This window comes from Aquarana catesbeiana, linkage group LG02, assembly GCF_042186555.1.
Source record: "Aquarana catesbeiana isolate 2022-GZ linkage group LG02, ASM4218655v1, whole genome shotgun sequence".
Taxonomy (NCBI): domain Eukaryota; kingdom Metazoa; phylum Chordata; class Amphibia; order Anura; family Ranidae; genus Aquarana; species Aquarana catesbeiana.
Window position 1 is genome coordinate 55,518,703 of NC_133325.1, and position 105,663 is coordinate 55,624,365.

Consider the following 105,663-nt stretch of genomic DNA (forward strand, 5'->3'; position numbering starts at 1 on the left):
GCTGATGGCTATGCAGCCTGTTCTCACACTCAAAAAATTTATATATTGAGAACTCTGGGAACTTAGAAAATAGGGCAGACAGAAACATAATGAGTACAATTTGGGGCCACTTAGCAGGTAAGGTACTTCTTCTAAGTGAGTTCAAAGAGAAACGGTTCCAACTGGGTCATTGCAACATATCAAATATCCAATCTTGAATTATAGTTGTGCAGGTTTACTTCTCTTCCAGAGATCTGAGATCTCCTGCCCTTTCAACGGCCGGACCCCATGCTACTAGCACATATTGTCTCCTAGCTCCTGAATGTGCACAATAGTATCAGATACCCAATTTTTAAAGGTAATGAAGACACATATTATTGTTCTCCAAAGCTGTTCTAGAAGCCAATGAAACATTAAGATACCTGAATTTCCGAGGACAGCCGAACGCTCCCACAAAGTTCTCATGAGAAAAACAGTAGCGGCGGCAGTAGCCCTGGTGATTGCCACACATCCAGAGAGACATCTCAGTGTCCTTGCTGCTGCCCGCTGTGGGATAAAAGATAAAGAGTTCCCAGGTCAGAACCAAGTAAAATAACATGATATCAAATAGATCAATTACCTCACAGTCAGCTGATCCAGCCAATTTCAGCAGGTTCAAGTGACAATCTCATATCTATGTCTGTACCAGGTGCCCATCAACCAACTACCAAGAGCATGGAACCTGTGCCAAGTGCCCCATGTAGTCACTCTTGACTACAAGTCTTTTCAGCAGATAATTAACTTTTCAAGATGAGTTGAGTGCTGCCACCAATGCTCCTACTGGAAGAGCCACCTATGCTGGATTGGTCCTCAGGAATAGTTGTGACTGGTGTTTTGGGCCTGGTGCTCTGCAGTTGCTCCAAATGAATTGCAGCTTTGACAATGGTGTGTGCACTCTAATCTCCAGAGCCTTATTGAAAAAGCCCAGTGGTCAGATTAGTAGTCATCTTGGGCCATTGACTCGGCCACGCTGTCCCTCTGCTATATGTGTCCCAACTGCTTTGCATACAAATACCCCACTCATTACATAAACAATACAAGATGCTGTACTCACATATAACTGCAATATCCCTAATATACCCCAATGTGTCAGTACTATATTAAAGCGGAACTTCAGTCATTTTTTTCATCTTTCGCGCTATTAAATCCTTTGGCCATGTTGTTTTAACTTTGGATAGTAAAACATTTTTTTCTGCCAGTAAATACCTTATACAGCCCACTTCCTGTTTCCTGTATGGTAAAAAGGCTTATGACACCATGCACAGCTCTCTCTCTCTCTCACTCTTGTGAGAGTTTGCAGGAAGGGAGGGGGGATGAGTCATAAGAGGGCCAATCAGAGCTGCAGAGCTGGGGGTGTGTCTGTGTAAATTCAGGAAGTGAACAGGCAGCAGCTTCAGCTGCCCACAGTTAAAATGGATGCAGCCAGACTCAGTGGAGGGAGATTTCTGCAGCATATTTGGCAAGTACAGAATCACAGTATATATAAAATAATATGCAACGTAGTTGGAGGGAAGCTTCAGAATGGCAAAGATGTTTTTATTACAAATTATGTGAGCAGACTGCAGTTCCTCTTTAACTTATATGCATGTGAATTCCCAGTGCCGCTATACATTGAAGTAGATGTAAACTCTAACCGAATGGCATTTAGTTTGCAGAAGCACCTTGTAATATAAACAGTTGGCAAGACAATTTTTTTCTATACAATCTTTGCCACTTTATCTTAATCGTTCAGTGCTGCTGATCTTCTGCAGTCTCTTTGCAGTCACCTACCATCTACATGCACTCCAATGATGTCAGGGAGAGGGTTTTCTGACGGTGACTACAATGGACCACATCTGCATAAAGTGTGCTGAAATAGCCACTTTTAGTCTCCATTGGATGACTGTGTGATAGTATGACAAAGTAGGAACACCAATAGCCAGAAAGTGAGTGTCACCACCCTAATACAGGAGGTCCTTAAACAAGGACCTTCATGACAGAAACACCAGGTATTATTTTAATGAAAGAGTTAAATAGATTGGAAGTGATACTACTATACAGTCCTAGATGAATATATTTTACCACCACATCCCAAAAATTATATAGGGACAAATAAAAAAAATAGGGACTTTAAAGGTGCAAATAAAAAAAGAATTAAAAAAACATTATTTATTTTAAATCATTAAAATTAATGTAAAACTTTTTTTTTCCAGATACATATATCTCATTGAATAAAAGTGATGCTTCCACTTGACATGTTTCGCTGATTTAAACAGCTTCTTCAGGAGTACATGCATCAATCTAGATTAAATAAAAATAAATAATAAAAGAAAATGTATATAATAACCATAAACAACTTTTTCAAGGAAACATTTTTCCTTGTCAAAAGAAGTTTATTGAGTATACAATGTTATAAAGATACATAAAGTAAGTTTACAAGGATCTATAAAGTAAGCTCATTGTTTTACAGTAGGGTTTATATAGGTAAATATCATGAAATTTCAAATATTAAACATTGGGTTCACGTAAACCTAAATTAAAGATATATATAATTTCCTTAGTTACTTTTGTAGGTATTTAAATGATTTATACCTACTATACATATTGTTTACAAGTAGAGTGTATATAGGTCAAATAAATTCTGATAATGAGCTTTAATCGTAAGGTGGAGAAAAGGAAAGAGAAAGAAGAAAAAAGGTTGAAAGGTAGAGGTATGGTCCACAAGGTTGTCCCGCTCGTCAGTTTATTATTCTTTTTAGTTCTCTTTGAAGCCTTAGAATGGGTGTCTCTGTAAGTCATTTAATCTGTTACCATGGCAACAGGACGGAGTCATTGAAGTTTGACAGGAACTGTTGTTTTATCCAAGGATGCCAAAGTTTTTCAAATTTTGGAATTTGATTTTGATCGATGGCTACCATCTTAGCATGGGACATTGTATTATTCATTCTGTGAATTGTTTCTGCTAGTACCAATGTAGGAGATTTCCATGCCTTGGCCACTGTTTGTTTTGCAGCCGTTATTAGTTGGATCATAAGTTTGAACTGAGAGAGTGTTTTAGATTAAGTAAAGTTAAATATGGATCTGGTTGTATTATTTTTTTAAATATTTTAGATGCAATCACGAAGACTTCCTTCCAGAAGGTTTGGATTACTGGGCACGTCCACCATATGTGTAAATGTGTGCCTATTTCTGGGAATCCTCGAAAACAAAGAGCTGAGGTATTAGGTGAATATTTTGCCACTCTAGCGGGTACATCAAGGAAACATTTTAATCATAACATAATAATTCAAATAATAACAAAAATAATGCATGATGGTGTACATATTAAGGTATTTACTTCTGCTGTGCTTTTAGTAATACTTCGGCAATGACAGTACTGCAATCATTTTTTAGAAACTTTGATACATACCTGTAGATTGTATCAGGTATCATTTAATAGGTCTCAATATTATTGACTCATCACAGCAAATAAGGCAGCCATAGACAAAGTACAAGGTCCAAGTTATATAAAGGATATATTATCAATTACAGTCCACCACAAATGTTTATACTTATACTACATTGTTAATAAAACAATTACATAAGTATATTGACTTACAAGGAAGCTGCCTTATTTGCTGTCCGAATTGTCTCTATGTGGTGTGTAGTCATTGCCCCGACCCCTAGAGGCCTAATGATGACCTCCAGAGTCAGGGAGAACTGACATCCATCTTCTCAGTGTGGGTTACTAGGCATAGTGGGTGTGGTGTAGATAGAGTAAGACACTTTGAGAATGCAAAAAGAGATTTATTGTCTCTTAACAGAACTGGGGAGAGAGGGTTAGGGCCTGAACACCCTTAGGCTGATGCAAAATACTTGCAGACTCCGAGACAAAAATAGGAATAGAAGAACAGCTATACAGCTCAAGGGCCTTTAAGCTGAATTGCAGCAAACTGTATCTGTAGACGGCTGTCTCCTATAGCAACTGATCTGATAACTTCTACTTCAATACAGATCACAACTTACAGTATCCCATTGTAGATTCTCTCACTAAGCTCCCAGTCTCTCACTCTTCAGATCTCAGCCGCCACTGGATCCTTTGAGCTCCTTCACAACTATCCCGCTGTGACTTCCAAGTGTCACCCACACTGTCCCGCTGGGTTCCTGATCTGGCTCTTCAGCTAACCTGCTGAATCCTCTGCAAGCGTCACCCACACTGTTCCGCCGGGTCCCTAGCTTGACTCTGCTGAAGCTTTCCCCACTTCTTCACCATCCCCAGCTAGTGAAAAGGGCTGCTCTGGTACTTCTTCAGTCTCCACAGAACCTGGCCTCTGATAACAGGAGAGATTGTCCCTTGCTGGTGACTGTGTCCCCTTTACCTCTCACTCTGGTTCCCGCTTGCCTCTGGTGACAGAAGTGGTTGTCTCTCACGGCAACTGCTTTCCTTCACCTATGGCAACTACTTGGTTCTCCAGCCGGCAGAACCCCTTGCAACTTGGTTGGACTCCAGGCCTGAAGCCCCAACCCTGTGCTGTTTGCTTCCAACCTGGATAGGCCTCAGATTAGCAGCCAGGTACTCCCGGATAGGCCCCAGGCTCCTGGCCTAGCGGCTGGGAGCTTTTCAACACACGTCCACCCAGACAGCCGTCCAGGTGGCACCGAACCCCGATCACGTGACCCCTCTCGAATAAATAGTCTCTCCCAGCAAGCCAAGGGCAAAGAAACCCCCGCCAGTTGGCTGAGACAACCCATCCACTCCTAGTCCGGATTTACTAAGCCCTTGCCAATCTAATGCCACAGGTAACAATGCCACCTATTGACAGAAAAGAGAGGTGCATCAAACCCAGATTTAGGAAAAGGTCAGTGGATCTCCCTAACAATCAGCCAGGCTGGTTACCACCGAGCCAACTAAATTTGTTAGTAACCCTGCCCAACACCAGGGTGCTACAGGTGTGTCAACTAATATTAAAGAGGAGGTCCGCCGACAATACAAATTTTTTTTTTTAAACAATTTAGACCTTTACATATGGTCAATGTTACACTCACATGTTTGGTAACAGATATCCCCCAATGTCCGGTTTGGTAGCAAAAACATACTTTTAAAATCTGTTGCTGGCAGGTTTCATCTTGCTTGTGGGCATGTGAAGCCCACAAGCATAAACTTCCTGGATGCAGTGAATGCTGGAGCTACCATCATTCACTGCTCGTTCCCGCGCATGCTCAGTTTGTACGGCACGGAGCGCCGTAAACTTCCACGTTTCCATCACAACGGGCGTTGTCGTCGGAAGTTCCCGCCCCGTTGTGATGGCAATGAAGATAACAATGAACACATACAATTTGCGACGGGCATCCGCACTGATTCCTGGGACTAATGACACAGAGCTCCCAGGAGACAGTGCGGCGCCGGATACTACGACCATACCCGCCCATACCCGCGGGGGTCATAGACAGGAAACGAACAAGAAAGCACAGATACACAGGTACACCTTTTAAAAAAAAAAAATTCTTCCATTTAACAATGTAAAGCTAAACTTAGAAATTTGTGTGGACCTCTGCTTTAAGACCTATTAAATAATACCTGATACAATCTACAGGTATGTATCAAAGTTTTGAAAAAATGATTGCAGTACTGTCATCGCCTGTGTATTACTAAAAGCACAGCAGAAGTAAATAATTTAATATGTACACTATCATGCATTATTTTTGTTATTATTTGAATTATCATGTTATTATTATATTTTTTTCCTTGAAAAAGTAGTTTATAGTTATTATATACATTTTCTTTTATGAATTATTTTGTTTTTCTAGATTGATGCATGTACTCCTGAAGAAGCTGTGTAAATAATCAGCGAAACATGTCGAGTGGAAGCATCACTTTTATTCACTCAGATATATGTATCTGGAGAAAATTTTTTTTTTTAAATTAATTTTAATGATTTATAAAAAATAATGATTTTTTAATTATGTGTTTATTTGTACCTTTAAAGTCCCTATTTTTTCGATTTGTTCATATATTGGAAGTGACTTTTGGAATTATGTTAACATGCTAAACTTATATGAGACTTAACTGATTGGGTTTACTTCCACTATAACTGCTTCCCGCCAGCAGTATTGTAAAATGACAGTCGGGGGGGACCACTCTTGTTCGAGGAGGGCCTCATATTTGTGCCACGGGGGCGTGCAGTGCAGTGATCGTTAGCACGCTGTGTCCCTCGGACACGTCGCATCGCTGATCGTGGTAAAGAGCCGATGACGTAGGCTCTTTACCAAGTGATCAGCTGTGTCCAATCACAGTTGATCATATGTAAACAAATGCAGATTATTGGCATTTCCTTTCCTCAGCGCTGTCAGTGTCTGAGGAAAGGAAAGCCGATAACCAGCTTTCCAGTTACAGGGGACATTTACACTTATAATCAGGGCACTTGTTCATTCCCCGACTTAGCTGGGGTAGGCGGAACACTTTGGTGGGGGTAGGTCAGCCACGCCTCTTGACCATTGAGAACTACAAGCAGACAGCCACAAAGACCTTGTCGTTTTCTATTCACAGAATTCTGTGAACGAGTGACACGGGCAGAGCCCCACACGGCCACGTTCTTTGCAAAGTATGACAGAGAGCGGGAATAATGATCCCCCGCCACCTGTCAGGGGAAGGGGCGGGAGCCGGTGGATTTGTAACATGTTACACCCTGAAAATGGGTGTAACATGTTAGTAAAGGTGAACTTATCCTTTAAGACCTCAACTACACCCTACCCTAGTGGGTGTCCCTATGCCAACTGTGAATCTAAACTAAGTCCGGGAACCCAGCGTTCCAAAACCTCACCATACATCAATGCCAAGGACTGTCTATGGAAAGCCCAGACATTTGGCAATTTTAATTCCTGAGTCATACCCAACCACTTTCCAGCTGGGAGTCTCCACTTTTGGTCAATTTGTAATTTGGATGGCTCCACTTTTATGCTTGGCTTGTAATTAGGATGAACCAAAGAAAAAGTTTTCAGTACCCTAAAAATTTTGAAAATATGGATATTTTGTAATTTCACTTTTTTCCTTGGAAATGCATTAAATCAATGGGGAGGGCAAATCTAAGGTGGTTTGTGGTGGTGTTTAGGGTCCTTTTAGATGGGTGTCACCTGTCACTGTCAACAGATTCCCTACTAAACTGGAACAGGATGGAATGGATGTCACTTTTGTGGCATCTGTGTGATTGCAGGTTTTTCCTCCAGCCTGAAACCTGAGCTTAATGGACCGATGTTAGGTCTATGGGCAGGTAGACGGACATGTATCTATCTAGATCAGTGGTTATCAACCTGAGGGTTGATTAATGATTTGCCAGGGGCCACCAAATCCTGGGCTGTTCCTGAAGCCTGCACCGCTTTCCCAGCCCTTTTTGCGGCCGCCCAGCAGGGCTGTCCCTGGAGCCCACGGCTGCCCACTCAGCCTCTTCACCGCCCCCTATTCAATACACGGCATGGCTGGGGGGGGGGGGGGGGGATAGAGACTAGAAGTCAGCTGACTGGTGAGGAATGTGTAGTAAGAGGGGCTGGGGAGACCCTAGCTCCTGATTTCGGAATAGGTGTCACTGCTACGAGACACCACAAAGTCGGAGAAACAGTGAAACCGGAGACACCGTGAGTAACACTACCTGTGATTATAGTTGCCATTAAAAGACCCCACTACAGTTCTCAGCAGATGACCTCGATCAAGAGCACCTAAGTTGGCTGATCAGAACTCCCACAGCATTGCCACTCATCCCAACTCCCCGCCAGCACTGCCACTCATCCCATTCCCCCCACCAAGGAGTAAGGGCTCTTTCACATGGACGTGTCTGTGTACGGAGCCCACCCTGCTCACACTGTACAGCGACGGACCTGTCAGAGCGCCGCTCTCCCCTATGGGGGATCGGATGAAGACGGACCGTAGAGTCCGTTGTCACCCAATCCCATCCGATGATGGATGGAAAAGTAGGTTTTTCCTCCGTTACACTTTTTCGGATCCCGGCAGGTCGGATGTCAGCGGACATGTCACCGCTGACATCCGATGCTCCATAGAGGTCTATGGATCGTCCGTTTAGGTCCACCTAAAAAATTGACAGGCGGACCTGAACGGATCGTTCGTGTAAAAGAGGCCTAATGCCGCGTACACACGGTCGGACTTTTCAGCTACAAAAGTCCGACAGCCTGTCCGACAGACTTTCGACGGACTTGCGGCGGACTTGCGGCGGACTTTCTAACGAACAGACTTGCCTACACACGATCACACAAAAGTCCGTCAAATTCTTACGTGATGACGTACACCGGACTAAAATAAGGAAGTTGATAGCCAGTAGCCAATAGCTGCCCTAGCGTGGGTTTTTGTCCGTCAGACTAGCATACAGACGAGCGGATTTTTCGACCGGACTCGAGTCCGTCGGAAAGATTTGAAGCATGTTTCAAATCTAAAGTCCGTCGGATTTGAGGCTGAAAAAGTCCGTTGAAAGTCCGGAGAAGCCCACACACGATCGGATTACCAGCCAGCTTTAGTCCGTCAGCGTCCGTTGGACTTTTGTAGACGAAAAGTCCGACCGTGTGTACGCGGCATAAGAGAAGGAACAAAAATAGAGAATACATGGAAGGGAGAGAAAAAAAGGGGGAGGAACAAAGAAAAAGGGAGAGAAAGAATAAGAGAAAGAACAAGAAAAACAGCTACAGAGAGGGTATACATGCTAAAATGTACCATAAGGGGTTTTAATACTGTACGAGTGGAAGAGACTCAGGGAGCGCTAAATGTCCGTAGGTTAGGGGTGCAAGTTACTTGTCTTGCCTTAGGTGCTGACAACCCACGCTACGAAAATATTTTTACTATTAGGGGTCCCCACAACTTGGGAAATGTTATCAAGGGGTCATGGCACTAGAGAGGTTGAGAACCACTGATCTAGATGGATTTAGAAGTAATCACATGTAAACAGACATGTCAGTTTACATTCGCCTGCCTATAGACTTACATTGAGCAGCACTGGGATCATCAATTCGAATCCCAACCATTGCACTACCTGCCTGGAGTTTGCATGTTCTCCCTGTGCCTGCGTTGGTTTCCCCTGGGTACTCCGGTTTCCTTCCACACTCCAAAGACATGCTGGTAGGTAAATTAACTCCTGTCTAAATTGTCCCTAGTATGTGTATGTTTGAATGTGAGTTAGCCCTCTTAGATTGTAAGCTAGGGCCCTCGAGGGCAGGGACAGATGTGAATGTATAATATATATGTAAAGCGCTGCATAAATTGTCAGCACTATAGAAGTGTACCTGTAATAAATAATAAACAAAAAAAATTCAAATGCACCTGAAAACTGGATGAACAGCTGTGTAAAAGGGGTTTTAGGTCTCGTTTACATTTGCGTCAAAACATGGCGTTTGACATGCTTTTTTTGAAGCCCTCTGAATGCCCATCAAAGTACCTGTCACTAAATAAAATGGTTCACTTAGGCTCTATTCACATCTGGGCATTCTGAATCACGTCCGGAATTGCCGCCATTCTGCCTGCCATTCAGAATCACGGCAAAACACGCGATGCATTTGCAATGCCATTATTTCTCAAACAAACTTCTTTTGGCGACACGCATCCCGCGATTTTGTTTGCATTGTCGTGCAACAATCTCGGTAAAACTGCACCGTGTTTGGGGTGCCATTGAGAAATAATGGAAAATAATGGCATCGCAAACGTGTCGTGGGTATTGCTGCGATTCAGCCCGCGATTCAGAACGCCCAGGTGTGAATGAAGTCCTGTTTACGCCGATGCATTTGCTTTGCTGTGCTTCAAAAATGATACCCTCTGTCACTTTGATTTTGCCTCCGCTCTTCTCCATAGCCCCCATACAAGTCTATCAGAGCGCTCCGTAACCACACCTGCAGGAGTACAAGAGCTTTAATTCAGCGTTAGCTTTGCTGCGCTTTTAAATGATCACTTCTCCTTTTGATAAAAATACAAAGCCAACACACACACACAGGGCATTTGCCAACCTTCATTAACCACTTGCCCACCGTTGCACGCCGATATACGTCCGCACAATGGCAGCGGTGGGCAAATGGGTATACCTGTACGTCCCCTTTAAGAGGCGCGCATGCCCGCAGGACCGATGGACTCAATGTCCGCCGGTCTCCCGGCGATCGTGTCACAGAGCCGCAGAACGGGGAAGTGCCTATGTAAACAAGGCATTTCCCTGTTCTGCCTAGTGTCATGACAGAGATCACTACTCCCTGTCATCGGGAGCAGTGATCGCTGTCCTGTGTGTTGAAGCCCATCCCCTCCACAGTTAGAATCACTCCCTAGGACACACTTAACCCCTTCATCGCCCCTTAGTGGTTAACCCCTTCCCTGCCAGTGTCATTTACACAGTAATCAGTGCATTTTTATAGCACTGATCGCTGTATAAATGACAATGGTCCCAAAATAGTGTCAAAATGTCCAATCTGTCCGCCATAATGTCGCAGTCCTGAAAAAAAATCACAGATCACCGCCATTACTACAAAAAAAAAAATAATAAAAATGCCATAAAACTATCCCCTATTTTGTAGACGCTATAACTTTTGCGCGAGCCAATCAATATACGCTTATTGCGATTTTTTTTACCAAAAATATGTAGAAGAATACGTATCGGCCTAAACTGATGAAAAAAATTGTTTTTTCATTTATTTTTGGGGGATATTTGTTATAGCAAAAAGTAAAAAAATATTGCTTATTTTTCAAAATTGTCGCTCTTTTTTTGTTTATAGCGCAAAAAATAAAAACCGCAGAGGTGATCAAATACCACCAAAAGAAAGCTCTATTTGTGGGAAAAAAAGGACGCCAATTTTGTTTTGGTGTAACGTCGCATGGCCGCGCAATTGTCAGTTAAAGCGACGCAGTGCCGAATCGCAAAAAGTGCTCTGGTCAGGAAGAGGGAAAAATCTTCCGGGGCTGAAGCGGTTAAAGCTCTAAAAAATCATGTTGAAGCGGTAGGTGCTTTAATGTGTGTTAACACCAAAGCACGGGTACACAAACCCTTAGGGTGCAATGTGCCTTAGATGGCTCTGGAGGGTCTGAAGCTCCGTTCCACTATGTTGGACTTGTTCTTGTGCCAAAAAAAAAAAAAATCATTCCTCATAAGCATCATTATTTTAAGTATTTTTCACAGAAAGAAAAAAAAAAACTGATAAAAGACAGAAAAAAAAAACAGCACAAAAAATGTTCAAATACACAAAAACAAAACCCAAGGATAAAAAACACTTTCATGAGTTAAAGTTACTAAACAGCCCCTAAAAATATACACCCTCTAGATAAAGAAAAAATAGGGTACTGTAGATCTTTACTGTTCCTACAAATTTCAGCTAAATTGAAACTGAGTTCCCACTTTGATGAAAATTTAAATGCATAATTTTGTTCAAAAATCTATTTTTCTAAATTAATATGAAGCACTTTTTGTGCTTTTTTTGTACATTGCTTTTCTTCTTGCTGTTAATATGCTGTTGTCACAAGTTCTTTTGTTATACTAAAAACAATAAAAGAAAAAATAGTTTTGCCGGTTTTATGCCACCTTTTCTTTGCTCCTAAATTGAATTGTTTTTATGCATTCATGTGACCTTGTTATTAGCAGTATCCATGTATTACTTTTCTCTACTATAGATTCTTTAACTTTTGTATATATTATATATTTTGCATGATACAAAGATATTTGCATAAAAAGTAGATTGTGCTACAGACTTTATTTTGGGATAGATAAAAATTGATCATTTGGCATGAGATTTTTGATTGCAGTTCAGTTCTATTCAATGTACAGTAAATAGCATTACACAGAGTTGTAAATATAAGTGATGGAATGTTCTACATACCAAGCACCAGAGTGACGGCCAGCAGCAGCAGCAGCAGCATCAGGACCAGCATGCGGAGGGGGGGCATGTCGGAGGGATGTTGTTGGGCTCACTGATGTCGCTCTGTTTATCAGCGAACACTTTACAATAAAAGGGTGTGGCTGAGTGCCAGGGGGAGGGGCTACTCTGTGTACAAATTTGATGCCAGTCTGCAGTCTAGACAGTGTGTAAGCTTAATTCCAAAAGTGACTCAGTGATGCGAGTGATCGGAGAGATTGCTGCCAATGTTACACAACCTGCAGTCAGATACCCCAGACTAACATTACGAGGAAGGCTGAGAAATTTCCCCTTTTATCTTTTCTCATTCTATTACTTGGCACACAAGGTTTTCACATGTCTCATTCTATCTCAAATCCCAAAAATAAGAGGATTAGGACACTCAGGAGAGTGGTCAGCCATGAAAAGCATTTATTTACACCCCAATAGTTAACTGCACATCCAAAATGGTTGCTTTATATAACAGACATAGATAGCCTTGTATTATAGAGCCATTTATTCCAAACTGCATACAGCTGTTTCTATACACTGCAATGATGGTGACCGACAAGTCTGAAACAGATGCATGCGCAGTGGCGGCACGTCCATATGGGGTGCACCGGCGCCGCCCCCCCCCCCCCCAAAGCTAGTGACAAAAAAATAAAAAATAAAGGCCCTTTAAAATATTTTAAAAAATAAAAAAAGGTCCTTTACGTGCACCGTGTTCGGGCACCGGACACAGCGCACTATGAGAAGCATGACATCAATTCAATCATGTGATTGCAGACGAGACGATTCATTTGCGGGGTTTTGTGCTGCATTGTGGCGCAGTGCTATGCGCTGCAACACTCCCATTCGTTCACCCCCATCTCATTCTTCACTGTCTATGTTTTGATTGGCACCGCCGTAGGACATGGGCAGTGCTTTCCCATGTAATCACTTCCGGTTGCTCTGTGCCAGTGAGAAGTCAGAAGTGACGTCGCCGCTTAGTGGATGGATCGCACGGCCCGAGCGGGGCCTATTTACAGAAGAATATTCCATTGTGATAGTAAGCCACAGGACCTCCTGTCAGCCACGAGTCACGCCGGGGGGGTGGAGGGGTGGAAGGTTTGCTGTGAGTGTGCCGCATTACAGATCATCACCACAGATGACCTCCTGTCAGCTGGCAGCCGCGAGCCACCCACCCGGGGGAGGTGGAGGGTTTGCTGTGAGTGGAGTGTGCCGCGAGCCGGGGGGGGTGCTGGCAGCCAGGGGGGGTGATATATACTATCTTTGGTGCTCATCTACATAATCTATCTGTGGTGCTGATCTATATACCCTATCTGTGATTCCTATCTAAATACCGTATCTGTGATGCTGAGCTATATAATCTGTTCTGTGATGCTGAGCTATATACTCTGTTCTGTGATGCTGAGCTATATGCTCTGTTCTGTGATGCTGAGCTGTATACGAGTCCTGACACTATGGGTGGAAGCATGTGGAATACAGGGGACAGATTCTATAAGGGGTGGGGCTTATGAGAAGCAGGAGGGGTCAAAATGGAAGGGCGGGGCCTGGCACCCCCCATCCTAAAACTTCACCAGCCACTACTGTGTATGTGGTTTGGAAAAAGCTGGTTCTATAACCACTTGCCCACTGGACACTTTTACCCCCTTCCTGCCCAGGTCAATTTTCATCTGTCAGCGCCGTCGCACTTTGAATGACAATTGCGGGGTCATGCAACGCTGTACCCATATGAAATTTTTATACTTTTTTTCACAGAAATAGAAATTTCTTTTAGTGGTGTTTAACCACTTGCCGACCAGCCACCGTCGTTGTTTTACAGCGGCAGGTCGGCTCTCCTGCGCAAATCGCCGTAGCTGTATGGCGGCTCAGGTGCCGGCGACCCGCGATCACCTAGTACAGAGGCAGAATGGGCATCTGCCTTTGTAAGCAAGACGGATCGCCATTCTGACAGATGACATGACAGAGCCCTACTGTTCCCAGTCATCTGGAACAGCAATCTCTGTCATGTCCCTGCCAGCCCAATTCCCCTAACAGTTAGAACACGCTGTGGGAACACACTTAACCCCTTCCCTGCCAGTGTCATTTTTACATTGATCAGTGCATTTTTATAGCACTGATCAATGTAATAATGTCACTGGTCCCCAAAAAGTGTAATTTGGGGTCAGATTTATCCGCAGCAATGTTGCAGTCCCGCTAAAAATCACAGATCGCCACCAATCCTAGCAAAAACAGTAAAAATAAATAAAAGTCCCTAAATCTATCCTATAGTTTGTAGAAGCGATAACTTTTGAGCAATCCAAACAATATACACCTATTGTGATTTTTCTTTTACCAGAAATATGTAGAATACTGTATTTATTGGCATATAACACACACAGGCGTATAACACGCCTTCATTTTAGGAGGGTAGTTTCAGGAAAAAAAACATAAATTTTAAATAAACTTTGAAGAAAAATAGGGGTCAGTGCCCATCAATGCAGCCTCAGCGTTGCCCATCTGCAGCCTGCTCAATGCCATCTGCAGCCTCACAATTGCCTATCAATGCAGCTTGATCAATGCCCATCTGCAGCCTCACAATTGCCCGTCAATGCAGCTTGATCAATGCTCATATGCAGTGTCACCATTGCCATGAATGCAGCCTGATCAGTACCCATCTGCAGCCTCACCTTAGATTACTGTTGCCTCGGAGGGGACAGGGAGGGGGACGGGACAAGCGCCGTCAGATTACATACAGCGAGAATCTCCTGTTTATTCAGCGGCCTCTTTAATATAATGTTCTATGATAGACAGAACACTGGTCCAATGCCGGCCCAGGAGGCAGGACTTCCTATTACAGAGGCCGCTGAGTAAACAGGAGATTCTCGCTGCATGTAATCTGACAGCTCTCGTCCCGCCCCCTCCCTCCCCGTTCTCCCCTAGGCAGCCCAAATTGCAGTATCGGCATATAATACGCACAGACTATTTAACCCGCACATTTTCAGGGTGAAAAAGTGCGTGTAATACGCCAATAAATACAGTATATAGCGGCCTAAACTGAAGAATAATTTTTTTTGGGGGGGGGGGGGTATTTGTATTATAGCAAAAAAAAAATTTCTTCAAAATTGTCTTTTTTATAGCGCAAAAAATAAAAACCACAGATGCCACTAAAAGAAAACTATTTGTGGGAAAAAAAGGACGCCAATTTTGTTTGGGTACAGCGTTGCATGACCATGCAACTGTCAGTTAAAGTGACGCAGTGCCGTAGCACAATAAATGGCCTGGTCATTAAGGGGGCAAATCCTTCCGGGGCTGAAGTGTTTAATCATTGTCTTTTTTTTTATTTTTTGCTAAACAAATAGATACTAAAAATTTTAAGTAAAATATTGTTTATATAATTTTACAAACCGGTAATGTTTCTCCTTCACTGATAGGTGACATTGATGAGGATACACCGATGGGCAATGATTGGCAGCAGTGGTGAATGCACTGACAACGTGAGGAGGAGCGGTAAAGAGAGCCGGTAACCGGCCTTGGTTGACATTATTATCAGCTGTGATTGGACACAGCTGATCACGTGGTAAAGAGTAGGGATGAGCTGAACACCCCCCAGTTCGGTTCGCATCAGAACATTCGAACGGACCTAAAGTTCGCGCAAACTTTCGAACTCCATTAAAGTCTATGGGACTCGAACGAGAGAAATCAAAAGTGCGAATTTTAAGGGCTAATATGCAAGTTATTGTCCTTAATAGGGTTTGGGGACCCGGGTCCTGCCCCAGGGGACATGTATCAATGCAAAAAAAAGTTTTAAAAATGGCCGTTTTTTCGGGAGCAGTGATTTTAATGATGCTTAAAGTGAAAAAATAAAAGTGAAATATTCCTTTAAATATCGTGCCTGGGGGGGTGTCTATAGTATGCCTGTAAATTGGCACGTGTTTCCCGTGTTTAGAACAGTCCCTGCTCAAAATGACATTTCTAAAGGAAAAAAAGTCACTTAAAACTGCTTGCGGCTTTAATGTCATGTTTAGTCCCGACAATATGGATGAAAATCATTGAGAACCCCCCCTCCCCCAGCCCATTAACAGCCCCTTGTGTGGATATTAGGAGGAACCCCGCACTTAAATAAAAAAAAAGGAAAGGCGTATACAGGTGGTGCAAACAAGACAGGGACTGTAGGTTTGTTCTTAAGTAGAATCTGTTTGTAATTTTGAACTGGTACATTTTTTACGTGTAGCTCCAGCCAAAAAATCTATTTTTAAGCTTTTTGGAAAACATAGGGAAGGATTATCACCCCTGTAACATTTGTTTTGCTGTCTGTGAACCTGTTCAGAAGATTTCACCTCAGTTTCTGTCCCAATGACAATTGGACTTTGAAAATTTGGGGTTTTTAGTGAAACAAGGAACTCTTACAGGAGAGAATTTCCCTTCCTAGGGGTAGATGTCCTTTCACTTCCTGTTGTCTCCTTCTGTTTGCAAGTAAGAGTCGTTTGTAAGTTGGATGTTTGAAAGTAGGGGTCTGCCCTATATACTCTGCAGAAATTTGGGCCTTATGCCCTGTACACATGAGCGGACTTTTCGACCCGACTGGTCTGACGGACCGAATCCGTCGGACAATCTGACTGTGTGTGGGCTTCGTCGGACTTCCGACGGACCTTTTCGGTTGAAAATCCGACAGACTTTAGATTTAAAACATGTTTCAAATCTTTCTGCCAGAACTCCGCCGGACCAAATACGACGCAAGGGCAGCTACAGCACCTGCCCCCGAGAATGTTTCCAGCGCAATCCTATCGCGTTGGTTCTCGGTGACAGGGTACTATACATCTCGCGCTCGCTTCGATAGGAAAAACACATTTTCCTATTGCAGCGAGCTCGAGAAAGAGGCAACAATGTCCCTTAGGTCTGGTATGGATTTTAAGGGGAACCCCCTACGCCAAAAAAACAGCGTGGGGGTCCCCTCAAAATCCATACCAGACCCTTATCCGAGCACGCAGCCCGGCCGGTAAGGAAAAGGGGTGGGGACGAGCGAGCGCCCCCACCCCTCCTGAACCGTACCAGGCCGCATGCCGCATGCCCTCAACATGGGGGGGTGGGTGCTTTGGGGAAGGGGGGCGCCCTGCGGCCCCCCACCCCAAAGCACCTTGTCCCCATGTTGATGGGGACAAGGGCCTCTTCCCAACAACCCTGGCCATTGGTTGTCGGGGTCTGCGGGGGGGGTATATCGGAATCCAGGAGCCCACTTTAATAAGGGGCCCCCAGATCCCGGCCCCCCACCCTATGTGAATGAGTATGGGGTACATCGTACCCCTACCCATTCACCTGGGGGAAAAAGTGTCAATAAAAAAACACATTAGACAAGTTTTTAAAGTAATTTATTAGGCAGCTCCGGGGGTCTTCTTCCGACTTCGGGGGTCTCTTCCGACTTCTCCGTTCTCTCCGGCCTCTTCTCCCAGTGTCCGGTTCTTCTCCTGCTCTCCGGCCTCTTCTCTGCTCACCGGTTCTTCTCCCGCTCTCCGGTTGTTCTGTCGGGCTCCTCCGCTATCTTCTGCTCTTTTGCCGCTCTCTTGCTAGCGGTGGCCCGTTCTTCATCTTCTTCCCTCTTCTCTTTTTCCGATGTTGACACAACGCTCTCTCCCGCTGTAATGCTGTGTTCACGGTGCGCAACGACTTATATAGGCACGAGATTATCAAAGGTAATAACCACACTGGTAGACATAGACCAAACTGGGTTCATACCCAAGAAGTCCACTGATACGAATCTCCGCAGGCTGTTTGCGCACCTACAGATTGATCATACTAACCCTGGAGCCAGGGTGATTGTGTCCTTGGACATGACTAAAGCCTTCGATTCAGTGGACTGGCATTACATGTCCACTGTATTACGGCATATGGGGTTTGGAGAGGTGTTCCTTACTTGGATATCGCTCCTATACAGCTCACCCAAGGCAACAATAAAGATAGGCACTTAAGTTTCAGCACAGTTTTCGGTGGGGAGGGGAACGCGGCAAGGCTGCCCACTTTCTCCGGCTCTATTTGCTCTGGCCATAGAGCCGCTAGCTATTGCTCTAAAAGCATCCACAGAAGTTAAAGCCCCCCAGGTCGGCAGCATTAGAGAATGCACAGCCCTATATGCAGTTGATATGCTTTTAGAGGACCCAGGACTATCCTTGGAGGCAGTATTTGAGATCCTAAACATATTTGCAAATTTTTCAGGTCTACGGGTGAATTGGGAGAAGTCCAGTATCATGGCTATTGATGATGGAGCACAGACGCAAGCATCAACTTTGGTGCCTATCGCCTGGGTCCATGAAATAAAATATTTGGGTGTGCGTGTCTCCTAAAGTTACAGACTACTTGACACTTAACTTAATGCCACTGCTTACGAAGACTAAAATACAACTAGAGGCCTGGAAACACCTACCACTCTCCCTAATTGGTAGGGTGAACCTGCTTAAAATGAAGATACTACCATTGTTCCTCTATTTTTTGCGTAATACCCCCATTTGGGTCCCCTGCTCTTTCTTTCGGCGTGTAAACAGCCTGTTTATTCTGGCAGTGTCCATAAGGTATTTTGGACGGGGGTTACGGGGGTCATTCAAGGGCTGGTCTCGCTGCCTGCCCCCATAACAATATCGGTGTGTATGCTGGGCCTGGTGGAGGAGGTAGCACCACTTAGGGCACAAAGAACTATGATCTCCCTCGTCTTGTTTTATGCACGCAAAGCTATCCTTTTATGCTGGAAAAAACCTGAGGCCCCATCCTTAGCCTTCTGGAAAGGCATAGTAAATAAAGCTTTACCCCTATATAAAGCCACTACGTAAGTAGAGGGTGCCCAAAAAAATTTGAGAAGGTATGGCAGAGCTGGCTTTCTTCTGATGATACTGTATGAGTTACTGGGTAACTGATGGGCTAAATGTTATATGAAAGGGAACATGCACTAATGGAAAAGATGAGAAAGGCTTTATAGATACCAGATGATTGCAGTCATTGTCTTAGAATTCACTTAAGCATGTATGGTTATGCCGCGTACACACGGTCGGACTTTACGGCGGACTTTGCCCGGCGGATTTTTCGACGTACTTTCCGACGGACTTTGTGAATGAATGGACTTGCCTACACACAATCCACCAAAGTCCGTCGAATTCGTACGTGATGACGTACGACCGGACTAAAACAAGGAAGTTCATAGCCAGTAGCCAATAGCTGCCCTAGCGTGCCTTTTTGTCCGTCGAACTAGCATACAGACGAGCGGACTTTTCGACCGGACTCGATTTCAACGGATAAATTTTAAACAAGTTTAAAATCTAAGTCCGTCCAACTTTTGAGAAAACAAAGTCCGCTGGAGCCCACACACATCGAATTGTCCGACGAAATCCAGTCCGCCGGGCAAAGTCCGCCGTAAAGTCCGCTCGTGTGTACGCGGCATAATGCCGCGTACACACGGTCGGACTTTACGGCGGACTTTGCCCGGCGGATTTTTCGACGTACTTTCCGACGGACTTTGTGAATGAACGGACTTGCCTACACACAATCCACCAAAGTCCGTCGAATTCGTACGTGATGACGTACGACCGGACTAAAACAAGGAAGTTCATAGCCAGTAGCCAATAGCTGCCCTAGCGTGCCTTTTTGTCCGTCGAACTAGCATACAGACGAGCGGACTTTTCGACCGGACTCGATTTCAACGGATAAATTTTAAACAAGTTTAAAATCTAAGTCCGTCCAACTTTTGAGAAAACAAAGTCCGCTGGAGCCCACACACATCGAATTGTCCGACGAAATCCAGTCCGCCGGGCAAAGTCCGCCGTAAAGTCCGCTCGTGTGTACGCGGCATTAGAATGACTTGAGTAGGCCGGAAAAGCATGTGATTACGTTTTAATGCCTGTTATGCTTGAACATTGCACAATAGGAAGGAGGGAGGGGAGGGGGGTATTTTTTTGTGGGTGTATGTTATCGTTGTTCTTGTATTGAAAACTGTGAATAAAGAGAATTTTCCCAAAAAAAAAAAAAAGAGAGAAAAAAAAAATGAACTTAAATGATTTTAGCAAATGGCTGCAGTATAACAAAGAGTGAAAAATTTAAGGGGGTCTGAATACTTTCCGTCCCCACTGTACTACCAGAAGGAACGCATCCACTGCTTGAGCAATAGTCCAGCCCTGTCGCTGCTATTAATGCTCAGCCTGATGCAATAGTTAATGTGTCAAAAGGAATGCCTGTGTCACCAAACCTCTTTCATGCCCCTCTTGCTCTTGTGTCCCTCCGCAGCTTGCAGCAGTATCAATGGTGCTTTTAACCACTTCAGCCCCGGAAGGATTTACCCCCTTCCTGACCAGAGCACTTTTTACAATTTGGCACTGCGTCGCTTTAACTGCTAATTGCGCGGTCATGCAATGCTGTACCCAAACGAAATTTGCGTCCTTTTCTTCCCACAAATAGAGCTTTATTTTGATGGTATTTGATCACCTCTGCCGCTTTTATTTTTTGCGCTATAAACGGAAAAAGACCGAAAATTTTGAAAAAAAATGATATTTTCTACTTTTTGTTATAAAAAAAATCCATTAAAATCAATTTTAGTCATACATTTAGGCCAAAATGTATTCGGCCACATGTCTTTGGTAAAAAAAATGTCAATAAGCGTATATTTATTGGTTTGCGCAAAAGTTATAGCGCCTACAAACTAGGGTACATTTTCTGGAATTTACACAGCTTTTAGTTTATGACTGTCTATGTCATTTCATGAGGTGCTAAAATGGCAGGGCAGTACAAAACCCCCCCAAATGACCCCATTTTGGAAAGTAGACACCCCAAGGAAATTGCTGAGAGGCATGTTGAACCCATTGAATATTTTTTTTTTTTGTCCCAAGTGATTGAATAATGACAAAAAAAAAAAAAAAAAATTACAAAAAGTTGTCACTAAATGATATATTGCTCACACAGGCCATGGGCATATGTGGAATTGCACCCCAAAATACATTCAGCTGCTTCTCCTGAGTACGGGGATACCAAATGTGTGGGACTTTTTGGGAGCCCAGCCGCGTACGGGGCCCCGAAAACCAAGCACCGCCTTCAGGATTTCAAAGGGCATACATTTTTGATTTTACTCCTCACTACCTATCACAGTTTTGAAGGCCATAAAATGCCAGGATGGCACAAACCCCCCCCAAATGACCCCATTTTGGAAAGTAGACACCCCAAGCTATTTGCTGAGAGGCATGTTAAGTCCATGGAATATTTTATATTTGGACACAAGTTGCGGGAAAGTGACAATTTTTTTTTTTTTTTCACAAAGTTGTCACTAAATGATATATTGCTCAAACATGCCATGGGCATATGTGGAATTACACCCCAAAATACATTCTGCTGCTTCTCCTGAGTACGGGGATATCACATGTGTGGGACTTTTTGGGAGCCTAGCCGCGTACGGGGCCCCGAAAACCAAGCACCGCCTTCAGGATTTCAAAGGGCATACATTTTTGATTTTACTCCCCACTACCTATCACAGTTTTGAAGGCCATAAAATGCCAAGATGGCACAAACCCCCCCCAAATGACCCCATTTTGGAAAGTAGACACCCCAAGCTATTTGCTGAGAGGCATGTTGAGTCCATGGAATATTTTATATTTGGACACAAGTTGCAGGAAAGTGACAATTTTTTTTTTTTTTTTTTCTTTTTTTGCACAAAGTTGTCACTAAATGATATACTGCTCAAACATGCCATGGGCATATGTGGAATTACACCCCAAAATACATTCTGCTGCTTCTCCTGAGTACGGGGATACCACATGTGTGGGACTTTTTGGGAGCCTAGCCGCGTACGGGGCCCCAAAAACCAAGCACCGCCTTCAGGATTTCTAAGGGCATAAATTTTTGATTTTACTCCTCACTACCTATCACAGTTTTGAAGGCCATAAAATGCCAAGATGGCACAAACCCCCCCCAAATGACCCCATTTTGGAAAGTAGACACCCCAAGCTATTTGCTGAGAGGCATGTTGAGTCCATGGAATATTTAATTTTTGACACAAGTTGCGGAAAAGTGACAATTTTTTTTTTTTTTTGCACAAAGTTGTCACTAAATGATATATTGCTCACACAGGCTATGGGCTTATGTGGAATTGCACCCCAAAATACATTCTGCTGATTCTCCTGAGTATGGGGATACCACATGTGTGGGACTTTTTGGGAGCCTAGCCGCGTACGGGGCCCCGAAAACCCAGCACCGCCTTCAGGATTTCTAAGGGCGTAAAGTTGTGATTTCACTCCTCACTACCTATCACATTTTTGAAGGCCATAAAATGCCCAGATGGCACAAAACCCCCCCAAATGACCCCATTTTGGAAAGAAGACACCCCAAGCTATTTGCTGAGAGGCATGATGAGTACATGGAATATTTTATATTTTGACACAAGTTGCGGGAAAGTGACAATTTTTTTTTTTTTTTTTTTTTTTTTTGCACAAAGTTGTCACTAAATGATATATTGCTCAAACATGCCATGGGCATATGTGGAATTACACCCCAAAATACATTCTGCTGCTTCTCCTGAGTACGGGGATACCACATGAGTGGCACTTTTTGGGAGCCTAGCTTCATACGGGGCCCCGAAATCCAATCACCGCCTTCAGGATTTCTAAGAGCGTTAATTTTTGATTTCACTCCTTACTACCCATCACAGTTTTGAAGGCCATAAAATGCCAAGATAGCACAAAACCGCCCCAAAATGACCCCATTTTGGAAAGTAGACACCCCAAGCTATTTGCTGAGAGGCATGGTGAGTATTTTGCAGCTCTCATTTGTTTTTGAAAATGAAGAAAGACAAGAAAAACGTATTTTTTTTTTTCTTTTTTCAATTTTCAAAAGTTTGTGACAAAAAGTGAGGTCTGCAAAATACTCACTATACCTCTCAGCAAATAGCTTTGGGTGTCTATTTTCCAAAATGGGGTCATTTGGGGGGGGTTTGTGCCATCTGGGCATTACATGGCCTCCGAAACTGTGATAGGCAGTGAAGAGTGAAATCAAAAATTTACGCCCTTAGAAAGCCTGAAGGCGGTGCTTGGTTTTCGGGGTCCCCTATGCGGATAGGCTCCCAAAAAGTCTCACACATGTGGTATCCCCGTACTCAGGAGAGGCAACAGAATGTATTTTGGGGTGTAATTTCACATATTCCCATGGCATGTTTGAGCAATATATCATTTAGTGACAACTTTGTGCAAAAAAAAAAAAAAAAAAATAATAATTTGTCTTTTTCCCGCAACTTGTGTCACAATATAAAATATTCCATGGACTCGACATGCCTCTCAGCAAATAGCTTGGGGTGTCTACTTTCCAAAATGGGGTCATTTGGGGGGGTTTTGAACTGTCCTGGCATTTTATGCAGAACATTTAGAAGCTTATGTCACACATCACCCACTCTTCTAACCACTGGAAGACAAAGCCCTTTCTGACACTTTTTGTTTACATGAAAAAATTATTTTTTTTTGCAAGAAAATTACTTTGAACCCCCAAACATTATATATTTTTTTAAAGCAAATGCCCTACAGATTAAAATGGTGGGTGTTTCATTTTTTTTTTTCACACAATATTTCCGCAGCGATTTTTCAAACGCATTTTTTGGGGAAAAAACACACTTTTTTAAATTTTAATGCACTAAAACACACTATATTGCCCAAATGTTTGATGAAATAAAAAAGATGATCTTAGGCCGAGTACATGGATACCAAACATGACATGTTTTAAAATTGCGCACAAACGTGCAGTGGCGACAAACTAAATACATTTTTAAAAGCCTTTAAAAGCCTTTACAGGTTACCACTTTAGATTTACAGAGGAGGTCTACTGCTAAAATTACTGCCCTCGATCTGACCTTCGCGGTGATACCTCACATGCATGGTGCAATTGCTGTTTACATTTGACGCCAGACCAACGCTTGCGTTCGCCTTTGCGCGAGAGCAGGGGGGGACAGGGGTGCTTTTTTTTTTTTTTTTTTTTTTTTTAATTAATTTTTTGATTTTTTATCTTATTTTTAAACTGTTCCTTTCATTTTTATTTTTTTTAAATCATTTTTATTGTTATCTCAGGGAATGTAAATATCCCCTATGATAGCAATAGGTAGTGACAGGTACTCTTTTTTGAAAAAATTGGGGTCTATTAGACCCTAGATCTCTCCTCTGCCCTCAAAGCATCTGACCACACCAAGATCGGTGTGATAAAATGCTTTCCCAATTTCCCAATGGCGCTGTTTACATCTGGCGAAATCTAAGTCATGAAATGCTCGTAGCTTCCGGATTCTTAGGCCATAGAGATGTTTGGAGCCATTCTGGTCTCTGATCAGCTCTATGGTCAGCTGGCCGAATCACTGGCTGCATTCTCAGGTTCCCTGTTGGGACAGGAGAGCCAGAGAAAAACATGGAAGACGGTGGGGGGGGGGGGGCATTTCCTCCCACTGCTTGTAAAAGCAGTCTAGAGGCTAATTAGCCGCTAGGATTGCTTTTACATGAAAGCCGACCACTGGCTGAAAAGAATGATACCAAGATGATACCTAAACCTGCAGGCATCATTCTGGTATAACCACTCAAAGTCCAGCAACATACCAGTACGTTGCTGGTCCTTGTTGGGCATATATTGTAAACTTTTTTTTCATGCAGCCTGTGGGCTGAACGAAAAAAAGATATTGATCGGTGGGTATGCCCACCATTAGAATACCTCCCTTCATCCACCCACTTCTAATGATGGGCATACATGCACCATTTATATATGCCGAAGCATGAGGGCATCCTCCCGCAAAAGGCAGGAGCAAATTGCTCCTCCACCCACTGCCCCCACGCTTCGGCATATATGCTGAAGTATGTAACTGTGGTGGTGAAATCACCTCCGACAGCGCTGGAGTCACGGCTTTATGTATCGTGGGAGCAAACGCTGTTGCTGTCAAGATAAATAAATCCGCGCTGCAACTGAATGGCGTACCTGCTAAGCAAATGATGGTTAACAAAAAACAAAGTAACATTACAGTATAACAGTAATACTTACCATACCTGCAAAGCAAATACAAAAAAAAAACCATAGTAAAAAATAAAACATTTAACGCAACCTGTGCCTACCTAAAATATATATATGCCGAAGCATGGGGGCATCCTCCCGCAAAAGGCAGGAGCAAATCGCTCCTCCACCCACTTCTGCCCCCACGCTTCGGCATATATGCTGAAGTATGTAACTGTGGTGGTGAAATCACCTCCGACAGCGCTGGAGTCACGGCTTTATGTATCGTGGGAGCAAACGCTGTTGCTGTCAAGATAAATAAATCCGCGCTGCAACTGAATGGCGTACCTGCTAAGCAAATGATGGTTAACAAAAAACAAAGTAACATTAGAGTATAACAGTAATACTTACCATACCTGCAAAGCAAATACAAAAAAAAACCATAGTAAAAAATAAAACATTTAACGCAACCTGTGCCTACCTAAAATATATATATGCCGAAGCATGGGGGCATCCTCCCGCAAAAGGCAGGAGCAAATCGCTCCTCCACCCACTTCTGCCCCCACGCTTCGGCATATATGCTGAAGTATGTAACTGTGGTGGTGAAATCACCTCCGACAGCGCTGGAGTCACGGCTTTATGTATCGTGGGAGCAAACGCTGTTGCTGTCAAGATAAATAAATCCGCGCTGCAGCTGAATGGCGTACCTGAAAACACAAAGGTGGTTAACAATAAAAAAAACAAAGTATAAAAAAATTACATACCTGAAAAGCAAACATGATAAAACATAACAATAAAACAATGCAGAATAGAATACAGTAAAAAAGAGCAGAACAATAGAGAGAAAATAGAGAGAGAGAGAACAATAAAACGACAACTATTTTTGGTTTTTTTATTTTATATTTTTTTTGTGTATTTTTTTTTTTTTTACTTTTTTTTTTTTTATAACTGTAACTTTTAAAACTGTAACGGTTCCAGGTTTGGGTCTCTCAAAATGCGATGGCATCTTGGGAGACCCTGTGGAAGTGTGTCCTAGTCTGTGCAGTGCTGTACCCTACGCTAATACTCAACTAGTGTATGGTAGCGTTCAAAACATTCACCAATGCAAAGACCAGGATTGCCAGGACAGGAGGGACAATAATACCGGGTGTCACGCCTAAATCCGCGCTTTCTGCAGACACGACATTTTCTTTGGGGGGCTCGTTGGGTAGGGGTACTCTCGAGGACATAAGGAAAATGCCTCTCATGCAGCCGGCCTACTGCATTTGGATTGGGAAGGTGAGGTGGAGCACCGTCTGGAAACAGAAGGGCTCTGACGATCTCTTCCTGGAATTTAAGGAAGGATCCAGTCTGTCCTGAAGCTCTGTATAGCACATGAGCGTTCAGCAAAGCCAATTGAAATAAATAAACAGACACTTTTTTGTACCAGCGTCTGGCCTTACGGGCAATTAGGTACGGCGCCAACAACTGGTCGTTGAGGTCCACCCCTCCCATATTAAGGTTGTATTCGTGGACACAGAGGGGTTTCTCCACAACACCAGTCGCCGTAGTAATTTGGGTCGTCGTGTCTGCATGAAGGGAGGTGAGAACGAAAACATTCTTCTTATCCCTCCACTTCATAGCGAGCAAATTATTATACTTCAAGCAGGCTCTCTCCCCCAGCCTAAGACGGGACTCTACAAGCCGCTGGGGAAAGCCCCGGCGATTAGGTCGCACGGTGCCACATGCTCCAATCTGCTGATCAAACAAGTGACTAAAAAGTGGCACGCTCGTATAATAATTGTCCACGTACAAGTGGTACCCCTTTCCGAATAAGGGTGACACCAAGTCCCACACTATCTTGCCAGCGCTTCCTATGTAGTCAGGGCAGTTGATCGGCTCTACGTGACTATCTTTGCCCTCGTAAACCATAAATCTACATGTATAGCCTGTGGCCCTGTCACAGAGCTTATACATCTTGACCCCGTATCTGGCACGCTTGCTGGGAAGGTACTGTTTGAAGGACAAGCGGCCAGAAAACTTAATCAGGGACTCATCAACGCAGACAACTTGATGGGGGGTAAACAAGTCTGCAAAACGTTGGTTGAAGTGGTTTACGAGGGGCCGAATTTTGTAGAGCCGATCGTATGCAGGGTCTCCACGAGGACGACAGAGTTCATTGTCGTTGAAGTGCATGAACCGCAAAATCTGCTCGTATCGTGCCCTGGTCATGGAGGCAGAGAACACGGGCATATGGTGAATTGGGTCAGTGGACCAATATGACCGCAACTCACTCTTTTTGGTTATGCCCATGTTGAGGGAAAGGCCCAGAAAGATCTTAAATTCGGAGACCGTAATTGGTCTCCAATCTCTGGCAAGGGAGGACTGGGGATTAGCGGCGATGTGTTGACCAGCGTACAAATTGCTTTGGTCCACAATAGATCTATAGAGATCTTCGGTGAAAAACAGTGAATAAAAATCCAGTGGCATAAAGTCAACTGTTTCCACCTGAATTCCGGGTTGGCCAGTGAAAGGGGGAAGTACGGGTGCTGCAGAAGTGGTGGGTACCCAATTCGGATTGGCGAATGCAGCAGGAAGGGCACTATGGGCACGACGGGCCTGTCTTTGTCTTATTGGTGGCAGCGGGACACTAGTTGTGCTTGCCACCTCGCCAGCTTGAACTGCACTTATGGGACTCGCCACGTCACCACGTGATACTGCAGTGCTGGATGTACGACCAGGGTGTACTAGGCCGCTGGTGCTTGCCAGTTCACCAGAAGGAGTAGCGGCACTAGTACCTCTCTGCTCCCTACGAGAGCCCTGCGGTTCTTGCACTTCAAGGACAGAAGAAGAAGATCGGGGTCTGGTACGCCTGACCCTAGCAGGGACCACAACTCCGTCGTCAGAGCTATCTGTCATGGAGCCGCTGTCCTCTACAGGTTCGTATTCTGAGCCTGAACTTGACAGATGAGTGACTTCCTCTTCACTATCTGTCATACTCAGAAACGTGTAGGCCTCTTCACTAGTGTACCTTCGATTTGCCATTTTGGCCTCTAAATTTAGGGGTACACTAGTGAGACTCACAGGCAAAAAAGCTCCTGACTGTCAGCGACTGATTCAAACCGCTACCAAAAAACTGTTAGCGATCGCAGGGATCAGGCCTGACTCTGCGAACGCTACAGTTATGTGTGCTTAGTGTTTTGTGACAGTTATCGATCGATACTGCACTTGGGTGGGCTGGGCTGGGCTGGGCCGAGGAGCAAAACGCAGGTGCTAGCAGGTATCTGGGCTGATCCCGCTAACACTGCGTTTTTTTGGGGGACCCTAAACTGCTGGGGAGTATAGATCTGATCGGATCAGATATCGATCCGTTCAGATACTATAGCACTAAGGGAGGTGTATGCTGCGTGCGTGGGTTTTAGCGGTACTGGCGCTAACCTGACGCTGCCTGGGGCGACGCAGACCTTATCTGACCCTAAAAACTTAACTTCTATCACCGCCGGGCAATTAGGGGGTTAAACCTTTATAGGGTAATAAACGGCGGGTGCCCTAAAACTATAATAAACTATAATAAACTACAAAAAACAAACCAACTAACCAGCGTCACCTGTAACAATTATATGGTGATCGCTGGTGAAAGGGTTAACTAGGGGGCAATCAAGGGGTTAAAACCTTTAGAAGGTAGTATATGGGGGTCCCTGTCGCTATAAAACACTGACAGCGAACCTATATACTTACCTCCCTAACTAGCGTCACCTGTGTCACTAATACAGCGATCAGAAAAACGATCGCTTAGTGACACTGGCGACGGGGGGTGATCACGGGGTTAAAACTTTATTAGGGGGGTTAGGGGGGTACCCTGGACCTAAAGGGGGGTACCCTAGACCTAAAGGGGGCTAACCTAACTGCCCTAACACTTGTAACTGACACAAACTGACACCAATGCAATAAATCAGAAAAAAAAAAAACCTGCTATTGGTGTCAGAGTGACAGGGGGTACAGGGGGGTGATCAGGGGGTGATCGGGGGGTGACAGGGGGGTGACAAGTGTGCCTGCGTGTTCTACTGTATGTGTAGTGTTGGTGCACTTACTTGGATGTCTTCTCTCCTCGGCGCCGGACGAAAAGACCGACTCGAGGAGAGATTACATCACTTCCTCTGCTTCTGTTTACATTCACAGAAGCCGAGGAAGCTTGTCATTGGCCAGGAGCGATCGCGAGGGGGGGGCCACGAATGAGTGGCCTCCCCCTCACCTTTGATCGACCCTGACCTCGATCCGACCGCCGCTGGCACCGGGGGGGGGTCCGATCGGACCCCCCACCCGCGGGCAGGCAAGGACGTACCTGTACGTCCTTTTGCCTGCCCGTGCCGCTCTGTCGACGTATATAGTCGTGCGGCGGTCGGCAACTGGTTAAAAGACACACTTTCCCGCGCTGGACATTGGAGGATGCCAACGCCGCGCTAAGCCCGCCCCCCTTCTTCGCCTACGGCCCCCTCCTCTCTTTTTAAAAAAGAGCTTTCCCGTGCGGGTGCGGGCCTCTGATCCCATGGGATTGCTTTTGTGAGGGGGAAAATGGCGAGGAGGGAGGCTGGAAAACCCCCCCAGATTTACCGGATGTCTGCTGCTGGCTGGAGGAAAGGAAGCTGCTGTTCCGGACAACAACGTGAGCTCTCTGAGGAAGCGTGAGAAGGTATGTGCTCAATACAGCCCCCAGTGGTGACACATAGGCATGACAACATTCACTAATTAAAGAAGACTTTTTTTTAAGAAAATTCAAAAATTTCTTAGAAAAACTCCATTTACCTTTCCCGCCGCAGGGTTTTCTGTGGTAAAACCAACAGACCCAATCTTCACCCTTCACGGTGGGTTCAGTTAACAAACCTTCAGGAGCTGGGGACCCTCGGGGAAACCCACAATCCTGGACCTGTAAATGCACCACCGCCAGTAAAACTTTATGGCCTTAATACCAAAAGTACTGGATCCCAGGGTCCAGTTCTAAAAAGAGAAGCGTTTACAAGCAAAACCTCGTTTCTTCAGATACGAGGCCCGGGTACCATTTAATTCAGCCAAAAAGACACTTTGAATGGATCCGGCTGCATGGCTAGCCCCAGCAAGGATTGCTCCAGAGGAGCTCAGCACAGCACATCTTTAATCGTGACCAACACCTTAGACACTGGCGAAAAAACTGAGGTACTCCCAGTAGTGAAATATGTTTTATGGCTCTGGCTCTTCTTTGGGGCCTTTCAACTTTATTTTACAAGCAGTGTAGAGGTCAAAGTATTTTTTTATTTTTTTTTATTTAAATACTTTTTTTATTGTTTCTCAAACAGCAAAAAGAAGTTACAGCATTGTAATACATTATGTGACATTTTGCATTACTTAAAACATTTATTACTTTATCACCCCATCCCCTCCCTCCCGACCCATCCCTACCTTCCCGACCCATCCCTACCTTCCCTTCCCTACACCACACAATCATTAAATATATATATATATATATATATATATATATATATATATACATACATATATATATATTTATATTTACTTCTATTAGAAAGCCTCAGAGGTGAGAAGAAAAAAGAGCTCCCCTAGGGGTGAAGGGTCGTGTCAAAAAAAAAAAAAAAAAAAGAACGACCTAGGTCCTATGCAAAAGAGGAGTATGAGCAGGGGAATGGCAGGGAGCGAAGGAGAGACTTCCATCTGCTCCCCATCACCCCGTCATAGTGGACACCCCATCTCATCCAACCAAGGTTTCCACATCCTCACAAACTTCCCGTAATTACCATGCCTGACAAATGTCACTTTCTCACTCCAAACTATTGAGTTGATGGTCTCAACCCAGTTTCAGATTGTCGGGGGGGTCTGTGCCTGCCACTTCTGTGCGATTAATTTCCTCACCTGGAATAGGCACCTCAATACCACTTCAGTGGTGCCGGCTGGGACTTTACATTCCTCCATACTCCCTAGCAGGCATGTCTTGGTCACCGGTTCTAATGTGGTTCTAAAGATTTTTTTTACCCTATCTATTATCTCTACCCAGTATCTAAATAGCTTTGGGCAATTCCATACCATGTGAATAAAGTCACCTGTCGCCTTGCACCTAGGACACTTACCATCCTGTCTCCACCCAAGTTTGAACATTTTTTTAGGGGTATAGTAGACTCTATATATTAGATACAGATGGGATACTTTCTGTGAAGGGGAAATTTAAAACCAATGCCCCTCGTTCTAAAATCTTGTCCCACTCTTCCGTGGTCATTGCCCCCACATCTCTCTCCCATCTCATTTTACTCCTAGAGGGTCCTGTTCCACTTAATATTCTAGCTCCCAATCTGGTACATAACTCAGAAATGAGTGCTTTAGCTGTATCTGACTTGATTATTTTTAGGAGGGTGGGGTTTGGGTCCATTCGATTCTTTGCGACCTAAACTGTGCTTGAATAGCGTGCCTTATCTGGAGATATTTATAGAAGGAGTAATTTGATATATTAAATCTGAAAATGTTTTCATTATATTGCCCTCGTATAGTTGAATTAGCCGATTAATACCCTGCCTCTCCCACTCCCTAGGCCTCTCTATGTCCCTTAGTTCCGCCAGATTTTTATTATTCCATAGGGGAGTATATTCTGTCACCCCATTATACCCCATTAATGCCTTTATTACCTGCCATACTTTGATAACTAGTTTTATGGTCGGGGATCTATAGATGAATGAGTCTGCCTCCAATGCCTCCACTAGTATGTTATGTGGGGCCCCCATTAGCATCATTCTGCCACTAGAGTTTCCACCTCCTACGTCTCCACAGCCCGCTAGATGTTGCAGCTGGGATGCTAAGAAATATGATCTTGGGTGCGATACTGCCATACCCCCTTCTTTAATCGGTAATTGCATAGTTTGCAGATTAATCCTAGACTGGCCCTTCTTCCAAATGAATTCCCTAAAAAGAGATTCTATTCTTTTAAACCACTTTTGGCTTATCCAAACCGGGGAGTTGTGAAACAGGTATACTATCTGCGGTAACCATATCATCTTTATTAAGTTGCAGCGCCCTGCTGCAGATAGCGGGAGACGACTCCAGATATCTCCCTTTTGCTTTAATTTAAGTAATAATGGGATTAGATTGTTATTAACATACTGGTTTGTGTCACTCGTGATCCAAACACCCAGCTATTTCAGCTTTGCCACTACTTTTAGGTGGGAAGCTCCAGACGATATCTGGCTGCCAAGTGGGTCAGCCGGCAGCAGGGCCGACTTCTCCCAATTGATAACCAAGCCAGAAAATTGCCCAAACTCCCCAACCATTTGTATCACTGTGTTTAAGGAAGTTTCAACGTCTCCAAGAAAAAATAGGACATCGTTCGCGTACAGTGCTATCCTGTCCTCCCCTGCATACCTGACATTGATCTAGTCATGATTGCAAGTGGTTCCATCGTGAGGGCAAACAGCAAGGGGGACAAAGGACAGCCCTGTCTCGTCCCTCTTTGCAACTGAAACAGCTCTGAATGTTCATCATTGAATTTTTTTTTCGCTCTTGGTTCGGTATGTAATATTTTCACCCATTCAATAAAGGAGGGGCCAAACCCAAATCTCTCTAGTACTCTCCATAGGTAGTCCCATTCCATCAAAAGCCTTAGCAACATCCAAGGCCAATACTGCCCTAGAGCCTTCATTATCTGTTGGGATGTTTAGAAAGACTCTTCTGATGTTAATACTAGTTGACCTATTGAGAATAAAGCCCGACTGGTCAGGATGTATAAGGTTTTGAATACATCTATTCAGTCGGGTTGCTAACACTTTGGCCAGAATTTTTACGTCAGTACATAACAGTGATGTTGGGCGGTAAGAGGATACATCCAATTGATCCTTCCCCTCCTTATATATCACTGTAATGGTAGCTTCCGTCATCGAGGTGGGAAGTCTCCTATTAATTAATGCCCACTTCAGTGTCTTCAACAAATCTGGGAGCAATATCTCCCCATAACGTTTATATATTTCTATTGGGAGCCCATCCGGGCCCGGTGACTTTTGATTGGACATCCCAGCTACCGCTCGCTGCAGTTCATCCAAAGTCACCGGTGCCTCTATGTCCATTCTGTCCTTCTCTTTCAAGGTCAGAATTGTTATTCCCCGCAGAAAATCATCCATCCTTTCACACCCAGCCCCTCTGTTGGATTTATACAAGGACTTATAATATTCACTAAATGTGTACATTATTTCTGCCGCATCTGTAGAGATCTCTCCACTCGATGTCCTGACTGCCGAGACAGTGGAGGGGGGTGTTAGATTTAAGATCAAGAGGGACAGCATACAACCCACTCTCTCCCCTTCTCCAAAGTGACACTGACTCTGGAATATTCGCTTGTTTTCTATACCCCTTGTAACGGCCATTTTATAAGCTTGCTGTTTATCTAGCCATTCCCTTTGCCTATCTAGGGTTGGATCTTGAACATATCGCCTCTCTACCTGCAACATCTTGTTCCTAATGTGCCTTTCCCATTTCCTAGATTTCCCCTTGATTCTTGCAACTTGTTGGATCAGAAGGCCTCTAAGATAGGCCTTCAAAGAGACCCAAACCACTCCAGCTGACGCCATGCCCACATTAATTTGGATAAATTCATTTAATCCGATCCTCACTTCTCCTACCGGTGGATCCCCCAACTCATCTTAATACAGTGTTAAAGATGTTGGCCCAGTCCTCCTTTCCTTAGGACTTTGTTTTATGGCTCTGACTCTTCTTTGGGGCCTTTCAACTTTATCTTACAAGCAGTGTAAAGGTCAAAGTATTCTAGTAAAATATATATAAGGCCAGCCCTCAAAATTTCCACTCGTCTGCTCACATTAGGCGAGTGGAAATAAGCTGAGAGCGAGAATGAAGCCACACCGGCGGGTGGGGGGGCAGGAGCGTTGAACGGAAGCAGATTCTCCTCTCAGCCTCAACCCCTGTCATCCTCTTAGAAGGGCCTGGCATACAGCAGGAGTCGGCAAGGAACTAGATGAGGTCGGCAGCTCCTGCTCCCCTGTCCAGTGCTGTGCTCCACTGTAAGTCCCTCTGCATCCTAAATAAGTGAAAGTGTCATTCATTGGTTTTAATTTTTTTAATGCTATATTTATATATTTTTGAAAAAAAAATAGCGATAAGCGTAAATTGTAGACGCTGTAGCTTTTGCGCAAACCAAATAGGGGAAAGATTTAGGGACTTTATTTTTTATTGTTTTTACCAATAATGGCGGAGATCTGCGATTTTTAGCAGGACTGCGACATTGTGGTGGACAAATCTGACCCAGAGTGACACTTTTTGGTGACCAGTGACACCAATATAGTGATCAGTGCTATAAAAATGCACTGATCACTGTATAAATGGCAATGGCAGGGAAGGGGTTAACACTAGTGGTGATCAAACGGTTAAGTGTTCCCTAGGGAGGTTTTCTATAAGGGGGATGGGCTCACTGGGAGTAGAGAGATCGCTGTTCCTGATCACTAAGAACAGCTGATCTCTCCACCCCCCCCCCCCGTCAGACCGGGGATGTGCCTTCTATCTAATGCACGGACCGACGTACTACAGGTACGCCCTGCCTCAGTATATGTGTGGTGGGTGGTCCGGAAGTGGTTAATATAGCATTCAAATATTTGCTTAACAAGGCAGTAGCCAATAATATATTATCCTTATTCTATTTCTCTTAGTCAGATCAATGAAATATGCTTTATGTTAATATTGTTAAAGTTGTTAATATTTATTTTCTTAACTTAAACTAATTGTAAAGGTTCATTTAAAAAAAATAATAATCATGTTACACTTATCTGCTCTGTGCAAGGGTTTTGCACAGAGCAGCTCCAATACTCCTTTTCTGGGGTATCACGTCGGCGCTCCCGGCTCCTCCTCTTCATCGGGTGCCTCCACAGAGAGCCACATTCCCTGGGGGCACCCGTGTGGGTGCGCTCATGAGTCCCGCTGCTGCATCCATTGAAACAGACAGCGGGACTCGGCCCTGCTCCCATCTCACTGGATTTGATTGGCAGCAGCGGGAGCCAATCTATCCAATGAGGACCCGAGACAACGACTGGAGCAGCTGGGCTCCTGCCCGGCGCTGGAACGATCGGGCTCAGGTAAGAAAAAGGGGGGCTCGGGGGGCAGCTGCAGCACAGAAAGTTTTTCACCTTAATGCATAGAATGAAAGCAAAAGAGAATTTAATAAGACACGCGGCCATTCTCTTAAATTAGAAGAAAAGCCGTTTAACCTTAAACTGCATAGAGGGCTCTTTACTGTAAGAGCGGTAAGGATGTGGAATTCTCTTCCACAGGCGGTGGTTTTGGCGGGGAGCATCGGGAATTTAAAAAAACTAATTAGATAAGCCCCTGAACGACCACAACATACAGGGATATACAATGTGGGGCTGACATGGAGTCACGCACATAAGCTGGACTTGTGATCAAGAGCCAGAGGCTCCAATAGGCTTCAAAAAAGGGTGGGCTCTGGGCGCAGAGCACTGCGCTCCGATCCCACCCAAGTGTGTGACAATAGCTAATGAATATTCCCTATCTCCACACTGATCCTCCTCCCGGCCAATCAGGAAGTGGGTCTTGAGACCCGCCACACAATCAGCTGAAAGGACAAGCAATCTTATTGGATGCCTTGGAGGAGGAGGGAGGAGCCACACAGCAGAAGCCACCATGATGCATGGAGGACAAGGAACCCGCTGCCCGCAGTCCATAGAAGCTGGCAACCCGCCCGCTACCTGTAGGAGCCCACAACCCGGCCTCTGCTAGGCAGGAACACCAATCTCTCTTTCCCCAGTCAAACCACCACCCCCCATCCCACAGTTAGGAAGCACCCCCCTAAGCACACATTTAATCATTTGATCGCCCCTGATGTTAACCCTTTTCCTGGCAGTGTCATTTATACAGTGACAGTGAATTTTATGTGTAGCACTGATCACTGTATTGGTGTCACTGGTCCTCAAAAAGTGTCACTTAGTGTCAGGTTTGTCCACCACAATGTCACAGTGCCGCTAAAAATCGCTGATTGTCGCCATTACTAGTAAAAAAAATATTAAAAAAAAAAAAGAAGTCCATAAATTGATCCCATAGTCTGTAGATGCGATAACTTTTGGGCAAACCAATCAATATACACTTATTGGGATTTCGTTTTACCAAAAATACAAAACTTTTCTTCAAAATTCTCTGTCGTTTTGTTTATAGCAGAAAAAACAAACAAAAACAAAACAAAAAAAACGCAGAGGTGATCAAATACCACCAAAAGAAATTATTTGTGGGGAAAAAGGGCATTTTATTTGGGTACAGTGTCACATGGCCGCGCAATTGTCAGCAACGCAGTGCTGTATCGCAAAAAATGGCCTGGTCAGGAAGGGGGTGAAACCTTCTGGGGCTGAAGAGGCTAAGGATGGTTTTTCCAGTTTGATACAAAACGACCACTTTTGAACTAGTTATTCTCTGTCCAAAATGTGCACCTCCCCATTCCTGAATTACAGGAATTCAGGAATGTGGTTGAAAAGACATGACATAAATAGTCACCATGGGTAGAGAGATGACCAGGTACTGCAGACTAGCTTCCTCCATTTTTGGAAATCTTATGAGAAAATGTCAGAATTTCCTTCAGTGTGATCAATTATATATTAAAAATATAAAGAGAATCGGTTGCTTTTAAAATATACCAAAGTATAAATCTAATTGGTGTATAAATTCAATCATTTTATTGAGATAATTACATATATAAATCTTTATTTTTAAAAGTCATTTCTTCTTCAGTATTGGCATTTTATTTTTTGTACAAAACCAATAGGTACATATACATAGCCCAAAACATTGAAAGAACAGAAACAAAAACACATGAATATTCGATAATATAGGAAACGCGCTCCTTACCAATTAACCCACATATAAAAACAAAAATCCTGTTGTCAATAGAAATTAAATATATTTATAGAGATCTATATTTACCATATTTTAAACCTTTAGCCACATTTTCTGTAAGAAAAAAAAACCCTAAAAAGAGCAAGACCGTTTCCATGTTGTGTGGTTCCCCCAAGACAGAAGGGTTGTCAATTAAATTGGCCTCCACAAAAGAAAACAAAAGCATACCAAGACATTTTCTATAGGTAGCAGTATATGTATCGCGGGTACAATGTACATTTTTAACTGCTTACAGACAGATATTCATAGAGGAAAGTTTAGGATCTCTGTAGAGAAAGTCCTGGGGCCTTGTACCAAGAGCAGTAGACCTTGTAACCAGAACACAGTGAAGTTCCACAGTCTTTGGAACATCTACAGATCTTAACTGTAACTTGAAACAATTTGTGGCTTAGGATACAACGTGTGCCGACGTTCACAAGAATCCGGGTGAGGTTTCCAGGTAAGAAAGTGTTTGCAGTGCTAGAAAGTTATGGATGAGTATATGGCATTAAAGGATTTATTTTGCAGGCGTGGCCACCTTGAACATTCGCAGTGGCAGTATGCCCTCGACCCAGGTATTGGGTGAGGCTATCATCTTCTCCCACATTGTCGCTTCTTCATGGGTGGAGTCCATCCAGTCTACAGCTGTCCCGTAACTTTTTCCTAAAAGAATAAAAAGCCCAATGTAATGGGTAAATTCAGTTTTAACACCAACTTACAGTGGGGACGGAAAGTATTCAGACCCCCTTAAATGATTCACTCTTTGTTATATTGCAGCCATTTGCTAAAATCATTTAAGTTCATTTTTTTCCTCATTAATGTACACACAGCACCCCATATTGACAGAAAAATACAGAATTGTTGACATTTTTGCAGATTTATTAAAAAAGAAAAACTGAAATATCACATGGTCCTAAGTATTCAGACCCTTTGCTCAGTATTTAGTAGAAGCACCCTTTTGATCTAATACAGCCATGAGTCTTTTTGGGAAAGATGCAACAAGTTTTTCACACCTGGATTTGGGGATCCTCTGCCATTCCTCCTTGCAGATCCTCTCCAGTTCTGTCAAGTTGGATGATAAACGTTGTTGGACAGCCATCTTTTTTTTTTTTTAAATCTTCATTATTTATTAAAGCTTTCACACATTACAGCTGATCAACAAGACAAATTGCATTATCTGCAGATTATACACATTACTACTTTACAATACCTCTCTCTAATTTCAGATAATCTCCAGGATACCAATGTAACATTCCTAACAAAACAAACAACAGACAACACACAAAAAGGGAAACAAATAAATAAATAAATAAATAAATAAATAAATAAAAGGGAACCCACCACTCACTCCCCTCTCCTCCACCCCTCCCCACCATCATTATCGGTCCTTCCTTAAACTATACAGCATCCTGTCCATCCCGTTTCTGCCCACGAATTATAACTTAGATCATTACTATGATATTCTAGGGGGGCCAAAGAGAAAAAGGCCAATCCTGGAGCTGTTACCCAGGGTCCCCATAACTTGGCTAGTATATCTATTCTACCCCTGTTCTTATACACTTGTTGTTCCATTAATATTGTTGCATTTACCTCAGAACGCCATTCCTCGAATACTGGTCTATTAGAAGACATCCATTTTCTAGCAATTATCTTACGAGCTATGAATAGTCATCTGCCAATTGATATTAACTTGTCCCATGGATATAGCTCTTCATTAACATAGCCCAGTAGACAAGTCTTTGGTTCCATTTCTATATTGGTATTATAATCCTCATTAATTGTTGACACCACCTCTCGCCAATATCTAACCAGCTTGGGGAAGTTCCATAACATATGGATCAGATCAGCCAGGGCCTGCTTACACCTCGGGCAATATGGGGTTTCCCTTCTCCTCCACTTATATAGTTTTTCCAGCGTCCTATGTGTCCTATATATAATAAACAATTGAGATGGGGCCCTCTTCAAAATATTTTGACATTCATCCTCTGTTATACCCCCCCGGTCTGTCTCCCACCCCTTTCTACCTGGAGTATTCTTCAAATCTTGATATTTCATCATAAGTTGGTTATAAGCTAATGTAATTAGACCTTTCTTTTTCTCCTTAGCCCCTGCCAATAAAGACATCAATGGCATAGATCTTGTATTCATCCCGCCACCCTTAAACTGCGAGTTAGCTGCATGACGCAGTTGTAAATATTTATAGAAGTTACTATGATGTAGTTGGTACGACTCCTGTAGCTCCTGAAATGAGCGCATAACATTTTGAACATAAAGCTGCGAGATAAATTGTATTCCTTTAGAACGCCAGTGCTAAAACCCTTACAGTTTACATAACTCTTTATAATGCCTGTTCCCCCAAATTGTTGAAAATTCTGACACCCCTACATATTCCATCATACGTCTCATTTCTTGCCATATTTTATTCATAAGGACCAATGTTGGTCTAGATTGAATACTCGCAAATGATCCCGATCTTAATGCCCCGTACACACGGTCGGACATTGATTGGACATTCTGACAACAAAATCCATGGATTTTTTCCGACGGATGTTGGCTCAAACTTGTTTTGCATACGCAGGGTCGCACAAAGTTGTCGGAATTTCCGAACGCCAAGAAGGCGGTGACGTACACCATCTACGATGAGACTATAAAAGGGCAGTTCAGTATCAAGCGCGGCACCCTTTTGGCTCCTTTTGCTAATCTCGTGTTAGTAAAAGTTTGGTGAGAGACGATTCGTGCTTTTTCAGACTCGTGGTTTTCAGTTAGTTTTTCTGGTGTTCAGTTTGTGCTTGTGGGTTTGTATCTGTTCTTCAGTGCGTGCAGCGAGTTACCATTGACTTTGTCATTGTCATTGTGTTCTTTGTCATTGTGTTACTGATTTTCAGGTCGCTCTTCACAGGCCTTGCTATTCATTAGTGCGTTCTGTTACTTCGTTCTGACCAGCCGACCGCTTTCTAGCCATGTTGCGTACTCATCGTAGAGTTCGTGCTGTGCGGGGGCTTGGTGTTGGGGTCCTTAGTTTGACACAAGCCCAGTCCATGAACAGGGCGAGGAGGAGTTCATGAACCAAGAATTGGTTGCTCCAGCGTGACCAGTTCTGTCACATGCCTTTGCTCCGTGAGATCCATGAGAATAATCCTGACGATTTCAGGAACTTTCTCCGGATGACGGACCCCGTATTTCACCGTTTGTTGGCTTTGCTGACCTCTTATATTAGCAGGCAGGATACCTGCATGAGGCAAGCCATCACTGCAGGACAGAGGCTAGTCGCCACCCTGCGGTACTTGGCGACGGGGAGAAGCCTGCAGGACCTCAAGTTCTCGACAGGCATCTCCCCCCAGGCTCTGGGGATCATTATCCCAGAGACCTGTTCTGCCATCATTCAGGTCCTGCAGAAGGAGTATATTAAGATAAGATTTTTATCCTTTAACATCACATTTTATTGTATAGAATGTTTGCTAATGTATTGTATTATTTTCCTCATTCCCTAATTACCATGATTGCAATATGCTGTGAATGTCCCCTTTGTCCTCATGCATGCTGGATTTTTATGTTATTTTTTTTTGTCCTTCATACATATTTGCCTTCACTTACCTCCCCAGCATACTCTCCTGGGCCTATATTCACCTTGTGTAGTCACTTAACAATGTATTTTGTCAGCTCCATAGTAGTGCTTTACCATAAACACCTCCTAAAATGTGTAATATTGTTATTTGTGCTTTAAATTCAGGCAGGGTGCCAGAGGCTTTTTTTTTGTTCCCCCCACTGCTAACTCAGCTGATACCAATCCTCTATCTATCCTCAATCCTCCATCTGCTGACTTTGCCAAACCCATACATACTATACCCACCTCTTTTGTGGTCATATTTATGGATGAATTCCCCAAAGCATGTAGTGCAAGGGCCTGCCTGAATACTTTCAAATGGTAATGTTAAAAGTTTTTGTATCCTATTATTATCTTGATAGGTAATAGCTAAAATGTGTACAGTCTGTATTTATATCTTTGTATTATGACACTTCTTACCTGTCCAGTGGGCTGCCAATAGTGTAAGTAAGAAGGGGATGGCCAAAGTAATACACATTATTTAGGCATTCGCCTCTCAATGGAGTGGAGAGGGTTACCTGTCCAAAACATCTCCCCCCCATAAAATTTATAAAATGGCCCATGAGATTGGGGGGGAGGAATCTGATAGGTGGACCTTATGCCTTTGTCTTTAAATACTCCCTAAAATAAATGTTATACTGATGTTGGCCAAGAATGTTTGTGTCTTATCTGCTTTACATGTTTAATTGCAACATGATAATTTTTTTTTTTCTTGTTTGACTCCAAAGTTTCCTTCCAACCCACAGGAATGGCAGACTGTGGCCTCCCACTTTGCCCAGCGGTGGGACTTTCCTAACTGCGGTGGGACAATTGATGGGAAACACGTCCACATCGTGCCACCACCCAACTCGGGGTCATACTATTACAACTACAAGGGGTTCAATAGTATTGTGATGTTGGCGGTGGTGTCTGCTACTTACGAGTTCCCGTATGTGGACATGGGGAAGAATGGCCCGATGTCAGATGGTGGAGTCATCACCCACACGAAGTTCTACAGGCGTCTCCAAAATGGCAGCTTGGACTTGCCGCCTCCAGAAGACATGCGGAAGGACTCCCATTTGTCTTTGTTGTGGATGAAGCGTTTGCGCTGGGGGACCATCTTATGCGGCCATTCCCTATGAGGACCCTCACCCCGGATCAGAGGGTTTTTAATTAACGGCCGGCCAGAGCCAGAAGAGTGGTGGATAACACGTTTGGAATAATGGCCAGCCGGTTCCGCCTATTTCTTACACCGATACACATGGCGGAATATAAATTCAATCACATCATCCTGGCTTGCTGTGTTCTCCAAAACTTTTTAAGGAGAAATTCTGTGAACTATGCTGGCTCAGTTGGGCCTGAAGCCGGAATTAATCTAAATGAACCAACCCTGACGGCGCTTGAAGCTGGCCGTCCTGGCATGCCCCCCCAGAGTGCTCGCGAGGTCCGTCTAAGATACATGAAATACTTTGCGGGTAGGGGGGCCATCAATATGCCAGACAATGTCTGAGACATTTTTTAAATAAAAAAATTTGTTAAACTGAACAAATATTTGCTTACATTTACTGCTTGTCTTTCTTTTAGCTGACCCTGACTGAAATTTGGGGAGTCCTGAAAATGGCGTGATTGTGTAAAATTAAAAAGCACTGTTGGGTGTTATTTACTAAAGGCAAAGACACTTTGCACTACAAGTGCACTTGAGACTGCACAGAAACTGCACTTGTAGTGCAAAGTGGATTTGCCTTTAGTAAATAACCCCCATTGTTACTGAAAACACCAACTTTACAACCCAAAAACGCTTTTGAGCATTGAAAGAAGAAGCCACACATTGTTGAATCTCAATCTTTTTAATTAAAGCACAATCACATGTGCATTTATAAAAGGTTTTTAAAACAAACCAACATGTTTGTTGTATAACAATTTTTTAGGTGACATTAAAAGTAAAAATGTCCTTTTAAGGTAAAACAGGCATGTTTAAAACCAACAAGAAAGTTCAACTTTTGTAAAAATTGAAGGCAATATCAGACATGAGTATTTATAAACTGTGTTTGATATTGCGTTCAGATGGGGTGAAGTCACCCCTGGAAAAGTCACATTTTGAAGATGCACACAAATTGCCAAATGTCAACATGTGCTAGCTGCCATCATGGGGGATCAATGGACGTGTTTTGTGGGTGCAACCCCTACCTCTCAGCTACTTTATTATTGAGGAAGGGGTTGCACCCCCAAAACGCGTACATTGATCTCCCGTGATGGCAGAGAGCACATGTTGACAAACTGTGTGCATCTTCAAAATTTGGCTTTTCTAGAATATGTCAAAAAATGTGCAAACAATTTTCAGAAAAATAAAGCAGAAAGAAGTAAGGGATTTCGAGGGGTTAAGGGTTTGTTCATAGACAAGTACAGGGAGCTGCCCTGTCTATGGCAGGTCAAACACCCGCATTATAATCATAAACAAAAGAGGCAGGCAGCGCTGGAGAAACTGCTGGAGTTGGTGAAGCCGGTGGTCCCCACAGCAACCATCCCCTATTTAAAAGCCAAAATTGGTGGTCTGAGGAGCACTTATCTTAGGGAGCGCAAGAAGGTCCAGGATTCCCAGAGATCCGGAGCTGCAGCAGATGATGTTTATGTCCCCAGGCTGTGGTACTATGAGAGACTGCGATTTCTGTCAGACCAGACTGAAGTCAGGGAATCCCTCTCAACTCTTCTTTCCACTCTTCCTTCCACCCTATTTTCCACTCCAGCTGAGGCTTCCGATGTCCAACCTGGGACTTCCAGCCAGGAAGAAGTGGAGGAGCCCAACTTGAGCCAGGTATAGCATTGTTCTACAGATTTCTGGTCAATAAATAAATGATGTTTACTAGATGTTATTATTGATCACTAATTGCTGATTAAATAAAGTGTTTTACATATCAAGTATATAGTACATATCAGTAGTGGGCAAAAAGAATTGGGACAAGAATGAAAAATGTTCAGAATGATAATCTGTTATATTTGTTAACATTCAATTTGCAACAGTCATGAGATGAAAATTGTGTGTGATTGATGAAGAAAAAACTATGTCCCTTTTTCTTACACAGGAAGACCTCAGCCAGGAGGAGGCTGTGGAATGTGGTACACAGGAGGAGGATGTGGAATGTGACAGCCAGGAGGAGGCGGGGGTTAGTGGCAGCCAGGAGGAGGCGGGGGTAAGTGGCAGCCAGGAGGTGGCAGGGCCCAGTAGGAGCCTCACAGAATTGCAGGTTCCTCCCCTCCCTTTCAAACAAAAGACCCAGGAAGGGGAGTAATTCAGCGCTCAGGCTGATTCAGGAGGCTTCTGCGTCCCTCAGAACCACCCCCACTCGTGAAGAGGCCTTTGCCTCCATGGCTGACACAAAACTGCAGGACATGCAGGAGAGCCAACGCCTCGTGTGAGGAAATCATTTATAAAACATTAAATAAGGGGTTGAGGGGCGAAATCACACCCAATACCCACCTGAGTGAGTTGGACCATCCTCCTCCTGCCACAACTCCACCACCACAGACACAGCGTGGAAGGAAGCGTGGAAGGAAGACAAGAGAGTGAAAGCCCTGGGTTCAGTCTGGTCTGACAAAAGATGCAGGCTCTTGTATGACCACAGCCTGGGGACATACATGTCATCTGCTGCTGTTCATGATCTCTTGGACTTCTGGACCAGATTGTACTCCCTTATATATGGACTCCTCAGGCCACCAATTTTGCAGTAAAATAGTTGATGTGTGCCCTAGGGGCCAAAGGCTTCGCCAATTTCTGCTGTTTCTCCAGCGTTGCCTCCCTCTTTCTTTGGTTATGACCCCTTAATAAACTTTTGGTTAGATTTATTATACTCGCCTATGTGTGTTTTCCTTCAAAAAGGACAGTTTGTTTGTGAGGAGGCAGGTACATTTCAAAAATACAATGTGAAATTAACAAGGGACACCAACACCAAGCAACCTCCTTGAGATTAAGTAATACAAGATAATAATCGTGTTGTGGTAACTTGACACACAAAACCCACCAAAACTATTCTGGAGTAAAAAAAAAAAAAAAAGAAAAAGAAAACACAAGATCAGGCTTTAAAAAAAAAAAAAAAAAAAATTTAATATAAAAACATCCAAAAAATAATATTTTTTCGGTAGATGCGACAAATAAAAATATTATATTGATGAAATCACGATAAATAATAAAGAAAGAAGTTTGTGAGAAGTCTGTGTGAATATGAGCAGCATGACGAAAGTGCTATATCCATTCCAAATGCTAATTTTACCAGACCGAGCAGTTCCGTCTCGGAATTTATTCTGAGCATGCGTGGCACTTTGTGCGTCGGAATTGTCCACACACGGTCGGAATTGACGCAATCGGATTTTGTTGTCGAAAAATTTTATAGAATGCTCTCAAACTTTGTGTGTCGGAAAATCCGATGGAAAAAGTCCGATGGAGCCCCCGCACACGGTCGGAATTTCCGATAACAAGCTCCGATCGCACATTTTCCGTCAGAAAATCCGACCGTGTGTACAGGGCATAACTGAGCTGTATTATTATAATACAAGCAGTGACTCAGAAGCACAGCTTGTATGGGGTCTCTCCAATCTATCGTCCCCCATCCAGCAAAGTGCTGCAATTGATAGGCGATAAAATACAATCTTTGCTGTGGTATCGCTAGACCCCCCCTTCCTTAGTACGCTGAAGGATAGACAGTTTAATCCTAGGGCTTTTTCCTTTCCACAATAACTTTCGGAACCAGAAGTCTATTTTCTTAAACCATTTTAAAGGAATCCATATGGGTGAGTTGTGTAACACATACAACAGTTGGGGAGCCCAAATCATCTTTATAAGGTTTGCTCGACCCACCACTGATAAAGGCAATGTGTTCAAAATAGGGTTCAAATTATATTGTAGGTAGTCCTTCGGAAGGCCATTTTTAGGTCTCTCCAGAGATGCTCAATTGGGTTTAAGTCAGGGCTCTGGCTGGGCCATTCAAGAACAGTCACGAACAGTCGAGTCTTTGTGAAGCCACTACTTCGTTATTTTAGCTGTTTGCTTAGAGTCATTGTCTTGTTGGAAGGTAAACCTTCAGCCCAGTCTGAGGTCCTGAGCACTCTGGAGAAGGTTTTCATCCAGGATATCTCTGTACTTGGCCGCATTCATCTTTCCCTCGATTGCAACCAGTCGTCCTGTCCCTGCAGCTGAAATACACCCCCATAGCATGATGCTGCCACCACCATGCTTCACTGTTGGGACTGTATTGGACAGGTAATGAGCAGTGCCTGGTTTTCTCCACACATACCGCTTAGAATTAAGGCCAAAAAGTTCTATCTTGGTCTCAGCAGACCAGAGAATCTTATTTCTCACCATCTTGGAGTCCTTCAGGTGTTTTTTTTAGCAAACTCCATGCGGGCTTTCATGTGTCCTGCACTGAGGAGAGGCTTCTGTCGGGCCACTCTGCCATAAAGCCCCGACTGGTTGAGGGCTGCAGTGATGGTTGATTTTCTACAACTTTCTCCCATCTCCCGACTTCATCTCTGGAGCTCAGCTACAGTGATCTTTGGGTTCTTCTTTATCTCTCTCACAAAGGCTCTTCTCCCCCGATAGCTCAGTTTGGCAGGACGGCCAGCTCTAGGAAGGGTTCTGGTCGTCCCAAATGTCTTCCATTTAAGAATCATAGAGGCCACTGTGCTCTTAGGAACCTTAAGTGCAGCAGAAATTTTGGCCAGATCTGTGCCTTGCCACAATTCTCTCTCTGAGCTCTTCAGGCAGTTCCTTTGACCTCATGATTCTCATTTGCTCTGACATGCACTGTGAGCTGTAAGGTCTTATATAGACAGGTGTGTGGCTTTCCTAATCAAGTCCAATCAGTATAATCAAACACAGCTAGACTCAAATGAAGGTGTAGAATCATCTCAAGGATGATTAGAAGAAATGGACAGTCACCTGAGTTAAATATATGAGTGTCACAGCAAAAGGTCTGAATACTTAGGACCATGTGATATTTCAGTTTTTCTTTTTTAATAAATCTGCAAAAATGTCAACAATTCTGTGTTTTTCTGTCGGGGTGCTGTGTGTGCATTAATGAGGAAAAGAAATGAACTTAAATGATTTTAGCAAATGGCTGCAATATAAAGAGTGAAAATCTTAGGGGGGTTTGAATACTTTCCATCCCCACTGTATACTAAGATTTAAAAAAGGTTTAGCTTCACTGCCTTGGAAGTCACAGATTAGCAGCTATCATCTGCTACTTCTCACATAGCCATCTGATAATGATTCCCATTCATAAAAAAGGTGGCTGAGAGGTAAGCACACTTGCCAGTCACCAGCAACATGGACAGCTTAGTGTTTTCTCTGTATTTGTTGGGGTCCCCCCCCAAAATTCAAGAATATAGCAGTAAATGGGAAATGTTTATTATTTACCACTAGCCCTGAATAGCAGACAACCCCCCAAACCCCATTCCCCAGCAAAGATGGACACATTCTAATCAGTCCCCACAGACAGCTAACAAGGATGAAGGAATGAAGAGCTCACAACCCAGAAATGCAGATTACCACACTAGATGGCACAAATTATGTAGATGCCTATTGGGCACCGCCCCTCTAATCTACATGCAGGGCGCTGGACACATGGATTTCACATGGGTTTTTTTTGTTTTTTTTTAAGCACATGATTAGAGCCTGAGGCTCTAATTGGCTTCAAAAAAGGGTGGGCTCGGGGCGCAGAGCACTGCACCCTGAGCCCACCCAGGTGAGACAACAGCGAATTATTATTTGTCTTCTGTTGTCTTCCCAATTTCTCCTCCCTGCCAATCAGGAAGCGGAGTCCCAAGACACGATTGGCCAGGGAGTCTTAGGACTCCCGGCCAATCGTGTCTCAGGACCCACTTTCTGTTCGACAGGGAGGAGAAACAACGACCCTGGCTCTTCCCTCGGCAAGCTGGAGCGAGGAGCAGCAGCCCTACCCCAGATCCTCGTCGCCGCTTTCCCATTTGTCCCCCTTGGGGGGGGGGGTAGGATTGGATTTGTGGCCCCTTTCTGAGCTTCGGTTCATGGGGCGATCTTGTACTTTCAGACACCTGGAGCGCTGGGATCTGAGCAGCAGGGACAGAGCCTAATCAGCAGTACTCCTCTCCTCTCCATCTTTTACCATGTTATACAGTATTAGTATCCCCTTTATACCGGAAATACAAATATTTGCCATCGACAGCTCACTGTAAAATCTTTCATTTGCGGCAACTTTTCTTTCATTAAACCTTACAGTGCAGACAGTTTGGAGTTCAGCGAGCCCCCCCCACATATTGAGCACCAGCTGCCACTGCCAGTGGGCGATTACAGTGACGAGGGTACTATTAATGCTACGGTATACAGTATGCATTCCCAACCTTGTAGGCCCTTTTCTGTTCTGGCAGAACTCTGCCCTTTTAGTGAGATAAGGTACCAATCTCTTTTTCGAGCTTGCTTTGTATAAAGGCTCTTTTGACTGAACGGGCAAAAGTTCCTACAGAAACACTCCAAAATCTTGTGGAAAACTCCCAGAAGAGGGGGGGGGGGCACTTAAAAATGCAAAGGGAGGGGGTCATATTTATACCAATGCCCATTGGCTTAGTTTGGGAGAGCCAAAAAGTTTATACAGGTGTGATGGTCAGGTGTCCCAAACATTTTGCCATATACATTTGTGTGGGTTCCTTTACCTGTTCCCAGGCCAATTCTTAGTCCTCCCAAAAAGTGATTTGATAGCCTGTTATGGTCCCACACTGTGAGCTCCACACAAGCCTCCCTCAGGTCTTCTTCCTTGAAGCCATCATAAACCATTGTGTGATTGAAATATGGATTAGGTGTTTTATCTACTGTGCGCGTTCTCTGCCAACTTTTCCTGCTTGTGTCAGGAAGTACCCTACTGGAAAAGAAAAAAAATAAAAATAAATAAATAAAAAACACACACTAATCAATGTAATCCCTTATATGCACCACAGCTTGATTTACAACCTTTAGACTGCATTCACAAGTGTAGCGTCTGCATTTTTATACATGACTTGGATGTTTTTATGCTTTGCTGTTTTTTATTAGCCAATAAAAACTATATAACTATTCTGCTGCATTATGTGTTGCTAGGTATTTAAACTTTTATTTATTTTTTTATTATTATTTATTATTCTTTTTCGTTAGGGTAAGGGGTTATGCCTCGTACACACGATCGGATTGTTGGCCAACAAAACCGTGGAATTTTGTCCGAAGGGCGTTGGGTCAAACTTGTCTTGCATACACATGGTCACACAAATGTTGGCCAACAATCACTAACGTAGTGACGTACTACGTGGTTTTTCAGCTCTTTAGTGCCACCCTTTGGGTTCCTTCTGCTAATTTCGAGTTAGTAGAAGTTTGGTGAGTGTTGATTGGCGCTTTTCAGTTCGCGCTTTTCAGTTGGCGCTTTTCTGAACGGCCGTTCGTCAGCCAAACATGTTGCGGAATCGGAGGAGATAACGTGTTATTTATTATTGGCCTTGGAGTTATTGCTTTGACATTTTTTTGGTTGAATAATGATTTGATTTGGTATTTTTTCTATATTTTTGGATGCATAGAATGCACTTTTTGGTTAAGTTCTATTGGCAGATAGCATGTCTAATTTTTTTTTTTTTAAATGCACAATAAAAAAATTGTGTAGAATAATACTTGTCTATGTGTTTTACTTCAAATTACAGTTTGGGAGTAGGCAGTTACATTTTAAAAAATATAATGTAAAACTGACAAGGGACACTTGATCTTATAAACTACGAGATAATGGTGTTGTGGTAACTTGCACAAATAAAAAAAAAAAAAAAACATAATAATATTATTCTTGATATCACTAGGAAAAAAAAAGCCTTTGAAAATTAATTTGAAATAACTCCATCAGTATCACCAGCAAAGCAGCTTCATTATTATCTCATTAAAGAAGAAGAGAATTGTGCGCTGCATTTGGAGATTTCATAATTTGCCACGTCACGAATGTTAATTCTCAATTACGAACGTTAGTTTACAAGACCAACCGCTTCTGCTTCCGAGCATGCGTGTTTGTGCTTTGGACTTTTGTCCGACGGACTTGTGTACACACGATTGGAAAATCCTTCAACACACATTTGTTGGCGGAAAATTTGAAAACATGCTATCCAACATTTGTCCGCGGAAAGTCCGACAACAATTTTCTGGATTTTCCGCCAACAGCCTGCCTCACACAATTCCGTTGGAAAGTCAGATTGCGTGTAAGCGGCTTTAAAGTTAAGGTTATTTTTTATAATTTTTTTGTTAGGGTACTACCTGGCACAGTATTTTCTTGGCACACTTTGGGCCCCTTAGTACCAACTGAGCATCATTTAAACGCCACGGCCTACCTGAGTATTGTTGCTGACCATGTCATCCCTTTATGACTACAGTGTACCCATCTTCTGATGGCTCCATCCAGCAGGATAATGCACCATGTCATAAAGCTCCAATCATCTCACCACTGGTTTCTTGAACATGACAATGAAGTCACTGTACTCCAATGGCCTCCAGAGTCACCAGATCTCAATCCAATAGAGCACCTTTGGGGTGTAGTGGAATGGGAGATTCGCATCATGGATGTACAGCCGACAAATCTGCAGCAACTGTGTGATGTTATGTCAATATGGACCAAAATCTTTGAGGAATGTTTTCAACACCTTCTTGAATCTATGCCATGAAGAAGGCAGTTCTGAAGGCAGTTCTGATGGCAAAAGGGGGTCCAACCCGGGACTAGCAAGGGGTACCTAATAAAGTGGTCGGTGAGTGTACGTTGCAGTATTACGGCAGCACCAACAAAGCTGTAGATACATTCCTTCCTATCTTTTAGAATAGGTTCTTAGATGGAAATGTAGATCATTACATCAGCTCTAGGACTTGTATCTCTCTTATAGGGCAAAGCAATTTTTAGAATTCTGCTACAGGTTTGGCGATAACCATCATTACTTACATAGTTACAGTTAGCAGGTGAGGTTGAAAAAAGACACAAGTCCATCAAGTCCAACCTATGTGTGTGATTATGTGTCAGTATTACATTGTATATCCCTGTATGTTGCGGTCATTCAGGTGATTATCTAATAGTTTCTTGAAGCTATCAATGCTCCCCGCTGAGACCACCGCCTGTGGAAGGGAATTCCACATCCTTGCCGCTCTCACAGTAAAGAACCCTCTACGTAGTTTAAGGTTAAACCTCTTTTCTTCTAATTGTAATGAGTGGCCACGAGTCCTATTAAACTCTCTTCTGCGAAAAAGTTTTATCCCTATTGTGGGGTCACCAGTATAGTATTTGTAAATTGAAATCATATCCCCTCTCAAGCGTCTCTTCTCCAGAGAGAATAAGTTCAGTGCTCGCAACCTTTCCTCATAACTAAGATCCTCCAGACCCTTTATTAGCTTTGTTGCCCTTATTTGTACTCGCTCCATTTCAAGTACATCCTTCCTGAGGACTGGTGCCCAGAACTGGACAGCATACTCCAGGTGCGGCCGGACCAGAGCCTTGTAGAGTGGGAGAATTATCGTTTTATCTCTGGCGTTGATCCCCCTTTTAATGCATGCCAATATTCTGTTTGCTTTGTTAGCAGCAGCTTGGCATTGCATGCCATTGCTGAGCCTATCATCTACTAGGACCCCCAGGTCCTTTTCCATCCTATATTCTCCCAGAGGTTCTCCCCCCAGTGTATAGATTGCATTCATATTTTTGCCACCCAAATGCATTATTTTACATTTTTCTACATTGAACCTCATTTGCCATGTAGTCACCCACCCCATTCATTTGTTCAGGTCTTTTTGCAAGGTTTCCACATCCTGCAGAGAAGTTATTGCCCTGCTTAGCTTAGTATCGTCTGCAAATACAGAGATTGAACTGTTTATCCCATCCTTCAGGTCGTTTATGAACAAATTAAATAGGATTGGTCCCAGCACAGAATCCTGGGGAACCCCACTACCCACCCCTGACCATTCTGAGTACTCCCCATTTATCACCACCCTCTGAACTCGCCCTTGTAGCCAGTTTTCAATCCATGTACTCACCCTATGGTTCATGCCAACGGACCTTATTTTGTACAGTAAACGTTTATGGGGAACTGTGTCAAATGCTTTTGCAAAATCCAGATACACCACATCTACGGGCCTTCCTTTATCTAGATGGCAACTCACCTCCTCATAAAAGGTTAATAGATTGGTTTGGCAAGAACGATTCTTCATGAATCCATGCTGATTACTGCTAATGATACTGTTTTTATTACTAAAATCTTGTATATATAGTCCCTTATCATCCCCTCCAAGAGTTTGCATACTATTGATGTTAGGCTAACTGGTCTGTAATTCCCAGGGATGTATTTTGGGCCCCATTTTAAATATTGGTGCTACATTGGCTTTTCTCCAATCAGCTGGTACCATTCCAGTCAGTAGACTATCTGTAAAAATTAGGAACAACGGTCTGGCAATCACTTGACTGAGTTCCCTAAGTACCCTTGGATGCAAGCCATCTGGTCCCGGTGATTTATTAATGTTAAGTTTCTCAAGTCTAATTTTAAATCTGTCCTCTGTTAACCATGGAAGTGCTTCCTGTGTTGTGTCATGAGGATAAACACTGCAGTTTTGGTTACTGAAGCCCCCAGATTCACTCGTGAAGACTGAGGAGAAGAATAAATTCAATACCTTCGCCATCTCCCCATCCTTTGTAACCAGATGTCCTTCTTGGATTTCTTGGGATTTTTTTTGCTCTCCTCCGCTATGTGTCTTTCATGTTCTATCTTAGCCGTCCTAATTGCACCCTTACATTTCTTGTTGCATTCTTTATAAAGTCTGAATGCTGAGGATGATCCCTCAACCTTGTATTTTTTAAAGGCCTTCTCCTTTGCTTTTATATGCATTTTTACATTGAAGTTAAGCCATGCAGGATTTTTGTTCGCTCTTTTAAATTTATTACCCACAGGGATACATTGGCTAATGCCCTTATTTTTTTTTTTTTTTTTCCACTTCAGAAACCAATAAATAGAGGGCTGAATCAGCTCGATGTTCATTAACTGTCGCCTTCTCAGGTTCACATAATAGTGGATCATGCATTACCTCAATTCCTTTTATGTCATCACTATGAATACTTTAATGCATAACTTTGGCATCAAATCCCCCCTTACTCCAAACATCTAGGCTCAAACTATAGCTATGCTAAAGCCCAATATCAAGTGGGACTTTGTCTTTTTCTGAGCCAGTTTGGAGGAAAAAGGAACAAATAAAAGGAAGTAGATATACAGGAAAGATAAAAAAAAAACAAGAGAAGGATATATAATAGGAAACTTATGGGCTCCCCATGCCCGTCGTCTGCTGAGCTACCCGGTGTTGCACGGAAAATTTACCTGTTCCCAAGTCCACCCCCCCCCCTCCCTCGATGTTTAACCTGCATCCATCTAGATTATTTATTTAAATAAAAAATATGCATATCAAGATCAAGATCTCTTCACTCCAGCACTCATTGTCCTCAAGGGTTCCAGTTACCCATATATCTATGTTAAGCCCCTCTCTTGGTCTAATCCTACGCCTTGCCCACTAGGGGCGCCCTGCTTTCTCTAACCATGGCTTCCATATGCTTTCAAATTCCTGAAGGTTACCTCTCTTTATGTACTCCACTCTTTCCCTACTCAGGGTTTCGTTAATAGTAGAGATCCAGTCTTTCACCGAGGGGGGGTCTTTTGATTGCCATCTTAGTGTTATCATCTTCCTGGCCTGAAACAAGGCCCGCGTAATGGCCAGCGTGGTGCACAGTCTCTCTCCCAGCACTCTTCTATACCCCAGAATACAGGCTATGGCCTCCTTTACCACTGTAGTACCAAAGATACTTCCCAGGTTCCCGGTTACCTCCTCCCAGTATCTAAATAACTTGGGACACCTCCACAGCATATGGATGAGGTCTCCCGACCTCTGACATCTGGGACAGTTGTCATTAGGCCTTCTCCCAAATTTAAAAAGTCTTTTAGGTGTATAGTAGGCTCTATTTAGCAACAACAGGTGAGAAAGCCGCTGTGAAGGGGACACGGAGACCTGAACACCCAACTCCAAGGTTTTCACCCATTGTTCCTGGGTCATTCCCCCTATATCCTCTTCCCATTTAGCCTTTAGCCCGTGGAGTATCCCCCCGCTGTTGTCTGATTTCCTTAATTAATCATAAATTCTTGATATTAACCCTCTGGTAGGGTTTACCAGCATTATGCTCTGAAATAGAGGCATTTCTTCCCAACTCAGAATCTGAGCTTTAAATTGTGCTTTAAGGGCATGTTCTAGCTGGAGATATAAGAAGAGAGAACTCCGCGGTAGCTTGAATTCCCCGACTAGTTCAGGGAATTTCTTTAACTTGGTGCCGTTATAGAGCTCACTTAGCCTTCTGATGCCAAGATTCTCCCACTCCCTGAATGTGCCTATTTTAAGGACTTCCTGTAAGTTGCGATTGTTCCAGATAGGAGAGTAGACTGTTGGATCTTCATATCTCATCATTTTCTTGACTGTTTTCCAGAGTTTAGTTAGCAGTTTAATAGTTGGAAAGTCGTCATGGAACATATCCGCCTCTAGAGTTTCAATTATTGTATTATGTGGAGTACTTAGCAATAGTAATTTGCCATTGGGGGTGCCTCCTTTCGGTATCCCACAACCCAGCAACTGCTGTAGTTGAGTTGCCAAGAAATAGCGCTCGGGGTGTGGGAGGGCAAAGCCCCCCTCCCGAGTGGGAAGCTGGAGCACTCAAAGACGAATCCTGGCTTGCTTCCCCTTCCATATCAATTCCCTAAAGAGGCTATCAATTCTTTTAAACCACTTCTTACCAATCCAGACTGGAGAGTTGTGCAGGACATATAGCAATTGTGGCATCCATACCATTTTTATTAAGCTACATCTTCCTGCAGCTGACAGAGGCAAACGCCTCCAAATTCCTATTTTTTGTTTCAATTTTGTTAAAAGAGGGACGAGGTTTTTGCTGATATATAAGGTGGGGTCCTTCGTCAGAACTATTCCCAGGTATTTCAGGGCATCCACCGTTACCATCTGGGGTATATCGCATGCTATTAACTCGCTAATGGGATCTATCGGCAAGAACTCGGACTTCTCCCAGTTTATCTCTAAACCAGAGAAACTGCCGAAGTCCTTCACTATCCTCATCGCACCCAGTAGTGAATTTCTCGAATCCCCCAGGAATAACAAAATGTCATCCGCATAAAGCGCGATTTTTTATTCGCCCGATTTTCTCCGGAAGCCAGTTATCGCACTGCTTTCCCTTATGGAGATGGCCAGGGGTTCCATCGCCAATGCAAACAGCAGAGGAGAGAGTGGACACCCCTGCCTAGTCCCCCTTTCCAACTCAAACCAGTCTGAGAATTCGTTATTAATTTTTAGTCTTGCCTTAGGACGGGTATATAGCATTCTGATCCACCCTATAAAGGATGGGCCAAATCCAAATTTCTCCAGCACTCGCCATATGTAGCCCCACTCCACGCTATCAAAAGCTTTAGATACATCAAGGGTCATTAACGCTCTCGAGCCCACATTCTCCGTTGGAGACTGTAAATTCAAAAACGCTCTTCTAATGTTCAAACTCGTAGATCTGTTGGCTATAAAGCCCGCCTGGTCCTCGTGGATCAATTTATGAATAACTCCGTTCAATCTTGCTGCCAGTACCTTGGCCAGAATTTTTACATCAGTACAAAGTAGAAAAATTGGTCTATAGGCGGCCACATCCAATGGGTCTTTCCCTTCCTTCTGTAACACAATGATTGTTGCTTCTAGCATTGAAGCAGGCAACTGACCTCCCTCAAGCGACCCCTCCAAAGCTTTTAGTAGTTCAGGGATCAACACTGCACCATACTGTTTATATGTCTCGCTTGGAAGGCCATCGGGCCCAGGAGACTTAAGGCTTGCCATGCCCGCTACTGCTTGATGTAATTCTGCTACCGTTATTGGAGAGTCTAATATGGCCCTTTCTTCCTGTGATATAGTAGGAATCGGCAGCCCCTCCAAGAAGTCCTCCATCTTAGCCTCCTTACCCTTTTTCTGCGAAGAGTAGAGTTTTTTATAATAAACCCTGAAGGCTTGTACTATTTCTGGAGTGCTTGATACTATATCTCCACTCTGCGATCTAATAGCGAGGACCGTGGATGGAGCTGCATTTGATTTTACTAGCATAGCCAATGTCCTTCCCACTCTTTCGCCCTCCACCATAAATTCCTGTCTCTGAAGAAGGCGCCTAGTCTCTGCTTTCTGCATGGCCACTAATTTATACTTTTGTTGTTTCTCTTGCCAAGTGCTTTCCGACTCCGGGGTTGGATTTCTAATAAAATTATTTTCGGCCTCGAGAGCATCCCTCAGAGTGCTCTCTTCCTCACTCCCAGCCTCTTTATTGAATTTAGCCATCTGCTGTATTAGAACCCCTCTAAGAAACGCCTTGAGGGTGTCCCATAGCACAGGGGGAGACACCGATCCCTGATTGAACTCAACAAACTCCCTTAAGATGGGGAGAATCCCGTCCGATTTTTTAATCACTTCGAACCAGTGCGGGCTCATACTCCAACTCTTCCTGGGCCTAGACTCTCCTACATTTAATGTAGCCACCATAGGGGAATGATCTGAAATGCCTCTTGGCCAATATGTTATTTTTTCTAGCATCTGGAGTGCCCTGCCATTTCCCAGGACTAGATCTATCCTTGAGAGCGTGGAGTATGACGCGGAGCAGCAGGTATATTGCAGCACGCCTGGGTTCCGCACCCTCCATAAATCTACTAGCCCCACTTCCTCCAGGAATAGACTTAACCGGCTCCTCCCTGATTCCTCTGAGGGTTGTCGTATCGGGAATCTGTCCAGCTTTCTGTCTAGGACCTCATTAAAGTCCCCTACGACTACAATCGGGCACTCTTATTTATCTAACAGAAATTTGTACAATTTGAGCAGTATATCCAGATTAAATGGCGGAGGGATGTATATATTTGCCACCATATACATGGCACCATCAATGGAGCAGAATAGAAAAATATATCTACCCAGCTCGTCTATACTGACCTGTCTACAGGAAAATTTTATCCCGGCTTTCACCAAGATGCTCACCCCCCTGCTAAAAGAGGAGTGAAATGCATGGAATTGGTATTGGAATTTTTTCATCTGTAACTGCTGACTGGTATCCTTGGTTAGGTGGGTTTCCTGCAGACAGATCAGATCTACCCTACATCTCTCCAACATAGAAAACACTGCCAGCCTTTTAAGAGGAGATCCCAGGCCCCTGACGTTCCAGGATCCTATTTTCAAGGACTTAACTAACATCTGGGTTCTGAAGAGCCTATCTTGTCCCAGCAAGTGCTACCGTATATATCAAGTTACTTTTATAAAGTGAAATTTATGCACCTCTTTACTCAAAATTACATTTTTTTTCCCCTCCTAGTATATGTTGTATTAATTCTAAATGCGTGCGTAATGTGGGTTCTAAAATACATGCTTAACTTAGCCACGTCTACCCTGCTTTATTAAAGTTTGCTACAAAAAGTGCCTGTATGTGCAAGTAATAAAAACAAAAAAAGATCTGTAAGTGAAGGTCTGGATACCTCCAGAGTAATTTCTAGTGGTGTAAGTGTTCATGAATAATGATTTACCCACCCTATTTCCCCCCCCTCCCTTCTTCCCACCCCTTCCCTTCCCTCCCCACCCACCCACCCCTACCCTCCCGCCCCGTCCCCCTCCCCCCCCCCACCCGTACCCACCTATCTAGGTATACCCCCTGGGGATTTACCATGACCGTTACCTCTTACACTAACACCACCCTTTTACACCCAATCTTCCACTCACAACGCCACACCGCCCCACATGCAGACAGCTATGTGCACCCATCCCCTCCCGTCCCCTAATAACAGAGACCATTAACAAATGGCAGGAAGGGGTAGAAACTTAAGGAACACCCCCCACAAGGACAAAACAAAAAAAAAGAAAAAGAAGCAAAAAGAAGAAAGAAAAACAAAAATACAGCCCCTATACCTCCCAATGCCCTGTCGTGTCATCCTATTGATACACCGGCCTATTATATCCTCCCCAACTCTCTACGTGAGATTCGTAATTTTTTCCCTATTATCTTCAAGCCACTTCTCAACTTCAGCAGGGGAGTTGAAAAACAGAGTCTCCCCCAGGGCCGCAACCCGCAACCTTGCCGGATATAAAAGAGCATATGGCAGCTTAAATTTTTGTAGATTGCGTTTTGCCTGGGTAAACTCTGCTCTTCGCCCCTGCAGATCCGGAGAGAAGTCGGAATAAAACGATATTTTTGCACCTTTTAAAAAAACCTCCCCTGCTTCCCTGATCTTCTGTAACAAAGTCACTTTATCCTGGTAGTTAAGAAATCTCAGGAGAAGAGGTCTCGGGTGGCCCCCCTCCGGCGGTGCCCTGAAAGGGATCCTGTGAGCTCTTATGATGGAGAACGAAGCCGAGAATGATTCTTTCCCGAATAGCTCCCCCAACCATTTTTCTAGGAATGCAATTGGATTGGCGCCCTCACTCCTTTCAGGTAGACCTATCAGTCTCACATTATCTCTTCTACTCCTGTTCTCCATCTCATCCATTTTAGAGGCTTGTTTAGATAACTGTTCCTTCAGCCATTTTATTTCTTTGATTATAGGGGACACATTATCTTCTAGCCCACTGACTCTTTCTTCCAGGGTCGTTGTTCTTTCTGCCGTTTTCTGTAGATCTTGCCTGACCAGTAACAGATCTGCTTTAACACCTTTCATCTGTTCACAGAGATCTTTAAGCGAGCCGTTACACACCCCTACGGCCATAAATACATCCGTTAAGGTTGGTTCTCTATTCAAGGGTAAATTCGGGTCGCTTACTAGCTCCAAATTCACGTTTGTGTTTTGATCACTTAGCCCCGGTCCTTTATTGCATAATGATTTGGAAGGCTGGGTAGCCAATGCAACCCCTGAGGGCTGTGAATGAGGCTGGCCCTGGCTTTTCCTATCCGATGCCCCCCCCCTGTTGACCCTTCAGCTGCGTCCCCTTTTTTGGAGGGGTCAGAGCAGAGGCATGAGCATATTGCTCCAGTTTTGCTGCTGCCGATGCTGCTGCAGCATGCTGCGAGTTTTTCTCTTTAGAAGAGCATAGATTCTGCATCATTTACTCTTATAGGTATACGTATACTCTAACAACAACAAATTAGTTACCGACAGTTACTGACGGTTTCTGCAAGTCCAAGAGGATCTAAGGGGAAGGAAGAGGAAAGGGAGACCTCTGCACCTGTCTGCACTTATCTACCCGTTGTACAGAGCATATACCACAATGTTTTAAAAAGTAAAGTGTTTGAAGCGGGGTAGGTCTCTCCACTCTTATACACCCCGGTAAGGAAAAAGAGAGCTCAAACAGAGGGAAACCACAGTACCTTAGGTGGCCGGCGTGGGGCAGCTCCCTACACCCATAATCTCCTCAGCTACGACAGTAATTAGTGCAGCCCCCCCCTACACCGTGGTTTGCACAGTTTGGTTAAATGCCGCTAAGGCAGTCGCCAGCAGTATACGGTTAGTAGGGTATATCCGCCGAGTATCCCGACCCACACCTAAACCTCTCCCTTTGCAGCTGCTGAGGATCCCAGGGCTTTGGCTAGTTTATAATGGCCCCGCCTGAAGATGGGGGGATTAGTGTGTTTTAATGGCCCCCCAGGAATCCCCCACTGCCCCTGTTCCCACACCCGTCTCAGCAACACAAAGCAAAGAAAAGAGAAAAAAAAAAAAAAAAAAGAAAGAAAATGTACTTTGCTTCCTGTATTAGCTTACTCTGCTCCCAGACTTAATATTACCCATGCAGCAAGCAAAGCAAAACACTGACACACATAAGTACACACATAAGTAGCTATGTTACTGCACAGATGCCCCATTACCAGGAGTTGCTCTAATCCAAGGGTTGTCTAACGTTTTTAAAACAGCATCTGGTTGCCATATTAGTGACTCCATACTGTACCAGCTCTAGCCGTCTTCTGTTCCATGACTAGCATGGAGATGGGGAAGTAAAAGCTGCTTGTCTCGCAGCAGCGTGCAGGGGATGACGTCTCTCCCGGAGAATTCCTCAGTGTTCACCGCCCATTTAGAGATTGAAGGACCTTTAGCAGAGAAACAGGAGAGGCGGTGAGACACCTAGCCCGCGGGTACGGGCAGCGCCTAGGGAGCCAGAACCATCCGGTATGCCGTTCGTATGGGCGGGGGAGAGAGAGATGAGAACGGAGATGGGACGGAGCACACAGCGTCCTTGCTCACACTCACTCCATACCGCCGCTCACCACGCACCCGCCCATCCGGTCACGCCCCGTGCGAAACAGCTTTCTGCTAATGCCCTTATTTAATATGCTCTTAAAGCAAACCCATCTCTCCTCCGTATTCTTTGTTCCTAATATTTTATCCCAATTTATGTCTTTTAGCAAGGTTTGTAGTTTAGGGGAGTTGGCTCTTTTGAAATTCAGTGTCTTTGTATTCCCTTTATGTTTCCTATTTGTGTGATTTATACTGAAACTAATTGACCTGTGATCGCTGTTACCTAAATTGCCCCGTATTTCCACATCTGTGATCAGGTCTGTATTGTTGGTAATCAGTAGATCCAGTAATGTTTTATTTCTAGTTGGTGCGTCTACCATCTGACCCATAAAATTGTCCTGCAAGACATTAAGGAACTGGCGAGCCTTAAATGAATGCGCGGTTCCCTCCGCCCAGTCTATGTCTGGATAATTAAAATCCCCCATTACTTAAAGTAGAGCTTTAGATTTAGTTGAAATGGTTTGTTTGAAAAAACTATTTACGTCATTAACAGATGCAGCGGCTGTGTGCACAGTGTAAACTGATCGTAGCCTCATCTACATACAGTATACAGTACTGTGTTCCGGAAGTGGGACAATATCTTCCCGTCTTGGGTCTGCATCCAAAGGCTGCGAGTACACAGCTAGGGGATGGATACAGATGGCAAAAGTAAAGGCCTCCTGCATCATGCAGTACAGGAGCCAGCGCTCGTCTAAAGAACGCCGCAACAAAAATTGGATAAAAAGAATATATATATATATATATATATATATATATATAAATAAAAAAACACACACATTTATTGGTTTTAATACTGGACACCTAGCTGCAATAATTACTCTTGATGTCTACCCAAAGTTCAGCCTAAAATAGAGCATGAAAATCAGAGGAATATATGGCTTACCATTTAACAAAGGAGTTAATTTTGTTACCCCGCAGCATAGGCAGCTGCAGACAATCTTTCATCGAGATGTAGACCTCCCCAGTTAGGTTTGGCTTTGTCCCTGGTCCTGGATACAGGAGAGAAAAAAAATATTAATGAGGTGTGCCAGATTATGCCATGTCATTTTCAAATGATACAAAAATAGTAAGGCTACCAGTCTGTAAGGTATGAAGCAGCTAGGCAATAATACAAATCTGAGACCTGTTTATGGTTACCTGCAGCCTTCAGTCCTTCTACTAAGGTACAAACCTTTCTAAAGATATAGAGATGTTGTAAACCCTTACATATACCCAGTGAAGTGACTGGCCTCAGGTGATACACAGATGGAACAAATTCTCCTACAAAAGTTGTACCTGTGTAGCTGCGGTCCTATCTTCTTTGCATCTGTTCAAAGTGCTGAATTTTAAAGGGGTTGTAAAGGTAAAAGTTTTTTCACCTTAATGCATTCTATGCATTAAGGTGAAAAAACATCCGACAATACCGGCCCCCCCAACCCCCCCCGTTTTACTTACCTGACCCCTCGAAAGTCCCGCGCTCGCCCCTGACATCCTCTTCGCCGCTCAGCCTGGCCGTCGATTGGTTACAGTGGATGGATTGAAAGCAGTGCAGCCATTGGCTCGCGCTGCTGTCAATCACATCCAATGATGCGGCACGGCGGGGGGCGGGGCCGAGTGATACAGTGAGTGGCTATGGCTGTATCACGGGAGCACGCCCACAAGCACTCAACACCATGCGAGGGAGCTTGCATGAAGGTGTTGAGTCCTTGCGGGGGGGAGCCAAGACAGCCACCGAGGGACCCCAGAAGACCAGGTTCGGGGCCACTCTGTGCAAAACGAGCTGCACAGTGGAGGTAAGTATAACATGTTAGTTATTTTTTTTTTTTTTAAATTATCTTTAGCGATCCTTTAAAGCTTGTTCGAAAGTCCAGAAAAAGGGGGGCGGAGGGCAGAAATTACACTCTGCAAGAGCTCAGTGTGGAGAGTTCAGCGATCATGAAGAAAAGAAAGGCGCCTCCAAGTCCAATATTAACAGATTTATTATTGAACAAAAGGGGATTAAAAACATTAATGCCCCGTACACACGGTCGGATTTTGTGACGGAAAATGTGTGATAGGACCTTGTTGTCGGAAATTCCGACCGTGTGTGGGCTCCATCACACATTTTCCATCAGATTTTCCGACACACAAAGTTTGAGAGCAGGATATAAAATTTTGCGACAACAAAATCCGTTGTCGGAAATTCCGATCGTGTGTACACAAATCCGACGGACAAACTGTCACGCATGCTCAGAATAAATAAAGAGATGAAAGCTATTGGCTACTGCCCCGTTTATAGTCCCGACGTACGTGTTTTACGTCACCGCGTTCAGAACGATCGGATTTTCCGACAACTTTGTGTGACCGTGTGTATGCAAGACAAGTTTGAACCAACATCCGTCGGAAAAAATCCTAGGATTTTGTTGTCGGAATGTCCAAACAAAGTCCGACCGTGTGTACGGGGCATTACAAGTAGGGTTGCACCAATACTGGTATCGGTGCCGACACTAAGCGTTTGAGTATCGGTACTCGTGCAAATGCGCCGATACCTGTAACGGATACATTCAGGTTCGGCTCTTTCCCCCCTGCTGACAGATGAAATGTATACAAAAGAATGCAGGCAATCAGAGGTTGTTAATAAAGGAGCGGAGCCGCCGCACCCTTGACAACCGATGACGTTTTAGCCATTAATGGGATTTCCCTTCCTCGCAGTGGACTCACCCCCTCCGTCTCTGTTTTTTGTGTCCTCTGGGCGATGTGCTTCTCCTCCTCAGGCTCCTCTGCAGGCGGCTTCCGGGTGACAGATCTGCCTGGTGAGTAGTATGTCCTGCACTTTGCTTCCCCCCACCTCTGATGACTTTCCCTTAGTGTCTCAGCTGCTGCAGAACTTTTAGGAGGGGGAGGGCAAGTCTGCAGGGTGTTGTAGTGCAGTGATTGGCAATGTGTGGGTTCCCAAATACCCCTCTTCCCCTCCCTTCATATACAAACAATAACCCCTTTCCCACCCTAAATAATAACACTCCTTCCCACCCTAAACAATAACCCCCCCCACCAAAAAAAAGTAAAAGTTATAAAAAAAAAAGAAAAATGGGTATCTGTAATTGGCATTGGCGAGTACTTGAGGAAAAAGGATCGATACTCGTACTCGGTCTTAAAAAAAAACTGGTATCAGTGCAACCCTACTTACAAAATTGTAATGGGAATCAGGCATACAGTGAGGGGGAAAAAAAAAAGTATTTGATCCCCTGCTGATTTTGCACGTTTGCAATTTAATGGTAGGTTTATTTTAACAGTGGGGCAGAATAACAAAAATATACATTTCAAAAAAGTTAAATTGATTTGCATTTTAATGAGTGAAATAAGTATTTGATCCCCTATCAATCAGCAAAATTTCTGGCTTCCAGGTGTCTTCTATACAGGTAATGAGCTGAGATTAGGAGCACTCTTAAAAGGGAGTGCTCGCAATTGCAGCTTGTTACCTGTATAAAAAGACATCTGTCCGCAGAAGCAATCAATCAGATTCCAATCTCTCCACCATGGCCAAGACCAAAGAGCTGTCTAAGGATGTCAGGGACAAGATTGTAGACCTACACAAGGCTGGACTGGGCTACAAGACCATCGCCAAGCAGCTTGGTGAGAGGGTGACAACAGTAGGTGCAATTATTCGCAAATGGAAAAAATAAATAAAAACACAAAATAGAAAATAAAAACGGTCAGTCTCCCTCGGTCTGGGGCTCCATGCAAGATCTCACCTCGTGGAGTTTCAATGATCATAAGAATGGTGCGGAATCAGCCCAGAACTACACGGGGGAATCTTGTCAATGATCTCAAGGAAGCTGGGACCATAGTCACCGAGAAAACAATTGGTAAAACACTACACCGTGAAGGACCCCAATCCTGCAGCACCCACAAGGTCCCACTGCTCAAGAAAGCACATGTACAGGCACGTCTGAAGTTTGCCAATAAACATCTGAATGATTCAGAGGTGAACTGGATGAAAGTGTTGTGGTCAGAGGAGACCAAAATCAAGCTCTTTGGCATCAACTCAACTCACCATGTTTGGAGGAGGAGGAATGCTGCCCATGACCCCCTAGAACACCATCCCTACCATCAAACATGGAGGTGGAAACATTATGCTTTGGGGTGTTTTTCTGCTAAGGGGACAGGACAACTTCACTGCATCAAAGCGATGGTGGACGGGGCCACATACTGTCAAATCTTGGGTGAGAACCTCCTTCCCTCAGCCAGGGCATTGAAAATGGGTGGTGGATGGGTATTCTAGCATGACAATGACCCAAAACACACGGCCAAGGCAACAAAGGAGTGGCTCAAGAAGAAGCACATTAAGGACCTGGAGTGGCCTAGCCAGTCTCCAGACCTTAATCCCATAGAAAATTTGTGCAGGGAGCTTAAGGTTCGAGTTACCAAACATCAGCCTCAAAACCCTAATGACTTGGAGAGGATCTGCAAAGAGAAGTGGGACAAAATCCTTCCTGAGATTTGTGCAAACCTGATGGACAACTACAAGAAACATCTGACGTCCGTTATTGCCAACAAGGGTTTCTTCACAAAGTACTAAGTCATGTTTTGCAAAGGGGTCAAATACTTATTTCACTTATTAAAATGCAAATCAATTTAACTTTTTAAATGTGTTTTTCTGGATATTTTTGTTGTTATTCTGTCTCTCACTGATAAAATAAACCTACCATTAAAATTATAGACTGATCAATTCTTTGTCAGTGAACAAATGTACAAAATCAGCAGAAAGTCAAATACTTTTTTCTCTTACTGTATAACAGAGTCCTAATGCAAGTCGCTTATCCTTCATGTCTTCATCCAGCAGCTGTCAGAATCCCAGATGATGCGCAGGAGCGAAGAGATGGTGAGGCAGCCCAGGGTCTGGATCCACACTGGAAAGCACGAGGCCGATGTGGCGTCAGGGGAGGGTGGTAACGTGTTTCGGAGCATGCGGGCTCCTTCATCAGACCTACGCCCATATTTGCCTGGTGGGCTTATAAGAGGTGAGGGGGAGGAGAAGGGAAAGGATAAAAGGGGAGGAGTATGGACCCAGTAATTGGATGACTGGAGTCGGGATTGTGTTGCCGGAGACACACTAGGAGTGCAGCCTATCGCGGCCATACACACGTGGATCGTGTCGTTATGGCAAATTATAGCAATGATGCTGATCTGGGTGCCTTGAAGATGATACTTAGAGGCATTTAAAAAAAATAAAAGTAAATTTAAAAATAAAAAGATTAAAATGAATGTACCAATAAAGAGCATACACAATACAATGATCCGAGATGCAAAATAAGGGAATTGTATATTGACAGACATATTTCAGACAGCATAAATTTCTTAAAGGGCCAGGTCAAGAGCGGTGAGTCAGAGCCAGTTATGGCAGAGGATGGTATGTACTTAACTTTTCTTTGGGGGTCCATATGGACATCATAGGGAAAAAGAAGTTCATTAAATAGGATATGTAGGAGACGATAATGAACCTAGCCATGGCATTTACTGAAAGCAGATTTTATGCTCCATTAGGTAATGGATAGTAGTCCAAAATTGGGGATGTTAATAATGTTGGTAAAGAAAAGACTTATTCTATTAGGACCAATTTGGAACATTATGGGAGTTCGATTGTGTATAGCGGTAGAAATGGTCAGGTGCATGCAATGCCACTAGCAACTATGTGAATTATACCTTGTCTGTGTTGTGGGTCAAGTATCTGGTTGTGAATGACAAATGAAGAAATGTCTCCTGTGGGAGGCAGCGGTCAAGAAAATGTTAGTATAAAGTTCAGTTTATGCATGATGTCATAGTATGGTGTACCAGTTCTATAGTGCAGTGTTTATTTCTAATTCTTCATTAATACCCCCTGGGGAGAGCACGTCTATATATCCAATCCAATGAGGGCATGCGGCATGGTACAGTTCAGGAGGGAGTGGGGGGCGCTCGCTCATCCCCACCCCCATTCCTGACCGGCCGGGCTGCGTGCTTGGATAAGGGTCTGGTATGGATTTGGGGGGACCCCCACGCAGTTTTTCGGCGTAGGGGGTTCCCCTTAAGGTCCATACCAGACCCAAGGGCCTGGTATTCTCCTGGAGGGGGAACCCATGCCGTTTTTTTATTTAAAATTTGGCACAGAGTTCCCCCTTAAGATTCATACCAAACACAGTGCCGGGTATTGACGGGGATCCAAGTCGGATCCCCATTCATTGAAAGTCGGACGCATGCCGGCTTCATGTCGCAGGGCAAAGTCGGATCCAAAGTAGGACGGCTGTCGTGACGCACCAGTGTGAACCCAGCCAAAAGCACAGGGCTGCAGGTGGAAACAATCAAAAAAATCATCTTCATCTCCCTTCCACAGCCCTGTCCACCAGTGAAGCTGCCCTATCTGCCCTGTATGCTGTATGGCCACAAATGAGCACATATACAGAGATGCGTCTTGAATCCATATAAAACCTATTTCAAAACAAATGTTACATAAAGAAAAAGACCTCCAAACACCCATCTGTATATATCACAAAGAACAACCCCCTATATACAGTATCTCACAAAAGTGAGTACACCCCTATTAACACATTAATAGAAAGTTATGTGGAAGGGTAAAGTGTGTAAGAAAAAGGTGCACAAGCAACAGGGATGACAGCCTGGAGAGGATTGTCAGGAAAAGGCCATATAAAAGTGTTGGGGACTTTCACAAGAAGTGGACTGAGGCTGGAGTCAGTGCATCAAGAGCCACCACACACAGACGGACCCTGGACATGGGTTTCAAATGTCATATTCCTCTTGTCAAGCCACTCCTGAACAACAAACAATGTCAGAAGCGTCTTACCCGTCTTAAGCTTCCACAGTTTGTGTTGATTTGAGGAGCCATGTCATCTGCTGGTGTTGGTCCACTGTGCTTTATTAAGTCCAGGGTCAACGCAGCCATCTACCAGGAGATTTTGGAGCACTTCATGCTTTCTTCTGCAGACGAGCTCTATGGGGATGCTGACTTCATTTTCCAGCAGGACTTGACACCTGCCCACACTGCCAAAAGCACCAAAACCTGCTTCAATCGCCGTGTGATTACTGTGCTTGATTGGCCAGCAAACTCGCCTGACCTGAACCCTATAGACACTCTATGGGGCATTGCCAAGAGAAAGATGAGAGACATGAGACCGAACAATGCAGAAGAGCTGAAGGCTGCTATTGAAGCATCCTGGTCTTCCATAACACCTCAGCAGTGCCATGCTGCATTGAGGCAGTAATTGCTGCAAAGGGGGCCCAAACCAAGTACTGAGTACATATGCATGCCTATACTTTTCAGAGGTCCGATATTGTTTTATGTACAATCCTTGTTTTATTGATTGGATGTAATATTCTAATTTTCTGAGATTGTGGATTTGGGGTTTTCATGAGCTGTAAGCCATAATCATTACAATTATGAAAAATCACGGCTTGAACTATTGCTGCAATAAAAAATATGTGAACCCTTTTGGAATGATATGAATTTCTGCACAAATTGGTCATAAAATGTGATCTGATCTTCATCTAAGTCACAATAATAGACAATCACAGTCTGCTTAAACTAATAACACACAAAGAATTAAATGTTACCATATTTTTATTGAACACACCATGTAAACATTCACAGTGCAGGTGGAAAAAGTATGTGAACCCCTAGACTATGAGATCTCCAAGAGCTAATTGGAGTGAGGTATCTGCCAACTGAAGTCCAATCAATTAGATGAGATTGGAGGTGTTGGTTACAGCTGCCCTGCCCTATAAAAAACACACACCAGTTCTGGGTTTGCTTTTCACAAGAAGCATTGCCTGATGTGAATGATGCCTCGCACAAAAGAGCTCTCAGAATACCTACGATTAAGAATTGTTGACTTGCATAAAGCTGGAAAGGGTTATAAAAGTATCTCCAAAAGCCTTGCTGTTCATCAGTCCACGGTAAGGCAAATTGTCTATACATGGAGAAAGTTCAGCACTGCTGCTACTCTTCCTAGGAGTGGGCGTCCTGTAAAGATGACTGCAAGAGCACAGCGCAGACTGCTCAGTGAGGTGAAGAAGAATCCTAGAGTGTCAGCTAAAGACTTACAAAAGTCTCTGGCATATGCTAACATCCCTGTTAGCAGGGATGTTAGCAAACAAGAATGGATTTCATGGGAGGATACCAGAGAGGAAGCCACTGCTGTCCAAAAAAAACATTGCTGCACGTTTACCGTTTGCACAAGAGCACCTGGATATTCCACAGCAGTACTGGCAAAATATTCTGTGGACAGATGAAACCAAAGTTGAGTTCTTTGGAAGAAACACACAACACAAGTGGCTGAAGAGCTGGTGTAGTAAGGAGGGGTTTGGGTTCCTGGAGGACTGGGCCGACTTCTCAGTCGGTAACCGGTACTATAGAAGGGACGGACTGCACCTAAATGAGGAGGGTGCAGATCTGCTGGGAATGAAGATGGCCAAAAAGTTAGAGGGGTTTTTAAACTAGGCGATGGGGGGGGAGGGTCCAGAGACAGTGATAGCCAGCGCGGAAGATATTCCAGAGGGTAGTATTGGGGGCATTAGTGGTAGGTTAACCAAAGCACAAAAACACAAGGTGAGTATAGTAGCAAGTCCAAGTTGCAATCTTGAAACACCCAATACGAGGACAATATGCGACCGGTCTAAACTATGTGGCATGTTCACCAATGCCAGGAGCCTGGCGGACAAGATGGGTGAACTAGAGATACTGTTGTACAAGGAGGATTTGGATTTTGTGGGAATTTCAGAGACCTGGTTCAACAGCTCTCATGATTGGCTGGCAAACATTCAAGGGTATACCCTATACCGCAAGGATAGAGAGGGTAAAAAAGGGGGAGGGGTATGCCTATATATCAAGAATAATGTACAAGTGAATGTGAGAGATGACATCACTGAGGGGGCTAGGGAGGAGGTGGAATCTTTATGGGTAGAGCTCCAAAGGGATGAAGCTAAGGGGAAAATAATACTGGGAGTATGCTATAGGCCCCCTAACCTGAGGGAGGAAGTGGAGACGGATCTCCTATCACAAATTGGATTAGCAGCAAGGATGGGAAGTGTTATCATAATGGGGGATTTTAATTATCCAGACATAGACTGGGCGGAGGGAACCGCGCATTCATTTAAGGCTCGCCAGTTCCTTAATGTCTTGCAGGACAATTTTATGGGTCAGATGGTAGACGCACCAACTAGAAATAAAACATTACTAGATCTACTGATTACCAACAATACAGACCTGATAACAGATGTGGAAATACGGGGCAATTTAGGTAACAGCGATCACAGGTCAATTAGTTTCAGTATAAATCACACAAATAGGAGACATGAAGGGAACACAAAGACACTGAATTTCAAAAGAGCCAACTTCCCTAAACTACAAACCTTGCTAAAAGGCATAAATTGGGATAAAATATTAGGAACAAAGAATACAGAGGAGAGATGGGTTTGCTTTAAGAGCATATTAAATAAGGGCATTAGCCAATGTATCCCATTGGGTAATAAATTTAAAAGAGCGAACAAACATCCTGGATGGCTTAACTCCAATGTAAAAATGCATATAAAAGCAAAGGAGAAGGCCTTCAAAAAATACAAGGTTGAGGGATCATCCACAGCATTCAGAATTTATAAAGAATGCAATAAGAAATGTAAGGGTGCAATTAGGATGGCTAAGATAGAACATGAAAGACACATAGCGGAGGAGAGCAAAAAAAATCCCAAGAAATTCTTTAAGTATGTAAACAGTAAAAAAGGGAGGACAGACCATATTGGCCCCATAAAGAATGAGGAAGGACATCTGGTTACAAAGGATGGGGAGATGGCAGAGGTATTGAATTTATTCTTCTCCTCAGTATTCACGAGTGAATCGGGGGGCTTCAGTAACCAAAACTGCAGTGTTTATCCTCATGACACAACACAGGAAGCACCTACATGGTTAACAGAGGACGGAATTAAAATTAGACTTGAGAAACTTAACATTAATAAATCACCGGGACCAGATGGCTTGCATCCGAGGGTACTTAGGGAACTCAGTCAGGTGATTGCCAGACCGTTGTTCCTAATTTTTACAGACAGTCTATTGACTGGAATGGTGCCAGCTGATTGGAGAAAAGCCAATGTAGCACCAATATTTAAAAAGGGCCCAAAAAACATCCCTGGGAATTACAGACCAGTTAGCCTAACATCAATAGTATGTAAACTCTTGGAGGGGATGATAAGGGACTATATACAAGATTTTAGTAATAAGAATGATATCATTAGCAGTAATCAGCATGGATTCATGAAGAATCGTTCTTGCCAAACCAATCTATTAACCTTCTATGAGGAGGTGAGTTGCCATCTAGATAAAGGAAGGCCCGTAGACGTGGTGTATCTGGATTTTGCAAAAGCATTTGACACAGTTCCCCATAAACGTTTACTGTACAAAATAAGGTGCGTTGGCATGGACCATAGGGTGAGTACATGGATTGAAAACTGGCTACAAGGGCGTGTTCAGAGGGTGGTGATAAATGGGGAGTACTCAGAATGGTCAGGGGTGGGTAGTGGGGTCCCCCAGGGTTCTGTGCTGGGACCAATCCTATTTAATTTGTTCATAAATGACCTGGAGGATGGGATAAACAGTTCCATCTCTGTATTTGCAGACGATACTAAGCTAAGCAGGGCAATAACTTCTCCGCAGGATGTGGAAATCTTGCAAAAAGACCTGAACAAATTAATGGGGTGGGCGACTACATGGCAAATGAGGTTCAATGTAGAAAAATGTAAAATAATGCATTTGGGTGTCAAAAATATGAATGCAATCTATACACTGGGGGGAGAACCTCTGGGGGAATCTAGGATGGAAAAGGACTTGGGGGTCCTAGTGGATGATAGGCTCAGCAACGGCATGCAATGCCAAGCTGCTGCTAATAAAGCAAACAGAATATTGGCATGCATTAAAAGGGGGATCAACTGCAGAGATAAAACGATAATTCTCCCGCTCTACAAGACTCTGGTCCGCCCGCACCTGGAGTATGCTGTCCAGTTCTGGGCACCAGTCCTCAGGAGGGACGTACTGGAAATGGAGCGAGTACAAAGAAGGGCAACAAAGCTAATAAAGGGTCTGGAGGATCTTAGTTATGAGGAAAGGTTGCGAGCACTGAACTTATTCTCTCTGGAGAAGAGACGCTTGAGAGGGGATATGATTTCAATTTACAAATACTGTACTGGTGACCCCACAATAGGGATAAAACTTTTTTGCAGAAGAGAGTTTAATAAGACTCGTGGCCACTCATTGCAATTAGAGGAAAAGAGGTTTAACCTTAAACTACGTAGAGGGTTCTTTACTGTAAGAGCGGCAAGGATGTGGAATTCCCTTCCACAGGCGGTGGTCTCAGCGGGGAGCATTGATAGCTTCAAGAAACTATTAGATAATCACCTGAATGACCGCAATATACAGGGATATGTAATGTAATACTGACACATAATCACACACATAGGTTGGACTTGATGGACTTGTGTCTTTTTTCAACCTCACCTACTATGTAACACTATGTGTGGAGGAAAAGAGGCACAGCACACCAACTTCAAAACCTCATCCCAACTGTGAAGTATGGTGGTGTGGGGCATCATGGTTTGGGGCTGCTTTGCTGCGTCAGGGCCTGGATGGATTGCTATCATCAAAGGAAAAATTAATTCCCAAGTTTATCAAGACATTTTGCAGGAGAACTTAAGGCCATCTGTCCACCAGCTGAAGCTCAACAGAAGATGGGTGTTGCAACAGGACAACGACCCAAAGCATAGAAGTAAATCAACAACAGAATGGCTTAAACAGAAGAAAATACGCCTTCAGGAGTGGCCCAGAGTGCTGATCTCAACCCAATTGAGATGCTGTGGCATGACCTCAAGAAAGCGATTCACACCAGACATCCCAAGAATATTGCTAAACTGAAACAGTTCTGTAAAAAGTAATGGTCAAGAATTACTCCTGACCTTTGTGCACGTCTGATCTGCAACTACAGGAAACGTTTGGTTGAAGTTATTGCTGCCAAAGGAGGTTCAACCAGTTTACATACTTTTTCCACCTGCACTGTGAATATTTACATGGTGTGTTCAATAAAAACATGGTAACATTTATTTCTTTGTGTGTTATTAGTTTAAGCAGACTGTGATTGTCTATTGTTGTGACTTAGATGAAGATCAGATCACATTTTTTGACCAATTTGTGCAGAAATCCATATCATTCCAAAAGGGTTCACATACTTTTAATTGCAACTGTATCTTGCGTTGCATGTAATGAGTCTATGTCATATATTAGTTTCACCTTTTACCTTCCAAATTGAGACCAAAGTGTCAATATTTTGTGTGGCCACCATTATTTTCCAGCACTGCCTTAACCCTCTTGGGCATGGAGTTCACCAGAGCTTCACAAGTTGCCACTGGAGTCCTCTTCCACTCCTCCATGACGACATCACGGAGCTGGTGGATGTTAGAGACCTTGCGCTCCTCCACCTTCCGTTTGAGGATGCCCCACAGATGCTCAATAGTTTTTAGGCCTGGAGTCATGCTTGGACAGTCCATCACCTTTACCCTCAGCTTCTTTAGCAAGGCAGTGGTCATCTTGGAGGTGTATTTGGGGTCATTATGTTGGAATACTGAACTATAAGCGTTTTGCATGAGGACTCTCCCATTATATGCCCAATGTCTGCTACAAACTTGTAAGCGTTTAATCCCCTTGTGTTCAACAATAAATCTTTTAATATTGCACGCTCTTCATGATCAAAGTTGCTTCTCCTCATATAAGTGCTGCCCGAAGTACCATCTCTTCACTGCTGTTTAGGATCAAGCCATCTATCCCACACAAGAGCACCCTTATCTCTCTCTCTTTCTGAATAGTTCTGAGAGCTGATTGAAGGGAAGAGATACCCCCATCGCACAACTCACAAGAACAGAGCTGAGGATGTCAATCTGCTGGAGGTCCCTCCCCTGTCACCATTTTTATTTTGGTGTCAGGAAAACTTGTCAGAAGTGACTCATGCTGATAGCAGAGGAACGAAGAAGCAGATAAATGACACTTTGTGCTTTTGATTGAGACAAGTACACTCTGTAGAAGGATATGCTTTGTTTATACTTCATGTTTGGAGGTTTACAACCACTTTAAAGGTCACTTAAGACTCAGAAATATAGACCTTTCACAAACAATATGGCCAAAATGATCCCTTCAGGCGTTTCCACTGAAGGGTACAGTTAAAGCGGAGCTCCACCAAAAAGGGGAAGGAGGGGGGAGCGGGATTTTGACAGGTACCCACTCCTACTTCCGTTACTGTCTCATTAGGCGATTGTAAGCAGAAGTTCTCCCTCCCAAAGTCTTCTGGAACACACGACAAGTCCAAGAAGACTTTGAAGCCGCAAGCTGTCACAGCCGGGTGCCCACAGTAAAGACGTCGGAGCCACCAAGGGAGGACGCAGGGAGAACACAGCGCGGGTGAGTGCACTGCTGGATCGTGGGGCAGGTGAGTGACTGTTTATTAAAAGTCAGCAGCTACCGTTTTTGATATATAATATACAAAAAAATGGCTGTAACTCTGCTTTAATGCCACAGCATACAAAGACATTTTAGACAAGTGTGTGCTTTCAAAATTACAGTAACAGTTTGGTGAAAGTTTACTTTTCTGCTCCAGCATGACTGAACAAAGCCAGCTTCATAAGGACATGGTTTGAAGAGTTGTACTGAGTCTTAACCTCAACTCCACTGAACACCTTTTGGATGAATTGGAACGTTGATTGTGAGCCTGGTCTTCTCATCCAACATCAGTACCTGATCTCAATAATGTTCTTTTGGCTGAATGGGCACAAATCCCCACAAACACACTCCAAAGTCTTGTGGAAAGTCTTCCCAGAAGAGTGGAGGCTGTTGTAGCTAACAAAAGGCGCCAGCTACAAATGAATGACCATGGTTTCGGATGGCATGTCCAACAAGCTCCTATAATTATTCCAACTCTTGGTCATATTATATTGTGTGTATACATGTGGCAAAGAAACACATGAACAGTTTCTTTGGCTTGATAGCGGTATAACACCGACAAAATCGTGCTTTGCCTAACCTGTCCCAGCTACATGTGACCTATAAGCACAGAAGGGGCTCAGATAAAAGTATATATAGCCAAAACCTTTTCCTTTTAGTTTTGGATAAAGTAGGGAGGAAATCTTTACTATAGTATATTTCCATTTTGACTCTCACGTCGGTTGACGATCTTCTCCCCAGCTATATTGGAACCTGGGATGCGTCTTCCTTCAGAGGCGTAACTAGAACCTTCAGGGCCCCGGTGCAAGAAACCATGATGGGCCCCCCTTCCATCCGAGCCCCGGGCTTCCAATTTTGGGAGAGTATCCATGGACATCCTCCCAAAACCGTGCTTCCTGCATGACCCCTGGGACGTGCATCCAGCGCAATCACATCGGCCCTTTACCATGTGATCAGCTGATCACATGTAAACAGACTTGCTGGTTATCCACAGCCCTTTCCTCACATGCTGTGTCTGTGTGAGGAAAGGACTGCCGTTAACTGTCAAGAATGTCAGTAAATTGTTTACACTGATAATCAGTGCCCCAATCATCAGGGCCATCTATCAGTGCCCATCAGTGCTGCCTATCAGTGCCCATCAGTGCCTTCTATCAGTGCTCATCAGTGCCTTCTATCAGTGCTCATCAGTGTCTTCTATCAGTGCTCATCAGTGCCCATCAGTGCCTTCTATCAGTGCTCATCAGTGCCTTCTATCAGTGCTCATCAGTGCCCATTAGTGCCTTCTATCAGTGACCATCAGTGCTTTCTATCAGTGCCCATCAGTGCCTTCTATCAGTGCTCATCAGTGCCCATCAGTGCCTTCTATCAGTGCTCATCAGTGCCGTCTATCAGTGCTCATCAGTGCCTTCTATCAGTGCCCATCAGTGCCTTCTATCAGTGCCCATCAGTGCCTTCTATCAGTGCTCATCAGTGCCGTCTATCAGTGCTCATCAGTGCCTTCTATCAGTGCTCATCAGTGCCCATCAGTGCCTTCTATCAGTGCTCATCAGTGCCTTCTATCAGTGCCCATCAGTGCCTTCTATCAGTGCTCATCAGTGCCCATCAGTGCCTTCTATCAGTGCTCATCAGTGCCGTCTATCAGTGCTCATCAGTGCCTTCTATCAGTGCTCTTCAGTTTGTGCTTGTGGGTTTGTATCTGGTTTTCAGTGCTTGCCCCCCCAAAGCGCACGCAAGGTCCGTATAAAATATATGGAGTACTTTGCGGGTAGAGGGGCCATTGATATGCCAGAAAATGTTTAATAAACATTTTAAAAATATTTTTTTGGTTTAAACTGAAATAATATTTCCTTTGATTTACTTCTTGTGTTTCTTTTAGCTGTCTCCTAGGTTCTCCAATGGGCTTTTTTTTTTTTTTACATTTTCTTCAATAGTGCAAATGTAATTACATGAGGTGACAATATCTTCTTCAGCGAACTATTATTATGTTGTGGGTCTGCTACACACACACCTTGTTTTTGTTGTTAATGTATGTAATGTATTACTGTTAAAAATATACATCATTTTCAGCACCATGAATTAATTTTGCAGAGTCACGGAAATGGCATGATTGTGGCAAATTATAAAGCACTGTGGGAGTTATTTACTAAAGGAAAATCCACTTTGCACTACAAGTGCACTGCAAAGTGCCCTTGAAACTGCACTGAAAGTGCACATGTAGTGCAAAGTGGATTTGCCTTTAGTAAATAATCCCCATTTCAGTGTAAACACCAACTTAGTCCAAAAAATGATGTTGAGCATTGAAAGAAGAAGCCACACATTGTTGAGTAGAAAACTTTTTACTCTGTGCACATTCACATGTGTGTTAGAAAATGGCTTTTGAACAAACCAACATATTTTAGTAATAACATTTTTGTTTTTGACAGTACAAATAGCCTTTTTGTGTTAAAACGGGCATGTTTAAAACCATAAAACAATACACAACTCTGGAACATACAAAGTTTAACTTTGACAAAGTGAAGGCAATATCAGACATTAGTATGTCCAAACTGTGTTGATCTTGCCTTCATCAGATGGAGTGATGTCACCCCTGTGAAAGCCAAATTTTGAAGATGCACACAAATTGAGAGTTAAAATGGTGATTTCCCTCTTGATACCATGCCTAATGTCAACATGTGCTAGCTCCCATCATGGGGGATCAATGGACGTGTTTCGGGGGTGCAACCCCTTCCTGTCATCTACTTTATTTGCGAGGAAGGGGTTGCACCCCCAAAGCACGTACCTTGATATCCCGTAATGGCAAATAGCACATGTTGACACACTGTGTGCATCTTCAAAATTTGGCGTTCTAAAAAATATTTAAAATGTGTGAAAATACTAAAAATAAACTAGAAGAATTTTGTGTTTTTTTTTAGATTCTGCCTAAAGCATCAATGATGTTTTTGAGTCTTTTTTCCACATCATTGATGTCTTCCTTGATCTTTTGTAAATCACGATTGACACCATGATCTCCCCGATGAGGACGTGCGCACTTGCACTTGTGAAATGCGAATCTTCTTCCACAACATCCACATCACCTAAAATTAAAAAACATACCATGTATTATAAATATGCAGGCATACATCTATTACCTGAAGCTGTGGTCTCAGACACTCACCTGTTGTGGTCACTATTTCGCACACTTCATAAACCTCTCCTTCCTCCACATCTTCTGGTTGTGTTGTGGGGATTTGCTTTTCTTTCGGAGGTGGGGGGTCCCTGGTGTCCTCAGATGTCCCGAGTCTTTTCTCCCCTATGTGAATAAAAAAAGGTGTACTTAGCACACAGATATTTGAGACCAGAAATAGTAATATGAAACATTACTTGGAAGTGTCGTACAATTGTCTTTTTTGGCAGTGTTCCAAGTTGAAGACATTATTTTTTTCCCTTTCTAAAGCTGGAATACTTACCTTTTTTGTACAATTTTCACACATGGAGACACCCCTAGTATCCACTGGAGCACCTGTGTGGGACACCCTAACAAGTTTGTTCTGGTGTCCTACACTAGTGCTCCTGCGTCCAGATGTGTAAACAGCTGCTGAGTGTCCTCCCCTTACACTGAATCAAGTTTGCATTTCATTCTAGTACAAACCCATCCTGACAACAATGTCATAAACTTCTTTTAATAAAAATAGGCCTGAACAAATGTAGTTAACCTGGATCTGCCAAAAACATCGTATTAGTGGGCAAACGAACGATGTTTACTACGAACAATTACTGTGCCCACGAACCTGAAAGTTGCCATTTTAAACTGTACAGTAAAGAAAAGCACATGGAGCAGCAAGTAATAATAATAATAGGAACACACGACAACTACTTACTTTTTTGAAGAACTCTCTTGATCTTTCTGTACTGATCCTGCTCCATCAATTTTAAGTCTGATCAGCGTTTCCTCAATTGATCCTTGGATCGTCGTACCCCAAAATTCCGGCGCAGACTCTTCACAACTTTAGCCATGATCTTGGCCTTTCTGACATTTCGGTTTGGGTAAGGTCCATGCTTCCCATCATAGTCGGCCCTCTTCAAGATGTCCACCATCTCCACCATCCCTATAAAGGACATATTTGAGGCCTTAAATCTCCTCTGGGATTGGGACGTTCCTGGCTCCGGGCTTTCGTCATTGCTGCTCTCCTCTGCATGCACTTGCTCTTTCTCCGCCATGTGCTCTCCCACTGCGCTGAAAGACAAGGGACGGGGAATAGACTAGAAAGAATGTCAGGGGCGGGCGGAGTTTCACACATGCACAGTGTATATAAAGCGTAACACGTGTGTGTCGTATGTACGATCTGTGAGAGGAGGAAGGAGTATCGGAAGCGCCGATCGTTAGAACGAAGGTACAATTTTAACTTAGTGCATCAGTGGCCTATACTGCTTATAGATTGAGGCCTAGATTGGGACAAGATTAGGGGAGTTTAGCCTGACATTAGGGTTTGTTTTGTGTTGTGTCTTGCAGAGAAAATGGATCTATTCAATGATGAGGACTTTATCCCCATATTGATTGATATGTACAGGTAGGGATGAGCCGAACACCCCCCTGTTCGGTTCGCACCAGAACATGCGAACAGGAAAAAAGTTCGTTCGAACATGCGAACACCGTTAAAGTCTATGGGACACGAACATGAATAATCAAAAGTGCTAATTTTAAAGGCTTATATGCAAGTTATTGTCATAAAAAGTGTTTGGGGACCTGGGTCCTGCCCCAGGGGACATGGATCAATGCAAAAAAAAGTTTTAAAAATGGCCGTTTTTTCAGGAGCAGTGATTTTAATAATGCTTAAAGTCAAACAATAAAAGTGTAATATCCCTTTAAATTTCGTACCTGGGGGGTGTCTATAGTATGCCTGTAAAGGGGCGCATGTTTCCTGTGTTTAGAACAGTCTGACAGCAAAATGACATTTTGAAGGAAAAAACTCATTTAAAACTACCCGCGGCTATTGCATTGCCGACAATACACATAGGAGTTCATTGATAAAAACGGCATGGGAATTCCCCGAAGGGGAACCCCGAACAAAAATTAAAAAAAAAAAATGACGTGGGAGTCCTCCTAAATTCCATACCAGGCCCTTCAGGTCTGGTATGGATATTAAGGGGAACCCCGGCCAAAATTTAAAAAAAAAAATGACGTGGGGTTCCCCCTAAATTCCATACCAGACCCTTCAGGTCTGGTATGGATTTTAAGGGGAACCCCGCGCCAAAAAAAAAAATAAAAACGGCGTGGGGTCCCCCCAAAAATCCATACCAGACCCTTATCCGAGCACGCAACCTGGCAGGCCACAGGAAAAGAGGGGGGGACGAGAGTGCGGCCCCCCCTCCCTCCTGAACCGTACCAGGCCACATGCCCTCAACATTGGGAGGGTGCTTTGGGGTAGCCCCCCAAAACACCTTGTCCCCATGTTGATGAGGACAAGGGCCTCATCCCCACAACCCTGGCCGGTGGTTGTGGGGGTCTGCGGGCGGGGGGCTTATCGGAATCTGGAAGCCCCCTTTAACAAGGTGACCCCCAGATCCCGGCCCCCCCCCTGTGTGAAATGGTAAGGGGGTACCCCTACCATTTCACGAAAAAAGTGTCAAAAATGTTAAAAATGACAAGAGACAGTTTTTGACAATTCCTTTATTTAAATGCTTCTTCTTTCTTCTATCTTCCTTCATCTTCTGGTTCTTCTGGCTCTTCTGGTTCTTCTGGTTCTTCCTCCGGCGTTCTCGTCCAGCATCTCCTCCGCGACGTCTTCTGTCTTCTTCTCCTCGGGCCGCTCCGCACCCATGGCATGGGGGGGAGGCTCCCGCTCTTCTCTTCTTCTCTTCTTCTTTTCTTCTTTTCTTCTCTTCTTCTCTTCTTCTCTTCTTCATTTTCTTCTCCGGGCCGCTCCGCAATCCATGCTGGCATGGAGGGAGGCTCCCGCTGTGTGACGGCGCTCCTCGTCTGACAGTTCTTAAATAACGGGGGGGCGGGGCCACCCGGTGACCCCGCCCCCCTCTGACGCACGGTGACTTGACGGGACTTCCCTGTGGCATTCCCTGTGACATCACAGGGAAGTCCCGTCAAGTCACCGTGCGTCAGAGGGGGGCGGGGTCACCGGGTGGCCCCGCCCCCCCCGTTATTTAAGAACTGTCAGACGAGGAGCGCCGTCACACAGCGGGAGCCTCCCTCCATGCCAGCATGGATTGCGGAGCGGCCCGGAGAAGAAAATGAAGAAGAGAAGAAGAGAAGAAAAGAAGAAGAGAAGAGCGGGAGCCTCCCCCCCATGCCATGGGTGCGGAGCGGCCCGAGGAGAAGAAGATAGAAGATGCCACGGAGGAGATGCTGGACGAGAACGCCGGAGGAAGAACCAGAAGAGCCAGAAGAGCCAGAAGAACCAGAAGATGAAGGAAGATAGAAGAAGCATTTAAATAAAGGAATTGTCAAAAACTGTCTCTCGTCATTTTTAACATTTTTGACACTTTTTTCGTGAAATGGTAGGGGTACTTATGTACCCCCTTACCATTTCACACAGGGGGGGGCCGGGATCTGGGGGTCACCTTGTTAAAGGGGGCTTCCAGATTCCGATAAGCCCCCCGCCCGCAGACCCCCACAACCACTGGCCAGGGTTGTGGGGATGAGGCCCTTGTCCTCATCAACATGGGGACAAGGTGTTTTGGGGGGCTACCCCAAAGCACCCTCCCAATGTTGAGGGCATGTGGCCTGGTACGGTTCAGGAGGGAGGGGGGCCGCACTCTCGTCCCCCCCTCTTTTCCTGCGGCCTGCCAGGTTGCGTGCTCGGATAAGGGTCTGGTATGGATTTTTGGGGGGACCCCACGCCGTTTTTATTTTTTTTTTTGGCGCGGGGTTCCCCTTAAAATCCATACCAGACCTGAAGGGTCTGGTATGGAATTTAGGGGGAACCCCACGTCATTTTTTTTTTTTAATTTTGGCCGGGGTTCCCCTTAATATCCATACCAGACCTGAAGGGCCTGGTATGGAATTTAGGGGGACCCCCACGTCATTTTTTTTTTTTAATTTTGGTTCGGGGTTCCCCTTTGGGGAATTCCCATGCCGTTTTTATCAATGAACTTCTATGTGTATTGTCGGCAATGCAATAGCCGCGGGTAGTTTTAAATGAGTTTTTTCCTTCGAAATGTCATTTTGCTGTCAGACTGTTCTAAACACAGGAAACATGCGCCCCTTTACAGGCACACTATAGACACCCCCCAGGTACGAAATTTAAAGGGATATTACACTTTTATTGATTGACTTTAAGCATTATTAAAATCACTGCTCCTGAAAAAACGGCCGTTTTTAAAACTTTTTTTTGCATTGATCCATGTCCCCTGGGGCAGGACCCAGGTCCCCAAACACTTTTTATGACAATAACTTGCATATTAGCCTTTAAAATTAGCACTTTTGATTTCTCCCATAGACTTTTAAAGGGTGTTCCGCAGCATTCGAATTTGCCGCGAACACCCCAAATTGTTTGCTGTTCGGTGAACTTGCGAACAGCCAATGTTCGAGTCGAACATGAGTTCGACTCGAACTCGAAGCTCATCCCTATGTACAGGGAGCTGCCTTGTTTGTGGCAGGTAAACCACCCCTTTTATAACAATAAAACAAAGAGGAAGGCAGTGCTGGATCAGTTGCTGGAATTTGTGAAGCCGGTGATCTCCACGGCAGATATCCCCTATTTGAAGGCCCTAATTGGTGGCATGAGGAGCTTTTATAATAGGGAGCGCAAGAAGGTCCAGGATTCCCAGAGATCAGGAGCTGCAGCAGATGACATTTATGTACCCAGGCTGTGGTGCTATGACAGACTGCATTTTTTGATACATGCCTTTAAATCATTTTTCTAAATAAATGACATTTTATCATATATGATTTTCTTCCTGTTCGCCCTTAAAGTCCCATTGTACCGGGGGGGTACTTGTGTCCCTTTTCAAGGGTCCCCATACAAACAAATTATAAAGGGATGTTGGCAACACTTTACTAGGGAATTACTATTTCTCTTTGTGGTTCACCATTTATATTAGACTGCATTTTCTGGCAGGCCAGACTGAACCCAAGCCAGCACTCTCCAGTCTTCCTTCAAGGCTTCCTTCCACCTCAGCTGAGGCTTCCGATGTCCAACCTGGGCCTTCCAGCAAGGAAGAAGTGGAGGAGCCCAGCTTGAGCCAGGTATAGCATTGTTCAACATATTTCTAGTCAAATAATTAATGATGTTAACTAGATGTTATTATTGATCAGTAATTTTCTGATTTTACAAAGTGTTTTACATATCAATAGACAGTAGTGGCCACCAATGATTGGGACAAAAATGAAAAATGCTGGGGTCAGAATGATAGTCTTTTCTATTTTTTAACATTCAATTTGCAACAGTCATGAGCTGAAAATTGTGTGTGATTGATGAACCAAAAACTAAAACTATGTCCCTTTTTCATACACAGGAAAGTCTCAGCCAGGAGGAGGCTGTGGAAAGTGGCAGCCAGGAGGTGGCGGGGGTAAGTGGCAGCCAGGAGGTGGCCGGCCCAGTAGCCTGCCCGAATCCCAGGTCCCTCCCCTCTGCCTTCCAAAAAAAAGTCCCAGGAAGAGAAGTAACCTTGAGGAGGCAGCACTTGGCCTATTTCGGAAGGCTACTGCGGCCCTCAGAACCCCCCCCTAATATTCAAGAGGACTATGTCTACATGGCAGCCTGCAAAATGCAGGAAATGGAGGAGGGCCAACGCCTCTTGTGTGAGGAAGTTATGTTACAAGTCCTAAATAAATGGTTGAGAATAGGGATGAGCTTCGAGTTCGAGTCGAACTCATGTTCGACTCGAACATCGGCTGTTCGCCAGTTCGCTGAACAGCGAACAATTTGGGGTGTTCGCGGCAAATTTGAAAGCCGTGGAACACCCTTTAGAAGTCTACGGGAGAAATTAAAGTGCTAATTTGCAAGTTATTGTCATAAAAAGTGTTTGGGGACCCGGGTCCTGCCCCAGGGGGCATGGATCAATGCAAAAAAAAGTTTTAAAAACGGCCGTTTTTTCAGGAGCAGTGATTTTAATAATGCTTAAAGGGAAACAATAAAAGTGTAATATTCCTTTAAATTTCGTACCTGGGGGTGTGTATAGTATGCCTGTAAAGGGGCGCATGTTTCCTGTGTTTAGAACAGTCTGACAGCAAAATGACATTTCAAAGGAAAAAAAGTAATTTAAAACTACTCGCGGCTATTAATGAATTGCCAGTCCGACAATACACATAAAAGTTCATTGATTAAAAACGGCATGGGAATTCCCCACAGGGGAACCCCGAACCAAGAAAAAAAAAATGACGTGGGGGGGTCCCCCTAAATTCCATACCAGGCCCTTCAGGTCTAGTATGGATATTAAGGGGAACACCGGCCAAAATTTAAAAAAAAAATGGCGTGGGGTCCCCCTCAAAATCTATACCACCCCCTTCAGGTCTGGTATGGATTTTAAGAGGAACCCCGCGCCAAAATGTAAAAAAAAAATGGCGTGGGGTCTCCCCAAAAATCCATACCAGACCCTTATCCGAGCACGCAACCTGGCAGGCCGCAGGAAAAGAGGGAGGGACGAACCCCCCCTCCTGAACCGTACCAGGCTACATGCCCTCAACATTGGGAGGGTGCTTTGGGGTAGCCCCCAAAACACCTTGTCCCCATGTTGATGGGGACAAGGGCCTCATCCCACAACCCTTGCCCGGTGGTTGTGGGGGTCTGCGGGCGGGGGGCTTATCGGAATCTGGAAGCCCCCTTTAACAAGGGGACCCCCAGATCCCGGCCCTCCCCCTGTGTAAAATGGTAAGGGGGTACAAAAGTACCCCTACCATTTCACAAAAAAAGTGTCAAAAATGTTAAAAATGACAAGAGACAGTTTTTGACAATTCCTTTATTTAAATGCTACTTCTTTCTTCTATCTTCTATCTTCTTTCTTCTATCTTCTATCTTCCTTCGGTTTCTTCCTCCATCTTCTTCTTCTTCTGGTTCTTCTGGTTCTGCCTCCGGTGTTCTCGTCCGGCATCTTCCTCCGCGGCGCCTGCGTCTTCTTCCCTTCGTCTTCTCGGGCTGCTCCGCATCCACCATGATGGGAGGCTCCCGCTGTGTGACGCTTCTCCTCTTCTGACGGTTCTTAAATAACGGAGGGTGGGGCCACCCGGTGACCCCGCCCCCCTCTGACGTACGGGGACTTGACAGGGACTTGCCTGGCATTCCCCGTGACGTCAGAGGGGGGCGGACAGCGAAGTCACCGTGCGTCAGAGGGGGGCGGGGCATGGAATTTAGGGGGACCACCCACGTCTTTTTTTTTTAATTTTGGTTCGGGGTTTACCTGTGGGGAAATCCCATGCTGTTTTTATCAATGAACTTTTATGTGTATTGTCAGACCGGCAATTCGTTAACAGCCGCGAGTAGTTTTAAATGACTTTTTTTTCTTTGAAATGTCATTTTGCTGTCAGACTGTTCTAAACACGGGAAACATGCGCCCCTTTAAGGCATACTATAGGCACCCCCCAGGTACGAAATTTAAAGAAATATTACACTTTTATTGTTTCACTTTAAGCATTATTAAAATCACTGCTCCCGAAAAAACGGCCGTTTTTAAAACTTTTTTTTGCATTGATCCATGTCCCCTGGGGCAGGACCCAGGTCCCCAAACACTTTTTATGACAATAACTTGCATATAAGCCTTTAAAATTAGCACTTTTGATTATACATGTTCGTGTCCCATAGACTTTAATGGTGTTCGAACAAATTTTTTGCCTGTTCGCATGTTCTGGTGTGAATTGAACAGGGGGGTGTTCGGCTCATCCCTAGTTGAGAAGCGAACACACAAGCCACAGCCACGTTTGTGAGTTCAACCATGGTCCTCCTCCTCCACCTCCTGCCACAACTACAACACCATAGCCACAGCCTGGAAGCAAGTGTGGAAGAAAGCGTGGAAGGAAGACAAGAAAGTGATGGCCTGGGTTAAGTCTGGTCTGACAAAAGACGCAGGCTGTGGTAAGACCACAGCCTGGGGACAGATATGTCATCTGCTGCTGTTCCTTATCTCTTGTAGTCCTGGACCGGATTGTGCTCACTATTATAAGGACTCCTCAGGCCACCAATTTTGACTGTAAAATAATTGATGTCTGCCCTGGGGTACAAAGACTTTGCAAATTTCACCAGTTTCTCCAGCGTTGCCTTCCTCTTTATTTTGTTATGACCCATAATAAATGGCTATTTATTTTTCACAAATACTTGCCTATGTGTTTTACTTCAAAAAGGACAGTTTGTTTGTGAGTAGGCAGGTACATTTCAAAAATACAATGTCAAATTACCAAGGGACACCAACACCAAACTCCTTGAGGTTAAAAAATACAAGATAATAAAGATGTTGTGGTAGTTTGACACAAAACGAAAGAAAAAATTATGGAGATCACTATAAAAAAAAAAAAAAAATAGGAGATCTGGATAAGAAAAAAAAAAATATATATATATATAAACAAAAATTCTAAACATTATTATGGAGATCACTATAAAAAAAATAGGAGATCTGGATATAGCGATTCTGTCTCGTACTTGATTCTGAGCGTGAGTGGTACTTGTGCGTCGGAATTTTCTACACACGATCGGAATTTACGAGAACGGATTTTGTTGTCGGAAAATTTGAGATCCAGATCTCAAATTTTGTGTGACGGAAATTCCAAAGGAAAATGTCCGATGGAGCCTACACACGGTCGGAGCTTCCGACAACAAGCTCTCATCGAACATTTCCGTCGGAAAATCCGACTGTGTGTACGGGGCATTAGCGTTATCATGCACTGTCTGCATACATACCAACACACAATAGTGTGCATCTATTGCATTATGAAAGCAGATTTTTTTCCCTCTTTCAGCTTATTGCAACCTTTCAAAAAAGCACCAGGAAAACATGTATTAAAATGCATACATGGAAGAATATGCAGGACATTTCTGCAACACGTGCATATTTGCCTATATTTTAGTTTTTAGAAAATGCTAAAAATACCTTGTGATCCTGACAAAAAGACAGTGGGCTCCTAACTTCCCATAGTGAGCTGACAACACAGTGCTCCCAATGCACAGAAAACCCAAGCAGTGTTGTCAGCCCTGCTTGAGTTCTCCCCTGCTGGGCTACAGAACTCCACTTAGCAACCCCTCTCTTTCCAATGCATACATTTATCCCAGGGAAGTCGTTTTTGGGATGTGCCTACATGAGTCAGAACTGACACCTGGTACCCTGCTGATTCCTCCACAGCTGCTGCCTCTGGAAATTTTTTTACAAATCTGGTGATTTTGCAGTGAGTAATGTTTCCCGCTATACAAACAAGGCAAAAGAAAAAATAAAAATAACACTGGGACATTGTCTAGATGGGGAGAGGGAGGGTTGGGGAGAATTCTGGTTAACTATACAGTTGAACCACTTTCTGGCCACGCTATAGCCGATAGCCTCCCGTGATCGCATTGCTCACACACCCCCTGTGGCATGCGGGTGGCGCGCTCTGTGATTGACGAGCCCTTCGGATTTGGCTGAACCCAGAACCGGGTAAAGGGCCAATTGCTGCGGCCCTTTACCACGACAATGGCAGCTGATTACAGAAGTAAACAGAAGCCGGTTATCAAAGAAAAAAGCTGGAAAATGGCTTCTGTTACAGGGAGATCGGTCCCGACATTTACCGCCAATCAGTGCCCATCAGTTAAGGAAAAAAACTACCTGTTTGCAAAAGTTTATAACAAGCAATGAAAAATGTTTTGTTTTTTTTTTCTAAATTTTTGGTCTTTTTTGTTTCTTTAGCAAAAAATAAAACCCAGTGGTGATTAAATACCACCAAAAGAAAGCTCTATTTGAGTGAAAAAAATGCTAAAAATTTTAATTTGGGTAGAGTGTTGCATGCCCGCGCAATCGTCATTCAAATTGCGACAGCATTGAAAGCTGAAAATTGGCCTGGGCAGGAAGGGGGTGAAAGCGCATGGTATGCAAGTGGTTAAGTCAGGCTAGGTCATGTGAAAATGCAAGCAGCAAAATCTTTTAAAGCATTACTGCATGTGCATAGACTGAACAATACAGCATTTGCAAGGCCAGGCACCATTATCTTTACTGTACTTACCGGTGGATGACATGGGAACATATTTCAAAGCGAGCTTCATCTCTCCTCTGTTCTTCAACCCAATACCAGCAGCCGGGGTCTGAAAGATAAAGCCATGTGCTCCGATTACATGACTGTAGGATAACAGATGTAATTAACATGCCCTTCTGCCACCACTAAAAACCCTTACCCCAATAATTCAGACCACACCGATATTGGAGTATAAAAGGCCGTAGCAGCCTATTTTATTTAAACAAATATACCTTAGAATATCAACACTATGGATATAAAACATATCCAACATAAAACAGCAAAACAACAACATCTGTTAAACAACCTGTCTAATTTCTCAAGCGTTGGTCTGAGCAATATCTTCATAATCATCAGTGTCCAATAACAAAAACTTACCCTGCGGTCCCATCAAATTTGTCACATAGGCCTCAAGCCGACAAGCTGGCTCAGAGACTACCAATGACCGCAGAGCCCCTTTATCACTTCCCGGTTAACCTCCATTAACCGGGAACCACCATCATGAGCCATATCAACGCTGGCTCCCAAAAAAACTCTTACTTTTTGCCATCTTTTTTCTCTTGCCCAGACCAACGCCCGCCCCTGCCACGACGTATCTGCGACCATCACCTGTAGAAGAAACAATACAATACCCTACATCCTAACAATACTTTACCAATATAAGGGAGGGTGGGCGGGAACTTTCTTCAGGAAAACTGTTACTCCCCCCAGGGCGGGATGAACTTATAAAGACCCTCCTAGTGCCTCCCCCTCGGTTAACTAATATACACTCCCCCTCTGTGTTAACTCCACTGCTGCCACAGTCATGTACTCCCTCCACCTATGCATTACATGCTGTGTTCCGGTCCTTTCTTGACTGTAGGATAACAGATGTAATTAACATGCCCTTCTGCCACCACTAAAAACCCTTACCCCAATAATTCAGACCACACCGATATTGGAGTATAAAAGGCCGTAGCAGCCTATTTTATTTAAACAAATATACCTTAGAATATCAACACTATGGATATAAAACATATCCAACATAAAACAGCAAAACAACAACATCTGTTAAACAACCTGTCTAATTTCTCAAGCGTTGGTCTGAGCAATATCTTCATAATCATCAGTGTCCAATAACAAAAACTTACCCTGCGGTCCCATCAAATTTGTCACATAGGCCTCAAGCCGACAAGCTGGCTCAGAGACTACCAATGACCGCAGAGCCCCTTTATCACTTCCCGGTTAACCTCCATTAACCGGGAACCACCATCATGAGCCATATCAACGCTGGCTCCCAAAAAAACTCTTACTTTTTGCCATCTTTTTTCTCTTGCCCAGACCAACGCCCGCCACAGCACACGAGAATAAAACCTTATTCTTGTGTGCCCCTCCACACCCGAAGTGCTCGCTGTATGCCATCTTGTAAACCTAAGGCCCACAAGTCTATACCCACTTCGTTCAAGTGAACCCCATCAGACCTTAAATACCTCCAGGTTTCAAACTCAAGTTCAAGGTGTCTCACCGTTAAACCACCATTATTAATCACAAACTTGCTCACTTCTCTGTTTATTTTTCTCCGTGCCCTGTTCACACCTTCTACCGACCTAGCCATCCTCCATGATGTCTGCGCCACCATGTCGGACCAGACAATCACCATCTGAGGAAAAGCTTCCTTCAACTGCCAAACGTCCTACTTTATGTCCCGTTTAATGTCTACCATGGCCCTAACGCACAAGTCATTGCCGCCTAAATGAATAACTAATACGTCCGGCGGCCTATCTCGTTGTGCATACCGATGAACCTCAGCAACCAACCTTCCCCACAACATGCCGGGGAACCCCAACCACTTGATACATGCCTCCCGTTTGCTGAAACCCAATTGCCTACCCTCAAAAACGTGCATCACCTCTCCGTGCCCCCCAGGACACGTAAGAATGGCCCATGATCCAGACCATCCTCAGCAACGAATCTGAAACAGAAGAAAAGAAAAACAACCGAACAATAAAAAACTCCTATATTCCACCTTCTTTACCACATCCCCATAACAGTGATCCCATAACCGAGATCCCATAACAGAGATCCCATAACAGAGATCCCATAACAGAGATCCCATAACAGAGATCCCATAACAACAGAGATCCCAAAACAGTGATCCCATAACAGAGATCCCAGAACAGTGATCCCATAACAGAGATCCCAAAACAGTGATCCCATAACAGAGATCCCAAAACAGTGATCCCATAACAGAGATCCCAAAACAGTGATCCCATAACAGAGATCCCAAAACAGTGATCCCATAACAGAGATCCCAGAACAGTGATCCCATAACAGAGATACAATAACAGAGATACCATAACAGTGATCCCATAACAGAGATCCCATAACAGTGCATGCATACCGTTTCTGACTGCTTCCGTAGCTGCTCCTATCCTGAACGAATAGGACGAGAAATCATTCTCATCCAGGCCCAAACCCCGTATGCATTTTGTAAAGACTGCCGCAAATTGAAATCTAGATAAAAATTCACCACTTAAATGTACCAAAAAAGGGGCCCGGTCGTTCTGAACGAACTTTTAAAAAATTCCCGAACTGCTTCTACCGGGCATAATTGTGATCCCTTCACTGGGTAAACTTGCACCAGTCTTTAGAGTACGCTGCCCATGTAGACCCACTCACCGACTTCCTTATCCATCCCGCGATGAGGCCAATGTTATCCCCCACAGCCATTCGGAACAAGGTACTCCTTGCTGCTCCGCCTCCGGCGCCAACTCCCGAAACCTGTCCCACTGAAAGTGATACAACGCATCAGCTATCACATTTTCCACCCCTGGTAAGTGTACCGCATGAATGAAAACATTCAACTGCAGACAGCGCAATACTAAGTGTTGCAATAACCTGATCACTGGCATGGATGATGCCGTAATCCCATTGATAACTTGCACCACCCCCAAATTGTCCCCATGGAATCGCACCTTCAGATCCCTGAATGATGTTCCCCACAGCTCCACTGCCAGCACTACCGGAAACAACTCCAGCAGCACCAGATTCTTCGTGAATCCTGCCTCCACCCATGCTTGGAGCCATGGTCCTGCACTCCATTGTCCCTGAAAAAAATGCCCCAAAACCTGTGGAACCTGCGGCATCCGTGAATAGTTCCAGGTCAAAGTTGCTGACTGGACCAGATATCCACAGTGCCCTACCGTTAAAAGCTTCCAAAACATATACCACACTCTCAAATCTGCCCTGTGCGTTTCTCTTAATCGCAGGAAATGTCACGGTGATTCTATTCCACTCGTGCTAGACGCAAGCCTGCGACTAAACACCCTCCCCATCGGTAATATGCGGCGTGCAAAATTCAGCTTGCCCAATACTGACTGTAGTGTCCTTAACTGCACTTTCTTTAAACCCAAAAGCCCTGCAATTTCTCTCTTCAGATCTTCCCGCTTATCATCCGGCAGCCTCCATTCCATTGCGTCCGAATCTATGACAATGCCCAAAAAACTGGATGACCGTTCACGGTCCCTCCGTCTTATCAGCAGCCAATGGAATGCCAAATCTATCTGCGATGTGCTCCAGCGTGGCTAACAGCACCACACAAATCCTGGAGGCCGCCGGACCTATACAAAGAAAAATCGTCTGGGTGTTGAATAACAGAATTCACCCCCGACACATCCCGCACAACCCATTCCACGAAGGAGCTAAAGTGTTCAAATATTGCGCACGATATTGAGCAGCCCATGGGTAAGCAATTGTCCACGTAGAATTCATTGTTCCAATGACAACCTAGTAGCCTAAAACTATCCTGGTGCACCGGCAGTAGTCTGAAAGCAGATTCCACATCCGCTTTCGCCATCAGGGCCCCCTAACCGTAACGACGGACCCATCCCACTGCCGCGTCGAATGAAGTATAGGTCACGGAGCACGCCCCCTGATCTATAGCATCGTTCACTGACCCCCCTTTTTGGGAAAGATAGGTGATGAATTAGCCTAAATTTACCTGGTTCCTTTTTTTTTTTTTTTGGTACCACTCCCAGCGGCGAGACCACCAGATCGTCAAACGGCGCCGCTGGAAATGGGCCACCCATCCGCCCCAATGCAACTTCCTTCCTTAGCTTCTCCAAAACACATCCGGATGTTGCATTGCTGACCGCAAATTGCGTGGAACCGGTGGAATTACCGTCAACTCGCATGGGATCTTAAAGCCAACCGAAAAAACCTACCTCCAACAATTGAGCTGCTGCCCTGTCCGGATACCTACCTAGAAACGGTCGCATCCTTTCCACCTTCACTGGGGTCCTCCCTTTTGTTTGCAGTCTCTCCTGTACGTGCATTTTCCCTGCTTGGAACCTCTGGACCCGGGGTGAGATCCCCCCGCCCTGAACACTCGTGTTTATCCTTACATGCGACTCCAACCTGCATGTCCCGGTGTTGTATAGCCAACAAACCCCTTTTCTATTTCCGACCGAATGTCCCTGGGACGAAGGTCCACCGCCCCCCCCCTGAAAAAACTGATTGGGGGCCCTCACCGTCGTCATCAATTTCATCCAGAGGCTGATGTCCTTGTGATCCCAACGCAGAGCCGGCCTGACCACCCTCCGTTGTCAGAATTGTTCGTCATACCTCAACCATGCTGTTCCCCCATAAACTCTGTACGCCTCACCAAATAGCATCTTGATAACAAAACAGTGCCGAACAATGCTCGGGTTGTTTTTCCCCTATCACACTTGCCATAATCGCAAACGCTTGCAACCAGTTAGCAAACGTTCTAGGGATCAAACGATATCTCCTCTTCTCCTCATCCTCCTTCTTAGAGCCATGCGGCTTAACTCTATCAAGATTAAATTTTTTCAATGGTAGCAGTGAAAAAATTTCCACATACTCACCTTTCCACAGTTTTTCACGCACTACTTGTTTTAAGTGCGACCCTAACGGTCCCTCATAGCAAACATAGACCTCGCCTTTTGCCGCGTCAGCCAACCTTGTTATGTCCTGCCTGCCAGCTGCCTCCGCTGATTTTTCCGTCCCTTCCGCGGCCCCCACTCCCTGTCACCGCTGGGCTGGGCAATGCGACTGCGGCCTGCACCACCGGCCCTCCACTTTTTTCTGCTCCACCTGCAACCCCCGTCGGAACCCATGCCGCCGCCGGGCCCGTGCGACCCTTTTCTGCCGCTTCAAAACGCTGTAAGAGCTCATTTATGCCTGCCAAGAAAACCCCCTAAGCCAGAGGCCCCCCGTTTGTGTCATTCACTCTGCCAGCTTCACTCACACCTGCAACCCCCAGCCCCCCACTACTCGGCAGACCTGCAACAGAAATCATGACATTAGACTCACCAGGCTGCACAGGCGTAGCCTCATCAGCCGGACTTCTGTTCTCCACCGCTGTTGTCCTCCTGGAGGGGGGGGGGGGGCCGCCTCTTCCTCTGACCCGGACCGCTCATCCTCCCCAATGCACTCTCCTTCTTCCTCCTCAGCCGATGAATGCCCACCCGGCCTGGACACCAAGGTTGCTGTGGAAACCGCGGCCGTACACCCCCGCCTCCCCGTATCCCATCTGCCTGTCGTTTTTTGCTGTACCTTGCCCGGACCGGTGTTGGGAACCACAGTCCTGCCGTCAGGTACTATCGCTGCTCTACCCGGCCGTCCTCTCTCGCTTCTACTGCGACCCCCTGCCGTGGAACCAGAAGGCCCAGGGATCTCTCCTCGTGCACCGCTGCGCACATCCGACTCCCTGACTCTGGGGGCGGGGCTAACGCTTCTCTCCACTCTGGCTGTGCTAGGCCGCTGCGCCGCTCCCGCTACATCCCGCTGACCGCCATTCGGTCCACCTTCGGTTCTCCCCCGTCCCTACCGTTCGCTTGCCACTCTATTTGGCGGCGGGCCCGCTGAGGGACCGGAGTGAGTCCCAGGCTGCCGCTGTTCAGGGGAAAAAACTCCTCTGGGGGCCGCGACCGCCGAGTCCTAGTGTCGCTCGTTACCCCCCTGCTAGATGCAGGCTCTGTTCCCCTCACTGCTTCCTCTAAGGTGTCCTGGAGCCAGGCTGCCCCTCTCACCATTGCTTCTACTCTCATCTGCTCCATCAGGCGCTCCAGGTCAGCCATGCTGCTCTTCAGGGAACTTTCTTCAGGAAAACCGTTACTCCCCCCAGGGCGGGATGAACTTATAAAGACCCTCCTAGTGCCTCCCCCTCGGTTAACTAATATACACTCCCCCTCTGTGTTAACTCCACTGCTGCCACAGTCATGTACTCCCTCCACCTATGCATTACATGCTGTGTTCCGGTCCTTTCTTTGTTTGGGAAAAAAAAAACAAAAAAAAGAAACCCCCAAACAAAACAAAAAGAGCTCCCTTAATGGAGACACAGCACTGTGGGGAGTCTGTCTATCCTCCTTTTCTCCCTCCAAATACATTGAAGGCATAGGTGTGCGCAGCCTATTGCATTAGGGTGTGCACCCCAAAGCTCAAACATATATGTGTGTGCGAATGTGTATATATACGAAAGGTGTCAGTAGAGCAGTGAATGGTGTCATAAGGGCAGATACTGGTGGTGTCAGTAGGGCAGTTACAATATTATTTTAATAATTTTTTACGTTTTTTAGGAGAAAAAAATAGATTTTTTTTTATTTGATGAAATATCAGTGGACTAAACATTGGAAATATGCACCACACAGGGTGATTAGGGTGTGCCCAGGCATACCTGGCACACCCTGTGCGCACGCCTATGATTGAAGGGTTAAAAAGGATCTGTGACAAGAAGGATAAAAATCCCATCTGCCATTGGGACACCAAAGCTTGTTTAAACTTTTGGTTGGGAAATTGGTAATAATCCACAGCTGAGCCTCGTTTTTTACTCCACACCAAAACTGCAAAGGCAGTGGAGGAGGGTGCACACATGCTGCGGCTGTGATGCTTTGCTTCACACCATCAGCAAAAATTACCACCCCTACCCCCCACCCCCACTCCACTCCCGCTGCATTCGTTGGGCGGCACTGCAGCCAAGGCCACGATGCAACCACCATATGGACCTGGAGGAATATTCTGCAGAAGCCAATGATTAACTGATTGTTGTTGCAATACTTTCCAATGCAAACAAATGATTATTGTACATTTCTACTTTTTGTAATATGGGTGCATTCATCATTTTCATTCTCAAAAGTTGGGTTTGATTCACAGGTCATCGTTCAATAAGTAACCATATGATACAACTAGTGGCAATGCAGGTTATGTAATATAGCGACCAAAACTTTGGTTAGCAGGATCTGACTCTATATTAGCATTCTGTGACTTAAAAGTGCCAGAAGAGTGGACAGCCATCAAAGCCAATGCAGACTCCATTACGTTGCATCATGAGGTCAAGCTTACAGGAGCGAAGAGCATAGGAAAGTCCATAACGTTGTCCTACTTTTTTATTGCCCAATCACAGGCTGGGGGTGGAGAAATGGCAGAGGAAGCCAAACTTCAGAAGCCACTTTCCCCAGAATACCCATAGAATGGAGGAGTATGCTTTTGGGGAGGATGAACCTCTAGGAATACACATGCAGGCTTCAGATTTTTGTCCAGAGTATTACATTAAATTGTTGTAAAATATGGGTATATATGAATATGGAAAATAAGTGAAGCCAGTAACATGACCGTTAAGCAGCAGCCAGTAAAGTTGCATTTAACTATTTGGTGATGTCAGCCCACGCTAGAGGCACGTTATGTTTTAGAATATTTTGTGAATCACTCCAAGCAGCGTGGCTGTTGCTGCTCCTGTACACATCAGAGAAGCATTGTGCGGTAGTGGCTCCCCAACTTACTCGTGGTTCCAGCTGATACCATTTCCTCAGTTTGTTATTCCAGTCCCACGTCCCTAAATTCACGTTAAATTCACCCAAAAAGCTGTTCCGACCCAGTGCATCATGATGCCACACCGACAGGTTCAGAGTTTGTGCCAGAAGAGACTGCTTGGGAATCTTATACTGAAGTGGGAAAAAATAAAAACATTTAAAAAAAAAACAGTCATTTATGTACACAAAACACTAAATCATGCAAACAATTCGGAGATGTACAGATTTCTCAATAGGGACAAAAACCACTAATAAGTCTAAAGTAAAATATTTTTTTGCAGTGGGCTTTATGGCCTCGTTTACATGGGGAATAAAAAAAGAAAAAAAAAAAAGTGCCACATTTTACTGTCCCTGACCGCCAAGCCACAAGCTAACATGGCCATCCTAGTACACAATGCCACGATTGTGGCGCAACAAAATTTATACAATAGCTTGCATTTTTGAGGTTGGTAGAGAGTGCTTGTGTAGATGAGCCCTTAAAGTGAATGTCTGAGCAAAATAAAATAAAATAAAAATCTCTCTGCAATACATACACAGTTACCCATGCTTTATCAATATGTTGCAAGTACAGGAGATCAACAATCCCAACTCCTAATTTCCTGTAGACCACTTTTAACGCTTCATTGAAATCCCAAGCAGCATTGTCATCCCTTCCCGAGTTCTTTTCTCTGTAGACTACAAAACACGCCTCTTCCCTATGTTATGATGATGAGGAGAGGGGCGGGTGTTTTGTAATAACACGGTGAAGCGATTGGCTGTCCAGCGCTCTGCAAAACATTTTGGGTCTGCCTCCAGAAGACGCATTTATCTCCTGGGAGTGCTCCTCCGCTCTCCCAGAAAATGTATAGCCACCAGTTTCATTCAACTTACTCCTCCCATGCCAGGGGGGTCAGTGTGTTGATTCACCATGGTGTTCAATTTACATGTATACAACAAATTATAGATACTAAGGGTAGATACGTATTCCTACGCTGTATTTTGGAAGGTCAACAATGTTTTGATGAGCCTATATATCCCTCCGCCCTTCTCCGCAGATGTCTAAAAAGTTAGTGGCCTCATTTTTAGTTCATCACCCTAACATCCCCACCCTTGTGGTGTTTTTTTTTTATATTTTAAATGTCGCTTTGGATAAACTTTCTTTCACTTTCATGTCAAGACCTATGCCCAGAGGTCCTTCAGCATTTTCTAGGCTTATAGCAGAGATGGACTTGAGGAATGTCTGGAGAATGCTGCACCCTAAGGTTAAACAATACTCTTGTTATTCTGCAACCCATGGTGGTTTTTCTATGATCAATTTTTGCCTAGCAAATGAGATGATCCCATTGGTTTCCTCAGCCAATTATGAACCTCGCACTGTATCTGATCACTCCCCGTTCTGGGTTACATTGTCTAAGGGGGGACCCCCAAAACGAATTCTGTAGTAACAACACATTTCCTTCCTAGAGTAACGACAATGCCGTCCACAGATACATTACAGTAAGTGAGCGTTGTCACCCAAGACAGGAAAGTGTACTTCAAGGGAAATCTACCCTTCATTTTTATTAATATGTTCTGTAGCGCTCTGACCCATCTTCCTATGTGCTGTCTAAGGATTGCTGTGAGATCAGACCGGACAATGCTCCTCCCTCCACAACCTGTCTGACAACGCAGGTAGCAAGGAGACAGACACTTGTCTCCAAGCCCTTGCCTGGAACATTTTAGCAGATAAGCCCCACCCTCCTGCATCCCTTGTGAGACATAGGGGGTTATTTACCAAAGGCAAATCCACTGTGCACTTGCAAGTGCAGTCGCTGTAGATCTAAGGCGGGGCATGCAAGGAAAATAAAAAATAGCATTTTTGCTTGCACATGATTGGATGATAAAATCAGCAGAGCTTCCCCTCACTTCAGATCTATCCCTCAGATTTACAGGCACTGCATTTCCAAGTGCACCCTTTAGTGCACAGTGGATTTGCCTTTAGTACAGCAATCCCATAGTTACATAGTGAGTCTGGTTGAAAAAAAAAAAAAAAAAGACACAAGTCCATCTAGTTCAACCAATAAAAAGTGGAAAAAATTAAATTATAAAATCCCATGTCTCGATCAAGTACTGTCCTTTGTCCCCTGGGGAACAGAACACATTAAAGAAGAATCACGCTTACAATTAAGGAAAAATTCCAGCCAGCACATCTATAGCCTGGTAAGTTGAAATATATTTTTTATACAATTTAAGTTGAACTGAACCCTACAAGATATTTGTTTTAGGCCATTTGTACATTTACACGATTCCCCCATCATTTTGACAGAGACATTGTATTCTCCAGGCGGGGGAAGCCACCCCCGCCGGTTGAAGACAATGATTATTGCTAGCGGCTATAGCAGCCACTACCGATAATTGCACATAAAATCCAACAGGCTGGTTGTACCCACGTTGATCGGTCATTCAACTTGGTACATTCAGCCTTGCCCATACATTGTTCTAAAGTCGGCCGGTTCAGCAGGAGACCTAAACAGTCTGATTGAATCTGACACAGATTAGCTCGGCTACAACAAAAATTGTCGTATTCTAGGTTGTGTAACAGATGTATATGATTGAAGCATCATCTAGTGGGAAAAATAAGGTATTTGTTCTTGAGCACCTCAATCTAAGAAAACAATATTTGTTTTACCCACTAGATATTTTGATAATACGAGATAGTCATATAACATAGAATACAGCAAGTTTCGTTGTAGCTGAGCCAATGTGCGTCACAACACCATTTCCAAGACTTTCTCTAATGCCGCGTACACACGAGCAGAATTTCTGTCGGAAAAATCTTGGATGGTTTTTCTGACGGAATTCCGCTCAAGTTTGCCTTGCATACACATGGTCACACAAAAGTTCCGTGAACTTTCGACCGTCAAGAACGCTGTGACGTACAACACTACAATGAGCCGAGAAAATGAAGTTCAATTCTTCTGAGCATGCGTCGAATTGTTTCCGAGCATGCGTAGGAATTTTGCACGTCGGAATTGGTACAGACGATCGGAATTTCAGATCGGAACTTTTTCCGACCGAAAAATTGAGAACATGCTCTCAATCTTTTGCTGACTGGAATTCCACCAGCAAAAGTCAGATGGAGTATACACACGGTCGCATTTTTGGACCAAAAGCTCTCATCGGACTTTTGCTGGCGGAATTTCCGCTCGTGTGTACGGGGCATTACAGTTCCCCCCATTTCTTGTATGATTATGGCAGAGATAGAAGTGATGGAAAATCTCTCCAGTGGGGTTACAGACTGGAGGAAAAGCCTGGCAAAACTTGACCCTTTAACTAAAGACTAATGAAAGATATTTGACTGGAGTTTGGGTTTAATCTCCTATAAGCCTCCAACATTTGGTAACCTATAAATACTTGCCCTCAGTATTTCATTGTAAACCGGGTTTAGCGTCTTCTTCTTCACAGCGGTTTTTCTTTTACCCATCTTCGCCTTTTCTGGGAGAAAATAGGCCTTCACATATCTATAGGAAAAGATAAATGTACATGCTGGAATAAGTACTTTGGAAGTGGAAAGTTAAAGGTTACAGAACAAGGCCAGGAATATTATTCCTTTGAAACCCAACATTCATTTTTACTAATAAAATGTGAATGTACCGTCACATATCAAAAGGCATATCAATACATGTAACTTATACACTGGCTAAAAATGTGCCTGATCTTTTTAATATATAAATTTGTCCTGGGTACTTAAAGTGGAGCTTCACCCAAAAGAGGACGTTCTGCTTTAAGCACTACTCCCCCCCTCCCTGGCCACTTTTGGCTTGTCATTTTTTTTTTGGGGGGGGGGGGCAGGTACCTAGTATTGACAGGTACCCACTTCTACTAAAACCGGACCGCCGCCTGAAGAGATGGATACCTCTCTTATGGCAGCAGCTGCTGCCATAATCGAGATATCCCTCTTCAAAGAGAGGACGTATATAGTCGTGCGGCGGTCCGGAAGTGGTTAAGGTACAAGTTCACCAATTCTGAAAAAAATGATAAGGTGAATATTGTACCCCACCGGCCCTCACTGTACTTGCCCCCCCGTCGGGAGATGAGCTGCAATAGTCCTGGGATTAGAAATCTCTTCTCTTCTCCCTCTTTTGTGCAGCACTTTTGGGATAGATCAGAATGATTCTGACTGGTCAGCACAGGGCATATTACTCTGCTCTATCCTGAGGCAAAGCAGAAAGAAAAAAAAAGGGGGGGGGGGGGAGAACAGCGATTTCAAATCCCAGACTACTACATCGGCTGTGTGGGCACCAACAGCTTATCGCCCACGGAGGTCAGCACAGCAGGGTTTGGGAAGGGTGTACGCTATACACTTTATTTTTTTACAGTGAAGACTCTTTTTTGGCGGGGGGGGGGGGTTGGGGTGATATATAAATAATGATATAAGTATATATAATGAAAGCATACCTAAACCCCAGACCCAAGACTAACCCTAAGCTAATCCTTGCATGTGGTGGCTAAATTAATTTTCTTTTTTACGACTAGTACTCCCTCAGTTCCCTTACATTAAGCAGTTACAGAAAGTTTTGCATTCTTTTTTGGATTAAAAAATAAGCTGAACATTGTAAGCACTTTTGTCTGTGTTAAATGGTTTGTCTCAATCCTGTAACTGCCACTATGGCTGGTCCAATAAAAGTATTTGACTACTGGCAGAAACAAAAGTTTTAGTTACTTATTGTTCCAATTTAAGGTACAAAGTTTTATTAACTTTACTGTCCAATCACAGGTTGGAGAGCAAGAAGGTGACTAATGCATACTCCTAAATGACAGCAGAGAAAATGTGGTCCCCAACTTGGCTCTGTTGCCTGATGGGGTCTGCTGTGTAGATCTCAGGACTGGATGGACAGAGATACAAATCCTTTCAGATATGTAATCATTTATTCTAGGTCCTATATTGTTTTTTTTTTTTTTACAAAGTTCCATCAAGCTCTGTAAAGTTTTCAGTCTCCACCTGAATTCAGATGTTTCTGCAAGGCTAATGGTGCCCCAGATGACATCACTATATGACGAAACGCATATGGAGGAGCGATATGCTGGCGTCATTGCGGTCCTCGTAAGCTGCTGCTCTTTTGCCGGCGCTATTGTTTTTAAAGGCAAGGATTTACTTTCCTTGATGTAAGTGCAATAATTTGAGCATTTGTAATAAAGTTTTAAAGATTTTATGCTATGGTGGGCCCTTTATATTTTGGGGATGACACTTGACAATTCCTCCTGGATGATTGGATTGCATGTCGTAAGAGGATCCTCGGATGGTGCTTAAAGGCCCTGGCTGGGTACATAGCCGCAAGTGTCACTGACCTTCCATAATAGGAGGCCTGTGTGAGCTGATGAGCGAGCACTTTGTTTATGGTGGTGGCGGTATTTCAAGGATCACACACTTCAAGTTGGTGGATGGTGTTGACATTGACAAGAACATTTATTATTTCAGCACCTTCGGACTTTTCTTAAAACACCTTTTGTTTGGTATATTGAGCGGAATCATAGTATTAGCGTAACTCTGCATAGGATTATATTGTATGGGACTGTGTTTATATCTCACAAGAGAGTTGCTGCTTAAACAGGTTTAGGATTTAGCTTATTAGCGCAGTTTCTATTCCTCTCGTAATGGTAAAGATCAGATATCAGTCTTACGGGTCAGATCGCTGTTTCTTCACTTCGGCTACCGCCAGTTCCCTGCACTGGTAAATGTAAATCAGGAACTCCTTCAGTTTCTCCACATAATCGATTGAAAACTCAATGCCACCTTTAATGTCAACGTTGCCAAAATCCCCGCTGTAGATGCTCATGACACTTCCACTTACCTGCAAGAATAAACCAATTAATAATATTGTTCTAGCGATTAAAAAAAGTCACAAATTATCACAGAAGGGAATGCATAGAAGAAGCAGATAGTAAAACCATTTCCCTTAATTCCTGTTGAAACCAGTACATTTCCGTACCAACTGGCATTTCACTGTCTGAAAAGACTGCCTCAGTGGTCAGTAAGGGCGCTCTCATTGGACGGGGAAGGCATTTGGTGTAACTTGGCCCTCAGGTCCTCATGACAACAAAACTAAATTAGGAGGGCAACAAAGAAGTTTCTCTGGCCATTAATAATAACAGCAGACCTCCTGTGGTGACCGCTCTTACTCCAGGCTTTGAAGTTTTAAAGCATCAACATGGAAAAGAGATTTTACAAGGGATAAACATCTTATATGATAGCATGTGCAGTGGTAGATACTCTTTAGTGGGAGATCTGGGGTGTACTAGACTTCAGATCTCTCCTTTCACCTCAAAAGCATCTGATCAAACAGAGATCTGTTTGATCAGATGCTCGTGAGGCCGGTAACAGCTTGTAAACAAACCGAAACTGAAAGTAATGAAATCCTCGTTGCTTCCGGCTTCATTAATTACAATGGAGGGGGAAGAAACGGATGCACCTTGCCCTTTCCTCAGCCGGTGTTCCGTCAGATTCGGCGACCTGCCAGACGTTTCATCGCTGCCATCTTTCTACAACCTGCATGACCCCACAGTAAGGATACACTGAGAAGTGGGCAAGCAGACATCTTGTTACACCCACCGTTTTGCATTTTACCCTTATTTTTAACAGTAAACCGAGTTTATATAGTGAAATACAGTACTTTGAACTCTGTCTGACTGTTTATATGTTGAATTTTTCAAAGCAACGGCAAGCCTGCTGATTTCATAGGTTTGCTAATTGGACAGAAGTTCACTGCTTTTAAAATTCAACATCTAAACAGTCAGACGGAGTTCTAAGTACTGTATTTCACTATATAAACTCAGTTTACTGTTAAAAATAAGTGTAAAATGCAAAACTCGGGTGGGTGTAACAAGATGTCCGCTTGCCCCCTTCTCAGTGTATCCTTACTGTGGAGGAGTGCGGGGTGTAGTAAGATGGCGGCGATGAAACGTCACTTCCGTTAAACATTCTGACGGGTTGCCTAATCTGAGGGAACACAGGCCACACAGGATGCAGCAGTCCCAGGGTCCCTGGTCACACCAGAGAGCCTGGGAACAGCAGTGGGCCTTTCCACACCCTGTAAAAGTGATCAGGTGGCTCTAGAGCCACTCTGATCACTTTTACAGGAAAGCCCATCACCAGCTGCAAATTTTAATACCAGAATCATGCCAGGTGCAGCCTTGATCCTGGTATAACTACTTCCACTGGATGACGTACAGGTACGTCTTAAGGGCTGGAAGTGGTTCAAGTGTAGGTACAAAGTGGGGAAGGATTAGAACCCAAGCTAGGTTTTCACAGCCATCTCGTGTCCCTTTAGGGAGATGTACCTCACTCCCTGCCCTTCTGATAAATGTTTTACCAGACAGAAGTGAGGGGAATTCAACAGCAACACTGACCGGAAGAACTTTTTAAAAAAAATTTTTTAGTAGAGTTGGGGGAAGACTAGAACCCCTGTCCATTTTTTTTTCTGACTGGGTCAGTTTCAGATTTTCCTGTCTGGTGAAACGTTTGTCAGTAGGATAGGAAGTGAGGGTAAATGTCCCCAACAGACCCCGTGAAAACCATCGAAACCTGATGGGATTGTAATCCTGCCCAAAGTTACACAAAACTAGAAGGTTTTTGGCATGACAGTGATTTGCACCAACCGATCAGTAGACATCACTATAGAAATGGTGATTAAAGTAGAAGTAAACCCCCCTATCGTTTTCAGCCAAGGAAGCTGCCATCTTGGCCTCTGTTTAATCTTCACCTGCCCTGATGCTGCACATGTGATCAGTTATGACACCAGCCATTGGATGGTTTGACAGTTTGGTTGAGAGCACGTCCAATGTGACAGTTGCATTCCCGGCATTTGTGTCAGAAATGTAAGTTTTATGAAACTGTTAAGTCTGGGTTTACTTCCGCTTTAACAGTTCAACAATACTATCAAGAATTTTTTTTTTTATATTCGTTACAGGAAACACTGTTACGATAAAAAAAAAAAAAAAAAATTTATACATTACCTTAATCATGTATTAAACTATGGAAGTCATAAAATCAAGGACAGTACAACTTATTACATTTGTAGTTGAACATGAACGTTGTAATCAATATGCCACCCCATATTATCATGTCCCTTAAATTGGTTGTAAACCCGGACATATAACCAGTGAAGTGACTGGCCTCAGGTGATTCACAGAGGTGAAACATCCTCCTACATAATTTGTACCCGTTTATCTGCAGTCTTCTCTTCCCTACAGCCAAAGTGCTAAATTATAAAGCTTGTCTGAGATGTCAGAAATAAAAGGGGACACAGAGCTAAAATTAAAAACTTTAGAGCTTAGTGAGGAGAGCTCGGAGCCGATTAGAGGGAAGAGAGGGAAGACACACCACATCTACACAGCTCACAGAAACAGAACTGAGGCTGTAAATCTGGTGGATTTAGCTGGAGATTATCCCATGTCACTTTTTTTCGCTTGGTGTCAGGAAAACTTGTCAGAAGTGATTCATGCTGATAGAGGAACAAAGCAGCAGACAGAAATTACACTTTGTGCTCTTAACTGAGACAAGTACACACTATAGAGGGATATAGTCACATTGCATGTCTGAGGTTTACAACCACTTTAATTTTTTTTTTTTTATTATTAGAGGAAAAATAGGTCATTAGTAAATCACAGACAAAACAAATTGGGTTATTCATGCCCACAAGAAACAGGTTACTGTGGCCTAGTAGATAGGCTACAAAATCACAATGACTTCTTTTGACAAGACTTGGCTCCTCCTCCTTACTGTATAAAAGCCAAAATGGTAGGAGTAAATGTACATTTCCCGCAAATGAGTTTTTTTGTTTTTACAGTATTCAGATCCTGCTGGGCAGAAGTATATGTAGTACTTTGTCCCGTTTTCATAGGTGCCTTGTAATGCTAGTTTCGATGTCAGACAGGAAGTCCTCCCTTGGTGCAAGGCCACCTGACACTGCAAATAGCAAGACAACAGGTGCTTTGCACAGTGGTGTCACTAAGGTTGGCATAACCTGGTGCGGTAAAAACATGGTGTCAACCCCCCCTTTTAATAATTAAACCCCTCCCGCAGCCTGTCACAGTGCTCTGACCTGCTGCTGCGGAGTAACAGCAGGACAGAGCAGTAGACACTGGGCAGGTTAGCGCATCGGGCTCTCTCCAGGCTAGCCTGCCACAGTGCCCTAGTTTTGGGCAGACAGCGCATGGACAAGGTGTGCACCCCAATTCCACGTGCTGTCACAGATGGGGGTGACACCATCCTGGTTGGATATCAGGGGAGTTGACGATTCCTGTCTCAAGGGAGGATGGGGTGGGGTATGGGATGTGTATGGGGGAGATGGGGTTGCCTCACTCACTGTGGTGCAGGGTTATGTTGATGTAGTGCTGGTACTAGATTCCGGCCAACATGGTCTAGCTGTGCTCACTGTGGCTGGCTGCCCTCCAAGCACTTATCCATGATCGCTTCAGCTACACCAACGATCAGCATGGGAGGCCGCATCTCAACTCCATGGGCTCTCTGAGGGAGATTTCTGCATGAAGGGGTGGGGGGACTGGGAGACTGTGGTGCCCTCTGGGAAGCCTGCTCATAGGGCTGCAAAAGTGTGCTAGAAGTTTATTTGTCCGGCACTGGAGGGCTCTGTGCACTGAGGGAATGGAGGACTCGGGGGGGTTGGTCCCAGAACTCTGGCTGTGGAGAACACTGGACTGATCGGCATTCTATGGGGCAGGAGAGAGTGGCTGGCTGAGGATGCCGATGAGAAATTCGACACTGAACAGCGGCTGCTGCCAAAAGCTGGCACATGCCCTGAGTGGTACCAGTCAGTACACTCTGCTTGTTAGGACATGCAGGCCTGTTGTCACCCGGGTATGTGCCGCACCCCTATAACGACACCACTGGCTTTGTGAGCACCTGTCCCTGGCTCCCAGCACTTAGGCAAGCACAGACACATGGAATACAGTAAGGACCTTCAGCCTCATCTCCCTCTGCATTCCTTGTGCCGTTGCGTGCCTTGGCCTGCCACATCCTGGGTAGAGAATCCTGTCCCCTTACAGCATACTGCAGAGAGGGACCTTTGCTCTATGAGGAAATTGTGGTCTCTCTGCAGAGGTTTAAAACATCCCCTGATAAGTCAGGCTTTTTCCTCTGAAGAGAAACTACTGCTTTCACAGAGAGCAAGGGTCCCCCTCTGCAGCAGGCAAGGGACAGGCTTTTCTACTCAGGCTGTGGCTGCTTTCAAAAACGAGAACAAACTAAGACTTTGCAGCCCCTTTTGTTTCTATCCGATTACCTTTGGTGCTTATTCTGTAAGGTGTGCCGACTACACAGCCTGTTAAACTTACCATTACAGCTGTAATAAAGTGATTGGTTATTAGACACAACATGGTAGTGATTAATACCACAGAGGCATAGAAAAGGTGCAATTAGTGGAAGCAGAGAATTACACTTTACATACAGGGGACATTGACGCCATGCCAGAGGAGCCGCTAAGATTGGTTAGAGAGCTGGGGCTCTTCTTGTGTCTGCCAATCTGAAAACTGCTTTCTGATGCCGAGTCTGTATCCCTGCAATCAGTCTAGAAGATATTACACAAAAAGAGTCACTAGACAATCACGACACAAGACAAAATGTCAGCAATACAGTGTGTACTGCCTACTTTTCAAAGTGCACCTGTCACTTATAAGTACCGTATAAACATAATGCTGTGAAGAAGGGTAGGGAAGGTAGACACTGTGCTTGGTTTTTCCAATCTTTAAAATATTTTGGGGGTGTCATGTTTAAAGAAAATCTGTCGGATGAACTCGTTTTTGTTTTTGACTACATACTTCCAAATCTAACATAAGTCCATGTATTTTCTTCTTGGGGAGAGCCTACTGTGACGAAAATATAAGCGTAGGATAGTTTTGCCTTAACTAGATGTGGTGTGATCTGTAGTAGTGTAATTGTAGATGTAGTTTAATTCTGGGTTATTAGAAATATAGTATTCTATGTCAGTCATGCACATATGTTCTTTCATTAGCATTTGAAAAGGACAGATTTTTTCTAGGATCAATGTGACACCTAGATGCCAATAAAAGTTCCCATTAGAGTAAACATAGATTGCCAGCTTCCTGAGGCTCAAAGAAATCTGCTAGTCATCTTGGCCACACGGATCTGCAGGGGGCATTCACAAGGCTCCGGACAGTCTGTAAGCTTTGATTAAAATCAAGAGATCTAAGGAACCATTTTTATCTCTCATAAAAGCTAAAATATTAACGGCAGAGAGATGAAAATAATTCCTTGTGATCGTACACCTGATGGGTTACGTTTACATGTGACTCTGTATGTTTAGTAGGTGTGGAATCCTGGAGAACCACACAAAACCGTTATATGGCGCCTGATTGCGGCAGGCAGGCAGTGATTGGTACTGTTGCGATCGGCATGATGCGCTGGTATCGGAAATCCTATTCATGACCCAGCAATCAGCGCCATTCTGGGCCAATTTGACTCTGGTCATTTCAGAACACAAAACATTTGTGGGCTGAGACAGGAACACCCCCCCAGGGTTGATTGGCCAAGGGCTAAAGTCCAGCCCGCATCCATATTTCAATAAATTGGGTAGCCTGAGATATGGACATTGTTCTTCCACGAAGCCAGTTCGAAACTGGGGAGTTCCCATATGTTCCAGTATGCTTCTACTAACGGAAAGATTTACTTGGTAAAGTTTATTTCTGTTTTTATCCC

At 44.2% G+C, this 105,663-nt stretch overlaps 1 protein-coding gene across 1 annotated transcript; it reads right to left on the reverse strand.

Moving 5' to 3' along the window:
- Positions 1-36,527: 36,527 nt before the first annotated feature.
- SYTL2 (synaptotagmin like 2) lies at positions 36,528-104,509 on the reverse strand. Its single transcript, XM_073617851.1, has 8 exons — positions 104,396-104,509; positions 99,615-99,784; positions 97,351-97,453; positions 93,945-94,106; positions 86,158-86,236; positions 60,456-60,561; positions 47,933-48,138; positions 36,528-37,335 (listed from the first exon to the last, which is right to left on the reverse strand). Exons 1-8 carry the CDS (start codon positions 104,411-104,413, stop codon positions 37,190-37,192), a joined length of 990 nt encoding a protein of 329 aa, XP_073473952.1. The 5' UTR covers positions 104,414-104,509; the 3' UTR covers positions 36,528-37,189.
- Between the last annotated feature and the right edge of the window lie 1,154 nt (positions 104,510-105,663).

Coding starts and splice junctions, on each gene's coding strand:
- SYTL2 (XM_073617851.1), bottom strand. Junction 94,107..97,350: donor TTTACAATGAAATACTGAGG/GCAAGTATTTAT, acceptor TTCCCACTTCAG/TATAAGATTCCCAAGCAGTC. Junction 37,336..47,932: donor AAGAATTGGCCTGGGAACAG/GTAAAGGAACCC, acceptor TTATTCTTTTAG/GAAAAAGTTACGGGACAGCT.